Source organism: Peromyscus eremicus, chromosome 19, assembly GCF_949786415.1.
Source record: "Peromyscus eremicus chromosome 19, PerEre_H2_v1, whole genome shotgun sequence".
In the NCBI taxonomy this organism is placed as follows: domain Eukaryota; kingdom Metazoa; phylum Chordata; class Mammalia; order Rodentia; family Cricetidae; genus Peromyscus; species Peromyscus eremicus.
In genome coordinates, this window is record NC_081435.1 from 69921748 (window position 1) to 70065926 (window position 144179).

The 144179-nt window shown below is 44.2% G+C and overlaps 1 protein-coding gene across 3 annotated transcripts; it reads right to left on the minus strand.

Annotated features, from left to right (window-relative positions):
* Positions 1-287: 287 nt before the first annotated feature.
* Znf236 (zinc finger protein 236) lies at positions 288-89471 on the minus strand. 3 transcript variants are annotated; one of them, XM_059246649.1, is made up of 30 exons: positions 89267-89417; positions 87667-87831; positions 81911-82089; positions 78668-78792; positions 75469-75641; positions 74040-74183; positions 69943-70146; positions 68818-69046; positions 56864-57136; positions 55676-55879; positions 49668-49809; positions 48657-48917; positions 43885-44138; positions 42581-42682; positions 41170-41321; positions 38299-38402; positions 37747-37898; positions 36153-36365; positions 33100-33382; positions 32027-32130; positions 29838-30203; positions 29005-29150; positions 28669-28909; positions 28055-28234; positions 15221-15408; positions 13569-13700; positions 9177-9374; positions 5400-5529; positions 2766-2942; positions 288-1530 (listed from the first exon to the last, which is right to left on the minus strand). In XM_059246649.1, exons 1-30 carry the CDS (start codon positions 89291-89293, stop codon positions 1409-1411), a joined length of 5370 nt encoding a protein of 1789 aa, XP_059102632.1. In that variant the 5' UTR covers positions 89294-89417; the 3' UTR covers positions 288-1408. The 3 variants fall into 3 exon arrangements, 2 of the variants coding, with proteins under 2 accessions (XP_059102632.1, XP_059102633.1); XM_059246650.1 differs by lacking the exons at positions 288-1530; positions 2766-2942; positions 5400-5529; positions 9177-9374; positions 13569-13700 and adding an exon at positions 16476-16557 and having other exon boundaries at positions 15294-15408; positions 89267-89471; XR_009375358.1 differs by lacking the exons at positions 288-1530; positions 2766-2942; positions 5400-5529; positions 9177-9374; positions 13569-13700 and adding an exon at positions 24463-24544 and having other exon boundaries at positions 15368-15408; positions 89267-89470.
* Between the last annotated feature and the right edge of the window lie 54708 nt (positions 89472-144179).

Consider the following 144179-nt stretch of genomic DNA (forward strand, 5'->3'; position numbering starts at 1 on the left):
ACACAAATCAGTTTGGAAAAAAGTAATAATATTTAACAATTCTCTGACTTAAATATTTTCACATAACAAAAGTTTTTATGTCACTGTCAATATTACTTATATACAGACGACAAAATGAACAAAATCAAAAGATGCCCTTTTAAAATAACAGTGAAATGTCTCTCTTCAGGACTCTTAGTGAACAAGTCCACATAATATTTATAATAAAACTGCTCTCTTCTGAAACCAAGGAGGCAATGAGAGAAAATAAAGGCAATTTTTTTTCAGAAAAAAAAATAGAGCCCAGCTTTATGTTACAATGAGAAAGATATCCATTTATTAACAGAATGAACACGACACCGGTCTGAAGTGCACCAGGAAGTGGCCTCAGATGCGCTCTGTGACGAGGACTAGTGCTTCTATTTACAAAATATACTTCTCAGCCACATGGAGGCCCATATATCTGTCTATGTACACAGGTATTCACATATAGAACATATAAATAGTTTCGAGGGGACTGACAGGAAGTGGGGAGCCTACTGTCTTTGGAATGCTGAGGCGCACGCACTGCTCAGCGCAGGAGGATTTGGTTTGGGACATGTCTCAAGTAGCACTGCTGACACTGAAGGACCCCTGAAGTGACGGCACACCTCCGTATGCATGAGGAGAGAAGTCGCAGGGTGGTGGGTCCTTAGCCTTAAAACACAGGTCATCTACTGAGGTGGACAGGGACAGCTTCCTGTCCCTTAGGAGACAACTGTCACTCCCTGCTCACAGGGTATGGCTTGTGCTTCTGCAGTGACCTAATACATGTGACTGGACAGATTCATGCAGCAAGCGTGTGGACATCCACTTGAGCAGCTGGTCCTCGCCTGCGGTCACACTTTCTCCGTGGCCCTGCTGTCGCCAGATCTTGTGTTCTTCTAACTAGGGATTAGGTGTCTGTGATGGAGAGAGAGCTGGTCCAGCCACCTCTCAAGGCATCAGTTACATGAACTGAGTGGGCTGAAAAGAACTGACTGCTACTAATTAGTAAACCGCCGAGTAAAAGTGGAAGAACATCCGTGTGGGATGGCACTGCTTCTGACTTCATGAACTACCATACGTGTGTTTTCCCATCTTGTCCTTTGCTAACACCAATCCCACTGCAGTGATATTCAGATCCAGGTCATCTGCTAAGGACATACCCTGGCCATGAGAAGGTAAAAGTGCCCACGGTCGTGCTCGGGTTCTGTGATTTGTAGACCAATGAAAACAGTGCGTTTGCATTTTCTCCTATTAGTCTGTGAATGACAATGATTCTTCAAATAATTTTAGCTAAAAAACTATTGTGGTAGATTTTTAACACCAAGTTTTAAAACAGAAACTCTGAGTGATCTAATCTTCACAAATGTAGCTTCATGGATGCTCTCAGCCTTCTTCCATGGCATCAGAACACATTGGTTAGGGTCTGCCACTCGCCCGCTGCCTCCTGCACCACTTCCTCTAAGTGGAGGGTCCTTAGCTCTTCCCCATCCTGTTCCTGGACCACAGCGGCTGCCTGCAAGGTTGCTGCAGAAGCAAAGAAAAAGTCAGCCTCAGATCTTAGAAGCAGGCCAGCATGCATTTTTAAAAAGAGTATATGGGAACCAGAGAAAAGGAATCTCTAGCTTGCTTTGCTTCCCATCTCAGTGAAATGAATAATCTGGGCCCAGTAAATCATTTTTCAACTTGTAATTCTGGAGCTGGAAATCTAGGCCTCACGCATATAAGCAAGTACTGAACCCTAGGTAAACTTTCTGTTGGTCACAGCCTCTGTGATGTGGGCTCTCACATCCTGAGGGCTATGCCAATACAGAATCCGTGACAAGCAACTACTAACACTCACAACATAGACAACTTCTCTAACAACAGGCAGGAATTGCTGGCAACAGTGACCTTCTCTCCACACAGTACACAGTTCTACCCCTTGGGCGCCCCAGATACGTCTAGACACAACTCCAGTAACTACACAAAGGTTATCTATGTTCACTAATAAAACATATCATCTTACAACTAAACGAACTTTACATACACAGCTGTAAAACTCACCGCCCACCCCAGGGCTTGACTCAGATTTTAATATTCCATACTCCTGCTTTGTGTAGCTCCTGCCACCAATGCAACAGGACCTAAATGATTTAGTTTGTTAAAGAAAATGCTACTGCCATGCTACTTTGAGGTCCAGACCTCAAGCAGGCACAGTCATGCCCTATGACCCAATTCTGATGGCATCAGTGCTTGCAAACCACAGAGAAGGCCTGGACACATCGATAGAATGGAGGCAATGGCGTTCAATGTGGAGTCCACAGGCCCCGCCTCCTGACACTCAGGTGACCTCTGACCCGCACTCCAGACGGTCGTGCTGCCCACACTGCTCGGCACTGGTCTCCCTTTAGAAAGCACCGTCTGAAGCTGGGCATGGAGGTGAAAGACTGAAATCCCAGTCCTCAGGAGGAGACTGAGAGTTTGAGGCCTGGGTTCTGCAGTTAAACTCTGTTTCAGGAGAAAGAAGAGAATAGAGGAAGTGGGGAGAAAGAGGAGGAATAAGAAGGAGAGGAGACGAAGAGGAAGGGAGGGCCAGGGGACCGGGAAGCGGACACAGCAGACTTCCAGCCCTGCTCAGCCTCTCCCCAGCTGCCTTGCTCAGGCCTCTTCCGTAGACTTCAGTCCTTACAGGCCCCTGTGAGCTGTGTAAAGGGAACCCTTGGGAAACACCAGTGGCCTAGCTGTCCGACAGGGTGCCTTCTCCAGGACAGACTTCTTACCCACAAAGCTGTGCGCTCGCTTCATGTGCAGCTTCATGTTGCTCTTCTGTGTGAAGCCCATGACGCAGTAGTCACACCTGTAGGGCCGCTCACCAGTGTGCTTCTTCATGTGCACCTGCAGCGCACTCTTCTGGTTGAAGGCCTTCTCACAGAGAGTGCAGTGGAACGGTCGCTCCCCTGTGTGCAAAAGGCGAGTCAGGGTCAGTGTCATTCTCAAGACTGCACACACAGCATACACTGTCCTCAGTCCACACATGCCCAATGCTGAGCAAGACTCAGTGACATCCCTCCTGGACCACCACCTGAGTGCTGATTAGCAGGATGCTGGCAAAGGTACTCACTCCATGCTGAGACAAAAATGAAACCTTATTCAATGAGCACCCAGACTCATAAAAATATCCAGAAATAGAATACACAAAATTTAAACAAAATGTTCTAATATATTTTATGTGATACAAGAAAAAGACATCTGAACACTAGAATATCAGCTCTATTTAAAGTATGCTTTTCTATAATCTTTAAAATGCTACTGAATGGCTTTCAGGTAAATGCAGAACCTGAGGGAGCTGGCAAGTATGACATCCGCTAGGAGCTGCCCAGATGAACGCATACTAGACTTCAGTGTCTCCCTTGGCCAGCCATGGTGGTCCTGCTTCCTGGGAGCAATCCCCCTACCACTGAACCATTTTGGGGACCTGGGAATGAGGTATGACCTCTCCCCGGCAGCCTCTTGCTGCAGTATCAGGGCCCTTCCCCACAAGGCCTCCCAGACTGTTCCCAAACAGCAAGGATCCATGACTCCCTGACTACATGTTGAGCTGGTCCTGTTCCTTCTCATTAGTGACCATGCATGGCAACTGGGGCTTTATCTCAGAGTCCTAGGGTGAAGCCCCAAAACTGAAAAGTTTCTGACCATCCTCCTAAGTGATTCTGAGCTGTTCACCAGCTGCTTCCAGGGGAGGAGATAACAGGCAGGCCTGGCTAATCGCACAGCTCTTAGAGCAGTTATCTGGCTGGGAGTAATCCATACCCATAGGAGCTAGGTTTGGCCAACCTCTTAGAAGTCTTCTCCAGAATGCCCAAGCCAAGGGCAGAGCAGCCCACCTCAGCCCCAGCGATCTAAGGACTGGGAGGTAACAGTGGTCTGTGGGGGCTGCCGCATCTGCTACAGAACTAAAGGTGACAAGATGCCTTCCCCCCCTTGCACGGGTTAAGGTCGCAGCAGCCTATGGATAAGGACCTAAACCTAGTCAAGAAGGTGCCTGCCCTCCAAGGCAGGACCAGCCACAGGGAGAGGCGGTTCAGCACGGACCGCTGGCCTGCCTGAGCCGAGTGGAGCAGCAGGCCAGGAGCTTCGGAAGCACAAGCACACAGGGACCCACCTCACTGCCTCTTCTCCACAATGACGTCCTTTCCAGGACATGTGCGCTCGGGGCTCAAGCCCCTCTTAGTCAAGCCAGTATGTCTACCCCACAATGACAACGCAGTATCATTATATGCCATCAACGCATATTAGAGGGCAGGAAGCAACCACCATCAAGTTCAATGTTTTCCTCAAAAAAAAAATTTTTTTAAATGTTTAAAGTTCAGTCTCCACCACCCATAGCTACAGAGGGGAAAGTACTGTTAGCACAGTGCCTCGCTACAGAGGAAACAACGGGAAAACTCAGAAACAAGAACATAATTTTCACCAGGCAGTGGTGGCTCATGCCTTTAATCCTAGCAGGAGGCAGAAGCAGGTGGATCTCTGAGTTCTGAGTTCAGAACTGTAGGTCAGGCTGGTCTACAGAATGAGTTCCAGGACAGTGAGGACTGTTATACAGAGAAACTCTGTCTTGAAAAAAAACAGACAAACCAACAAACACAAACCCATAATCAACGGGAAGCACTGTACCGACTGTGGATCCTTCTATGCACTTGTATGTGACAGGGCGCACAAGCTTTGCGGGGAGGTGGTCAGGACACTGTCATGCCCCAGGAGCTGTCTATTCTGATTTTGTCTGTTTTTGTTTTTGAGACAGAGTAATCCTGCTGGCCTGGAACTTGCTATGTAGACCAGGCTAGCCTCGAACTTACTGCCTGACTCTGCTGTCCAGTGCTGGTTTAAAGATGTGTGCCACCATGTCCAGCTTCTTCGTTGCTTTTGAGACACAGTCTCTTCCTGTCTGGAACTTGGCAGGAGGCTAGGCTAGCTGGACAGTGAGCCCCAGTGTCCTCCGGGCTCTGCCTTCCCAGCAAGGCAATGACAAACATGCTCCAGGCCAAGAGCATGTTTCTCTGCCTGCTTTTCCTCCGAAGAGGCTCGAGCAGAGGCAGGCAGAAATGCAGCAGAGTGCAGTCAGCAGAGAGCCCACAGCAGCGGGCCCTGAGGGCTGGAGAGGTGCCCTCTACCTTCTCAACCAGAGGGAGAGGGGCCACAGAATGGAAGCACTCCTATTCCCCAAGGTCACAGGGACAACTGCCAAACCTCAAGTGAAAGAGTTAAGGCAGTAAGGTGATCAAAGACTAGGGCGAAGTGGACCACAGGGACCTTGTCTGTAAGTAACGTGTCGTATCACACAGATACCTCCACGTTAACTCCCCCTTCTCACCAGTGACCCGTCTCAAGCACAGCAGCCCGTCACCTCTCACTACCTGTGTGGATGCGGCTGTGTCGCTCCAGCTGACTGGGTTTCGCAAAAGCCTTCTCGCAGGTATCACATTTGAACACCCTGGGCTTCTGAGAGCTGAGCGAGGGGCCAGCCTGGTGTGTCAGCATGTGCTCCTGGCGGGACACACACAAACAGCACGTTAGGACACACGGAAACCAGCACACGTTAGGCCCTAATGGAACTGAGAGATCTGAAACGGCAACAGAAAGGAACCATCGTTAAATCCAATTAGCCTCTAAGGCCAACCTCACGGTGACGTCTGACTGGGGTTTCAGGACCTGGAGCCCATCACCGTTGCGTGAGGGGGAGGAGCCATGGCCTTGGCAGCTTCATGTCCACCACACAAGTCACAAAATCTCCCTCCTCGGGCTGCAATGACAGCTCAGGGAGACTGCGACCCTCACACAGTGTACTCCGGTGAAGAGCCTGGTGAAGCCTCTCTGTTCCCACATTTCCTAAGTTCACCTGGAAGTCAAGGCCCACAGCCAGCTCACCAAGGCTTGGCCTAAAAGTTCAGGGAGACGGACACTGTCTCAGCAACTCTCCCAGCACACCTGTAGCTCTGGGTAGGTTCTGCCAATTATAGAATAACACTGGACAATGCATTCCACATCTTCTGACAGCATCAGATAACTGTACTTTGTATGGGTGTGACTCAATCTGTCAGTGATTCTACATCTGTGTGATTTGGCTTCCTCAGAAATATGATAGCCACTGTGCTGTGTCCCCAAGGCTGGCACTGAAGCTATTTTCAAAGTTTTATGAAGCGCACAGTCACCCTGACAGAGGAGTCTTTAGCCTGCCTTACGCCCTAAAGCAGGATTCAGAGAGAAGTGAACTCTCCACTGTTTGCCCCTGCACCACAGATTCATGGAGAACACTACTCCAGCAGACAGCCTAGGAGGTGGGTCAAAGGACAAACAGAAAATGAGAAGACTGCTCTTAGCCTAGGTGCTGAGGTCAGGCTGCAGAGCCCAGGACTTCAGCAGTGACCTGAACACTGTGCTGGGCCTACTCTTAACGCCTGAACTGATACTTCATTTATGTAGAGCTGTGTGAACACCACGCCTTCAGAGGATGAAGTCATCTACTTACGGAGCTATTTCTTTTACAAACCCTAGGCACTTGATGCTCAGAAGGCAGAAGGATATAGGAGAATGGACAATCTATTATTGGGAAGGACCGCGTTGTAACTCTATAAGCCATTTCCAGAGAAGGAAAGACAGTTGCTGCAACATTGGTAGTGTGCACAGCATCCGAGCTGCTAGTTGAAGCTGATGCAGTGACAACTGCATTCTTTCATCGCAGCAGGTAGAGTTTGCTGCACTGAGACTGAGTGGCTCTCCAGAATGGACAAGCACGCAGGAGGGCCAGTCAAGTGTGGCTCTCATGTTGTCACCACAGATACTGGCATGTCAGTTCTATGCAGGGAGCTCCTGCCTAAGTGCTGAGCCAAGGCAACACTGAAGTGTGTAGAGGACAGACAGACTTCCTCTGCTTGGCCAGGTGGACAGAGTGGAGACTGGGGGAGGGGGTGTCATGGCCCTAGGAGGCACGCCCTATATGGAGCAGATCCAGGGAAGGAAGCAGTGCTCTCCCTGTTCACTAACCTTCCTGCACTGCAGATCAGTTCTTCCAGGCCATCAGAAAAGGAAAATCAACCCTCTGCCAGGAGTGACTTGTTTAGGGGGACGCAGAGAGGCTTACCCAGCAGCCCCTGTGTCCTGTCTGGGGATGGCCCCAGGTATGGCCCACATGCTTTCCTGGAGTTTCCACGGGAAAGAACAGAGGCTTAGAGGGCATCAGCAGGATAAGGACAAGGAGTTTCCAGCAGGGAGACATCTGGGGAGGTGCATGTGAGTGTTGTGTGAGCCCTTGTGTTAGGTAAATGGATTTGAGACAGCTCACATTTCAGCCTCAAAGCACAAGAACATGGACAGAGAAGACATTCCTCCTGGAGATGACGGCGCAGGACTGGCCGTGTGTAGGCTGAGCGGTCCACCACAGGGACCTCTCAGGATGAACCCTGCCAGTGATCCCCAAAAAAGCAGACTAGAGCTTTTAAATATCTATCTACCCTGTCTAGTGTTTCTCTTTCCAATTCAGTTTCCTCTCCTTCACTCATATCAAGGCACTCTACTTGATCTGTAGACATGGAAAAGGATGGCAAGCAATCCTGGCTTCTTTCATCTCCAAGCCTTCACATGTAAACAATGGTTAGTGAGGCTTTGACTTCAGTGAAAAGAAGGAAGGATACCCCAGGCCTATAGAGGAAGACTGGAGTACCACACACAGCAGAGATGGGATAATTGGCTCATTTAAAATGAGGTCTGCTCCCCATGGTAAAGGCAGACGGAGCATCAGACTGTCCTAGTTCCGAGAGAACAATGAGCTTGAGCTCGGTGTGCACAGTAAAGGGGAAGCATTTGCAGGCTGAGGACACAGTCCTGCTGGAGCCTCTCCAGGAACACAGAGCCCAGGTTCACAGGAGGCCTCCTTATGTATGTGGCTTACATCACTTGACTACTTTTAGGACAGGGTTAGACTTACAGGAAAGTGGGTGAAAAGTCCAGGGCGACACCATGTAACTAACTATCCACACTTCACAGGCACAGGTTCCCCAGCCTTACCTTCTCTACTGGCATGGAACATTGTTGATTCAGACTAGCAGTGATACACTATTATCAGCTTGAGTGGACACCTAGTTCTTTTCCTGATAGGAGAGCTGACCGGGCCCAAGACACACATTAAGCTGTCATGTTTCCATAGACTCCTCTTTGCCACAACAGGTTCTCAGCCTCTCCTGGTTCAGATAGCCTTGACAGTTTTGAGGATTCTTGTGTATTCTGAAGGACACCCCACCTGGGATTTGTTGGATCCTTTTGTCACAGTGAGGTCACAGCTTTGTTTCCATCACATACTAGCTGTGTGATGGTGGGTGCTGACTATGGCTACCTTCTCAAGCAGCCCTCATCAGGCTTTTCCACTGCAGCTCCGCTGGTTCCTCTCCTTCCTCCTACCCTGCTGTCCACGGGGTCCCCTTAAAGGAAAGGGGAAGGCTGGGTATGATGGTGCACACCTTTAATCCCAGCACTTGGGAGAGGAAGAGGCATGTGGATCCCTATAAGTTCAAAGCCAGCCTGGTCAACATAGAAAGTTCCAGGTTATCCAGGACTAATAAGTGAGACTTTGTCTCCCACCAAGGGGAGGGGATGGGACCTTAGCTTGAAGTTCCTCCCCGGATTCTGCACCCTTCCTACACATATGTAAGGCCCTCCTTGGGGGTGCCCATCCCTTATCTCCCGCCTCGCTGCAGAGGCCTACAAGGTGAGGAACCCTAAGTGCTCACTGTGTGTTAGCCAAAGGGGTCCCTGCAAGGCTGCTCCAGGTGAACAAGGAGTTTTGTTAGTCACCCTGTGCTTATCAGGGACACTGTGTCATACTGCAGATGCCAGCAACCATGAGTTTGTTTTCTCATAGCCTCAAACATACTGACAACTTTTCACATTTCTGTCAATATGATGAGTGAAACAGGATAGTGTGGTGTAACTTTAATTTACATTAAAACTGATTTTGAATTGCACATAAATGTGCAATCTATTCACAAGCACTCAACAGGCCTATTACGCCTACAACCTGGTGCACACATTTACATCACTGTTTCTAGAATAGTGGGAGAACTGTGTCACTCAGTTTTCACTTTCGTTACAAGTATGGTGGATCCCATAACTGTGGGCTGCCCACTGTCCCCAGGGTGTACCTTGAGGTGTGTAGCACGCTTGAAGGCCTTCCTGCAGACGCGGCAGCCATGGATACGCTCCTTTCCGTGCACCTCCTTGCTGTGGTGCATGAGCACGGCGGCGGAGGAGAAGGCACGCTCACAGTCCAGGCACTGGTGCAAGGGGCCCTCCTTTTCAGGCTGGCTGTTAGGGGTCAGCTGGGCAGAGACATCAGTCACCTGGACAGAGTTACGAGTTCTAGATTACTGGAAAAGTGTGCTCTGAATGCCAGACAGGAAAGATAATTGCTATGCTGCCTAACATAAACAGAGCCGCCCACCTTATTCCAGGGAAAACCTTAGAAATTCTGTAAGGCCAGAAAACATGGCTGCCTTGGCATGGCTGGGGGTACACATTGCTTTAAAATGCTGTGCTTTGGACCAGTACGACGTTCAGCTGATAAAGATACCTATCTCCAAGCCTAAGGACCCTGGAACCCACATGTTGAAAGGAGAACACCAAATTCTCCACGTTGTCCTCTGGTTTCCACCCCATGTGCTACTGTCCCCCATACACATGCATACACAGGGCACACGCACATAAAAGACAAACGTAACACAATGCTGTGGTTTAGATCTCCATATACTGCCCTAAAAAACTTTAATAGCAATCAATGGTGTTTCATTAGCTTTGTTTGAACTAAGTTATTTTACCTAAACTGTGGGTCACCAACTAATGAGTAGGTTTTCAAGTCAATTTCACGGGATGCCACCAGAACTTTCAAGAACAGCAAATAAAACAGAAGGCTGACTGTGCATCCCACAGAAACAGGAGACCTCAGCTTTAGAGATAAGTAATGATCTAATGAAGCAATTATAAAGAAAATTTGTATGACTTGCCAACATTTTTATTTCTAGTTCATTGAATACTGTTTCAAAACATCAGAATATTCAGGAATGGATATAAATAATTAAAAAGAACAAAACAGAGAATAGCAGAAGACACTGCAAAGATGGCATTTTGAAATACTCATGTCAGAGAGAGTATGTATGTGTGTCTGTGTGTGTCAGTGAAAATATACAAATATGTTAAGGTACTCACATAAAATGCATTACTTGTGAATGAAAAAGGTTTGAAAAGCCCTAGAACAAATGATTATCAATGTGATTCTGTAATAGTGGATAAAAGACTGCGGTGACAGGAAAAAATGACCAACCGAGCTGGGGAGATGGCTTGGCAGTTAAGAGGACTTGCTGCTCTTGCAGAGGACCTGGGTTTAGTCCCAGCACCAGGCAGCAGCTCACAATGGCCTGTAATTACGGTTCCAGGGCTCTGATGCCCTCCTCTTGCCTCTGCACACACTGCCAGCACATGACACAGGTGAAGGCAAGACACTCATAAACACAGAATGAGTCTTGAAAAAGATAGAAAGAAAAGAAATGGCAAGCAATGAAGACTAGGTGCAATAGAAGCCTGCTACCTCATCGTTGGAAATGCACAAAGTTGCTTCTGAACCAACATTTGACAGGAGACATTGATCTCTGCCCCACTTCACTCATTCCTTCCAGTAACTTAACTGTCCGCTCTCTAAAGTTCCCACTGGAGCCAGCTGACTCAATGATCAGGAAAGCCGACACAAAGATCTACAACTGTGCTCTACCCATAAACAGTGTAGTGTGTGCTGCTACTGGGAAAACGTGGGTTCCTAGGCAGCTCTGGCTCTTAGCAGTATATTTTCATCATTCAAGGTTATCCCCACATCCCAGTTCCGCATCTGCTGGAGTGATGGCTGGACACAGTGGCGCCACACTGAATTACACTGACGTGTTCTGGAGTAGAATCAGATTCAGCATGGCAGCCAGCTTTCCCTCCAGGAAGCGGTGTGAGGAAAAGGAAAAATGCCAATGGCCGCAGTGCAGGCTCCCACTAGGTAAAGCTCAGCTGACTAGTCTCAGGTTGGCACCAGGTCAGGCTTCCTGATCCTCAGGGGAAGACGATGGAAAGAGTTACTCTGGTCTTTGAAAGGCAGGCTAGGAAGGAGGCAATATGTGGCTTGTAGGAGAGATACAGACAGAAATGCATGGAGAGTATTCATCACAGCATTTCAATTTGGATTTCTCTCCAAATGAACTATGAAGAAACAAGAGAAAGAAAAGACAAGCCTTTTGCTCAAGGATTTGACCATGGAACAGCAAGATCCCACCTGTCAATCCTTGTAACAGTTATGACCAGCTCAGCATGTGCTCTGCTAGGACCTGGACTCAGATTCCTTACACACACTGCCACTAGGACCTGCTGATGAGATAAGCAGACTTCACACCAGTGGAGGACCCCCCACAGCTAGCTAGCTAGAATGTGTTGGCACAGGGAGGTACACACTGGCCAAGGGTAAGACCCAAGTTCCTCACCACTTTCACAGTCTTCTCCCAAAGGCACGGGGGCAAGCAAGCCAGGGAGACTGAACTCAGGGCCTAGAGGCCGTAAAGCATGGATAAGGCTCAAATACTGCCAGTGGCAAACAGTGCTGGGCCCTGGTAGAGAAACTCACAGAAAACACCTAGGAGAATGCCTCATACTAATTGCTCACTTGTGCAAATTAATTGCCACCCCCCTCGTTTTTGTATTTAACATTTTAAATTCTGAAAACATAACCACAAGCTAGATCAAGTTTTTGGTATTTAGTTCACTTCATGACTACTACTACTCAAATGGAGTAGAGAAACTTCAAACTAATTTTAAAATAGGAATGCTCTGTGGCATTGGAGCTATAAAAAGGTGTGCTCTGCTAGGACCTGAACGCTAGAGAAAGGCACAGATGCAAGGACAGTGTGCATTAGTCACACACAAGTGAGGAATGGTGCCTTGGTAGTGAGCTGGGGACTTAGAAACTCAGGGGACTAGACAGACCAGAAGCCGTGCAGTGGTGACCAGGGTGGACAGCTGAGGACTGGGTGCTAGACCCCATAGTATGACTTGAAGAAAGGACTCTTGGGCCTCCTTCCAGGTAAGTGCACTCCGCTGGTGACATCCTTGACCATGCCAGACAGTCTGCTAACTGGTCATTGATGGTGGATACCTTGTTTTGTTAGTCTGGGGACCTGGAATCTTGAGTCACCTGGGGTAGATGCATCTGGTATCTAAGTCAGCAACAGGGGTACTGCATTCCTACCTACCCAATGCAAGGCTTGGAAGGTACTGTCCTGTCACCACTTCAGGGACACGCCACTGTGGCGCACAGCTAGGCCTGAGTGCTGGTCTGAGCTCTCCCCCACCCTGCTGTTTCTACTCTGCACCTTCCACTGAGGCAACAGAATCTGACTCCACATGATTACACCAGAGCTCTCCGTGCAACACACACGACTCCACACCATTACGCCAGAGCTCTCCGTGCAACACACACGACTCCACATGATTACACCAGAGCTCTCCGTGCAACACACACGACTCCACACCATTACGCCAGAGCTCTCCGTGCAACACACACGACTCCACATCATTACACCAGAGCTCTCCGTGCAACACACACGACTCCACATCATTACACCAGAGCTCTCCGTGCAACACACACGACTCCACATCATTACACCAGAGCTCTCCGTGCAACACACACGACTCCACATCATTACACCAGAGCTCTCCGTGCAACACACACGACTCCACATCATTACACCAGAGCTCTCCGTGCAACACGCACGACTCCACATCATTACACCAGAGCTCTCCGTCCTGGGAGTCTTTGTGGTAGGTACTAGAGTTTGACACAAAAAATTAATTATACACACTGAGATGCAGCTCTAAGCTCTGGTCACTGAAGACAACAAGGGGAATCCCTTGATGTTGCTGACATCTAATCTTATGAAAACAGTCCTTGTCCTGCTGAAAAACTGGCGAACTAGTTGATGTCTCACTCCCTAGGAATGTTCACACCAAGTTTAAAGCTCCCCAGACTCACGTCACCAATCACCTACTCTTTACTTCTGACTCAGCCAAGTGCTGGGAAATGTCTGTAAACTTTTTTATACTCAGACTGTCATTCCTACAAGTACGGGTCCTAAAACAATCAAGCAAGAAAAATGTCTTACCTATACATACGCAGGTAATATATACATGAAAAGGAAAGGAAGAAATAAAAGAACCAATAAGTACTTCAAGAAAATATATAAAAAGAGCTAATAAATTCAAGTAAAAAGCCCTACGACTGAGCAGGAAGCGAACAGCAGATACCGATCTGCAAGCACATCACATCACTGTTGGCCACCCCTGCTACTGACCAAGGTCTGGGAGCTGTCATCTGCCCTGGCCATGAGAGCCGCAGAGCTCAGCATCTGTGCTGTGGCTCTGACAGGGCACTCTGCACTCACAAAGGGCCACCCCACATGGCCCCTTCACTGTTCCTTCTGATGCTGACTGTGAGCAACGCAGGTGCCCCATACCTGGTAAGCTATTTCTTCACCAGCAGCAGATGAGGATTGTGGAGTGTGGCTCACTAATATGACTTGTGGTGAGCCTGCTCCACCTTGGCCTGAGAGAGAGGGATCCGTAAGCAATGCTGGAAATTGCTGGCCCTGGTAAAAAAATTATTATCATTTTAGAAGTTGTCACATTATCAAACCACGAGTAGTTTTAAAAGACCTTTAGGGGTTGACAGTGTGGGTCAGTGGGTATGGAATCTGCTGCCAAGTCTAAGGGCCCAAGTTTGATCCTCAAGACCTACACGGTGGAAGGAGATAACTGACACTCACATCTCTCTCTCTCTCTCTCTCTCTCTCTCTCTCTCTCTCTCTCTCTCTCTCTCACACACACACACACACACACACACACACACACACACAAAATTAAATAAAAATGTAATTAAAATAAAGATCTTTTATGGCACAATCACTTTGGAAAGTGAAATTCACCACATGACCACAATGAAAGAGGTCCATTTGATGCCTGGCAGAAGGTCTCAGCAGCCTGAATGTGGGAACTGCCCAATTCTCATCAACGACTGGACATGTAATGAACTAAGGGGTATTCATGCAAAGGAGTATTATTGTGACCTAGCCACACGCAGGAATATTTTTTAGCAATAAAAAGGATAAAGTAAATACATGCTACATAACATGGATGAACCCTGGAAACCCATCCTAGTAAAAAGGGCCATTCCCAAAGCCCCACACGGTGTATGACGACATTTACATGAAATGCACCACACAGACAAACCTGCAGAGAAAGGGGAATGGTTGCAGAGGCTGTCGGTAAGGTCAGGTTAGTGCTAATTGTCAGCTGCATCTAGACTCACCTAGCAAACCTCTGCACATGTCTATGAGGAAGTTTCTAGACTGAGTTACTTCAAGAGGGAAGATCCACCCTGAATGTGGGCAATCCATCCCACTGGACTGAATAAAAACAAGACAGTAAGATGAGCGCCAGCATTCATCTCTCTCTTCCTACCTGGGGATGCCATGTGACCAAGCTGGGACGCTGACCCAGGGGCTAACTAGGGCTGGACACCGATGGATGTCCAGTGTGGTGGTTTGAATGAGGAAGGCCCCCACAGGCAGGCTCATACATTTGGAGGTTTGCTTCCCATTTGGTGAACTGTTTAGGATGGACGAGGAGGTGTGGCCTTGTTGGAAGAAGTATGCCACTGGGGGGTGAGCTTTGAGGTTTCCAAAGCCCAGGCCAGTCCCAGTCCCATGTTCTCTCTGCCTGCTGCCTGTGGATCAAGATGAAAGCTCCTGGCCACTGCTCTAGCACCATGCCTGCCTGCCTGCCTGCCTGCCGACAACTCCTGATGGCAGGCTAACCCTCTGACACTGTAAGCAAACCTCAATTGAATGCTTTATGAGCTGCCTTGGTTATGTCTCTTCACAGCCACAGAAAAGTTAATAAGACAGCAATCGATTGTCACCAGGTACACACAAGTCAATCTAAGTTGCTACTCAATGTTATAATAAGAAATCTTCTTAGCAGTTCATAACTCCCCCCTTGACACTTAATATATTACTTTAATGAGAAAACAAAACTACATATTTAGTAAAGAACAAATTCACGAAGCCTTTTCAAAGGGTCCTAGAAGTTCTCTCTGAAGGACACTCACCTGAGAGGTGATGTTCAATGTAACCGTGTCCAGACCTCCAGACAGCATGCCCTGAGTATCAGCCAGGGTCAGTGTGACACTGGCATCACCACCCACACCTGATGAAGACATGACCAGGTTCTGGGTTGAAATGGCTGATGGTGACATCGGTGTTGTTGAAGGAAGGCTGCCACTTGTAGGATTAAGTTCTAAAAAGAGAAGCAAAATAAATAATCAGCAGAAAGCTGAGGACGCACTCTCCTAGGGCCTGGAAGAGCAGTCTGGAAGAGCTAATCTGAAGCCATTGGCAGTGGCACTCTGGACCACCCCAGGGAAATCACGGGTCATCTTTGATGCACTCTTCTTCGCTTTCTAAGCACGTACAAGAGAACATCCCCTGCTTCTTCCGCATAATCCTGCAGCTGTGTCCAACCTTTTGACTCAGCATTATCATCTACAAAGTTCATGCTTAAGAACCATGCAATTAAGTCACAGAAAGGAAAAAAAATCATGTTTTAAGTAAATTCACAATTTTGTGTTGGTCAGTGCCACATATAGTTTTGCAAGTTAGACATGCCTGATATAGAAAAACCAGAAGGAGGAAGATAGGCCTCTGGCCCTAGTCAATGCTGGCACCACAGAAAGAAAACTTAGCAAGGATTTCTAGGACCACAAACCACTGAAGAAAAGAACGAGGTGGGACCCCTGAAGCAACTAGTTACCAAGTTTAGTGGACAAATTTGACTCTGCTATCTCTTCACACTCAAAATCCTAAAGGTCTATTTATTCTGAAATGCAGGCTGTCAAAAGAAATCTCACACAATTCTTTTGGTATTAACATATCCAGCATGACATCTTCATTTTCTTTTGATGCAACAAAACCTTCAAACGTTTTACTGAGCAGCCAATGCTAAGAGAAAGGAAGATATCCAGAGCAGAATAAGCAAAACCAGACACGCCTTTCCTTCTAGAAACATACTCCTGTGCTCTCCTGGCAAGTAAGATGGGCTAGAATAGGATTATCTGTGTCCTGCAAGGGCACCAGCATTACGCACACATGCACAGCCAGGTCTACATGCTCTGTTCTCACAACCCTGAACCCTTAACCTACAAACATATGCTCATCATCCTGGACCAGGCTGAGTTCATAAAACTATGTCCTTGTAGGCTATAAAAAGAAAACAGGCTCCTACTAATACCTCTCTGTGACCTGTGTGACACCAATCCAGAGCCTCTCCTAAGAGTCGGGGGCCAACAGGAAAGCCAGGCTACTTACTTGTAAGTGGAGTTCTCCAAATACAAGGCCTCCATAGATCCACACTCGTGGAGTCCCATAATGTGCTGCACAGACCTGGAACCTTCAAAAGCAGTATAACCATTAGGAGGCTAGGATCGTGTGCACAGAAGCAGCCACTGGGGCTCCCTCCCACCTGCTCCCACCGTGCACACTGCTAATGCACCAGACAGGAAGGAGTATGGGTCTGTGGAGGGTGTCTCAGGCACCAGCACTACAGTTACAGAACACCACCGGCAGGGTTCCTTATGCTACCTCCACATGTCCTTACTCATGCACTAACACACAGTTGCTTCACAAGTGAATAGAAACAAAGAAGGTCCTAGGTGACACTTAAAGAGCAGTGTCACAGAGTAACTAACTGCCTAGGAGTCCAGGGTAACTGGACAGAAGCCTGTTTCTCAGAGTCCCATCTCAAGTCACTGTTAAAATGAGCAACCTGAAGCTGGCACTACACATCACTACTGGATGGCCCAGAACAGCCTAACCCTGCCTGCTGAGGTCAAAGGACCAAAGGGCCTCTCCCACCCACTGCCTAGTGATCATCACACATCAGAAAGTTCCAACACAGCACAAGAAATCTAATGAGAAAAACAAGAGTCCACTTGTTCAGGGAACAGCTTCAGATAATGCCACAGCTCCTACTCTACACAAACAAGAATCTTTCACAGCATTCTCAAATCACTTTTCACACAGACAGATGCCTGCTGAGAAGAGCTGCCTTTAGTACAACTGAAAAGGACATGAAGCTACAACAGGAAAGCAAAGACTTTCTCTTAAACATACAATGAGGATAAGCTATAAACAGCTCTTGGTTACTATCTGTTAAAATCTCCAGAAGATATAAATGAAGTCTAATATTTAAGTAAAAATTAAACTTCTTTTTTCTTTCTTTTTTTTTTTTTTTTGTTCCTCTGGGATACAACTCAATAAAGTCTTATTTTACTTTATGATTACAATAAAAAATAACCTTTAAGAAGTACTGAATTAAGTCAGATGTGGAAGAACATGCCCATAACACCAGCATACAGGAGACCAAAGGAGGAAGAGCAGGAGTTCAAGGCCGACTGTAGCTACATAGTTAGCCTGAAGCCAGCCATTGGCCACCTAAGATCCTGTTTCAAAAACAAAAACAACAACGAAACAAAACAAAAGTCATGTTCTGTGAAGTCACACTTGTGTCAACTGCTGGCCTTAGTTCCTGGGCAAATGGAGTCCTATTCAGGAAGTCCTTTTCTACATCCACATCATGTAGGGTACAGCCTATGCTTTTTTCCAGTGATTTCAGTGTTCCAGGACTCACGTTTACATCTTTGATCTATTTTGGTTAATTCTTTTGCAGAGCAATAGATATGTACCTAATTTCATTCTTCTGCATGTAGACATCTAATTTTCCCACCCCATTTTTGAAGATGCTTTCTTTTCTTCAGCATGTATTCTTTGGCTTCTTTATCATCTACTAAGTGGTTGAAGTTAAGTGCACTCATGTTTGGATCTTCTTCAGTCCTGTTCCACTGGTCTACATGTCTGTTTCTGTAGCAGCACCTTACCATTTGTATTAGTATGGCTCTGTAACATACCTTCATAAGATGAAAAAGCTTCTGCACAGCTAAAGAAACAATTAGTCAGGTGAAGAAGCCACCCACAGACTAGGAGAGAATCTTTGCCAGCTATATATCTGACAAAAGATTAATTTTCAGAATATATAAAGAACTTAAAAATGAGTTTAAAAAAATAATCCTTGGTCCTGATACCTGAACAGAGTTCTCAAAAGAGGAGGGGCATGGCTAAGAAATATCTCAAAATATGTTCATCATCCCTAGCAATTAGGGAAATGCAAATCAAAACAACTTTGAGATTTTATCTTACCCCAGTCAGAATTGCAAAGATCAACAAAGCAACCAACAAAAAATATTGGACAGGGTATGGAGAAAAAGGGAGCCCTCATTCACTGCTGATGGGATTACAAACTGATTTAGCCACTATGGAAATTAGTGTAGAGAATTCTCAAAAAGCTAAAAATAAACCTACCATATTATTCAGCTATACCAATCTTAGCATATGCCCAAAGGACTTAACAACCTACTCCATAGATATTTGTTCGCCCATGGTCATTCACAATGGCTAGGAAAGAAAAACAATCAAAATGTCCTTCAACCGACGAGCAGATCATGACATTGTGGTGCACACACACTGTGGAATACTATTCAGCTGCAAGGAAAATGAAATCATGAACTTTGCAGGTAAATGGATGGAACTAGAAAAAACCACATTGAGGGAGGTAACCCAGACAAAGACAGGCAAATGTTTCATGTTCTCTTTCATTAGAAGTTCCTAGCTCCAAATGTGCAGATGTGAATGCATATTATGGAATAAGTGCAGAAGCCAGGAGAGTAAACCGGGCCCAGTGACAGGGTAGAGGGGTTGGGGAGCAACAGAGAGAGAGAATAGCAGGGTACAAGTTATCTGATCCAGGAATGGGGGAGGGGCTCCTTGGGGAGGGAAGGAAGTAAACACAGAAGAAGGTTAGAGGAGAGTAAAGGGGAATTGTAGGATACAAGTGATCTGATCAGGGAAATGGGGAGGAAAGGGGGACTCTTTAGGAATGAGAAGGGAGGAAATACAGAAGGAGTGGGAAGAGTAAAGCAATAATAAGGATATCTGAAAGACAAGAAATCATACTATTAACTATTTACCTTTTAAAAAAAAACCCTTATAATACTTGCAATTCTGTGTATAAATATACATATGCAGTTCAAATGAACTTTCTTCATGTAGGCTGACCATGCTCCCTCCAAGTGTCAAAGACCACCTAACAAAACCCCCAATACCAGATATGAGAAGCCCTCTTTTGAGTTGTTGGTCAAGGCTGTTCAGGAGATTCCCAAAACATATTGCTATTGTCCCTAGTTGCCCTGCAGAGGTGGAAGGTAAATCCTTATTGCTGAAGACACCAGGCACTTCAGAAACAGGGACAGAGGCCCTGAGCTGGAACTGACCTGAATGTCTCCTCCCCGAGGCTCTGGAAACACTGTGGAAGAGCAGGCAGCAGGAAGATTTTCAGAGCCAGAGGATCATTGAATTTGCTGTAAGAGTGTGTCAACTGGTACCACAAGAAGGTGCCATGCAAGTTTCCAAAAGAGGTAAGCAACCAACAATCCTACCAGCTTTGGTGCCGAGGAATCACCGAAACTGGCATGGCACAGTAACCCTCGTGAGGTGGCAACAGTGGCACACACACCTTCACAGTATCCAACAGCTCTCTAACGGGATTAAGACCTGCTCAACAAGAGGGAAACCAGGACTGGAACTGGAAACCCAGAAAACTGCTCAGTGCTAATGAAGTCATAGATCTTGGAGGAGAACCTGTAACTACCACTTTACTAAAGCAGCATAATCCCTAACAATGATCTAAACATCTGTCCTTACACCCACAGCCAAGTGTAGTCCTCACTGCTCATCAAGGAAACTCTCTTTGCAACAGGCAGAGACCACAGAAAACCACAACCAATTAAAATTTGGAGTTGTGGAGCCTAGTCCCAGTGGATACATCTACAAAATACTTCCACAGCTAAGGCTCAAGGAACACTGTGGAAGAGGGGGTGTAAGAGCCAGAGCATCAGACAAGCATGAGACTGTCTGTCAGGAATGCAGAAGGCACACTCATAAGGTCTTACCAACATGAGCACCTAGACATGAGCTCCAAAAGGACAACGAAAGACATGTCCAAATGGATAGGGAAAGCCAGGAGGCCAGCACAAAAGCCACAGGCGACTAAGGAACGCTGAGAGTTGGACAAACGGTCTTCTACAGGGAAGAGCACACTGATTAATTATCCAATAAGAAACTGTCAGCCCTGAACATATACACACAAGTAACAGTAAACAGACTGCTCAGGTTATATTTAAGAATATATATGTATATGCAGATACATATATACATGTAACAACAATTAATGAAAAAAAAAGCCATGAATTTGAATAAGAGCAAGGAGGAAAGGGTTTGGAGGAAAAAGGGGAAGGAGAAATGGTGTAATTATATTATAATCTCAAAAATAAAGAAAAAGCATGTTAATAAAAGCAGATATTGCTTTAAGTTTGTTGAGATAAGGTCTTATCTTCTAAGCAAGTGTAATAATATAATTTTATAAAACATCAGAAGTAGTTTGAAAGATACACCAGCTTTTCTCGGAATTCACAAAAGCAGAAGAACACAGACGGAGGGTCAAACGGGGGAGGCTCAGCCTGGCCCTGACTCCTAGGGCTCCTGTCACTCTCAGGATGTAGCTACAGGTGTGGGGAAATGCTTCCTCTGCTGTAAAAGATGGGAAATTTTGTTTTTGAACTGTTAGAAAGTAATGGATTGTTCTTAAATCTAGAGGGAACTAAAGCTAAAATAACCTATCCAGTACTAGCAAACAAAGAAATGGCCTTTTACTTTCACAAAAATTGAAGAGAGGAAAAGCAAAGCAAAACACAACTCTCTCATTTCAAACCAGTAAGTAAAAGAATTAAGTTCTATGACACAGCACGGCAGGGACTGGGTAACTTTACAGCAGCCAGGAGAACAGGTGGCGAGCCAGGGGTATGGAGGGATGACGGTCCCCAGTCCTGGTTTTGGACGTGCGTGCAACCGCTAATGTGCCATCCAGACAAAGCTCTCAGTATGCCCTTGATCAAATGAGAAGAAGAGACGGTGGCTGGAAAACTCCTGAGGTCCTATACATGCCTGTGCTTTCAGCCAGAGCCTTCCTCAGTTCAGCAAAGGCCGACAGAGTTAAGCAGAAACGCACCACAGACTTCCCAGAATCCATTTCAGCTCCCCTTCGTCTTAGGAGCTATGCAGACAGTCTCCCTATGTCCTATGGTGTGCTCTCAGTGACAATCATACATTGACTCATGGATTTATCAACACCTGGAGTATAGGTGAGCACAATTACCCTGTTCAGTCAAATATTCTCAGATTTCATACAATTCTGACACACAGTAGATACTCAATCTTTTCCTAAATTAGCAACTGGTTAATAACGCTTTTTTAATGAATATGGAGGATGTAGTAAGAGCCTTTTAAAGCAAAGGGGGAAAGTCACTTAATCAGTCAGCGCACCTCTGCTCAGCCTATCGCCTCCCTGTTCTCAGTGCCCTAGCACCTGTCTGTGGTAGTATTGTGTTCCCCGAAATATTGTGCACCCTAATAAACTTATCTGGGGTCAGAGACAGAACAGCCACAATATTAAACATAGAGGATAGGCAGTGGTAGCACACACCTTTAATCCCAGCACTTGGAAGGCAGAGCTAGGCAGAAATCCATGTGTTCAAGGATACAGCCAAGCATGGTGACTCACGCCTTTAATCCCAGGGAGTGATGGTAGAAGGCAGAAAGATATATAAGGCATGAGGACCAGAAACTAGAAGCATTTGGCTGGTTAAGCATTTGGCTGGTTAAGCTTTTAGGTTTTGAGCAGCACAGCTGAGAGCCATTGGGATGAGGACACAGAGGCTTCCAGTCTGAGAAAACAAGACCAGCTGAGAAGTTGGCCAGGTGAGGTTACCTGTGGCTTGTTCTGTCTCTCTGATCTTCCAGTGTTCACCCCAATAACTGGCCTCAGGTTTGATTTTATTAATAAGAACTGTTAAGATTCATGCTACACCTGTCACATACTGTATATTACTATATTACACTCAGTGGTGTCATAGTAGCCCTACTGCATCATGTAGCCTTAGTGTCATGTTCCTACAAACACAAAATGCCCAATGAGTATGTATGTTACCACACTGGGGAAGGGGACTAAAAATGTCTCTAAGACAAAGCCCCATGCTCTAAGCTAGGCCTCTGGACGTGAATCCACTGAGTCAGTGCCAGTAAAACTGAAAGTGCTTCCTGACAATCCTCAGGCTTGTTTCCTGGAGGAGGAGGCCGGAACAAAGACACTCTACCTTTCAGTACAAAATGCAGAAGACTATTTTCTAGACTGTTTTCTCCTTGTTTGATACACAGATCTGGAAACTAACACTAACAAATGAAGAAAACATCTATGAAGTAGAAAACTAAGTACATATGCACTCCTGAGCTGTTTGTTGGTTGGGTTTTTCATTTTGTTTTGTTTTGGGTTTTTTGAGGCAAGGTTTCACTTTGTAGCTGTGGCTGTCCTGGAACTTGCTATGTAGACCAGGCTGGCCTCTAACTCAGGGATCCACCTGCCTCTGCCTCTCAAGTGCTGGGATTAAGGGTGAGCACCACCACCACCTCCTGGCATAAACTGTTACTTATGAATCTCTAATTATCTTATTTGAGCTCATTTACTAACAAGAGTCTGACTATCTATCTACCTATCTACCTATGTACCTATCTCTCTCTATCATCTATCATCTATCTCTCTATTCTATCATCTTTCTATCTATCATCTATTTATCTCTATCGCCTATCTATCTATCTATCTATCTATCTATCTATCTATCTATCTATCTATCTATCTATCTTTCTATCGAGACGGAGTCTCTCTACAAAGCCTTGGATGTCCTGGAACTCACTCTATAGATCAGGCTGGCCTTGAACTCACAGAGATCCATCTGCCCCTGCCTCCCAAGTACTGGAACTAAAGGCATATCCACCATGTTTGGCCTGAACCTGACTTTAGATGCAATACAGCCGGAAGTCCTCAGAAAGCCTTGTTAGTCTTGTTGGTCTGCCATTCAGGGCTGAGAAAGTCATGGCCCAGAGCAAAAGTGTAAAGCAGGATAGAATTCTTCCTCACAGAATTACAAAGTACTAATCTTTATGAAATAATAGGTCACATGACAAAACCTGAAGCTGATGCATTCTTTGTGCTTTAAAGGGCATTTTCCTCCTCCTACCCTCCTTTGGAAACAGGGTCATGACATAGAGCTCAGGCTGACCTAGAACTCCTGCCGTTCTTAAATGCTGAGATGAGGCAGAGCATGCTCAAGTTACTCCACACTGTATGAAACAGTGGTTCTCAGCTGAGTACCACCCAAATTACAAGCAGCTTCTCACTCCACTCTGAGGACAGCTGCAGCCCTGGGTGGACCAGAGACTGCATCACCTGCCAGGTACCATGCATCCAGCAGACTGATCAAATGCTTATTCCTGGAAGTAGAAAGGGAGCCACTCTATAATTTACTGGGGTGAACTGAGGCTAGGGGCACATAGGTGTCTTAAAATCAAACTTGTGGGATACAACAAACCAAGGTAAGGGTGTAACTCTCTCACCAGGGCCCCAAATAAAGTCATGGCCACCTAACATTATGATGGCACGGCCTCACAGCAACCTATCATCTGATACTTGGTGCACATGTCAAGGATCAACAAGCAGAGGACTCCTCAACTGCCCTGGACTTTCGGGTTGGCTTGGTGCCTGCACTGGACAGTTCTGTATCTACTTGACACAAGCTAGAGTCATCAGAGAGGAGGGAACCTCAACTGAGAAAATGCCTCCATCAGAAGCAGGCCTGTAAAACATTTTCTTAATTAGTGATTGATGGGGGAGGACCCAGTCTACTGTGGGTGGTGCCATCCCTGGGCTGGTGGTCCTGGGTTCTATAAGAAAGCAGGCTGAGCAAGCCATGGGGAGCAAGCCAGTAAATAGTACCCTTCCATGGCCTCTGCCTCAGCTCTTGCCTCCAGGTTCTTGCCAAGTTTGAGTTCCTGTCCTGACTTCCTTTGATAACAAACTGTGATGCGGACATGTAAGCTGAATAAACCTTTTCCTCCCCAAGTTGCTTTGGTCATACTGTTTCATCACAGCAGCAGTAACCCTGACTAAGACAGTCCCACTGCTGAAGTTGGCTTGCTCAACTGTCTGCCTGTTCATCTGTTCAACGGTCTGGACCTGAACCCATTGTATTCTGTTCTCAAACCCTGATTCAGCCTTTTACCTCACACCTGGAACAACTTCCCTCTCCAACCATGACCCTAGCAGCTTCCTCCTGGCATTAGTCTGGTTCATTACCTTATCAATACAGACTCTTTCTCAGCCCACTTCTGAAACTTCTTTAACTCTACCGCAGCCTCTGTATTAGCTTGTATTCATTCTGTAAACCACATATATAGAAACATTTACTGTATGCTTTATGATACAAAAAATATTAGTAATTAAGACTAGAATAAAAGAACCTACGTTCATCTAATCCAGGTCACCAGGGTAGGCAGAACTATACGACAAAGTGCTGACATTGAAATGGCTAAACCCTGTGTATTTACTGTTATTTAAAAGATTCCAAAATCGTGGAAAGAAACAAACACGCTTACCTGGTTCTGGCACCGTGCATCACGACACTAAGTCTCCAGAGTACTAGAATTATAGGCACGGGCCACAAAGCCCATCCCTAAAATACAGTCTAGTTCCTCCATTTATTAAATGCAAGCTCTTTACCTAGCTATGTGTCTACCTAGTGTGATGCTGGAGAGTTACATGAAGAGCTACCTACAGACTGCTCACTGGTCACAGATACCAACAACAACCTTACTCTTCACATAGTTCACTATATCCAAAGTTAACTGAGCTCAGTAAGCTCTCCACTTCCACAGAAATATATCTCAAAACAGAGACCCAATCTACTCTTTACTAAGTGTACTCAACATGCAATACAGTCCTCAAAGCTTTGGGGTTGCTTTTGCTTGTTTTTTCAAGACAGTGTTTCTCTGTGTAGTTCTGACTGTCCTGGAACTCGATCTGTAGCCTCGAACTCAAGAGATCTGTCTGCCTCTGCCTCCCAAGTGCTAGGATTAAGCTTGACACCCAGCTGTCAAGCTTTTGTTTTTTAACATTTCATAACGTTCAATAAATGTATGACCTATATTTCTCTCAATGGAAGCATTTGTCCTTACTTTTTAAACTACTTAAGAATTCTACTTTATTTAGAAACTTAAAACCATATCACTTGTTGAATAACACTTTCAATACTTCCAAATGTAGTCCACTGCCAGATGCAATTAAAAAAAAAAAAAAAACATGTTTAAATGTATGTAAGTGACATCACCAAACACTAACAGAACCTTCCTTAGCCAACTTCCGTACAATAAGCTTCCAGACTCAGCCAATGCTGAGCATCCCTGTGTTGACAGCTTGCTGCCCAGTGTATTCCGACTGCTTCTCAGCATGCATTAGCATGCTGTGACAAGTTCCTCTAAGGTTCAAAACCTGCTTGAGCAGCTCTATTGCCTACTGTACCTAAATGACATACAACACAGTGAAAATATCTACAGAAGCTTTCATGAAAACCACACTAATGCTTTGGAAGACTTAAACAAAGACAAGATGGCTTGAAACTCTGTTGTAATATTAGGAGTGAGTGAGATTAAAGACTCAAGGGGAAGAATAGCAGAGGATGAAGACGCTATACTGCAGTTCTGAATGCTGACCTACTCCCTGGGCACTCGACACAGATAAAAAGTGCAGCCACGCAGTACAGACCCAAGTCTGGACAAAATAAATAGAAAGTACTGCTGTTATCAGCGAAGCAGGCCATGCAATCAACAGACCCCAGGACATGCTCCAAGTACTCGGGGTCATGTTACTGATTCTTACTAGCCGTCACTTTTTATTAACAACTGGCTTCAAACGTCCAGTGAAGCCACCTGCTGTATATGTACACGTCCATTTGGGGAGGAGAAGGACTAGCCTAACTTTTACACAATGTTTCGTTTTTTGTCTCCAAATGCTAGGACTTACACATCCCTCTAAGTCTACATGACTTAAATAACATGTATGTTCACACAATATATCATACTGTGCATTATACAAACCAAGTGACAATTTGTATATGGCATCAAGATGCTTTCAACAAGCGGCACACAGAACTCTACCTGAGTAACTGACCAGAAATTGTCTGACACAACAAACCTTTGAAGTACAATAAATGAAGACTTAATGTTATATACTGCTACCTTTCTACTATCCCACAGCAATAGTATAAGAATATGGCTAAGTATAGGAAAACAGGAAATACAAAAGTGAAGAACTTAATTTCTAAGCTATAAGCAGAATTCTGCATATGTTTTTGATAAGATCTAGCACATATCCAACATTGAGAACACTCCCCCAAAAAAGTTTTTAACAAAATATCTATTCATCACCACACTGATCAAAATAGCTTTCTTCAAATACCCATCTATATTTCTAATATGAAAACTCAATATTTATAATCAGAGATGAAGGGATACTGAACCATACAAAATCGAAGGTTAATGTGTGTTGTCCTGTAGCAGGTCAAAGTCACAGCTTGTCTTTCAAAAGTACAGTACATACGAAAGTAAGGCCCTCCTGAAAAACAAAGCTTTTACTTGGATTTTTGGTGAACATGTTCTTACTTTTAACTGTAATACTGTAGGTTATGAGGTTGAATGCGCTGTAAATGAGAGCAAGTGCTATAAAATTTATTAATTCAAAAATAACATCTGGGCTGGCTGGGGTGCAGCTGTCTGCCTAGCAGCACAAAACCCTAGGCTTAGTCCCTAGCCTTGGTACTGGATGTGGTGATGTGGATGAGAAACGCCTCCATGGCTCGTGTACTCCAGGACTTACTCCCAGCTGCTGCTGCTGTGGGGAAGTGGCGAGCCTTCTGCTGGAGGAAGTAGGCCACTGGGGGCAGGCTTAGAGGTGATAGCCTTACCCGACTTCCAATTCACTCTTCTCTGCTTCCTTGGGAAGCTGAAATGTGATCTCTCAACTTTTTTCTGATCCTGCGGCTTGCTACCAGGCCTCACCTGCCATTATGGGTTCTCCATCTAGAACCATAAACCCAAATAAACTTTTCCTTGTATAAATTGCCTTGGTCATGGCATTTTATCACAGCAACAAAAACAACTACTACATTAGTCACAGCGACGCATCCTTACAACTCTGAGTGCTGAGCTGAGAGGCAAAGGAGGGGGAACCAGAGTTTCGGTATTAGTCTTGGCTACACAGTGAGTCTGAGGCAGGCTGAGCTACATAGACTGTGGCAGAGCAAGGAGTCATGTGGGCAAAGCATGGCAGGCCCGGGGCACACAGGCCACAGCATACCGTGAGAGTGACTCTGAGGAACAGGGAGGTACAGCAAGGAAGGAGCGACACCGTGGACCAGTGGCTGACATCTAGAATGGCTTGGTAATGTCAAGTGCTCTTTATTGCCAAATAGTACTTCCCACGTATTTGTTTTTTCCATGGTCTTAGCACATTTAAAACATTCTCTATAATCTTAGTAGTGTTCTAAAGATACAGCAGTAGGAGGAGTTTTTTAACTTCCTGTTGTACACAGCTCAGACGAGTGATATTGTTTCTTTCACATACAGAACAGGAACAAGAGTCAGGAAGCTCTTCATGCTGCTCTTAGCCATACGGCAAAAGTGACCAACTCTAAAGGTTAATTCCATAATTAGCGCTACAGAACCCAGAAGTCAGGTAGGAAACACAGGTGTTTCTTCTGATACTAGATTTCACTAGATTTGAACCTGTCACATAAATGAGATATGATGTCTTTACACAACCGAGTGCTGAAAAAGACACAAACAAGATGGCCTGATGCTGTAAGCCAAAGCATCTAAAATGTGAACTTACTAACCAGAGATTGTCAGCGTGATCTCCTGTGGAGAGCCCGAGGATGATGTGGCGGCGGGGCCAGCAGCCTGGGCAAGGACCTGGCTGAGACTTGAGTTGTTGATGGTCAGGGTGATCTCGTGGGGGCCCGTTGAAGTGGACACAAGGCCTTGTGAAGTCATCACTTGAGTGAGGTCCTGTGTCCCTGCTCATCATCACAAAGCAAATTAACACTGAGCTCTAAGGAAACACGTTTCTCCTGGTTTATATGAAAAGCATCTTAGTTAAAGGATTATTTTTAAAAGACAAACACTCAGAATAAATCATCAGTTACTTCTAATTACTTTATCTAAAAGGATAAAACTTGCCCTCGAATTCACAAGGCCCTATGATTGAAAGAGGAGGTAAGTGAAATGATAATACAAGAAGCCAGTGTGAGAAAAATAATTCCATGAACAATAAAATGGACATATGCTGAGTGAGCACCATCGACACTAAGAAAACTTACGGGTTTTTATTTCTTTGGTGAGCTTTACAAAGAGATGAAAAGGGGCATTACACTAACCTAACACCAAATGTGTTACCATGGACAACAGAATGAAATCCCAGTTTCTACAGTAAAGAGCAATGGGCTCTTACCGCTGCTGGTGGTGGTCAGCACAGAATCCTGTTCAGAGAGCGGGCCAATGGTGAGGTTGGCAGACGTCACTGTGGGCTGTAAGGACAGGCCTGAGATGGGCTGGATGACGACACTGGCTGGGACAGAGCTGTCGGACGCCTGCACAGAGGTGTTCTGTGAGCCTGTGCCAGACTCCCCTGTGACCGGCTGAGCAAGCAGGCTGCCCTGCTGAAGTGTCTGCTGCAGAATGCTCGGGTCAATCTGTAAAGCAGCACAGACAGGTGGACGTGAAAAGTCCGTGCTTCCATGTGAGTCAGACAACGTTGAAGCATAGAACACAACGGCAGTCACCACACCTGCAATGTGATGTTGTTGATGCTGGAGGGATCGAGTCCAGAAATCTGCACATTTGGGCCAACCAAATTAGCAGCAAGCTGTAACTGGATACCTTCCAGGGTGGCCAAACTCCCATCAGTCAGAGACACTGTCAAGTCTCCACCAGCTGGTTCGAGAATGAGAAACAAAAGGACTTAATACTGTAAATGCTTTAAATCTAAAAGAATTCACTTTTTCCATAGAGATTTTAGAATACAGAAGTTTTACATGTTATAGCAATATATCTAGTTAAATACTACAAATATTTATACTACAGACATATCATCTGCTTTATAACAAAACCGTGCCTATGAAATAGACAATCTCCCCATTTCAGACTCCAGAACACAGACTGAAAGAGACGACTGATTGGCCCACAAGTAAACACAAAGCAGCCGCTGAGTGGCAGTCTGGCTTTCAGGCCTCACGGGGAAAGACACAGAAGAGAAAGACCCACAGATGTCCAACACCTGCAGGAACTGTAGCACTTACTTGTAAGTGCACAAACAAATCCACCTGGGGTAAACGTAATACTTTCTAAGCCTTGTGTGACCAATGTCAACAGGATAACTCCACTGGGTTATCACAGTGGTGAGTATCTGCAAATGACATAGCTCAGCACGAAATCTAGGAGCACGCCAACCAGGAGGGAAGTGTGCCGAGACTCACTGAAGCCGGAGCTTATCAGAGCACTACAGCGTTTAAAGCAGACACCGTGGGAGAAGAACCAGCTTTCCCCACTGCCGTGTAAAGGAAAGGCTCCAAAGACCATCTTACTGTGGGAGCAACAGAGGGACATATGTTGGTCTTTTACCTGAAACAGAGGCAGGAAGGATAGCTTGGCCCACGAGCCCCTGCTGCAGGACACCCTGCTCAAACTGCCCCGTCAGAACAGAGTTGTTCATGATGAACACATTGGGGTCAGGGGAAGAGGAGTTGAGGAGGTTCACAGACTGGAGACTTTCTGACGAGCTCCGGGTCACAGGCTTCCGGGCTTTCTTTGGGTCCGACTTGTAGTGGAACTGCATGTGAGTCTTCCTCCGCCCAGAAGTGCGGAAGCGCAGCTCACAGTGAGGACACTTGAAAGGCTTCGCCCCCGTGTGCAGGCGCATATGCACCTTCAGACTTCCCTTTGTGGAGAAGGCGTTGCTGCAGACATGACAGCTGAATAGCTTCTGGCCTGTAAGAACACCAGCACAAGTCAGCGGGAACCAGTGACAACCTGAGCTCACAGAAACCCTCTACCAGGAAGCATGGATACATTGCGCTGGCTTCATGGACCAAAGTGAAGTAGGCTCTGGAGCAAGGATGCTGTGACAGCACAGACAGCTATAGAACTCTACCTGTGCACTGTCTACAGTCTGGTTAGTGTTCCCACAACCCTCTGAGACTTCCTGATCTGAAATCACGACATTCCATTGAACCTTGACTCAAGTATTTGATTTACTTTCACTAGAAGACTTAGCCCTGGGCAACATTCCTGTCATTTTTGTTTGTACAGAGGTTATTAAAGATCTCAGGGTCTATTTTCTCTCTGCCAAACTGGAAGAGGAGATGTGCCGGCACAGACAGCACCACACGTGAAGAATGTGCATGGGAATACCATCCTGGGCCCACAGACCCTGTGTCTGTCCAGTGTTATGCAGCCTATTGCTGCCCCTCTGGTTCTCATCATCACTGCAGAGTAAGAGCCACCAATGCCATTGACAATGACTGCCCTAGAAGAGCTCAGGCTCAGAACCCAGGAAGTAAGTGCCCCCTTTTACCATCGATGATCAGGCAGACTCACAGAGTAAGTCAAGATCCTATATTGTTGAGGGAGGGTGGAGGAGTCTCCAGAAGTCACCTTGTCATTCCGAAGTGGGGAAAACAGTTTGTCTTACCTATGTAGCCTAAGCTAAATTCCTACCCCATATAGACTGGAACAGCTCTGCTGATCAGGGAACACACTGGGCACCAGCATGGGAACACAGTGTACTGGACCTGGGTCTTCCAGGCTCAGCAGAGTCAGCCCATCCACCCTCAGCAAGTTCATAGCATAACAAAAGAGACACTGGGAACCTGATGGAACAACAGGACAACTGTGTATGAGGAAGTCTTAACAAATGAGTTTATCCCTGGTTAGTTGCCAAAAATAACCCATCAGGAAAGAATCATAGAACTTAACATAAACATAAAAAATTCCATTTGTAATTACTTGTTCAAACTCATGACCAAAAACTCTGGAATATGGCTAACTTCCATGATGCTACCCAGTGGACCCCAGTAATGACATCTAACATTCACTGAAGAGTTCCTGTCCCTACATGCCAAACACTCTACTGGCTAGTTATGTCTTAATACAAATAAACTCTCAGTGGAGTTGGGGGGCTGTGCAACTATTAGCCTCATGCCACACACACAGTGCCGTCTTCTAACTCAGCAGTTCTCGGCCTTCCTAACACTGCGGCCCTTTAATGCACTTCCTCATGCTGTGGTGGCCCCAGCCATAAAACTCTTTTCATTGTCACTTCATAATTGTAATGTTGCTGCTGTTATGAATGGTAATGTAAATTATGTTTTCTAACAACAAAGAGTTGTGTTTTTAATGCAACTGATTCTCATATCCTCAAGTCAGATAAAGAAAAAGGCCGAGGAAACAAGAGACTATTTTCCCCTTGATAAGATTTTTCTGCTCACATGTAATGTGGTAACAACTGTCAACAGACTCGCCAAGTCCCAGCAAACTCCATCTCTTTGGCCCAAATGAAACTAAAGAGACCTTCTGAAAGAAGAGGAGCAAGTCTAAGTAAGAACACAAGTAATTTACAATTTGATTTTTGAGGTTTGACCCCTCCATCCCTTTAAGAGTTAAACCAATTCCTTATATCAGGAATTTAAAAAACCTTTGTTTTTTAAATTTCTCATAGTTCCTACTTTGAGTCCTCTGTAATTCTGAAGCAGTTGTGCACAGACACCCAGACACACCCGCAGGAATCTTGGGTGTGAGGGACCACTCCTTACCGGTGTGAGTCTTCACATGACAATCTAAAGTGGACTTCACAGTGAAGCTCTTCCCACACTCATCACACTTATATGGCTTTTCTCCAGTATGGATTCGAACATGCCTAAGAAGAAAGCATTTCTAATTAAGGAATTTTATTTTTAACTGTATACATATTTACAAACAATATCATAAATTTATAATCATAAAAAAATCATTATGCCACTATTTCTGAATAACTCTTAAACTTCACTGTATAACAAAGCATGCAGTCTACACATGATGCACTAACTGAGGTCCACAGCTCTGTTGTTTATTACGGTGCTCCATACCAAGCGTGCAGTCTACACACGATGCACTAACTGAGGTCCACAGCTCTGCTGTCTGTCACAGTGCTCCATGAGCCTGGCCTGCTGGCTCTATGAGCTCACAGAGCCAAGTTCAGTGTCATGACTACAAACTAGATGACGGCATTCAGGCACGGCTCGCTCCTTCCCACTCTACACAGCCCTGCACTCTTCTATCTTCTCCTAGAGTGTACGGTCCCAAGTTCTTTTTTTTCTTTTCTTTTTTTTTTTTTTTTATATTGGTTTTTCGAGACAGGGTTTCTCTGTGTAGTTTTGGTGCCTGTCCTGGATCTCGCTCTGTAGACCAGGCTGGCCTCGAACTCACAGAGATCCGCCTGGCTCTGCCTCTCGAGTGCGCCACCACCGCCGCCCGGGTCCCAAGTTCTTAACCACTGTGCTACACGCCCTCTTGCACACCAGCCATCAGTTAGCCGCTTGACCGTGACCTCTGGTGGTCTCTCTAGTTTGTTCTGTGCTCTGTGAGAACTTATCTGCCAGTCTTCTACACCTGGCACAGCCCAGCACTCTCTGTTCCTCAATAATTTGGCTCATTTTCTACTTCTATCACAACCATACAGAAAAATGCATAAGCAAGAGTTCCTCATCACCATCTACATGAGCTCACTATCAAGGTGATGCAGGCTTAGAACCACATACTCCATGGGTAACGTCCCATACTGGGTGAACAGCATCAGCATGCACTTTCAAGTCTACAAGAGCTCTGGACACAGTGACAGCATCCTCACCTCACCAGGTCACTGGGCTTCTTGAAGCTCTTAGGACAGTATGTGCAGCAGTTGGCATGCTTGGGTTCGGCCTCAAGCTCTGCTTGCTTATCCTTCATCTCACTGATTCGGTCCTTTTCTGCAGCCGACTGCACCAGGACCTTCTCAGACACTGTAGCACTCTCCTGGGGCTGAATTTTGGCCAGCTGGGCTGTTTCCTCTTCTGTGAAAGTAATGACCTCAGGACGAGGCTTTCTGGACGCACTCCTGTCAGAAGTGTCCTCCTCTTCCTCCACACATGTGTCTATGGAAAGCAGAGTGTGGAAAAGGGTACAAAGCCCCCATTAAAAATCCAGTCTCAACATGGGAAAATGAAGATGAAGCATGTCAAGTTAGTGCTCCTGACTGAACTAACCACATTTCAGACCGCTGACGGGAACTCACGGGGACTCACCTGACCTGGGAGAGGGAAGACAAGGGAAGGAGGACCAGGAATCTGCACTGGTCCAAGGCTAGCTTCTGCCAGCTTACAGCCCAGCAGGGGAGCTCAAGAACCGCAAAGCCCACAGAGCCACCAGGATCTAGAGATATTCACATAGGACTATGGGCCAACACTGATTACTAGGTAAATACAACCAGATGCCCAAAAATCAGAGACAAACATAACAAACTAACAGAGAACCCTCAATTAATGAGAATGACCACAAAGAAGAAACTTAAAATACACACACACGCACACACACTCATCATAAGAATAAGTTCCAGTTGCTTGACAAGACGAAACTGCTATGAAAATATAAGAATAAAAAGTATAGGACTAAGAGCAAGGGACTCAACTGAAACACTTAAATCCAACATAAAGTTGAAATAGGAAAGTGAATAGTGTTAACTCAATTAGTAAGTGTGAAGAATAATTGGATTACTGTTCTAGAACATAATGAGTGAGAAAAGAGGCAACAGACAGGACAGAGAGAAGGGCTGAGAGGAGGTCAGTCATGGAAGACAGAGCCAGGAAATTCAGTATGTACTCAGAAACGTTCTAGAAAAAGGAAATACCACAAATAAGAACTTCATAATACATTTGTAAACTCTGAAAGATTTAGAAGTAAATAATAGATAGTGGCCCCCACCAACACCAACAATGAACTATGGAGATGATTGTGTTAAAAATTTTCAAATTACCAAGATATATATAGATCCATATAGAACAAGTCATGAATAAGGAAAAGACAATAAAATTAAGCAAAATATATAGCAAAAATATAAGACGGCCCATGTAAAGGCAAATGGCTAACCATTCAAAATATTAAAGTCCACTCACAAACACCAGTGGGGCAGAGTAAACCCCAGGCAACTCTCTCCTCTGGCTACGAGAGATGTAAGACAGGAAAACAAAAAGATTCATTACAGAATCTGTAAATATTAGTGCAGTGTGGCAAAGCCCTAACAGGGCCCACACATCAATCCTAATATTGACTTAATGGTATCTTTCCTTTTTTAAAAAAAAAAGATTTTTTTTTATGTATACAGTGTTGTTCTGCCTGTACGCCAGAAGAGGGCGTCAGATCTCACTATAGGTGGTTGTAGCCACCATGTGGTTGCTGGGAATTGAACTCAGAACATCTGGAAGAGCAGCCAGTGCTCTTAACCTCTTAGCCATCTCTCCAGCCTCAGTATCTAGACTTTTTTAACTGCTAGAAGAAACATGTGACTGGTCTGGAACACCATTCATGCCAGCTCATTAGTGGACACTATCTAAACTACAGGATTTGAGGAGTACCGTCTGAAACCCTTCATGGAACTGTCTTTTGATGAAGTTGCCACCCTGAAGTCAAGGCTTTTGTAATTTAAAGTGGTTTAGGCAAATTGTAAAGACTCACTTTTCAAACTGTAAGACAAAGTAGTGTAAGACACTACTTTCACTTTAGTCTACCACAAGAGGGATCCTATGGTGACTTGTAACCTCATCGGTAGACGACCACAAGTAAATGGGGATAAACAGCTGGGAAGAAAGAAAAGCACTCCTCAACATAGCTCATCTCAATGCTGACCAAAAGACTGTCAATGGCATGAGCAGGACACTGAGCACCACAGTAACAGCACCAACTGTAACACTAACAAAAATGAGACACACACACACACACACACACACACACTACATGGCTGTGTGAGAACTATGCTAGTATCACATGTGAAAATAAAACAAGCACATTCTAGTACCAGCTTCGCTTGTGGAATATACTAAGAGGAAGCCATCCAATAAACAGAAGCAGAATACGCACCAGAATAATAAACTTAAGGTACAGGAGTTGGGCAAATTAATTTGTGTAATGTTTAGTAGAAAAGGAGATTAGTCTCTTGGACCACACAGTGCCTAATGTGAATTAAATGAGGTAATACAATACGACACTGAGGAGACCTCTGGCCAGGGGGTACTTCTCAAATGGGGCTCTACAATTTCAGGGGAAATCAAAAATTAGCTCTGCCTTCACTTAAAGCACATCCTAATAAAACACAACTACACGGACACATCTGATACAGATCTGTGCTCACTAGTCAAATGCATTATAAAGTATAGCACAACTCCACCCACATGCATGCCGAGTGCACTTGCAAGGGCACATGCTGAATCAGAAGCCACGTCAGTGCCTGGGGACTGGGAAAGCCAACACCCTCACTGTGATCTCTCAATTTTTTCTCAAAGGGCATGGAGGCTTTCATATTCAGAAAATAAAACTATATAGAGCCATAAATTATAGCTATGTCGATTCAGGAACTTCTCCAAGGCAGGTAACAGTACTTGCTGCATAAACCTGGGAACCTGAGTTCAATACCCAGGGCCCATGTGAAGGTGGAGGAGAGAATCAACGCCATAGTTGTCCTCTGACCCCCACACATGTGGCATGGCACATGCACCCACACACAAACATCATGTCCATTCAATAACACATTCTTAAATTAAAAATTCAAGGTACTATTAAGCTTAATTTGTAAGATTACAATATCAAATCGACTTGTAACTTATAACTAAATTGTCATTTGACTAGTAAACTTTCAATCCAAACAGAAACTACCTCCTGCCTCTGTCTCTGCAGCTGTTGAGGTTGCAGAAGGGACGGCCTGGTGTCTCTTCATGTGCTTTTTACAGTGAAGTGCTGTCCGAAAGCCCTCTTCGCAGAACGGACACTTGTAAGGCTTCAAGCTCATGTGTGTGGCCATGTGCCGCGTGAGGCTGCCATTGGTGGTGAAGGAGGCATTGCAGATGCTGCAGCTGAATGCCTTGACTCCTGTGTCAACAGACAAAAGCAAGTTGGGACAGTGGGACTTCATTTTCCCAAAATCGTAGGCATTCAAGGGCAAACAAATATGGAAGCAGAGGAGTTTATCCTGCTTACAGCTTCAGATTTTGATTGGACCGTGTCAGAGACATGGACATGGACAGGGCATGTCTGATTCTATCTCTACTAAAATGGAGAGCTCTCAGGAGAGGCTGCTCACAAGCCAAGACTGCTCTGTCCCCATCTTTGACATCTCAGCTGTAGCTGGTTGGTAGACAGGACCTTCAAAATGTTTCTCTGGAGCATCTTCGAGCTGCAGCCACAGCTAATGGCTTGTTAGTTAGACCTAGGAAGGCCCTGTGAGCCTTCTATGTCCTCCATTCTGATGAAGTCCAGTGTGACAGTCACTGTCTGACAGAACAGAGCCTCAGAAGCACCCAGCTCTCCGTGACTCCAGAACAGTACTTCCCATGTACCACTAATCTCACTACTTTTGCAACAGCCCTAAAATCACCTAGTCACCAACAGACACATCCACAGGCTTTTCTTCCTCTGTGCTTTGGTAAGTGCTGCACCACCATTTTCAAATAAAGCCTATGTAGAATGCATACTGATGTTAAATGTGTATATTATACATTAAACAGAATACATACAGTTATCAACAGATAACTATAATTAACAGCAAACTATACATCTGATAAAGATCCAATGTCCAGGCTATATTTTTAAAACACTTTACCAAATTGATAATAAAACAAATAACCTAACTTCAAAATGGAAGAATGACTAGAACAGAGAATTCTCAACAAGTACATGGGAAGAAATTCGACACCATGGTATATAAATTCAACTCAAAGTACATAAATCATGCCCTCAACAAGTGATTGCTTCCCACCCAAGTATTGCAACAGCAAAAAGACACAGAATACAATTATTGATGGGAGGAGGAAGAATCAGGACCTTCATACATTTGCTGATAGACATGGAAAAGTTACTTGAAAGTTTGCAGGTGGTCTTGCTTTTGCAGTGTTTTCAACCCAGGGCTTTACACATGCTAAGCATGTGTTCTCCAATAATCACCATCCCCAGAACCATCCCCAATCCTAGACAGGGTTATTCTTATGGCCCAGCAATAGTGTTCCTTGATGGAGAAATAAAGCCATATCCATACAGAATTATTCACAAAAGTCAAATGGTAGAACTGATAAATAGGTCAATTAAGCTTGATTTATCCATCTAATGAAACATTATGGACCATAAAAAGGATCATAGTACTAATACATGCTATAATACAGATGAACCTCAAATAATGCACTGTACTAAGTGAAAGAATATGACCACTTAAGACCATTTAGTCTCCAGGACCTTTCCACAGGAAAGAGACAACAACCTGTGTGTGTCTTCTCGTGAGACTTGAGGACACCAGAGGAGACAAAGCCACGCCCACAGAGCTTGCACTTGTAAGGTTTCTCCCCTGTGTGTGAGCGCACATGCTGCTTCAAGTGGCTGGACTTCTTGAAGCCTTTGTTGCAATAGTCACATCTGGAAACGAAACACAGAGAACTCAGATCCTGTTCACTTAGAGCATGACTGCTGAGCAGCCAGACACCTGGCAATAGAGGGTCAGTGTTCTTCGATAAACCAGGGCACTGTTCCATACTCAGGGCACAGAACAGGCAGTATAAAATAGATGCAAGGACAATTAATTGCTGGATTAAGTTCTGTACAGGATATTTGTAATCTTAAATGTATTATTCTGAAATTGGTAAATGCTGTAACTCCCCAGGAGACAGAATTTGGTTTCATCACCATTCAAGCCCAACAAGAACCACCTTCTGGACCCTTTATAAACCGGTGATGAGGAAACCTACTTCCCACCCCGAGAACACTGCAGGGGCACAGTTAGCACTCAGCCTCAGGAGCAGGAGCTGAGCGTGATCACCTGTAAGAGCGCCTGCTCTGGTCTTCGCTGTCCTCCAGGAACTGTGGACGTTGTGTTTGTAGGTCTAGATCCTCTTGAGATGACTCTGGAAGCAAACGAGCTGCCTAAAATGATCAGAAATATAAAGGAAGAATAATGACTACCTATAAATAAGTATAAGATGACTCAGTAAGAACAAAAATATAAATGCTTATAATACAGTTTTCAAAGAAAAAAAAAACACAAGTAGTCCATTGTAATAGTTTGAAACAGAGAAATTATAAGTGATTGACACAGACATGATTAAGTATGTATTTACTTTCTATTAAACTATTTATCCATAGGTTATTGGAAGCAGAGTCTAAGTCCAGTTAGCCAAGCCTAGCCTGGAGTGTGCTATGGTGATCAAGCTTGTCTCAAACTCATGATCCTCCTAGCTCAGCCTCACAAGTGTTGTGTTTATAGGTGTGGACCTCCATGCCTGACTAATAAGCCAACTTAGTGAAAAGTATAAACAAACATGATTTGCCTTAATAAGGATTACTCTTTCATCAGCTTGACTCTACTGCCTGTGAAGACTGGATCTTAAACATCCTATAATACTCTAAAGAACTGACTGCTATTCTGTGACACTATTGGGGACTGCTCATCAGGAGGACCCACTTGGGGGATATTGTTATTGAGGGCATGCTCTTGTAGGGGAAATTGGAACCCCCAACTTTCCTCTCTCTCCCCCAGATGCCACAAGGTAAGCATTTTTCTCTACCACATGTGCCCCCAGGATGACGCTCTACCATGCCACATGAACCAAAATTTCTGAAATAATGAAGCAAAATAACCCTTTCCTGCTTTGAAGTTGGTTACCTGAGATATGTTGTCAGCAGTAGAAAGTAATGCACTGCTGTGGATAAATATGCCACTTTCTGAGAAGACTAAGACTTCTCTCTTGTCACAGAGTCTAGGGAAAGAAAAGCCACCTCTACCTCTCAGAGACAGTACCAAAGAGCAGTCTCCTGACCCCTATTCTGACACAAGGACCACAGCCCACAGCAGCACAGCAGCACAGCACCCAGCTTGGTCAATGCTTTCTGACTTCAAAACAAGACTTCAGAATCCCTGGATAACTAAAGGGTAGACTGTAAACACGCTTGCATGGTAATAGAAGCAAGGTCTTTCCTTACCCAACTTCCATGACCAAATGGGACCGAGTCCCATCTTGCTCCATCACCTGCACTAGGCAGGCAAACTTCTCTTCAGAGGCTGTGCAGCAAAGCTCAGCTACTACACAGCATGTTCTCCACACCAGATTCATCACCTGCCAAAAAACTACGTGGTTTCAACCTCAGAGGAAGGGCTCTGGCTTTTCATGCCTGCTGTGGGATGTTCTATATGGCAAATGTGTTGCTAATTAGTCAGTAAATAAAGCACTGATTGGCCATTGGCTAGGCAGGAAGTGTAGGCGGGACAAGGAGGAGAATAAAGCTGGGAAGTGGAAGGCTGAGAGAGAGAGACACTGCCAGCCGCCACGATGAGAAACAGCTTGTGAAGATGCCGGTAAGCCACGAGTCACGTGGCAAGGTATAGATTTATAGAAATGGATTAATTTAAGCTATGAGAACAGTTAGCAAGAAGCCTGCCATGGCCATACAGTTTGTAACCAATATAAGTCTCTGTGTTTACTTGGTCTGGTCTGAGAGGCTGTGGGACTGGCAGGTAAAAGAGATTTGCCCTGACTGTGGGCCAGGCAGGAAAACTTGAGCTACACATGCCTACTACTAACATCGATTTGTAGAGTTTTAAAGAGGTAACTATTGATTTGTCTGGCATTTCTAACACTATTGAAAAACTTGCAAAAGAAAAAAAAATCAAACAAACACTTCTGTGTCTCTAACCTGAGTAAGAGAAAAAAATTAATTATGAATGAAAATGTTATAAGGAAACCTACTAAAGAAATAAATGTTTTGTATAATATTTGTTTTTAATATGTCAACATGAATTTTATTTTCCTTCTACTATTTATGATTCTGCAAACAAAATTACATTTTGTGCCTAAAGCAACATTCTTCAACTTCTTCTATAACACACTAGCAAATTTCCTGGCTTTCAGTCAAAATGGCAAAGCTGCCCATGGTGTCAATCAGCTGAAGTAAAAGTTAAGACGCTTTATGAAAGAAGATAGTTCTATGTACTGCACATGACGCATCACAGGTGCTAACCCGAGTGTACTGGACCGAAGTATGCCACAGTAAGCAAGTGCATTCACAATGATGACAGACATGATCCATCACATATACTAACCCGAGTGTACTGGACCTAAATGTTGTAGAATATTATTTTAAGGTGTGTTACTTTTGTTTATGTTGTATTTGTTTAACTCTGTGAAGCTGTGTTACTGTGCCTGTCTAAAACACCTATTGGTCTAATAAAGAGTTGAATGGCCAATAGTGAGGCGAGAGAGAAATAGGCAGGGCTGGCAGGCAGAGAGAATATATAGAAGGAGCAATCTGGGAGGAGAAAGGGAGAAGTAGCCAGAGAAGGAGGAGGACATCAGGGGCCAGCCAGCCAGCTACACAGCAAGCCATGGAGTAAGAGTAAGATTTATGGAAGTAAGAGTACGAGAAAAGCCCACAGGCAAAAGATAGACAGGATAATTTAAAGTTAAGGAAAGCTGGCTAGAAGTAAGCCAAGCTAAGGCTGGACATTTACAAGTAAGAACAAGCCTCCATGTGTGATTTATTTGGGAGCTGGGTGGTAGGCTCCCTAAGAGACAAAGAGTAAGAAAACACCACCTAAGTAAGCCACAGTAAGCAAGTGCACTGGAAATGATTACAGCAGAAGACAGAAAGATAGCTGCTGGATAAAGAACTGTTCAGCCCTTCTGCACATACTCACCACATTGATGGCATCAGAGCTTGGGACCTGCAGTAAGTTTTGCTGGTGGAAACTCGTAGACAAGGCCTGGGACTCAAGTGTGCTAGAATCCTGCAGCTGCTGCACGGGTGGAAATGGGGTCTGTTGATTGTACGTGTCAGTCACTGTGAAACCTGAAACAAATTAGGTACAGGAGCTCTACAAACGTTATACAAAAGGTAAACGTTAATTTATAAAGAAAAGATGTTTAGGCAATTTCTGCTGCCTGAATGAGAATCAAGATTATGGTGTTGTTTTAGCAGCTCTAAGTTGACTGCTAATAGGCAGGCAGGATGCTATGCCCAGTCCATGTCCCTGGGAGACAGGCTTTATATTCCAGCCATGAATACCTGTTCTCACCTATAATGGGAATTTTCTCTGGTCCTGCCAGGCCCCAAGGTCCAGACAAATCTCTCCCACCCTCGTCCTGCAACCACTTGGTTCCAAGTAAACACACAGAGGCTTACATTAATTAGCAACTATGGGTCAGACTTCTTGCTAGCTAGCTCTTATAACTTAACTCAACCCATTTCTATTAGTTGCCACATGGCCATGGCGTTACTGGTCTGCTGGCATCTTGTTGCTCCTTTGGTGGCAGCTGGTGTCTCCCTCTCCTTTCTCCTTTCTCTCTCTCTCTTGGATTTTCCTACCTGGCTCCATCCTGCCCTGTCATAGGCCAATGCAGCTTTATTTATTAGCCACTGGGAGTAACACATATTCACAGCCTACAGAAAGACAACCTACAGCACTTTTCCCCTTTTCTGTCTAATCAAAAAGTGCTGTGGGATGTCTTTCTGTGACATATGCTGTGTATATATGCTGCTCTGATTGGTTGATTAAATAAAGCTGCATTGGCCTATGGCAGGGCAGGATGGAGCCAGGCAGAAAAATCCAGGAGAGACAGTGAAAGGAAAAAGGAGAGTGAGGAGAGACGCCAGCCAAAGGAGCCACGTGCCAGCAGACTGGTAAAGCCACGGAACATAGATTAATAGAAATGGGTTAATTTAAGATATAAGAGCTAGCTAGCAAGAGGCCTGACATAGGCCATACAGTTTGTAGATAATATTAAGCCTTTGAATGATTATTTTATTTTGTAAGTGGCTGCGGGACCGTAGGGCTGGGTGGGACCTGAGAAAACTTATGGCTATACCCACCAGAGCTTCATTTCAACCCATCACCTTCTTGGGGATGGAAACCCTGCATAGAATGGCTATAAAAGTCATTTTTAGGAGATGAGGAGATTACGAAATATTATATAAAAAACATAAATGCATGAAATTACTGGGACTAAACCATAAAATTTTACAAGAGCCCTGAGAGAAACACTCTAAGGTTTGCAAACTAAACACAGCCCAGGTCAGCTGGTTTGCAGACTCACTGAATTCACACCGACCTTGTGAGAGTCCTGCAGACTCGAAAGACTGCTGTGGAGTAGTCTGCTCTTCAAACTGGTCCATGTGCCCTGGGAGAGGATCCTGGGAAGCTGCAAACCCATCTAAGGGCAAAAAGAAAGACATGCACAATGTCTACAGCCATCTCCCATCTGCTGATCCATCTCAAAGTAGGCTAGTCAGTTTTCAAAAATTAGTTCTCGTTTTGAAAACACAAGAGGAAGGTAATATTCATTGTTCTAAAAAGTTATATATATAAAATAAAATATTCTAAAATGCAGCTATACTTAGTAATTATGTAAAACTCAGGCATCACAGGAGATAAAACATGTACAATCGTGCCAATAGACTAAATAAATTTTAGGACATCTACAGAATAAAACCATAAATTGGCCAGCAAACTGTCTGCTAACAAGCCTGGTAAGATGAAGCTTGCTGGGATGCAGACCATCAATCCCAATGAGCACACTGATGTGGCTCAGCCGACACTTTCTGTTGACCAATACTGCCGATAAACAAAGCAGCATGCTGCTTTACACTCTCTACCAGGAACCCCGTCTCCCTGTGACTGCCGACAGTTACCAGCCGCACTAGTCTGGGAATCTACATGGAGTCCCTGTCACAGAATACTAATGAGCATGGCTAAAAGGAAAAATGTTGACAATACATCAAAAGAAGTTTATAAAAACTGCATAAAAGATCTTATATTTCTATAAGACATGCATATACTCATCATGGACACATGGACACACAGAAGGCCATGCTGACACATTTGTTTAGAAAAAAATCAGAAGAACTTACAACAAAATGTGGACAGTAAGTTTTTCTGTAGACCTAAGATTGAAAGTAATTTAAAAATTTGCCACTAAGAAGTCACATTGCTTTGTGTTTAAAACAGACAACCCCAACCCACATCAGAAAAAAACAAAAACAAAAATCACCAACTCCCCGAAAATAAGCATAAAGTTGAGCAGCTGGTGTTCGGTTAAGAATGTAAAGGATAGGGCTGGAGAGATGGCTCAGCCGTTAAAGGCTAGGCTCACACCCAAAAATATAAGAATGTAAAGAATAATGCTAAAGTTCTCACATCACAGCTGCATATGTGATGTTACTTAGCACAAATTGTGACTTTCAAAAGGCACGCAGGATAGCTGATATATCTCGGTGATACAGTGCTCAGCCTACACAAGGCTCTGGATATTACTCCCAGCACCAAAACCAAAGGCAACAGGGATTATATCCTGAGTCTGAGGACCACAAGACTCTGCTGGGATCATCAGAAAAGCTCAAGGTCCTGAAGCAGTACCTTCCTCGGTTCCCAAATGCTCATCTGCCAACTGCTGTCCAAGCTCCGCATCTTCTGTGCCTACCACATGCTGTGGCCCCAGTTCTAGAATCGCCTCCGGGTCTGCTGCCACAGTCTCCGGGGTCTGCTGCAGTTCTGCACTCTCAATCTCCACAGGCAGGGGAACTGACACTTGCATGCTTTGCTGGTCCACAGTGCTGTCGTCTATGGAGGAAGCCTCCTGATGTTGCTGGAGCTGCTGGGCTAGTTCATATCTTTGGGAAAGCGGCAATTCATAAAGTAGACACTATCAACAGCATAGATACATCTGTGAAAGATGTCATTTGCTAAAGTGGCATTTTTATTCTTCAATTATTTCATTTTGAAATCATGGTGTGAATCTAGCTAGACGTTAACTACTTTACAATCTAAAGGAAACCCTGTTGTCTTCGGTTGCTATTGGCAGACACAGGACTTGAAGAGACGGGAAGGACAGCACTCGCAACAAGATCCTAAAGTGTAAAAGCCTGGAACAACAGTGCACACCTGTAATCTCAGCATGGAGGAGGCTGACGCAGGGAAATGGCTGTGAGTTCAAAGCTATCCTGCACGACACAGTGAACCGATGTCTCAAAACAAACCCCACCCCTTTAAAAGCAATCCTGCAATCTGTTGACTCTTGGTCCAGGGCAGACAGGTTTTTTGTTATTTATGTGCTGAAGACTTAGTTTCCAATACAGCAAAGCTCAGAAGTGAGCCTCCAAGGAAATGACTAGATTAGGAGGATCTGATGTGCTCAATAGATGAATCCCTCGCTCAGTTCCTAACATGATGGCTTCTGAGTGAAGTGGTGAAGAGTAGGAAGTAGGACCTTGTTGTGGAATATGACTTTAAGGTGTGTTACATTTGTTTATGCTCTGGAACATTTCTTTAATGATGCAAACATGGGTTGCATTTGTTTAACTCACGTTGCATTTGTTTAACTCTGTGAAGCTGTGCTACTGTGCCTGTCTAAAAAAAATACCTAATGGTCTAATAAAGAGCTGAACAGCCAATGGCAAGGCAGGAAAAAGGATAAGCGTGGCTGTCAGGCAGAGAGAATAAAAGAGGAGGAGAAATCTGAGGAAGGGAGAGAGAGAGAAAAGAAGAGGAAGAGAACAAGGAGAGGGGGATGCCAGGAATCAGCCACACAGCCACCCAGCCACCCAGCCAGCCACAGAGTAAGAGTGAAAGTAAGAGATACAAAAGTAAGAAAAGGAAAAGCACAAAGGCTAAAGGTACATGGGATAATTTAAAATTAAGAAAAGCTGGCAAGAAACAAGCCAAGCTAAGGCCGGGCATTTATAATTAAGAATAAGCCTTCTGCCAGGCAGTGGTGGCGCATGCCTTTAATCCCAGCACTCGGGAGGCAGAGCCAGACGGATCTCTGTGAGTTCGAGGCCAGCCTGGACTACCAAGTGAGTCCCAGGAAAGGAGTAAAGCTACACAGAGAAACCCTGTCTCGAAAAACCAAAAAAAAAAAAAAAAAAAGAATAAGCCTTCTTGTGTGATTTATTTGGGAGCTGGGTGGCAGGTTGCAGCCAAAAAAGCAAAAACAACCAACAACAGGATCTTGTTGGATGATATATGCCTTTGAAGAATGTCACTTGTCCTCTGAACCTTCCTTTCCCTTTCTTTCTGCTTCCTGAATACCAAGAGATGAGTAGACTGTTGAATTAGTCCTCTGCCATAATATCCTGCCTCAGCACAGCTTAAAAGTAATGGTGTTGCTGACCACCATGAGCTTCTGATTTGTGATGTAAGATAATCATCCATCCTTTAAACTGGTTTGTCAGATACTTGCCATAACAATGACAAAATTAACTAACACAATGGGTTAATCAGTGTGTTTCAAAATACGTACTATGAGGCATAGTCCTTTCTGATTTTCTCATGTTAATGCTGTTCATAGCAATATTTACATATATAAAGCATACCCAGTATATATTCCCCAGGATCAACAATTTCTCTTTCAAAGAGAAAGATGAACATTGAATTTAGTGTAAGAATCCAAGAACTTTAGGAAAACTACATCAATCATCTAATTAATTGGCTAGTCCCATACAAAGAACCTAAGATGATGAGTGTCCCCCACCCCTCTCCTATGTGCACACTTAAGCCCACAAACTGTAAAATGTATATGTTCTACTCTAGAGTCTTAATGTATCTAGATTTCAAAATCTTGCCTCTTCATTTCTCAATAGTCAATTCAATTCTCAATTCCTTTCACTACAGAGCAGATAACAAATGCACACGTAATGTCAAGGAGTCAGAAAACATGTCTACTCCCTTACGGCAGGTCTCTGTACTTGAACAGTCATCTGTCCATCCTTCCCTGGGGACTGTCTCACATGGGGCTTCTGCTTCCTTCTGTAGGTGCCTGGTTTTTGTTTTTATGAATCTTACTTCTATACTCATGTATATCTATTTTTAAGTTATTTCTTTTAATTTTTGAGGTTATAATAATTACATCGTTTCCCTTGTCCCTTCTTCCCTATCTCCTTGCTTTCTTTCAAATTCACAGCCTTTTAAAAATTAATTGTAGCTACATAATATATACGTATATATAGCTACATAACATATATATTTTTTTCAATACATAAATATAACCTGCTCAGTTTGAATAATGTTACTCATACGTATGTTTTCAGGGCTGACCATTTAGTACTGAATGAACAATCAGCATGCTCTTCCCTGAGAGACTGTTTCTCCTACTTTCAGCATTCCTTAGCTGCCTGTACTTCTTTATGTAGGGTTGAGGTCTCTTGGGCTTTCTCCTGTATTTTTAATATAAATGTGTATTAAATTTTGGGAACTCCAAAATAGACCAAGGAGGAAACACAGGATATATCTCTCCTTGTAGGATAATTCAAATGTACAAAATTTGAAAGAGGAAAGGTAGTCAGTACCTATGTACAGTATGACAGGCTGGTCGGTCTCTAACACACTGCAGAGTCACACAGTGATGCATTCTCCCTCAGAGTAACCATGACCCACAGACCAAAAATATTTGACCTAATTCAAGAGACCCAGAGTGGTAATTATGCCACTGACCATCAAGAGAGGTCCTAAAACCTGTATTCTCAACATTTTCACAGAAGGTACACTCTAGAGACCTGGCTTCCTAACAAAATAGTTATTTAATATTTAACGTATCACAGAGCACCCGAACTCCTATGCTCCAGGCCTCTCTATAGCTTGTGAGCCACCCTACTACCAAAGTGGGAACGGCACTAAACAATCCCATCAACAGGGATTCCCAGGTCCCAAACACATCACAGCATTGAATCACCTCCACAAACTGCAATGTGGCACAGCCAGACATGTAACTGTGAGGTCTACTACACCACCACCAATATGATGCTGCCTGGGTGATCCGTAGCAGCAGGTAACTTCCTGGCTAAATATTTCAGAATCAAGTCAATCCATCTTGTTAAATGTGCTGAGAGTCAGGAAAAGACCAAAACAAAACAAAATGACCTATTACAGTTAACCTATCTCTATCTACTGCGGGGGGGGGGGGGGGGGCTTTTTGTAGAAAATGTGCAGGTGGATACATCTGAGTTGAAATGCTGTCAGTGTTCCCAGGCAGCAGGTTTAACATTCTTCCATGGTGGGTCAAGGCTAGCCCTCACTTAAGATGAGCAGATATGTTCTGCACAACACTACAGACTGCTTCACAGGAATGCTGGCCTCAGTACTTGGTCAGAAACATGCCTTTTTTGTATTATATCCATCACAGCTGAGCTAGCTTTGCATCAAATAAAATATAGGTTATGCTGAATAACAGGCTCATAGCATATCTGAGACACATGATCTATAATTCAGAATTAGAATACCACTGAAATTCATTTACAAACCCTAGAAATCAGGCCAGGGAGATGGTTCAACAAGTAAGGGCTCTTCCCACTCAAGCCTGGCAACCTGAATTCAAGCCCCAGACCCCACACAGTGGAAGGAAGGAACCAACTCCTACAAGCTGTCTTCGTAACTTCCACATGTGTGCCAGAGCACACATGTGCACTAATACACACACACACACACACACACACACACACACACACACACACACGTAAGTTTTTATTAAACCTATAAATCACGGGACTGACTAAAATTTCTTCTTAAAAATCTTCCTCATGTAGCCATGTTAGAGCTAACCTTTGACTACCAGCTTCAAAGAGAGTTTACAGTAAGGCATTTAGCCTAATATGGACTGCCGCAGTACTACAAGTAAAAATGTTAACTGGGTATGGTGATATCCACATGTGTAATCCCCAGCCATCAGCACTTTGAAGCCATCTGGAGCTACGCAGGAGACCCTGTTTTCAACAAAGAAGGAAGGAAGGAAGGAAGGAAGGAAGGAAGGAAGGAAGGAAGGAAGGAAGGAAGGAAGGAAGGAAGGAGAGAGAGTATGAGTATGAGTGGTGTGTGTGTGTGTGTTAGGGCTGGTTTGGGTTCTTTATTTGTTAGAGACAGGGTCTCATTCTCTGGCTCAGTCTGGTCTTGAACTGACAGCAATCCTTCTGCCTCAGCCTCTCCCGTCCTTAGATTACAGGCAGGAGCCATCACACCTAAGTTTAAGCTGTCATCTATGGCTCTTGCTAATCCCTAAGCAAAGACAGCCAAATTTCTCAACCCAATACACTCCAAGTTAGAACAATACAGGCATCAGACAATTACTTCTTACCTGATCCCCACCCCATCTGGGAATTAGGAAGATAATTAAACAGCAGGTACATCAACACTACACCTACCTATGGGTTTTCATGTGTTTTTTGCAGTTTAGGGAAGTCTTGAATGTCTTCTGGCAATAGGGACACATGTAGGGGCGGAGGTCGTTATGTATGCCCATGTGTCTCCGCAAGCTGCCCCCTGTGGTGAAGGCTCCGTTGCAGATCAGACACTTGAAGGACTTCAGGCCAGTGTGTGTCCGGACATGCGCTTTGAGCACTCCTGCAGAGACGAAGCCTCTACCACACTGAGAACATTTGAAAGGTTTCTCACCCGTATGTGATCTAAAAAGCAGGGGAAAAAACCCTTAATATATTTATTACACATTTATAACAAGTGTAAATTCATACTTCACTCTCTGATACTCTTTGAAAGGTAAGCAGAAAAGTCTCCCTTCGTACATTTTTCGTGAGCAAATCTGAGAACTCAGCTATGTGACTTGCTCAGAGACACGGAGCTGCACACACTGAAGTGAAAACACGTATCTTCTGCAGAGTTCCATTTTCAGAATACCACACTACTTGGGGCTGGAGAGATGGCTCAGCGGTTAAGAGCACTGACTGCTCTTCCAGAGGTCTTGAGTTCAATTCCCAGCAACCACATGGTGGCTCACAACCATCTGTAATGAGATCTGGCACCCTCTCTGGCCTGCAGGGATACATGCAGGCAAACATGCTGTATACATAATAAATAAATCTTTTAAAAAAAAAAAAAAGGATACCGCACTACCTCTCGTGCACAAATTCTAGCATCAAGAGCTAAGCTTTGGTGAGTACATCTGAAAAAGTTAAACATTCTAATTAAAAAAAAATGCTGGAAATTGCATTAAATAATGCACTAAATAAAACTCAGGCAATTTCTGACTAAAATATTTGAATGAATATATTCAAGAATTTAAAAAAAACACAAATCAGTATTTTTTGGTCAGATAAGATATTTTAACCACAAGCTCCCAGCACCCCCCTAGATCCTTAGTCTCTAGATCACTGACTCTCTGTACTTGCACTCAATGTCCACCTCCCCTCAGACCTTACCTGATGTGCTGTTTAAGATGGCAAGACTTTTTGTATGCTCGATGACAGTAAAAACATTTGTATGGTCTATCTGCTTCATTGCCATAATTATTATTAAAATAATTTTGGAAAAATTGGTTTTTTGGAATGGGCTGGATAAGACCTACAAATCCAAAGAAAAGCAGGAATAATTCATTGTTAGTGTTACTACTGCTACGTCAAAGGCATCTGCTTTAAGCTAAAGATAAGAACTCCGAAGGGCTGTGGGGCTCCAGTGTCACAACAAACGCATATCAATTATGTCATGAACTGTCATCTATTTAATCGAGTCACTTCAATGCCTGGGGTGAAATATTTATCAACTGCTATTTTCTGTCCCTTAAGAATGTGTATATTATTATAAATATACACTGGATTCCAGATCCATTATTTAATGGCTTTCTACATTTACTTTCAATACAGACATGTGCTGACATGGAATTTATATATGTACATCCAAAACTTTAGATTTTAACTATCTCTGTATCTAGTATGAATACTGCATAAAGTACAATAATAAACTCAAAACAGAAATACTTCTAACATGACATTTTCTTCTGTAAAGGTCAGCATTTTCCCCGAAAGTTTTATTAAAGGGATATTTGTGAATGGCAAGATAATTTAACTAGAGGCTGGAGAGATGTCTCCATAGTTAAGAGGATTTTGTTGTTCTTGCAGAAGACCTGGGTTCAACACCCAGCACACACGGCGGTTCACAACCATCCTTAACCCCAGTTCCAGGAGATCTAACAAGCACACATGTGGTACACCTACATGTATGTAGACAAAACATACACATAAAGTAAAATAAATAAACACTTTTTAAGATTATTGACCTATGTATTTCAAGATTTACACGCTTTTATTAAGTAAAGGATTCCCTTGGTTTGATCCTTAACAAACACAAAGTGATAATGCCTTTGGGCTACGCATACAACCCGGCACAAACTTAGTTGTCAAACTTTAGTAACTGAATAGTTATCTGGAACATAAGAGGAAGAGTGGCCTGTCCCTCCTAATGTCAAGATTAAGCACGCACTTGCCAACACTCTGCCCTCCAACCCTCCTTCACCCCTCAGCAATGCCACTAACTGCAAAGCAACTATGCATCATTTAAGACATACCATTTTTCCTGGCTTTCCCTAAAAGAGCAAGCTGTGTCCCAATTCTTTTCCCGAAACTCACTGCTTATACTTAATACAGACGTCTAAGTTATGACAGATGGCATCATCTCCCTTGTTCCAACACTTTTCCCTAAAACTCACTGCTTCTGCTTCTGCAGACCTTAACCCCTTCTGCAGGTCCTTACAGGTGACATTCTCCTCCTGCTTCCCTCCCCAGCTGTCAACACAGAACTCTACTATAATCCTGTATGGGGCTCCGTGGGTATTCTCTGAATGGGTAAACAACACTGAGTGAACAATTCTAGTACACACAGTAGCACTTCAGTGTCTTCCCTCCTGCATGCAATTATAGTCTCTGAAACGGTTTCCAAGTACATGAGCCGTGAAAACATCCTGAGGTGTTTGGGCTAGGAGGCAGGGAGGGCCCTCTTCTAGGCCATTAAATAAAGTCATTCTCATTTTATCTCTGCTAATTTTGTTCAGACAAGGTCTATCAAAACAAGGCTAATTACGAGCCCTCTGCCTTGAGGGCTGGGATTACAGGTATTGTCACAACACCATTGGCTGAACTTTGGGTTTCTTGACTTCAGGTTTGTGAATCTCTTATTCTACAGAACCTTCCATTCTTTATCTTCACAGATGTCATAGTGGAATTTTCCTTTTGTCCTGGCTGAGATACAGGAGGGAAACAGTTCTTCGTGTTAGCTGACAGTGCAGACTACTGGGGTCCTTTATTCCTCCTTAAAGGATGTGAATATTTTAGGAGAGCTGGCTCTTTGGGGGCTCTAGAGAAGTTTTGGCTGTGGGATCAGTTCTGATACAAACAGGACAGGGAAGATTTTGGAAGGGCATTGTTATAATTATTTGACCTGTTGAGGAGTTAGATGAACTGCTTAGGTCAGTCTGGTTCCATCCAGCATAATGTTTTATACCCAAACTGTTACCTTAGACAGTATTAGAGTACATTAATATACTGTAACAAGTAATTTCACCTTTTTTTTTTTTTTTTTTTCAGTTTTTCGGTTTTTTGAGACAGGTTTCTCTGGGTAGCTTTGCGCCAGCACCGCCCGGCATGTAATTCACCTCTTATTAAGGAAAGTTGTTTGCTAGCATAGATCCATAGGGTCAAAGATTTGTCAGACTTTTAGAGCTGTGTAAGAACCTCAATTCATTCCCCCAAACCTCTCAACACTGCCTTCCTCTATTTTGATGGACATAGAAACGGGGGTCTAGGGCAGCTGTTAACTTTGCTTTGGGCCACGTGACTGGCTTGGCCGAGATCTGATTTCTAGGCTGGACTCACGTGTCACTGAAGCTGATGTCTTTTCTGTGTCCACTGCCACTGGACCCAGGTTCTGAGTGTGATCAAGAGCAGTTGTACCTTGGTGCAAAGTGCTCTCAGGCTCCCCTCAGTTGAGCATCACCATGGTTACTGCATGGCGGGATGATATTTTACTCGAGCTTCTTGGGGATACTTTGAATGCTGTTTTTTTAAGTTAGGATCTAGGTTTTAAATAGAGTAACAAGCACCTAAACTTTGGAGTTGGGAATAATCTCCACATAGGCTGAGTACTTCCTACCCAAAGTGATTTGAAACAAATGTTTTGAATTCCAGGTATTTTACATAGATGTAGTTTAAAAAAAAAATTAGGGGGGATAGGACTCAAGTTTGAAGACAAAATTCATTTATTTTTTATGTTTACTGTATACACATAACCTGAAGATAATTTCATATAATAATCTTAATATCTCTGCCATTTGTGACCTGTCACAAGAGAACAGATATGGAATTTTCCCCTTTCATTTTAGTGTTCAAAATGCTTGGATTATGGAACAGTTCATACTTCAGATTAAGGATCCTCAACCTGTATTCTTATCTACAGTTACAGCTTCTGTGTGTGTGTGTGTGTGTGTGTGTGTGTGTGTGTGTGTGTGTGGTGTAGATTTAGGTGTATGAAATAAAACTTGCATCTCAGCACATATATGTAATATCTGGGTTAACTGTCATGTGTAAAACATCAACGTATGGTGGTTTATTTTTTGAGCTTATGTTTGCTGTTTTAGTCATTGTTAAATACACTAACCATGCCGGGCGGTGGTGGCACAGGCCTTTAATCCCAGCACTCAGGAGGCAGAGGCAGATGGATCTCTGAGTTAGAGGCCAGCCTAGTCTACAGAGTGTGAGTTCCAGGACAGCCAGGACTACACAGAAAAACTGTGTCTCAAAAAACAAACAAACAAACAAACAAAAACAAACACAGAAATCCAAAGTTGTTTAACCTGATTTACAACCTGAAAAAATATTAGCGTCCATTGTTTTGTAAATTACAGAAGAAAGCCAACCCCCTATGCTAGTATGCAGCATCTCAGAAGCGATCTAATGGGACAGTCATACCCCCAGGCCTGGCAGAGCTCACTCTAGAGAGTGTGCTGGAGAAGACCTCTACTGGCTGTCATTTGCGGCACTGGTAGTCTCCATTTCCTACTACGTCACTTCCGGGGAGTATACTCACCAGGATAAGGGCCATTTCTCTTCAACTTCCAAATGCTTTTCAACTAGTTGTAGAATATCTGCACTTTCTAATCTCATTTGTATTCATTGCTTTTTTTCATTCCCTGTAGATTTTCTCATTTTTACTTTAGTTCATTGGGGACAAGTCATGCTATCTACTTTACTATTTTTAAGTTTTATAAAATCACTACTTTATCTTAAATTATCTACACACTAATAAAACTTCTGCCTCTGTTTTCATTCTGTCACTGACCTTTTGAGGAAACACTGTGCCCTCACTCTTCCTTTTAACATGAAGCACTCAAAAGCCTTACTTTTCTGAGGGCAGCTTCAGCCCATACACTATGTTTATGTTTAGTCCCATTTGTAATAGACGACTTATTTTAAGTCTTTCTTTTCATCAATGAATTTTAGACAGCTTTTATGTTTTCATTTAACTGTAATCAAAGATTATAACACACATTAAGTTCCCAGGTTTTATTGAAATTTTTCTATACTTTAGAATGTGAACTATTTTATGCCTTTTTAAGAGTACATATTTGGATATAAGAGATGATATCGCTCTAAGAAACCTCCTATGGGGTTTCTGACCGAGCAGGCACACAGCCCTGTGTTCAGCCCCTTATGCCACGTGAACTGTGACTGACAGTGCATGCTCACAGTCCCAGCACTTGGGTGTAGGCAAGACAGTAACAAGTTTAAAGTTATCCACAGCCTGAAATACAGGGCATCCGGTCTCTAAAGGGAAAAGAAAAAAAAGAAAAAAAAATGCACTGTGTTTAAACTGATCTTTCTCCCTATACTACAGAACCTGAATGTTTCCCTTCTCAATTGTTTTGGCTTATACATTTTTATGTTATAATCTTAGCTTTATGAAAATTCAGAGGGTCTTAGAGAGGTGGCTCAGCAGGTAAGAGGACACAACGCAGTTGTAAAAAACTCAAGTTGAGTTCCTAGCACCTATATCAAATGGCTTACAACCACCCGTAACTCCAGCTCTAGGCCTCTGTGTGCACCTGCACTCACATGTATAGATCCCGTAAGATACACACACACATATAATTTTAAAAATTATACATCTTTTAAAAGGGTCAATGGCTATATTGATCATTTCATTGTTAGCCTATAACTTACATCAACTAAGATTTAATTCCATATACTCCTTAACCCTTGTCATACTAAGTCACAGTATGTTTGGTATTAATTTTCCTCAGGTTAGATTACTTTGAATTAGAAAATTATTTAATATGGAGACTGCATAAAATGCGAATCTACCTGTAAAACTTAATGAGTGCTCCAGTCCAGATGTTGAAATCTAAACTACACTGTGACAGTAATGAGAAGGGAGCAGTTCCCGAGACGCCTAGTCACTGAGGTGGAGCTCTCATGAAAGAAATTAGTGTCCTTCCAAAGGGGCCTGTAGAAGTCAATGTAGAGACTCAAACTGGTCCAAATGATGAGAAGAAATGACTGTTCGGACCTCAGACAAAATGCAACATGTATACCACCCCTATCCAAGATCCAGAGAACATCATGGAAGAAGGAGTGTAGAAAGAAGAGCTGGAAGATGGGAAGGGGTGCTGTGAAACACTATCTTCTGGGTATGGCATGGGTGTTGCAATTATGAACACAGAGATGAACAACAGAGATGACTTCCTGCATGATGTCTGCATAGAATAAAGACAGAGAAGTAGAAGGGGGCTGGCTGGGAGGAAGAAGGAGCTCAGTAGGAATTGGAGGGAAATAAAAGATGGTAATGAGCTGTGATTGTAAGCACAACGCATTGCATACATGTAGAAAACTAATTAAAAAAAAGTGGCCCTGGAGAGAGAGATGGCCTGGTGCCATCTGTGAGGAAGACAGGGAATGTGCCACTGGCTAATAAAATCATATTATGTCTTAATTCTACTATCAGTGACAGTAAAACCAATTTAGAAACAGGTTGAGTTTCTTTTTCTTTCCAGTACAAAGACTGAGCAGCCAGAACAGGAACCTCTAACACACTACATGGAAATCCAAAGACACAAATAACTTGCACTGGGTGTTCTATGTTAACATTCCTCTTCACCTTCATGGGTTCACAGAGGCGGAAGTACCTCTTTAATGAGGACTCACATGAGACTACTTTTCCTTTCACACTATTTATCTAAAACAAAAACCGCATTTTGCACAGCACTTTAAGATTTTAATCTTGATTATGGAACATGCTAGCCCAACAAAGCAATTTCTAATGACGACGTCCATCAATACTACGCCTAAGTATTTCCTGCATATACCATAGTGTATACACATCCCTCACAAGGTTCCAAAGGAAGAGCATCTGATCAGCCGCAGCACTCTAGGATCCACCTTACCTAAGTCAGTTATGAGAATCGGCTCTTGCAAAGGAATGTCGGGGACAGGAACACTGCTCCTGCCGACCCGAACCTTCGCAGGTTTCCGCTGGTGCCTCATCTTCCTCAGCTCCGTGTGTTTAAAGTGGGAAGCTATGTGAGTCTTCCTATGGCCTGAGGTTCGGAATTTTTTATCACAGTGAGGACAAGCAAAGGGTCTAACTCCTAATAAAACAAAAGGACATTTTAGAATTATTTCAAGGAATTACATGTCAACAACAACAAAAAGGTGTCTATATAAAACACTTCAAATACTTGACTACGTGCTGTTCCACATTTGTATTGGAATTGTATTTTATAAATCAGTTATTGTCTTCCTGCTTTTAATTAGTACTATTATAGATGTTAAGCTATACAATAGCTTTTCAAGTAAGAAAGAACATATGCTATTTTGAGGACAAATCCTTAAGTTGTAAAATATGCACATTCAAATAACAAGTCATCCTGAATAAGCCCAAACTGTGTCAGCCCTGTCTCTCCAACTAACATTCATAAAATGGAAAGACACTCTTCCTGGGAGGCAATTGAGATTAGACACACCAGTGCTCAGACAACAATTGATATCTTGTAAAAAAAAAAAAAAAACAATAAAAGGCAACTGTCACTAAGTAGTAATGATAAGGCAGAGACATGCCATCATCCTCCACTATGGTATCCCTTCTATAAAAGTAATTTCCTCTCCTAATTTTACTAGGAAATGAAAATGAAGATAACAAAAAAGGACAGTTTGAGCTTCTGCAGTCTCCTCAATCAGCCCAGCAAAGGAGCTCTGGGTTCATGACTGCCAGTGAATATGGAGCTTGGGGTAGGGGGAGTAATAAAAATGTTTCAACTAGAACTGTACACTTCATGAATTTTTTTATCTCAATAACACTGTTGCTTATGAACATATGGAGCCTCCTGAGATTGTGGAATACATGTCTCTTCCTCTAGGTTTGATGGGTCTAAAGCTAAGTCTGGTCTCCCATAGGAATCTTCCCACCCATTGCCAATGTGTTGATTTATAATATTACTTTTCTGATGCCTCTCCTACCATATCCTTGTTTCCATGGGGATCAAGGTCACAAATCAACAAAATGCGGGGAGGGAAGAAAGACCTCAGAGAGTTTTGCCACTGCACTTCCTGCACCCCAACCAGCATGTGCACACCTGTGTGGAGGCGGATGTGCACCTTGAGGCTCCCTGAGGTGGAAAAGCTCTTCATGCAGTACTGGCACTTGAAGGCCTTGATGCCAGTGTGAGTTTTGATGTGAGCGGTCAGTGTGCTCTTCACGGCAAAGGCCCGGAAACACTGTGGACACTTGAAGGGCTTCTCGTGGGTGTGGATGCGAATGTGGCGCACAAGGTCACTGGGCTTGCGGAACTCCTTTGTGCAGTAGGGACACACATGCCACCGTACCCCGTTCTCCTCCCGAATGGAGCCTGCAGTGACAAGGAAAAGCGACAGTAGCACAGAAAGGTCCTGCAGTGTCCTGTCTTCCTGGAGAGGCAGGCTACAGCAGCTCACTGCATCAATGGAAAGCTATAAGCGGTCCATCAAAGACACGCAATCCATCACTGAAAAATGAAAGCTCTATATTATGGACATTATCAAGGATAATAATCTTGAAGAAAGCCCTAAAATTCCCTGAGGATGCAATTTGTAATGCCCCACTTCAGGCAGCTAAATGAACATGCAGTCATGTGTCAATCAGGGTTCACAGAACAGAGTTCAGTCTGGATAAGAAGGAAAGCAAGTGTGATCAAATGACTCCATGATGGTGCAGAGTAATAGGCTGAAGAATGTTCAGCCCTAAATGGAACTGCACCCCAATAAGACTCAAGGATCACCAAGGAAGAGAGCAGGAAAGTGTAAGAGGTGGTGGGTTACTATTAGGAAACGATGTGTTCTGGACACAGCAGAGCCATTGTACATATAGTACATGCAGTTGGCAACAATCCTCAGGAAACCTGTACAAGCCAAGACAGACTAAATCCTAGCATGGAGATAGAAGTTAGGCAGGAAATCCTACCCACTAGCCATGGAGCTACTGGCAAATGTCAGCTGCTGAGAGAGAGCAGAGTTAGGGAAAGGGATGAGTAGAATTCAAAGCACCTTGTATGAAACTCTCAACTGGTAAGTATTTGTTTAAAAGTAACTCCATGATCAACTTGAAGGACAAGAACAGAAGGGAAGATGCTTGAGATCTTCCTGAGCATCTTAAATGACAAAGATAAGCTCATAAAAAGGCAAATCATTTGGAAATGGAAAGCTCTAACGCAACAATAGGGAATTAATAGTTAAGGCAAAAACACAGCATGCGTAAATCTGGAGAATTCATAGACCAAAGCAAAAGATTCTGTCATCTGCAACTAAGGATACTATTATACGGTTCTGACCTTAGTTCAAAACTATTGCTAGCAGAAAAAAAAAAAAATGGCAATGCATGGAAACAAATGATTTATTCAAATCAAAAACTTGAAATAAAATACATTTTTTACTTTTAGTATTTTCTTTTTGAAAAGCTTTTATTTTAATTATGTGTTTATATAGGGGCAGGAAGAGGTACATGAAAGTTCAGTGTCCAGAGGCCTTAAGAGTGTGTCAGATCCCATGGAGCTGCAATTACAGGCATAATGTGGGTGTGAGAACTGAACTTGGGTCCTCTGAAAGAGCAATATACATTTAATCCACTGAGCCATTTCTCTAGCCCCCCTTTTTAATATTTTCAGTCAGATTTACCAGTGAAATCAAACAGGCATTTATAATAACAACAAGATAATTCAGATAAAGAACACACTTAAAATTAAACAGACTTTAGCCAGGTAAATGAAATTTCAACTCAAATTAGTTTCAACCTCTCTGCAAAGGAAAGAAGAAAATCTTTTATCTCCTCTTTATGGTCATAAAATACAAAGAATTCTCCATGTATGCCAAAGGAATATTTTCTCTACTAATGTTCTTTGCAAGAATTATTCAGACAGAAAAGAAAATGAGGAGAGAGTAAGGAAGGGAGAGGATGTAGTAACAGAACTACAGTACATACTAGCTAGACCTGAGAAGTCACCTAGAAAGCAGGTTTAGTTTTGGACATGAAAAATATGTACTTCGATATATAAGAGGACATAACAGAAAACTGTCAAGCTGTAATTATGTCTAGGACTAGATTATAACAGGGACTGCAAACTGACAATACAGAGGCTATCTCAAATATAAGATGTAGATATTTGGAAAAGAGAAAAACTGAATCCAGACTTCCAATGTGATCTGCATTAGGTGAGCTTCCCTTGCTGGACAAGTGCTTTCCTCAAATACATTCTGATCACGTTCTTCAAGACGAAAGTTAACTTCCTAACACTCAGCATCTAGTGTTGTTAACTTTTACAAACAAGTCCAAAGCCAGGAAAAGTTGAATATACCTTATCAATATAGAAGGAAATGGCCGAGGAGGAGACTAGAACAGTCTGCAAAATGCAGAGCCAACGAGATCTGGAGAATGACACTCAATAGAGGCGGCGCTAGACTCAGCAAGCCAAAGTAACCAACTTCACCGTGGTGTTCTTAGAGGTGGGGAAGCTCCAGGGAGAGAGGCGCTCTGAACCAGGGGAAGGCTCACGGGAAGAAGTGCCTGAGGCTAAGCCAGATGACCTCAGATTCAAGCCCTGGGCTAACATGGTGCAAACTCCTGTAACTCTCTGACCCCAACAAGCACACTGTTGCACAAGCACCCAACACACACAAATAAAGAAACAAATAAATAAAATTTAAAAATTTAAAGAGAAAGCCATGTTTCTGTCACATTGTTGAAGGATAAATGTCACAAAGCCCATTCACAAACATGAAACATTTCTCCCACACAGACAAAAAAGGCTAACTAGGAAGAAAGGATAAGAAAATACTACACTTTTTAAAGGTCCAAGAATTAAACAATAATAAACGAATACAAAAGTACAAGAATAAAGCAAGAATTAATGCAACATAAAAATGCAGGCACTTCTTATCATGCAGGGTGGTACTCTCACCTTGTTCCTTAAAAAAAAATATAAACTGAAACTACAATAATGTGCCAGTTTTAGCCTATCAGTCCTGAAATTCAGTAACAATCTCTTTAAAACACTGTTAAGAGACCAGTATTCCAAATAAATCCATTCAACCTAGTCAAAGTAAACTATAAATACATATCAAAATTTCAAAGTTATGTACAAAATAGCCAACTGTGGTGGAACACACCTGTAATTTCAGCACTAGGAAGGAGATGGGGGAGGATCAGGAGTTTGGGGTCATGTTCAGCTACAGAGTTCAAAGCCACAGGTTTACAAGAGACCCTGTCTTAAAAGCAGAAAACAACAACAGAATAAATGTACCATGTACTTTCTGACAAAGAGTGAACTCTGAATAAGATCTGTAGATTGGGTAATATTACTAGTCAAATTTAATGCCCTGATGTTCATCGACTGTTATGTATAGTTACACAGGAAGACATCCTTTCCTTTAAGAAATGTGCATCAAAGTATTTACAGTGAAAGGGTGTACCCCGAATCACTTGGAAAATTCATTCTGGAGAATCTGGATGAATGGTATAGGGGAATCCTTTGTGCTCTAAACCTTTCTGTTAAGACTGGAATTATTTCAAACTAAAACCTTTTAAGAATGTTCACACACAAAAATAGAAATGAGTAAGATTAACAAAAATGTTCATAGAATTTATTCTTTGAAACCTTTGCTACTTCTAGAAATGTAACCTGAAGATAAATTAACATGAGCTACAAACATCTGCTGCAATGTTGTATGAGCACAAGATAAATAATCACATCCATTTAGTGAATAGTCATCAGGTCAAATAAACAGAGAAACACCCATAAAACTAAATTCTATTCAGGCATATAACCAGGAAATTTTATCATGTGGTAAAAGTAACCTGAAAAGCAAAGTACACAAACTGCACCTTTCTTCACAAAAGGAAGAACTGCTTCTCACCTTTCCTAGGTCATTTGCACCTTCTGAGGTATGATGTGACCAAGTTCCTCCTTTCTAGACACTAACCATGTGTACTCACTGAGTTCTGTCACTCATGTGTTAGACACCATGCCACCCACGTTACACACTTTCTCACTCAATTCTCTTCTGTCTGTGCAATCATTCACCCCAACATAGATAAGAAAGCTAACAAGCTGACATGCGAAGTGTTAACTGATTGACTCGGGGTTCAGATGAAGACCCCAGTAGTCCTGGAGCCTGAGTGCAGCTACCTCAAAGAGGTCTGTTCTCCTGTTCTCCCAGCTTCCCATGTCAAACACTACACCAAGCTCCAAAGGAATCAAAAAGTCCCTTGAGGTGACAGCTATCTCCAGGAGGGCAGGTCTTCAGTAGGAAACATTAGAAGTGCTAAGATGGGTACCTGAACTCACAATGACTAACTCCAAGGGCAGAAGAGTGCTCAAGAACTTCTCTAGCAGGGAAGTGGCTCTCTACTACTGGACCCTGTAGCCAGGTACTGGATGCCAAGACCTTTCTGTCCTCCTCTCTCATCAAACAGCTTTCCCAAGAGACAACACCTGGGACATGGTCCAGCCAGCTCCATCTCCAACATGAGCAGCAGCCACAGCAGAGAACAAAAGGAGACGAAAGGACAAGGTGGGTTCTCCCTGTTCGTCAGCCCCGGCAGTGCAAAGGGGTGAGGAAGCGGGGTGACGGGGAAGCTGCCTGGGTTTTCTGTGGTGTCAGAAGTAGACTTGTATAATGAGAAAACTCCCATCACAAATTAAGACAGTATGGAGTGGTGGTGGTGCACGCCTTTAATCTCAAAGACAGCCTGGTCTACTGAGTTCCAGGATAGCCAGGGCTGATACACAGAGAAACCCTGTCTCAAAAAATCAAAAAGCAAAAAACAAAGGAAGACAATAGTGTGTCAGTGTTAGTTACCTTCCCAGGCCTGTGTCAAAATGCCTGACATAAACCACTTCAAACAATATTTATTTACCCAGTAGCTTCACAAGTGTCAGTCCTCCATGGAAGGCAGGCAAAGCAGAACAGAAGAGCTCCCATCCAGAAGGCCTGTGCAAATAAGGCCCACCCCCAGGCCCACTCCTCCCACTCTGACTTTATCTGGGCCTAGGAGATGGTGCCACCCACATTCAATGGATCTTGCCTCTAGTTAATCCTTTCTGGAAATATTCTCAAAGACACACCCAGAGAGGCGCTTTCTAATCTCCAAAGACAACTCTAGATCCAACTAAGTTGACAATCAAGATTAACTACCACAGATAAAATGTTGGGCTTATCCAGAGTATCAAGGGATTCTCCCAGACACCTAGCAATCACATGCTGAAGTTCCAGACCACATAACACATTAAAGGTTTTCAGCTTTCAAAAACAAAACAGCAGTGCTAGGTCACAGGTCAACAGAGTTTCTATGGGAGATGCATGCGATGGTTTGTCTGAAAATATAATTGGACTGTACTGACGAAATGAAACTAGTCCAGTCTTTGAATTAAGTACTTGAGCGTGTTTGGTTTGCCAGCACTCACCAGAAAGACGTCGCCCTCCTGGCCAGATGTTTCAGGCTCACAAGTGCAGAAGGACAGTCACCAATAGTCAGCTGGATTCACTGATGTGGACTGGATATCAAGAGTGCTTAAGACGCACTTGGAGCTGCTGAAACAAAAGTGGTCCTGACATTGCGGTGGCTAACTCATGATGATCCTCCTCTTAACATGAGGCAATTCTTGCTATGGGAATCTTGGTATTTCAAAGCAGCCTATATCAGCAAAAGTCAATGGAGATGTAAGCACATTGGCTACCACGAAGAAACTAATGAGAAACAATTCACCTTTCAGACGATGCTGAAGATGAAGCCATGTTTGTGGACTGTAAGAACGGCTGATATCACTGTTAAAACTGGCTTATTTTTGCTTTAGATATTGCTGCCTGCTACTGCTTGCCAAGTTCTCAATCCTGCAGGTTCCAGGAACAGACTTCATGATTTGTGGCAGCTGAACTGTAACAGTGAGCCTGCTAAATGTGTGTGCCAATACCTTATAGGGCAGGGCTTTCAGAGGATGGTCCAATGGATGGTACTTCAAAGGGTATAACTCGGGCTTGTGTAGGGTCACTGTCAGCTTCTATCACAAATATGCAGACACTCTCGTTAGGAGAGTTGGCAAGACAGCTCAGCAGTTAAGAGAGCTTCCTGCTCTGGCAGAGGACCTGAGTTCAAATCCTAGCATCCACACCAGGCAGCTCATAACCACCTGTAATTCCAGCTCCAGGGGAGTTGCCCTCTCCTGGCCTCTACAGGTACCTCCACACACATGACATATATTTATACAAATACACATATACAAAAATGAGAATCAAAATTTTAATTTAATTTTAAAATTAACTCTTGCCAGATATGGAAAACTTCAGAACTGAACCTCAACGCATCCCGCGAGCACCAACAGCTTTCTTGGATCGGTCTCAGCAGAGATAATTTCTGGTTTCCAGATGTATCCACTCTCAGGAAACCCAGCAATGCATCCTTGAGGATGCTCTGAACACAAACAACTAGCGTTTCCTCTACTGGGGTAAGTGATGGTCGCCTGTTTATTTAGGTGAGACAGTGGGGTGCTAATTCCAGACAGTGAGACGTTATGAGACAGCGGAGGCACCAAGAAGGAGTCCGCTGCTTAGCAACAGAGCAGCTTTAAATTCTGTACAAAGTTGTTGCTGACACAAGATGAACACATGGCATCTCTGGCAGACTTTCTCAACCAGGCTATTAAATATGCCAGATGACCCAGCAAAGCCCCCAAGAAGAGGCAGACCACAAAATATGGCTCTTTTAAAAGTTCCGTGGATTGCTCTGGGAGTTCTTGGCAAGTCTCAGGTGTGGTTCACAAAAGATATTCTCAGTAGGGCTGCAGACAGGCTCAGTTGTTAAGAGAACACACTGCTCTTTCAGAGTTCAGCTCCCAGCAGCCCTGTCAGGTGGCTCACAAAAATGCCTGGCACTCCAACTCCAGTGGCTCAGACACCCCTTCAGGTGTCCACGGGCACCTGCTCCCATGTGCACATACCCATACACAAACACATACATACTTTAAAATAAAATTTCAAAATATTTAAAGAAAGAAAGATATTCTTAGAAATGGAGTTAATGTGCTCCTTCAACACCAGGCTACTTACTGTCTTAGTTAGGGTTTCTATTGCTGCAGTGAAACACCATGACCAAAGTGACTTGGGGAGGAAATGGTTTATTTGGCTTATACTTCCACATCACAGTTCATCACTGAAGGAAGTCAGGGCAGGGACTCAAACAGGGCAGGAACCTGGAGACAGGAGCTGATGCAGAAGTCATGGAGGGCTACTGCTTGCTGACTTGCTCCTCATGGCTTGCTCAGCCTGCTTTCTTATAGAACCAGGACCACCCACAATGGGCTGGGCCCTCCCCCATCAATCACTAATTAAGAAAATGCCCATGGACTTGCCTACAGCATTTACCTAGGGTAAGAAGTTCTGTCTCAACCACCTCATCAGTCACATGTTCAAAGATGGAAGGAAGAGCCAGGAGCTCCTTCTTCTCAACCGCAGCAAGGCGGGATAAGACACATCAGGGATCCTAATGATGACCGGTGCTCACCCCTCGGCTCAGTGTTGAGCTGTACTGTGACTAGCACTGGAAGGACAGGGACTGCAAAGACATTACTTTGTGTTCCCTCAATCAGTTGTGGTGGTTCACTGTGTGGCAGAGAGTGTCACGGGCCTGATTACTGTCATCCAAAGAGAAGCCAAATGTCCATGTCCAAATACCAGAAAGGTGTTCTCCCTCACAATCGGTAGAAACTCTGGAGAGCTACCGATGGACCAGGGAGATCTGAATGTTCTCTGGCACCTTTACCATAAACCTCGGTCTGGAGAACACTACCAGTGTTGGCTTACCAAGCTGTGCTGACACATGGCCTCAGCTACGCCAAGCACCCTCAGCAAGGATGCTGGCATAATGTAAAGATGCTCTACAGACGACTTATAACTTTGTGAAATACGTCAGCAGTCCATGACAAAGTTTCAAAAAATTATTCCCAGCTCTGCTTCCAGGGAAAGAGGCCATAAGGACTAGATCTCCCCATGTTTCCCTCAAATGCTGGGGTTTTTAACACTGTTTCAGGCTTACTGCAGTGTATTCATTTGGAATCATCTATAAACTGTGGCTAATTTTTACTAAATGGAGCACCCAACAAACAAAGAGTTTCTTGCTCACTGATTCTGTTCTGCATCAAAAGACACGGCAGAACCATTCTAGCACCTCACTTTCTTTATTGGAACTTAGGCAGGTCTGATATAAAAACCTAAGACTGGAAAATGTTATATTTTAATAAAAATGAAATTAAATAAAGTGAAAAGTTTCATTTTTATGTGTGCAAGCACAAAGTGGGTAGACTATATCTAACTATCGAAACTAGCCTTTTGTAAATATCAATCACAATTCTTTAAACTACTTCAATGTGAATGTGTATTCCACAATGGAATGATATAAAAAATTGATTTAAAAGTAGGGGCTATACAGTTCTTTTTACCAACAGATGTACACATACATATTAAAGTAAAATCTAAAATAACAAGGCCAATCAAATCTAGCAATGTGTTATTTTAAAAAAATAAACGGATGGGGTGAAGTGAGGTGAAGGGCTAAGGATGGAGTCCAGCACCTAGCATATCGGGCTCTATTAGTCCCTATTTCTTTCCCTTCAGGGTGAGAGAGTAGGGAAGAATTTTAACCTAAATGCAACATGATTTGATTCACATTAATAAACCAATGACTATAATTTACCACACTGTAGTAAACATAACACAATATGATTACAAAATAAAGAAAAAGAAAGGGTGCTGGTAATACTCAACATGAGTACCAAGAACATACTTGGCAAAATAAGCATAGAAGAGCATTTCCTAAATCTGACTCATTCCCTTAAAACTGAGAAGGTAGCAAACTTCTGTCAGTACATCTACACAGCTCCATGTGTGCTGGGAGTGTCTTTCTGTATGCTGTGAAGGTATTGCTCTGATTGATTGATAAATAAAATGCTGATTGGCCAGTAGCCAGGCAGGAAGGATAGTGTAGGCAGGATAAGGAGAGAGGAGAATTCTGGGAAGTGGAAGGCTGAGTCAGGAGACACTGCCAGCCGCTGCCATGAGAAGCAAGAGTAAAAGGTACCGGTAAGCCATGAGCCATATGGCAATGTATAGATTAATAAAAATGGGTTAATTTAAGATAGAAGAACTAGACAGCAAGAAGCCTGCCACGACCATACAGTTTATAAGTAATAGAAGTCTCTGTGAGTTTACTTGGGTCTGAGCAAGCGGGACTGGAGAAAACTCCAGCTACACATGTAAGAAGGACAAACCAATATAGTAAGAACAGAAATACTAGTCAGGTATGATAGATATGAGCACACCCATAATCCCAGCACTTAGGAGACTGAGTTGGACTTTCATCTAAAAGCAACCTGTATGTAGGACCTTGTCTCAAAAATAGTAACAAAAACAACAACAACAAAATGAATTAGCCAAATACAGTGATAATAGCTGCAGTCCCAGCATTTGGGAAACAGAAGCAAGTTAGAAAGCAGTCTGGGCTACATAATGAGTTCCAGACCAGCCATGGCGATACAAGGATCCCATGTCACAAACATTGCTTTTACACAATAAAAATGCCTATATGGGGCTGGGAGGTGGTAATGCATGTCTTTAATCCTAGCACTTGGGAAGCAGAGGCAGGCAGATGTCTATGAGTTCGAGGCCAGCCTGGTCTACAGAGCAAGATCCAGGACAGCCAAGGCTACACAGAGAAATCTTATCTTGAGGGGGTAAAAATGTCTACCTGGGAGCTGGAGAGTGGTTTGGCAGCTAGAACTACACATTGCTCTTACAGAGGACCCAGGACCCACATCAGAGGGCTCACAACCACCTGTAGCTCCAGCTCAAAGAGATGAGACACTTCTAGCCTCCCTTGGCACCTGCACTAACATGCACATAACCCACACACAGACATACACATTGATACATAATTAAAAATTTAAAAGGAGCCAGCAAGATGGTTCAGGTGGATAAAGGCACTTACCACCAGGTCTGACCTGAGTTCAATCCCTGGACCCCTTCAGCTGTTAATACCCTGACCTACACACACACACACACACACACACACACACACACACACACACACACACACACACGATAGATAAAGATAGATAGAGATAGAGATCAATAAATAGTAAATAAATATAAATAAATAAAAATAATCTAAAAAAAATTGTCTACATAGAAAACACAAAATCATCTAGAAACGAACTGCCACAATAAAGAGACATTAAAAGTTGCTGGATTCACAATCAATACATGTAACTCAATCACCTTTCCATATACCAACAAAAAACAGGAAAAGCAATCTAACAACAATTCATGCCCCCAAAAAGAACAAGATAAAAGAATAAGTCCAATAGAAAATTTACCAGATCTTTAGACTCTAAGACATCATCAATAGGAAGAAAACCATGTTCACGGGTATAAAAGACACTAGGGGCTAATTTTCATCACTAAGCTAACTGGGAGTGGAATCACACCTATAAGTGTGCCTGTTTCCAGAGAGATCTAACTAAAAAGAAAGACCCACCCTGAATGTGCAGAATGTGAGTGGTAAAATTCCACAGTGGGTGCCAGGCTGAATGAGGAAAGAGAAAGTGAGCTGGGCACCAGCATCCATTGCTCTACCTCCTGACATGAAACGACGCAATGACACCAGCTGCCACACTTTCCCCATGACCATCTGCTCTCTAAATCATGAGCTGAAATGATCTCTTCCTGGATTAAGTTGCTTCTCTTAGAAACTTAGTCACAGCATTGGAAAAGGACTCATGCAGATTATTCCTCACTCAGTGGCCTGCAGACAGATCTGAGAATATTTTTAATTTAGCACAACAACTAGACAAGAGCCATGATAACACATGTAAAAGGTCTCACACCACAGGCTTTGAATTTGCATCTGTTCATTAGAAGCATATGTAGACAAATAAAGTTTTTATCCTTTCCTCTTTCCTTCACAGACCATGAAATTCAGATGCTTCATTCCACCATCCCATTTCTCTCACAGGGAGCAACAGACCAGATCAAGGGAACAAAAGAATAGTGTTGTGATGTTGGGTTGAATGAGAAACCAGGGTTCCCCATTCACATGGCATTATGCCCACAGAGATGGCCGTGTTGCCCAAGACTTACAGTCACAGAAGAGGTCTGTACAGCACAGGACTCTTGATGAACACCTACTGCTGTGAAAGTGCAACATGCAACCCAGGGCAGTCAACTGAGAAAAACAACACTCCAGGCCAGAGGTGCAGTGCAGCAAAGACATTGCCAACAATCCTCAGCGAGCATCACACCATCCAGTAGTATGCTGTATAGATGGGATTGGAATGAGCTCAGTCACTCGAGAGCCTCCATGCAGACATCACACTAAAATCAGTCTTGAGAGATAGCCAGAGTTTATAGTGACTGGAAGGGTAAATAAAGACAGACATTCTCTATGCAGAAAGGCCCCTAAAAGCAGGGTTGGGATAGCAAGAATCCAACTGTAAAGTAAGAGGATGTCTACAACAGCACAAGAAAGCCTGAGTACAGGTCGGGCCAGGTGAAGGAAGACCCAGGACAGTGGAAAAGAATCGGCGAGGAGTCAGACAGGCTGGCGGTCCAGATGGAACAGGCCTGGAAGCTGTCAAGTGATAGCACCATGAAGAATGAGGAGAGTCTTCCAGGAGGCTGTGAGATAAGGGGGCCACAGGGCAAGTAGCACCCAAAGCAAGAATTGAAGAAGCCATGGATCTAGAGTTGCTCGAAGCCCCTGATGAAAACAGCAAGAAGATAAAGACACTCTGAGAGCCAGCTCTGTGACTCGGCACAGGAAAGTAGCCTTCTGAGTCAGGAGGACATGAAGAAATGTGCGGTTATCACTCTTCTACTTCTCAACACCAGTCAACTACAGTAAAGATTCAGAGCCTGATGTGAAGACATCACTTCAGGAAAGTGGGAGGCACATTTCCTAACACAGGCATAACGCCATCCAAGTATCTGAAAGGAAAAGTATATAGTAAATTACCAGGTAGAAACGGTGACTTCTTCTTCATAATTTTTTTCTCTTTCTTATCCATCTTCTCAGGGCTTTCCTGTCCCTTTTCCTGCTCAGCATCCATGGAATCAGCTTGCTCAGCAGAGACACTAGAGGCATGTGGACTCTGTGGAGACCCTGTGGACGGCTGAGCATGGCTGCAGTCGCTGGGAGGTGCTGCAACTGGAAGTGAAGACAGCCCACTGTTTTCTAAGGCTTGCTGAGACAGAACAAAACTATAAGGTTAGAAAAGGCGACAGCCCAAATGTGCCTACCAAAAGCTATCCCATAAAGTTTACCCACACAATTCTAACTCCACTCCAAGAAATAAGTTCTACAATTCCAAGAGACTTTACTCTAGGAGGCTGTGACATCCCTTCTAATACCTGACATCTCACTCCCACCCAAAACGTGATATAAGTAGTTACAGTTCTTAAATTAATGGGATTAAAACAATTAATTAACATTCAGAAATCTTAGCTCAGACAACTTGAGCTGTCTCTAACATATTCGAGTTACAAGTTACCTTGGGTCCACCTTTGAGGCACACCTAACCAACTTATCATAAGGTACAGAGAAAAGAGGACAGTCGCCTCACTGGGGGGAAACACAGCTGTGAATGCCATACTCTGGCCCAGAGCTGGGAGAACTGAGAAACTGCTACCAACATCCTTCCTCCTCATCTCCAGGAAATGCTGGGGCCATTTGTTCACACATCAATGACACAACCAACATCCATGTCCTCTATACTATGCATGCCTAGGACCATCTAACTAGTACACCTGCATCTCAGGAAGAATGAAACACTTCAACTCTCTCAACAGAGATGGATGGACACAGGACAAGCTTTAAAGAACCTACCCATGTCCAGTTAGCTCATTTATGGAATTAAAAAAAAAAAGTTTCCATCTTTCTGAAATGTACAGATTAACAAACTGTTTAGAATTCAGCACCTCCCGTTGGTGACTACATAGGCATATTTTGTTTGACTACTATCATTTTCAATGTGGCCACATTTTTAAACCACACTCCTTGCATCTCTACTGCTCATTAACAAACCCTGATCTCTGAGACCCCAAACGTGAAAGCCTTGCCCAGTAGGTAAGCATGCTTCACCTGGAGGATGTCCTGGTTGATGCCCACTGTCACACTCAGTTGCCGCCCAGACTGTGGGGACTGCTGTGCCTCTACCGGCCCCGGCTCAGACAGTTCCAGAAGCTGTTGAATGACATCAGTCACTGCCTGAGAATTCTGCTGACTAGAGACTGATGAGACCTGGGCTTCCATCTGCTGCAGAGGCAAAGTCTGAAAGATCGTGGCCTGGAACACAGCAACATTTTCATTAAAAATGCACCTTCTAATTTAAACACAAACTATATTAAGGGAACATCCTCTCTAATGGCATCAAAAGCTACTGCTGCTTCCCAAACTTAAAGCTGAAATGTAATTCCCCAGGGATTTCTGTGAGGCACAATGTTAGCTCTTATAAGAAGACACTCAATAAATCCTTCTACAAAAGTCTAAGAGTTCTTATGTGAGGGGTAGAGGCTATCAACCTTCATCTTCCCATTATCCACGAAAACTGACTGAGTGAATTAAAAAACCATAACATTAAGGAAAGACAGACATGAAGGCAAAGAAAGGGAGGGAGGCCAATGTGGACAAAATATTTAACACATTTCTGATATGATATAGCCAAGAAAGTACTAGAAAATCCAGCCTGATTCCTGCCAGACCTCAGGAGCTGAGATGCCAGGTCCAAAGTCGGTTAAGGGCAGTGCAAGTTAAGCCTAGTGCTGTAGAGGCGGACAGACTCATCTACACCTACAGAATGCAAATGACCAAAGGAAGCTACACAGTTAGTAACAATATATCTGTAGTCACTCACCAATGACAGCAAGTGTACCCCAGCCCCACACAGTGTTCGCTAATAACAAAAGCGACTGGCAGTGAGAAAAATACTGGGAGGTCACTGTACATTCTGTTTTAGTCTTGTATTCCTAAAACTGCTAGACAAATGATGTTGAAACGATGATAAAGAATCTCATGCCATCCTCCATAGAACCACAAGGAACTTACCTTCAGGCAATGGATGACTGATAGATAGATAGATAGATAGATAGATAGATAGATAGATAGATAGATAGATAGATATAGAGAGGGGGAAGGAGGGAGAGAGATACAAACTATCTTAACAAGACTCAGGGTGCTTTTTATGGCATTTAGTCCCTCAAACTAAAGTCCTCTGTGCTCTGACACCACATTGAAGAGCGGGTTCCCAAGGAACAGGGATGGAAAGAATACAAGCCAGAGGATGGTGAGACATGTAGCCAAAAAGAGGCACTGACATAGCCTTCCCACTCATGAACTCACTGTAGCTATAGTTACCTGCACGAGGGTAGGAACTGGATCCCTCAACAATTCATTATGGATGAGGGAGGGGCCTCTGGGTCCTACCCCTCCCTGGGGGACCACTAGCAGTTCAGAGCTGAGGAAGGAGGTGGTGTCGTTCTTTTAGTGGCATAGCCATGGCTCCAGTAAAGTAACTCACAGCCATGCTCAGGCCTCACACAAACTTCACTGATCACACACAGAAAGTAGAAAGGGAACTTGTTGGGGAGAAGAGTTCCAGGTGGGGAGGGAGAAGGATAAAAGAAATAGATGAATGGAGGGGAGTGAAAATGACTAGTCAAACAAAAAATTTAAAACTTAAGAAAAAACAAGCAAACAGGTTCCCTGGCGTGGTGGCCACTTTTGGTTGTCAACTTGACTACATCTGGAACTAACTAAAACCCAAAGAGGGCTAGGCATACTTGTGAGGGATGTTTTTCATAATTAAATCTTTTGAGTTGGGAAGATCCACCTTTAATCCAGAGGATTCAAAGTGTGAAGTTCCACCTTAAATCTGGGCCAGCCCTTCTATGGACAGACTATAAGGACATGGAGGAAGGCAGCTGGCTCTCTTTGCCTGATTGTCCTCACTCTCACGAGCAAGTCCATCCCTTCACTGGCATTAGAGCCTACTCTTCAGGATTCTGGGGTATACTGAAGACCATTCTGAGATAGCAGCCTTGTGGATTGTGAAGCTATTGGATTCTTGGACCTTCTGTTGGTAGACAGTCATTGTTAGACTAGCTGGACCACAGCCTGCCTGTAAGCCATTCTAATAAATTCTCTTTGGGGGAGGGGGACATATGATAGACAGACAGATGATATCTAAATAGATAAATGATTGACAGATAGATAGATGGATGGATGGATGGATGAAGAATGGATAGATGGATGGATGGGATGGATGGATAAATGAATGGATGGATGGACAGACGAACAACAGAGATAGATCAGACAGACAGATGATAGATTTAGACAGACAGATAGATAGATAGATAGATAGATAGATAGATAGATAGATAGATAGATGATTGATAGATGAATGGAGGATGGATGAATGGATGGATAGATAGATAGATAGATAGATAGATAAAAGATAGATGGGCCAGGTGGTGGTGGTGCATGCCTTTAATCCCAGCACTCGGGAGACAGAGCCAAGCGGATCTCTGTGAGTTCGAGGCCAGCATGGGCTACCAAGTGAGTTCCAGGAAAGGCGCAAAGCTACACAGAGAAACCCTGTCTTGAAAAACAAAAACAAAAACCAACAAACAAAAAAAAGAGATAGATGGATGATAGATAGATAGACAGACAGACAGATAGACATTCATTCTGTAAGTTCTGTTCCTCTAAAGAACCCTGATGAATACACTTGGTCACATGCATACAAAGTAAGCCTTCACCAGCTGTGCATGGCAATCTGGCTTAACTTTGTCTTCTGAGACACAAACAGGCCGCCAGAAATGGCAGGAGCCATGAAGGATGGAAGAGGGGAGAAGAAAGCAGCAGATCAGATGCAGCAGGAGTGGATTTCAGAAGAAAGTGATGCACTTCAGAAAAAAAGAGGTTTAAAAAAAGAAACAATCCAGCTGGGCGGCGGTGGCGCATGCCTTAATCCCAGCATTCAGGAGGCAGAGCCAGACAGATCTCTGTGAGTTTGAGGCCAGCCAGGTCTACAGAGCGAGATCCAGGCCAGGCACCAAAAGTACACAGAGAAACCCTGTCTCGAAAAACCAAAAAGAAAAGAAACAATCCTGTTGTGGACGCAGCTTTCTCTCTCTCTTACGCTCATTCTCTCTCTCCTCTCTCTCTCTCTCTCTGTAGCATGCTCCCTCTCTCTCATACACACACAAGTTATTATCCAGATTATTTAGTATAACCACCTTTTGATTTACATACTGTCAAAGGAAATGGTGAAACTATTATTTGGTTATTGACATACTAAAATATTCAATTTTTAAAATCCCAAAATAGCCGGGCGGTAGTGGCGCACGCCTTTAATCCCAGCACTCGGGAGGCAGAGCCAGGCGGATCTCTGTGAGTTCGAGGCCAGCCTGGACTACCAAGTGAGTCCCAGGAAAGGTGCAAAGCTACACAGAGAAACCCTGTCTCGAAAAACCAAAAAAAAAAAAAAAAAAAAAAAAAAAAAAAAAAAATCCCAAAATAAATGAAAATTCTTCTGTACTTTGTAGACAACTTTAATGATACTACATTCTATGCTTTGATTTTGTAATTTATTATCAACCAATCAAATATGGTAGAAGTTACTGATTAATCTGTTATAAAATCCTAGGAAAAACACACACAAAAATGTGTGTGTGTCCATGTGTGCATTTGTGTGGGACTGTGTTTTTCTGGGTAACATGTTTGAGTATGCCTGTCTGTATTTAGAGTCATTCCATTTCTAAATACATGTACCAGAAAGCAGAATTTGATATTCCAAAAGACTTAGGAGATATTACTACTGCCACATGAGAAAATGAGAAACATTACCTACAAAGCAGATTAACTCTTAAATGAAAGATAAACAAGATTTAATGGTCATCAATAGCATTGACTGCAAGAACTGAATTCCATAAATTACTGATAATTTTCCCACTTCTACAGTTTAGATGACAAGCCAAACATCAAGACTATGTGTCATTACCCTGAAGTTTACACAGACTCATTTTCATGAATTAGGAGAAAAAAACAAAACACCTTACTTAGCAAACCTTAACTGTACTTTTTGGTACTAAATACTTAACTTAAAGGTTCATATTTAAAATGAGATTTGGGGTTTTTGTTTTTTTAAGCCCCTCTAAAAATCAAATGATTAAACTTACCGTTATAACATGTGCAGTCTCTGAAGAACTTGTGGAATTCGAGGGTCCACCCATGTGCATCTTGCTGATATGAGTGTTTAAGCTACCTAAACTTTTAAAAATGCAGCTACATTCTGTACAGTTATAAGTGGGCCCATTTTTTACCTTAAAAAAAGGAAAAAGTCGTTTTTCAAATCTTTAGGTAATAGATGAGCATATTTAAGTTATAGCAAAGAAAATTTGCCTAGAACTTGCTGATTCAGTTAGGTGGGCTGACCAGCAAGCCCTCGGGATCTGCCTGTCTCCACCTCCACAGCACTGGGGTCACACGCGTGTGCCATCACGCCTGGCTTTTTTTTCCCAGTGTGGATTCTGGAGACTGAACTCAAGTCCTCATGTCGGCAAAGCGAGAACTTTCAGCAGAGCTACCCCCAAGTGTCAGTCATTCAATTTTTGTTACATTTTTTTAGCTCCCCAGATGGTACTTAAGGTTTAACTCCATGAAAAAAATTTGAAGATACATATTTGGTTTTTTTAATGATAGTTTCCATTGTACAATAAAGTATTTGTGTTAAAATATTCCTTTATATTCTGTAATTAAGCCATAACTAAGACACTATAACTAATAGATACACTGCTTAAAACAAAGTTTAAGTCAGGCAGTGGTGACGCACTCCTTTAATCCCAGCACTCGGGAGGCAGAGCCAGGCGGATCTCTGTAAGTTGGAGGCCAGCCTGGTCTACAGAGCGAGATCCAGGGTAGGCACCAAAACTACACAGAGAAACCCTGTCTTGAAAAACCAAAAAGCAAAAAGAAAAAACAAAGTTTAACCTAGCTAACACAAATGTTTCCAGGAGATCTACAATTAAGCCAACTGTGATCATTTGAGCTGACCCACACAGCAAGGCAATAATGTGCAGCTAGGTCTGTATAGAAGTGTGCCACAGGGCCACGTGCCAGCTCCAGGCTGTCTGGGTAAGACCAGCACTTTCTGCTATACTTCTTGTCTTTCACTTCTTACACTTGACCGTGTCTATTGCTGAAACTGATGATTATGGTCGACAGGTCACATCTACCAAATGTATTATCATTCTTAAATACTTAGTAAAAGTAAGAAGACAAGATGGATGTTGTATTTCTCCCACATATAATAAACCCAAAAGAGCCTGGTACAGTGCAAACAGGATCCCAACACTCAGGAAGCTGAAGCTGAAGGACTGCTATGAATGCAAGGCCAGCCTAAGCTACATGCTGAGTACCACAGCAGCCGAAGCCCCAAAGCAAGACCTGTCAACAACAACAAAGCAGTATGTTCCCATCCAGGTATTTCTGCTAAAATAGGTTACTGTACATAGCTCAATCTGCCCTTTTCAAAACTGTAACATACTTTCTCAGGCTAGGCAGGAACTCACTCTGGGATAGTGCACAGAGCCCAAACACCATGCTCACCTCTGAGTGGACCCTCTGTACATGGGACTGCAGGTTCCCCTTCTGAGAAAAGGCGGCAGGACAAAAGGCACAGGCGTGCGGCTTTTCTCCTGTGTGCTTGATCATGTGGGTCTGCAGGGCCCCCTTCTGGTTAAAAGCTTTTCCACACTCACTGCATTTGAACGGCCTTTCACCTAGCCAGAGAGAAAAAGAATCACCACGTGAGCATTTTAGGAGGCGAGAAACACACAAGGCACATAAACTCAAGGCTCCAACCTATCTCTCCAGCCAAAACATCTCCCAGGGATCCAAACTCATATATACAGGTGTCTCTTAAAATTTCAACCTGTCTTAGACAAACCTTTCCATGTCCCAAGCGAACCCCATGGCAGCTCTTGCAGGGCCATTCTTCCTCTCTCTCAGCCTCCTTACTCCCTGGCCAGCCCTGCTCACTGTCCCAAACTACTGCCTCCGCAGGGTACAGCCCATCCTTCCTCCTAACCCCTGAGCAGCCCTGCGGCTTCCACCAGGCCCTGGCTGGGCTGCCCTCAACAGAGGGACTCTTTCTGAATGACAGCACAGGAAGCTTGCTTTGCTCAGTGCCTCCAGAGCTTCTCAGTCCCACTCAGCTGCTGCTCTCTACTGAACTTCTGTTCCCTCACACTGAAGGTCTGCCACCTAGGCCTGCCCATCCTCCCTGAGAACCCACACAGCTTGCTCCCTCATGGTTCTTCTGCCCCTGCCACAGTATCACAAGAATGACTTTTCAACCAATTCTAGTTGATTTCAAAATCCCCCATGTCTATCCTGTAATCCTTGCTCCCCTTTTCTGCTTAATTCCCTCCATATGACCTGTAATCAGTAACTTTTGACAGTTCACTTATTATTCAACTCGTCTTACGATACATGCTCCAAGAAAGAAAGGTTTTTAACTGTCCTGTTCATGACTTTTAACTTCAGTATGTCACATGCATTATCATTCTATAGGTAGTCATTCACTGATAAATGACTGAAAAGAGAAAATTATGTAGTTAAAATCTAACTACAGACTAGTTCAATGTCTTAAAAATTCCATTCCTTGGGAAATATATGAGCAGATAGATTCCCTACTTCTCTGAACCGAGCTCGGAGTTAAGAAAATTACTGAGATGGAGATGGGAGTGATCTTAGAGAAAAGGTACCACTGGGGAGGGACACACAGCTAGGATGCTCAGCAAGAACTGTGGGTCCTAGGCATGGGGTGTCCTTACCAGAGGCATCCTTTCTGTTCTAGTGGTATTAGCTGAGATGCACCTCACCTTTCCTAGATGGGGTTCATAGAACTGAAGCAGTACCCCATGAAGATCACCACATCACATCATCACGTCACATGAGGTACACCTACTCAAAGACCAAGCGGAGAACCCAGGAGCCTTCTACTTAGGAGCATGTTTGTTAGCCTACCTGCTCTCGAGCCTTGCAAGCTAGTAAGAAGATGCTGAGGACTTCCCCAGCATTCCATGCACTCAAGAGGCCAGCCATGATGACTAAGTGAGATGAAAAGCTCAATGCCAAGAAGAGGACATATGGTCAATTCCCAAAATCACATGAAAGTGTCTAACAGCATTTGTGCCTAGGGAATGCGCTACTCTGATGTATGCATTTATGGAGCATCTCAAGGAGCAGACATCAAACTGTTAACGGTATAAAAGGCCTAAGAAAGCAGTGTTAAGTACTGTTTTCTTTGCATGCTCCTACTTTAAGAGATGTAACCCCTTCAAGCTATTTTTTTCATTAAAGGAAGATAAGCTAGAACTTAACTCTCTAAAACACAATGTTTTATCACATTTTTCCTTTTGATACAGGGTTTCATGTATCCCAGACTGGCCTCAAACTTACTATAGTTAATGATGACCTTAAACTTTACTCTTTTTGAGACAAGGTCTCATCATATATCCCTTCTGGTCTAGAATTCCCTATGTAGACCAAGGTAGCCTTGAACTCACACAGCTCCCCTGCTTCTGCCTCCAGAGTGTTGGTATCAAAGGTGTGCATTACCATGCCTGGCTGACCTTGAACTTTTGATCCTCCTGCCTCCACCTCCCAAATGCTAGGATGACAAGCATATACCACCACAATCTAGTTTGTGTAGTACCAGGAACTGAATCCAGGACTTTATGCATGATGGACAAGTACTCAACCACCTAAACCATGTCTCCATGCCAACATTCTAAAGACAGCACGTTTTTCTTCCCTTGATTTAGGAAACATGGAATGATGCTCTGAAAATATCAACTTTATACTGGCATATAAGTGAGCTAAGAAATTATCTGAGTGATTCTGCAATACAGAATATGAGACATTTCATTAGGACACACAAAAAATGTAAAGAGCAGCACAGCACAGTCAGAACTGGTCAAAGCAGCCAGCCAAACAGCTCTAATTCCACGCTGTTCTGCCACTGTGAATCAAACAATCCAGAGCACGGGTCGTTACTGTCTTCATTTTAATATATACACATTTGCCATTTCCTTCATCCTTCTCTAGAGAACACATGCACTACTCACAATAGCATAAACTGTCTTACACAAAATGGCAAAGACTATTCGGTTGTGAATACTGTATTCATTTCAAATACTCAAGCAAGCCTAACAAGCAAACAAGGTAATACATGGAGAAATAAGGGTTTTGTTATTTTAATGCTGTTTAGTTGGTTAGTCGATTGGTTTTGTGAAGCAGAGTCTCAAACTGTAGACCAGGCTGGCCTGGAACTCACTATGTAGCTAAGGTGTCCCCAAAGCCCTATCTTCCTACCTCAGCCTCCTGAGTGCTAGGATTACAGGTCTGTCCTGCCATGCCCAGCTGCCTTAGCATTCTGTAGCCTGCTTCATTAAAGCCAAATTGTCACCCACACAGACCCTGTGCTGCCTTTACTTCTGTAGATCTAACTAGCCCAGGTGCCACACAAGTAACAACCGTAATGTCAACTCCAACTGACTGGAGCTCACCGGACCCAAACACGTCTCTGCATTTTTTCATTTGTAATCTAGAACAACTACCTGACATACACAGACTCTCCACTTTTCAGAGAATGAAATCAGAAACATTAGCTAACTGCACTGAGGCTGTACAGTGAACTACAGAAAAGCTAGGGTTAAACTACAAGTTGAATTAACAGTAAGCACATTTTCTTTCCTTTAAGTCACATAATAAACCATGGGAAAACGTATGTTTCTCATACCTGTGTGTATCCTTATGTGTCGCGTTAACTGACTGGGCTTTTGAAATGTCTTTCCACAGTGTGGGCACGAGTATGTGAAGCTGCTCCTGTCAACGTTCCGATTGTAAGATCTTGTACCTGATGCCCTAGTACGACATACGGGGAAAACATTGAGTCATCCTTACATTACAGTTTCTAAGTGAACTACTACCACAGAGGTCAGCTGGGTGGTCATCAGAACATGCTTTAATGATAAATCAGACATTTATCTGTCCAACATACAAACACAAAAGCACACATTTATGAGTCTTGTGAAAAGGGAAGCTTGGTTTGTTCCAGCCCTGACAGTGACTGGGAAGCAAATGAGAAGGTTATCTTTTAAAGCACGTTTTGTTGGTTCAGTCAGCATAGAGGCCCATGCAGATAGGAGTTCTCCACCGACAAGTCCATGCTCTCCCACAGCTCTCTGTGATCAGCAGTACCTTCCACCACACAGCTAGACAACTGACTCTTGACTTGACCTCCCTGGACACTGGCTGGCCAGCAGCAACAGCCAAACATCAAAAAGAACCCTGTGCCCCTGCCTCAGCCTCGGAGCAGTTACGTCATCACCTGCCACCAGGTGCCTTTCCACTGTCAGCTCTGCGACATGCATACCCCTTAAAAGTGCCTGTCCGTCAGTGCCCACTCTTGTTCCTCTTGTTTTCCTGTCTGTCTGTCTGTCTGTCTGCCTCTCTCATGTCCCCACTCGAAGATGGCCTTTCACTCTTTCACTCTCCCTCCCCTCTCCCAATAAATCTCTTGCACTAACAAAAAAAAAGAAGAAAAAAGAACCCTGTGCCATGTCAACCTGTTCCTTTTCACGTCAAGAACTGGAAACTCCTTAGGTTCAGATCTTAAGACCTCACACGGATTCTCCAAATCCATCTTCAAAAGCTGCGTGTTTTACTCTTATCATGCCACCTACCAGCCACCAACAGTGCAGGAGAGCACGGCCTACCCACAGAACACATAGCCTCCTGGCAGCCTGCTGCCCTCCTGCTAAGGCTGTCCATGAGAAAAGCAACCACCCATACCTTTCCAGTCAGCTCCTGAAGCCAGCGTGTGTAGAAAGCATGTCTTCTCTATACACGTACACAGACTCACATGTAGAGAGAGAATGAGAACACTTCCGGTGATCCTGCCACTGCTTCCCTACTGCTAAGACTACACACATGCACCATCACACATGCTAGAGTGCTGGGGACTAAACCCAGAACTTTGTGCATGGTAGGCAAGCACTCAACCAAATGAGATACATTCCCAACCCACACTGTATTTTTAAAGTAAAAACCACTGAAATAGCAATGCATGCCTGTAACCTAGCACTCAGGATATGGAGGTAAGAGAATGGTAAGTTTAAGGTCAGCCTGGACTATGCAGCAAAATCCTGTCTCAATAAAACAAAAACAAATCAGACACTAAAGTAATGGGGATATTAGTCAACAATAGGCAAAGTGAACGTGAAAGACAGGAGGCAGGAACCACCTTCTCGGTTCCCCTGTCTAAAGTGCACCCTAGGAGTATATTACATGTTGCCCAGTGTTTATAGACTCCATAAACTTTCTGAGTTAACTGGTATAAGACTTCTTGTTAAAAATATGACATTTCCTAACCATTGAACCTTGGCATGGTGGCAGACTAAATTGATAACAGAACTGCTGAAGAATCGCTGACACTGTCCTTTAGAGCAGTCTGTCAGAATCAGCTTGGTGACCAGCACAGAGGCATATACCTGTTATCCTAATACTCGGGATCTCCATGAGCAGGAGGCCAACATGGGCTACAGAGAGAGACCCTATCTTTAAAACAAATAAACAAAAACCCACATACACAACCAAAAACAACAGAAGACACCAGAAGTCAGCTCAGTCAAAGTGACAGCTGATGACCACCACCAGGAAAGGGAATCCCGGCAGCCAGGACAACCTCCTTTACTTCTTTGTTACTAAAAAACAAAAATTCCTCCCCACCCCAAGGCTCAGGGACCACTGGAGAAGAAGGAGCATTAAGAATTGAGAGCCAGAGGATAAGGAGGGGTGCTGCGAAGCAGCTTCCTAGACAACATGTGGCCACTGCGCTCATGAGCGCACAGCAGCTGTGCTTGCCTGCACAGATCTGTACAATACTGACCTATCAGCTTTCAGGAGGCCTCAGCCCTGCCTGAGGAGCCATTGGCAGTTCCTGGCTGCTTTTGCTGCAGGAGGATAGCCACTTGTAAGCTGTCCACGATCCAGTAAATAATACCACAATCATGCACATGCAAGCAAACCTAACTAAATTTGGTGGCCATTAAAAAAAAATCGTGAAAATAGGAATGAGATGAGTGTAATTAATATCTTGAATGTAATTCATGCCAATGAATTGTGAACTTGAAAATGGTTACAATTGCAAATATTATGTTCATTTAAAAAAAAAATAAGGTGGAATGTAATCACCATACATTATATGTGTGCATGAAATTGTTTTTTTGGTTTTTTTTTTTTTTTTTTGGTTTTTCGAGACAGGGTTTCTCTGTGTAGCTTTGCGCCTTTCCTGGAACTCACTTGGTAGACCAGGCTGGCCTCGAACTCACAGAGATCCGCCTGGCTCTGCCTCCCAAGTGCTGGGATTAAAGGCGTGCGCCACCACCGCCCGGCCCTGTGTGCATGAAATTGAAGACAGCGATGTTCTAAAATAGAAAGTGGTGATGGTGTCATGGGCCTATGAGGATGCTGGACTAAAGTCTAGCAAATTGTGCAAACAGGCAAATTGTATATTAGGTGAATTATTTGTCAATAAAAATTTTATAAAACGTTAAAAAAAATAAGAATGAGAAGTGCTGGAAAGAAGAATTGCAGAGAGGAAGTAGGAAAGAAGGGAATGGGTGAATATGATCAAAAAACATTATATACATGTATCAAATTGTCAAAAATAAATTTTGAAAGTTTTTTAAAAAATAAAAAGTAAAGAAACCACATAAGTAAGAACAGGTAAAATTTAAGAACCTGCAAAACCTGTTAGATGTGGCCAGGAGTATGTGTATGGACCCAAACACCCGTAAGGAAACTAAACTTCTACTCGAACATGTTAACAACAGTGTGACACCAGACCAAATCAGCTGTGTGCTCACATTTGCTGCTTTTCTTCCTACACCACCAAACACGTGAGTCAACCACAGCAAAGCAGGCCAGTTTTCTGTATCCCACAGGGTTTTTACTGTGCTAGTCTGGGAATGACCCATACCTAACTTTACAGTGAGTCTTCATGTGCTCCTTCAGCTCGGGCGTCGTCTCGAACTCCTCCTTACAGGCCTTGCAGGTGTGGGCTCGGTTGTTTGCCAGCTCCTGCCGGTGCTCCTCCATGTGTATGGCCAGCTGGCTGTGCAGCGTGAACTCATCCCCACACTCAGAGCAAATGAGGTTCTGGAAAAGGAACATTTCCAAGCCACCGCTCCTTAAAAGAACTGGTGCCACTGTGAACATCAGTCCACAAATGATACCTTCCTCTGGAATAAATATCACCCTCGCCTCTCAAAAATGCATCATTGTGTCCAAATTGGAATGTATAACAATCATTTCTACCAGTAAAGGATAAAAAACAAAAACCACAATTTTCAAACAAACTGAATTCTATATCAAAAAGCTACTGGGCACTTGGCAACTGGTTCACGTGTTCCAAGAAAACTTCAGAGAAACAGAAGGACTTCAACACAAAAAGGTCAGAAAAGACTTCTAGGTGAGATTGTAATCTACAGAACACCATAAAGCAATGGCAGGTGACACATCTGTCAATGGAAATGCCTCACTGTCCACTGAGTTTTGACTACAGGCCAAGTAACCCACATGGGCAACAAGACTACTAAGTAGGGGACCCAGAGGACTTACCCTGTGCCCAAACCAAAACCATCAAAAACCCTCCAGTCTTAAGGACTTGAATAGCTTATATCTAAGTATATTTTAACAATCATCTCACCTGCTTAATGAGGGTTTTTTGCTTTGGTTTGGGTTTTTAGTTTTTGTTAGACAGAGTTTCATTCTGTAGCTCTGGCTGGCCTGGAACTCACTACGTAGGAAAAGCTAGCCTCAAACTCATGAGATCTGCCTACCTCTATCTCCTGAATGGTGAGATTAATGGTGTGCGCCACGATACCCAGGTTATTGAGGGCTTTATGGAGTAATGTGGCTACTAGAAGGCAGTTACTCCAGTCCACTCTGACTGGACAGCGTGGGCTAGCCACTGTGGAGTGACCACGGGGCCGTCTGTGATAACGACATGAGCCTGGTGGGCTCACTTCCAGCCCCCATAGAAGAAGAGGGCAAGTGAAGAGAAACAATAGCAATGACAAAAGAGCATGGCAATGATAATTACTTCTACAGATGGCCAGTGCTGGATGAAGACACATGTGCAGTTTCGTGTACAGCGCTGACTTATGTCATGACCCTAGTGAACTGCCCATGAGTATAAACTATTATTATCAGTTCCAAATCAAAAAAAGGTCATTTTTCTTTGTTGTGAAGCATGGTTTCATATAACCCCAGCTAGCCTCAAACTCACTATGCACCCAGGATGACCTTGAACTTCTGATCTTCCTTGATCTACCTCCCCTGGGTAGGTGGCTAGGGTTACAGGCCTAGGCCACAACTCCCTCTTTATGTAGTATTGGGGGTTAACTCTGCCAGCTGAGTTAGATCCCCAGTCCTTCTATTTCTTTCCGTCAGAATTCCTCTATTATTCTATATATCAGTTTTGAATGCAAAGTTCAGTAAAATTAGGTTATTAACTGGCTATACTTATAGCTCTGCTGTAGAAAAAGGTTAAGAATGAAGGGAATAAACTTAAGAAATCTAATACTGATTTCAAATTGACATTATAATACAATGACTTAATGAATTAATAAACTACTAGATTGTTAGTAACTTGGAAAATAATGAAAATTTACTCTAGGATACTGCCAAAAGGAAAAAAATTAACAATCCCAATCCATGAATGAGTTTGGCAGAGAAAGTATTTATTTTTTATTAATAATTTTTATTAATAATTCTATCCCTTATCCAGGCTCAAAACTACAAGACAGGAGCTGGAGAGACAGCTCAGTTGTGAAGAGCACTGGCCACTCTTCCAGAGGACCTGCATGTAAACACAGTTCCAGGAGAAAAGATGCCTCTTCTGACCTCCCTGGGTACCAAGAGTGCACATGGTGCACACATGTAGACTCAGGCACACATACGTCCACATGAAAATAAGGATAGAAATACTCCATGAATGACATCCCCACCTTGCTCCCTTGCTGCTAGGCTCCCACCACCACCTTTTCTCTCACTTGTTTGTTGGTTGGTTTTTTGAGACAAGGTTTGACTGTCCTGGAACCAGTTCTGTAGACCAGGCTGGCGTCAGACTCACAGAGATCCTCCTGCCTCTGCTTCCCGAGTGCTGGGATTAAAGGCATGCGCCACCACCACCCAGCTCTCTCCCTGTTTTACAGAATGGTCAAATGAACACATTTGGGAAGGGATCTACATGGACATCACGCACACATCTCTCAGAATATGCCTGTGTGAAGACACTGGTTTCTATACAATTGGCTCAGGGAAGAAAGGATGGTGAAGCACATCTCTAGAACCAAAGTCAACATATGCCATCACTGTCTCTCTGCTCCTGACCTGACCTTCCTCCTGTCTCAGTAGCCCAGAGATAACTGAGGAAGTCTCTGCATCCTCCACATCCTCGGTAGCATCAAGTCTCCTCATACACTATCTTAGGTAATTATAATGCTCCTGAGTAGCCAATGGAGTACATGGAGAAAATTTCACACAGCACGCACTCGGCTGACGATATACTATCTCTGAAGAGCCAGAGTACACAAGATTAAGACTGCTCTCCAGCCTCAGAGCTCCTGAAATGGAAGCCTTCCTTCAGCAGGCCTGAACACTGATTCATCTCTCATCAGCCTCTCCAATCTCAATATGCTGCACTGTCCTGCAGAGCCCCAGCATTCCAGGGGCCAATCTCTCCTAGTCTCTGCATGGACTCCAAAATAATGCTCAATGCATCAAGTATTCCAAATTCCCCCCAAAGAACCCGCTTCCTCCATTACATAAACAGGACCCACCCGACATCACAACAATCAACAAGTGTGCACAGCCTCCCTGTGAACTGCCAGGTCTGCCAAGTATTAGGGGATGCATCTGCTATTCCCCAAACATCCGATAGCACCCTGTAAGGGAGATGACTACACTCAATAAAGAACATTAACTTTAATAATTATGTGAACTGTAAGGAAATATTCTTAATATTTAGAAACTACAGTTATTTTTCTTCCCTAGTTTGAATAACTTGATAGAATACTGATCTCAAGGGATTTGAGACTACTAATTTCAGCAGAGCAGTAAGGAAAATGTTTACAATATTCTAAAAATGCCTCTATCAGGGGTAATCTTAAACTAAAAAGTCACTTATGCTTCCTATGTACATATATCAAAATGTGTTTTTATGTTATTTTCAAATCAATTTATAAACAACAAGCGTAGATTTCAAGAGTAACTTTTAAAAATCCTATTACTGATGTTTATTTTATCTATGAGTGTTCAATCTGCACGTATGTACCGCATGCATGCAGCACTCAAAGAGGCCAGAAGAGGGCATGAGATTTTTCTGGAACTGAAGTTACCGGCAGTTGTGAGCTACCAAGTGGGTGCTAGGAACCAAACCCAGGTCCTCCCCAAGAGCAGCCTGTGCTCCCAACACTGAGCCGTCTCTCTAGCCCCAGGAGTAACCTTTGGTGACCCCATGACAACAGAACAAGGGCCCCAGCAAATGGAGCCCGTAGCAAACAACTGCAAGCTCCTCCTGGAACCCACCTAGAAAAGAACTTGAACCAAGTTTGCAGAAGAGTAACCACAATGAAAGCACGGTTTTGAAAATATCGTGTGAAAATCCAAAGCCTTTTAGAAGTGATGAATGACTATACATCCCTCTTTCTAGTCACAAAGAAAAGCAAAACAAACGTTAAGTATGAAGGATAGAAGAGAGAACAAAAAGCTGTTGTGTGTCCTACACAGATGCTGGGGTTAGATGACATAGAACTGGTTAGGGATGGAGACTGGCTGAAGTGCTTGCCTAATCAACTGTAGGGTGCCTGCGTGTGACCCCAGCAATGCAGACTGGGTGATACAGCACACCTGCAGCTCAGCACTCCTCTACAAGTAGAGGTAGGAGACATTTTAGGTCATCCTTGACTACACAGGGATTTCCAGGTCAGCCTGGGAGACATCAGACCCTATCAAAACAAACAAAAACAGGGTAAGTGTGCCCATGGGAAAGCATGTCCATTCTTTACTGTGAGCCTGGAAACGGGCCTGGCCAGAACACAGAGTACAAGCAGAACTTCAAAGACCTTCACCCAGTGATCTTACCCTCCAAATTACTACCATGCCTGCGTTTCACCTCACAGCCTCGACTCTACAGCTCATCAGACTCTCTTACCGTCACCCCTGGGCTCAGCCCCTTGTTTTCCCACAGCACGTACTTCACAGCCCCGACCTCAGAGACACACACACCATGAGGCTGCACAATCACTGGTTCTGAGCAGTGGGGGACAACCTGTGTACTTGCCCCCACCTGTACTCTGTTCCCATTTCCAACACAGGGTTCCCACGTGCCTAGGGCAGTTAACAGGATTAAATCCACTTCAACATTTGAGAAGACATCATTATTAAGGTCAAGACCTTGGGGGACAGGCCTGTAATCCCAACTACTTGGAAGGCTGAAGACAAAAGGCTGTATGTTCAGGGCCTGCATGGACTACAGAGTGAACTCAAGGCCAGTCTGGAAAACTTAGAAAAACCTTGTTTCAAAATTAAAAATTAATTAATTAATTTAAAAAATGTACACGTTGGGGTACAACTCAGTGATAGAGCATTTGCTTGGCAGGTTCAATACTCACTGCTGGGAAAAGCAGAAGGCCAATACAAATGGTTTTTTTTGGGTTTTTTTTTTTTTTTTTTTTTTTTTTGGTTTTTCGAGACAGCGTTTCTCTGTGTAGCTTTGCACCTGTCCTGGATCTCACTCTGTAGTCCAGGCTGGCCTCGAACTCACAGAGATCCGCCTGGCTCTGCCTCCCGAGTGCTGGGATTGAAGGCGTGCGCCACAGGGAGTAAGAGACTGCCTCTAGTGCGGGGCAGCCTCTCCTCTGCCCAACGAGTGTCGCCATGGCAAGCCACTGTCTGGACACGTCAGATGCTTTACAGAAGCTATGCTCGATGGACAATGGTGGCGCACACCTTTAATCCCAGCACTCAAGAGGCAGAGGCAGGTGGATCTCTGTGAGTTCGAGAGAGCTAGTTCCAGGACAGCTAGGGCTACACTACACAGATAAACCCTGTCTCGAAAAACCAAAAAAAAAAGAAAAAGCTAACCTCCATCGGCATAGTTTCTACTCCAGGACTTGCTCCATCACAATCATCCAGACAAATGACATCAGCTTGGGAAGACTACTCCAGGAAAGAAAAGCCCTAAAGAATCTACATGATTCTGCTCATTTCTCAAACAGGTCAGAGTGAGAAGCACCACCACCCCATCCCCGCCCTGAATTTAAAAAAAATTAATTTCTTTAACTCATGGCCTATTGGTCCTCACATGAGACTCTGCGATTGGTACAAATTATAATCATACATTTGCATGCCACAACCCCCCTCCTGGCTGTATAATCAGGCTTTTCAGATTACTATTCAAGACACCCAGAAGATACTCTACTATGCTGCCCCTCTACACTGGAACATTATGTCAGATAGTCTCCTGAATGGTCTTTCTTGCTTACTTGTGATCTTTATCATGGGTAGAGTAGACTGAGCTAGTAACAGAGGTAGCTGACGTGGTAACAGGCAAATGCTCTAGAACTGAGGTTTCAGAAGTAAAGAAGCTTTTAAAGTCAGCCCTGTGTAAAATCAGGCTAACGATTAATGCATTTAACAATCAGTAACAAATACATGTTAAACACTTACCTCTTCCTTCTCATGGAGCATAATATGTGCTTTGAGACTGGCCACTCGGGAGAACCGCTTGTTGCACACAGGACAGACAGGATCTTCTGCATTATGTGTACATTTATGAAGTGTCAGGTTGAACTCAACATTAAATGTTTGGGGACACTGGTCACATCGGTGTGGCTATTTGACAGAAAAAAAGAAACTGAGTTACGATCTTTCCAAAGATGTCATTAAAATAGTAAGTACCAGGTGTGATGGTGCACATCTTCAATCCCAGCACTTGAGAGGCAGAGCCAGGCAGATATCTGTGAGTTCGAGGCCAGCCTGGTCTACAGAGTGAGTTCCAGGAAAGGCGCAAAGCTACACAGAGAAACCCTGTCTCAAAAAAAAACAAAAAACAAAAAAAAAGGTGTAATGTAATCACCATACATTATATGTGTGCATGAAATTGAAGACAGCAATGTTCTAAAATAGAAAGTGGTGATGGTGTGTGTCATGGGCCTATGAGGATGCTGAACTAAAGTCTAGCAAATTGTGCAAACAGGCAAATTGCATACTAGGTAAATTATTTGTCAATAAAGATTTTATAAAACGTTAAAAAAAAATACTGACTTTCTTTTCTTGATGGTAGGGAACATTATATTAGCCAGTCCCAAACTCTCAATCCTCCTGCCTCCACCTCCCAAGTGTTGGGATAAGCATGTGACACAATACCTAACTCCAAAACTATTTCTAATGTGAAATACTGAAAACAAATCTATTGGGTTGTAGTCCCCTGTGAGATGTGAGAAAGTTCAGCCCATTAGATTAGGTTCTCCTTCCATTTCTGACAAACTCACTCATTGTGAACAAAATCACTTTTAGAAAAATTAGGAAACTTAAGTTTTCCTCTAGATTTCAACAGTTGCTTCCCTCAGTCCAAAGTTTCGATGTGGGCAACATTCTCTTACCTGTGAAGAGAAAGGCAAAGCAATGGCTGGTGTTTCTCTGCGGCCCCTCAGACTGGGACTTGGGAAAGCACAGGCCATGTCTTCCACCAGCACATGTGACAACATGTGAAGTGAAACCTGAGCCATTCATTACTCCCCGTCTCCAGAGAGACCAGCTTCAGCTCTCTGAGCCAAGCACCATCAGCCACTCCTTTTCACTGTACTTTAAGCTGCTTTCCATCTATACCATTATGTCATATCTGGAAGGATTAGCATAAAAGGGTTCAACTCTCTCTTTAGAAGGACACAAGGGTATCAGGGGCTAGAAGGAGCAGCTCAATGGAAGAACCCATGCTAAACACACACAAGGCCCTGCATATAATCCTCACCTCCAGCCATCCCCGAAGACAGTACTGACTCCTGTTAAACAAAATCTAAAGCCTCAAGAGTGCCATAAAGACAACCTGAAAGGAAAACGCCCTCTAAGGAAAACACTTTCAAAATAACCACCCTGAATACAGTTGTATGGGAAACAATTCAATACAGACATTCACTAGAGCACATTCTCAAAGAATGCCAAATGTTTACATACTGTGAAATGAGCTACAATTTTCCTCTCACATGTTGACTCTATACCACCTCCAAATTCAGAACCCTCGTTCTGCAGTCCTTTTAGGAACACCCACCTTGTCATTTTGCTCATGCTCCCTCATGTGACGCTGAAACTGTGACTCTTTTGGAAAAGACAGCAAACAGATTTCACATTTGTGGAAACTTGGTATCTGACAGTCATCGTCAATGTCATCATCGTGCAACGCCAAAACGCCATCTATAAAATTTCACGAATACCAGCTGTCAGTCACATTACATAAATAAAACTAAGTCCTTTGGCTATTTCCAGCTCTTTATATTGTTGTTTCACATTTATGGATGTTTTGCCTACATACACGTCTTGTGCACCATGTGGTCATGTATACTGTGCCCTCAGAGGCCAGAACAAGGCACTGGATCTCCGAGAACTCGAGTTATAGATGGTTGGAAACTGACATGTGGGTGCTGGGAATTGAACCCAGGTCCTTTAGAAGAACAGTAAGTGCTCTTAACCACTGAGCCATCTCTCTAACCCCTCACTTGGCTATTATTAAAAACACAGGCCAGGCGGTGGTGGCGCACGCCTTTAATCCCAGCACTCGGGAGGCAGAGACAGGTGGATCTCTGTGAGTTCGAGGCCAATCTGGTCTACAGAGCAAGATCCAGGACAGGCTCCAAAGCTACAGAGAAACCGTCTCAAAAAACCAGATAGATAGATAGATAGATAGATAAAATAAAAACACGGATTTGTAGGAAACTTTTAGATAAAATCAGTAACGCACTAAATTTAAAAAATGGACGTGTTTGAAATTAGAAATAAAAAATGTTGGGATGCCTAAGATATGGGACAAGAAAAATGAAAATACTTGGTAGGATTTCTAGAAACCTGAAACACACACACACCACACACACACACACACACACACACCCATAAGAAGGTTCTTTGAACTTTACTAACTTATCCAATACTGTTTCCCTTTACTACAACCCATGGAGGCATGTGAGACCTAACTCACACTACGTGCGGGCATAACACCAATGCAAGTAAAATAAAAAATAAATAAGTTATTTCTTCAATACCACTCAGTAGGCTCAACTCCACAAAAATATAAAAGCCTTCATCTGCTAATTCATTTATCTCTGAAAAGTGCTACAAAGAAAGACTAAGTCAAAGAGAAAAACACTTATGTTCTCAGATAGTGAGTGACTGCAACCCCTTGGTCAATTTTGTTGACACAAAGGGATTTCCCCAACAGGTATAATAATACTGTAAATTTAAAAGTATGTTCAAATGTCAAAAAACATAACAATACAGTACAGGTACTCATAAATTTGCCAAGAATGTCAAATAAAGATGTTCTTAATAATTACAATTTTTAAAGTACATGCATGCCAAGTCTTGGGATTGGGGTATAAATAAATAATGCACCAGAACTATCCAAGGATGGCAAATAAATTACATACCATTCTGTATCACAATGGGGACTAGGGAAGGAGTCCAGCTGGTCGATGCTTAGTTAGCATGCATGAGGCCCTGGTTCAATCCCAAGAACCAGAGAAACCAGGCACAGTGATGTCCAAGGGTAAACCCAACTCTCAGGAGATGGATTCAGGCAGGATCAGAATTTCAAGGTCATGCTAGATGTGCCCACTGATGCAATAGTGGCCTAAAGGTTATAGGGGTAACCAAATGCTTTCTGATTGGATTTGAAGACTGCTCCACAGAAGGCAAGTCAGGCTGACTTCAGAGATCACAGGCCCCAGTGGGAAGGCTAGGGCTAGCGCTCTGCTAACTATGTCAGACTGCTTTCTAAGTATTTATATTTTATATAGAGACTAGCAAATACTATTCTCACCTTTGGCCAAACCCCTGGCCAAACAAGTCTCTTGCTGCAGTGGGCAGCAGCTTATAAATACTCGTAAATGGTCAAGGGGCTGAGAATAAGTTCTATAGCCTTGGTTCTTAAATGAGATATATGTCCTGATTTGAATTTACTTTTGTAAGTGGTATAAGGTAAAGATGTGCACATATTATTTTACATAGGGCCAGCCACCCTCCTGTCCTGGAAGCCATTTACTGGAGTGACTGACTGACACTCTTGGTAGGCTGTGAAGGTTCACTTCCAGACTATTAGTCTGCTCCACTAGTCTCCATCTACCCTGTCTGGGGTGCACTTACACTTTATACAGTAAGTGCACATCCGTTAGAACTGCAAACTCTGTGTGTGTGAAGTTACCTCCAAGTGATTGATGATACACGTGTCAGGTCCAGAAGCTATTCTGTATGTAGGAAATCAGTTTTATATGTCAAATAAAACTATCAATTAAGTTTTCATTTTCTTGGGGGCTGAAGGGATGGCTCAGCGGTTGAGAGCCTGGCTGCTCTTCTGAGGAACCCAGGTTAGGTTCCCAGCACCCACGTGGTAGCTTATGGCTGTCTGTGGCTCTAGTTCCAGAGGATCTGACACCTTCACACCAATGCACATAAAATGAAGTTCTAGAAAAAAATTTTTTTTCATTTTCTTACTACTAGTGTTGGGTCAGGGTCTCTTAATAATGGGGGACAGACCATCAAAGTCTATTAAACCAGAAGCAAACTTTATTCCAGAAAAAATAAAAAATTAAAATTTAAAAAAAAAAAAAAAAAAAAAAAACATGTGGAGCACCAATCTTATCAGCTAGCTGAGACCCCAGCCAGTGCTGGATTCTGAGGCTGAGGCGGCCAGAGAGGCCGTGGCCTCTTTTTATAGTAAGGGGTAAGCATGAGACACAGACAAAGGAATTTACAGTTTTTGAAGTTAAACTTTAGAGACAAATGGTTTTAGGTTTTTACAATTTTCCATTAACAAGGTTTTAGAGGGTTTCAGCTAAACAATATTTGTACATCCCTGCAGCCCTTCCTGACTCAGTTAATTGATGTTTGTCCAACCCTGCAGCTTCTCCTGACATAGCTGGGTTCCCATGGCAGGGACACCAAACAGGCAAGGCAGGTTGTCACGCAGAACTCACTAAAAGTGACCTTTGGTTTCCATAGTGAGTGGTGGGGTTACTGAAGAACAGCTCACCCCAGGGCTGCAAAGGGCAATCTTCAGCAAAGAAAACTAGCATTCGGGTTGTTGACAGACCTGCCCATGGTAAAACTCGGAGGGGCCCAGTTAAAAATTAATCCTTTTTCTTGTTTGTTTGTTTTTTTGTTAGCCAAGCTGTTGGCTGTCAGTTTCCATTCCTTAAGTTTATAATTTTGTATTTCTACACTCCTGGACCCTTAACTAGCTACAGGATGGGAGAAAAACATCTGCAAGTCAGTAAGTCATGTAACTAAACATTCAAAAGGCAAACCAACGAAGTCTGAAATGAGGAACAAATTCAATAACCATTTTCCTAAAGATATAATAATGTCAACAAACACAGAGGAAGAGAGTACTGTGGTTTAGATATGAAGTGTCCTCCAAAAAGGCTTGTGTTCTGAAGGCTTGATCCCATCTGGTTGGTTCTGGAAGCTCTGGGAAGTAGGTCACTAGGGACATGTCCCTGGGGACATATGATGTCCGAGGCCCCTCTGTTCCCTTCTCTATTTCCTATCTGCCATGAAGTGAGTAGCCTCCTTAAGATCCTGCAATACAATGTACAGCCTTACTAAGGCAGGCCAGAACCAACAGGCCAGAAACTCTGAACCTGTGGGCCAAAATGGGTCCTTCTTCCTGTCAGGATCAAAATGTCTACACAGATGCTCAACACCATTAATGAAATGTAAATCAAAACCAGAATGAGATACAATTCATTAGAATGGCCAAACATAAACTATAAGGGAGAAATAACACTTTTCTAAGTTATTGAGCATTTATGGTGACAACACACATGGACTGCTTAGCAAATATGGATCAGATACTATGAAACAGGTCTCAGGAAATCCAAGTGATTAATCTAACACGGGTCTTCTGACAACCAGGCTACAAGTCAGTAACAAAAAAAGGTAATTTTAAAATATCAAATGTTTGGAAAGTAAACCACATTGGAATTTATTAAAAAAAAAAAAGATCTTGAACTTACTGGAAAACAGAAAAAATACATAAAAATAAATAAAAAATAAGTTGGGAGCACTCAGCCTTAATGGCACAACTCTGTGTGAATTATATGAATGCTGGTTAACCCACCTACAGGTGGGGCAGATCTCTCTCTCTTCCTCCTTTCTTCTCCTCCTCCTTCCTTTTCCTTCTTCTCTCCCCCTCCCTCCCTCCTTCTCTCAAGACAGGGTCTCACTATGTAGCTCTGGCTGGCTGGAACTTGCTCTGTAGATCAGGCTGTCCTAGAAACCACACAGATTGCCTATCTTTGCCTCTCAAGTGCTGAGTGAGAATAAGGGTTGTGTACCACCACACCCAGCAAGGCTGAGTTCTTCATCTATATACCCCAATCTTATTTCAGGAGTGTGGTTTTTGTTGGTAAACATTCCTTTTTTTGGTTTTAGTTTTTGTGTGCTTTTGAGATAAGGTTTCAGGTAGCCCGGACTGAGCTTGAACTCACCCTGTAGCTAGGAGTGGCCTTGAACCTGACCCTACTGTCTCTACCATCCAAACACCGGGATTACAGACTGCAGGGCCATGCCCTGCTGCCAGTCACTTCAGACACTTCCATTTTCCTACTATTTTCTCTAGGAAACTCAGACTGCTATTTGCATCACTATCCCTAAACACTGTCCTGAAGAGTGACAACAGAGACCACGTCTCTGGGTTTTGTTTTGTACTCCCAGCACCTAGCACAATACATAGCACCTGTCATTGTTTTTATCAAGCAGAACAAGAAAATGGACATTCTAGATTCCATTACAGATAGAAATCTTCAAGCTCTCATGGCTCCTGGATGGATTCACCTTCCAAATCCCTTAAATCTCTAGAACTTCAATTCCTTCCCCTCAACTGCAAAAAACTCAGAATGACCCTTAAAGTCCATAATATGTTGGGCATGATAGTGCAAGCCAAGACAAGAAAACGTGGAATTCTAGGTCAGTCAAGGTTACACAGCAAGACACTGTTAAAAAATAATAACCCTGCCAGGCGGTGGTGGTACATGCCTTTAATCCCAGCATTCAGGAGGCAGAGGCAGTTGGATCTCTGTGGAGGCCAGCCTGGGCTACAAAGCAAGTTCCAGACCAGCAAGAGCATCACAGATAAAAAATAAATAATAATAATAATCCCAAAGTAGTAACCAAAAGACTGAATAAAACATCACAGATTATAAAATGATAGTGACTGACAACAACGGTCCTCAAGCATCTTATATAATCTTAAATATTAACAAGGACCCCAAGACCTGCAATTTATACACATTAATATCTATCCTTTTTTTTAGTTTTTCGAGACAGTGTTCCTCTGTGTAGTTTTGGTGCCTGTACTGGCTCTCGCTCTGTAGACCAGGCTGGCCTTGAACTCACAGATCTGCCTGGCTCTGCCTCCCGAGTGCTGGGATTAAAGACATGCGCCGCCACCACCTGGTGTAGTATCTATCCTTATAGAAAGCTAAACTAATCTTTAAATTGAATGTGGTGGCTCATATCTAATCCCAACAGTTGGTGGAGAAGACAAGAAGAAGGCCATGAATTTGAGCCCATGTGAACTACCTCACCAGCCTGGCCTAGTGGGAGACTCTTCCTCAAAAACATACAATAATCAGGAGGCTGGAGAGGGCTCAGCAGTTAAGAGCACTTACTGCTCTTGTACAGGACCCGCTTCTCATCTCCAAACACCAGGCATGCACGTTGTACACATGCATACATGTAAGCAAAGCACTCATAAACATCAAATAAAATAAACCTAAGTTCTTTTAAATCAGTTTGTTGCCTGTTAACATAATACATTTTTTACAAAATTACTTACAAATCTTTTGTGTTCCTTTTTTAAGCAGAGTCTAACTATACATCCCTGAGGGGCCTGAAACTTAGAAACCTACCTACCTCTACTACTCAACTGCTGGGATTAAAGGCGTGTACCACCGTGCCTAGCTTACAAAGCTTTTAATGTCTGACTTAAAAAAGTAAAGCTGGATTCTCTTATCTGCCTCCGCATGCTCCCTTCTGTGGAGAGTGTAGCTGGATGTGTGGCACCGCAGTCACACAGGTCTGGTACACCACCAGAATACCATATGCTGTTGGCTTCAGTTATACCCACAGCTGCTTTCATATAACTAAAGCACATACATGTTAGCCAAGTGAGAGAGCCAAATACTCTTAATAACACCATAAAAATATTTGTCGCCGGGCGGTGGTGGCGAACGCCTTTAATCCCAGCACTTGGGAGGCAGAGCCAGGTGGATCTCTGTGAGTTCGAGGTCCGCCTGGGCTACCAAGTGAGTTCCAGGAAAGGCGCAAAGCTACACAGGGAAACCCTGTCTCGAAAAACCAAAAAATTTAAAAAAAAAAAAATTGTCTTACATACTTCTGACAGCACCTCAAGGAGCCCCCAAGGGTCTAAGTACCACAATTTGAAAACCACTGTGGTGAGCCTAACTGGTAAGGTGTCTCTCTGGTGAGGCCCCAACACTTGGGGTACACAGTAAAAGAAGATGGTCTCTCGAAGGAGGGAATCAAAACGGCCAAAAGCAAAGAACAAAAGTTTGAAAGAAAAAAAAAAAAAATTGGCACCATCAAGGAGAGCAGCAAAGGCTAGTGCCAGAGTCAAGAGAGCTGAAGACTGAGGCCACGAGGTCTGGGGAGTGTGTGGTTTGACCTACTCTGAAGTTCAGCCAGGTTGTGGCCCTAGATTACATTTGAAAAGATCATCCACAGTGAAATGTGATAGACTGGAAGTGATGGACAGCAGAGTCCAGTTTTAAAGCCCCACCTTTGGACTTGTGGATACCTTGGAAAGGTGTGGTGGACCGCAAACCCAGTTGTAAGGAAGCGGCTACCAAGTTAGCTACGGAGCTGGAGAGGTGGCCCAGTGTGGAAGAAAGAACTTGCTAACAAACACACACAAAAAGAAAAATGTAATTAAAAAAGTTTAAAGACTTAGTTATGGAATGTCTTGGAAAACAAGAGAAACAGAATTATTCTTAAATTTGGTCCTTTGTGGACAGTGGTACCATCTGGTAAAATGTAGAGTGCTGGGAGAGAAGTGAATTCTCAGCCTTGTCTCAATGGAAACGTTACATTCTTTCTCTCTAAGCCTGCTTCCACACTGCACCTTACATTATTAGCATAAAACATGTTATCAAAAACAAACACCATAAACACAGGAGCACACACACACACACCCCTATGAAAATATGGCCAAGGCCAAAGCAGTCAGACATCAGCCATTGATGAATATCCTGAGCAATTACTCAATTATTCTCAACCACAGGTCTTCACACCTAACATTACTATACAGCCACCACTGCTCCAAGCAATCCACGAAAACACTAAGTGTGGAATCGCCGGCTGTAGCTCATCAACAGTGTTCATACTGACCTAATTGACACGCCTGTTGACTTTGTCAAGAGCAACAGCGGTACTAAGTAGAAACTTCTAGTTGGGTGTCCTGTTCCCAAGCTCGAACTGATGCCAACTCTTCACCCCTTTCTCCCAAAGGACCAACTTAGCACAGTCCTTTGTAGGTGCAGAGCCGATCTGAGTGAGCGTGGGCGTCTACACCTGGGCTCCTTGATGACAGCTCTGGAACCTCAGTGCACTCATCCCCAAGGACAGTCAAACCCTGAGTCACCAAGCAGCAAACCGACTATGTAAACATAATAGAAGTTGGGGTGATTCACCTTCCATTGCGTCCCAGACAGGCACCGCCTTCCCAGCGCCCAAGCAGGGTCCTTTCCCAGCCAGCTTGACTGCACAAACCGCCCAGGGCTGCTTCGGGACCACAAACGCTGGGACTCCAGGGCAGGTATCTCCCAAGACTGACACGAAACCCTGGCTCGTACAGCCGAGCTCTGTGCCTCTCCACCCGATGACCCCCATCCCATCTCAAAAGAACGCTGTGGCAATGGATGCCCGTTTCCTCCTCCTCCTCCTCCTCCTCCTCCTCCTCCTCCTCCTCCTCCTCCTCCTCCTCCTCCTCGCGCTGGAGGAGGGGCCCCCACTAAGCACCAGGCTGAGGGGAGGCAACGGTGCGGGTGACATGTTCCCCATCACTTTGCCCGCTGTTAAAAAAAAAAACAACTGTGCACTTCTCCTTCCTGAAGGGACAGACCCGAGCTATCTCACATGAATTCAGCCAGCGAGGCATACAAGGAGAGCGGTGCTCCCCGAGGCTTACTGTGTGCAGTGCAGGAGAGCCTACTGTGCGCACTCCCCGCGGCCTCTGAGCCCCCCCCCCCCCCGGTCCCCGCCGGGCCGGGGTCCCTTAGAAACGCGGAACCAGGGACACACCGGAAGAGCGGGCACTCCCTCGGGCCTGTGCCGAGGACGGCCGAGGCGGGCAGGGGACGGGCGGAAGGGACAGGGAGACATGGACGGAGGAGGGAGGAGACTGAGGGGACGACGACGCGGAGCTGAGCCGGCGACACGGGAGGGAGGCTGGAGGATCGGGACTCGGGAGGACGGCGAGGGGATCCGCAGGGCTGAGACTCGGAAGGCGCGGAGCGAGGGGCTCGGGGAGGGAGCCGACAGGAACTCGGGAGGAGGAGGAGGAGGAGGAGGAAGCCGCCGCCCGCGCCGCCGCCCCCGCGCCGCCACGGCCCGGAAAGTAGGCCCAGCGCGGAGGGGCCCGGCCGCGGCGCCCGTATCCGTCCGCCCAGCGCTGCGCCCGCCCGGCCAGTCGCTGCCGCCCGCCCTCCGCGCCGCTCCCGGCGCACCCTGCGCCCATCCGGGGACTCGGTGGCCGCCGCGGGCCTTACCGGAGTCGCCGCGCGCCGCGCCGTCCCGGGACTTCGGGGGGCGGCCCCGCGGCATCGTCGCGGCGGCCCACCCCTCCTCACTCGCACTCTCGCTCGGCGGGGCGCGCACGCGCGGCACCGGCGGGCCGGCGGGCGGGCGGGCGGGCTGGCGGCGGCACCGGCCGGACCCAGCCCGCCGGGCTCACAGGGCTACGGCGCCCGGACGCTCGGGCAGCAGCGCTCGGACCGCGCCGGCCTCGGCGGGTTCCATGGCCCGCGGGCCGCGGCGGGGGCGTTGGGAGCGGGCAGTGGGGGCGGGGGCGCCGTTGTGCGCATGCGCGGCCGGCCAGGCAGGCAGCGGCGGCGGCGGCGGCGGCGGCGGCAGCGTCACCGGGCTCGGCGAGCGGCCGGCGGCCTGGATGTGCACTCGGCCTCGGAGGCCCCTCGGTGTCGCCGACTCTGTCTCCACCCCGGGACCTCCGAGGCCGGTGCGGACATCAACCCTCCCATCCCTGCACCCACCCCCACCCCAGGGAACGGCAAGGGTCCGAGTGTGGTTTGGTTGTCATGCGCTTGCCTATGTCACTTGTGTGTCCCAGCACATCTCTCTACTCCGGACTCCTTTTTAAGCGTACCTGCCCAGACCTTCTCCGGAGGGACGAAAGACCGGGGAAGGAAAACCTACCCACAGAGATGCCCATGAACTACCGGCAGCCGGCTGACTTCAGCGATGCACCTCTCTCTCCTAGGTTCCATTTTAGCCTTGAAGTTTACCGTGTCCGGGGTGCCGCCTTGTCTGTTTTAACTCCGACCAGTGATATAGTCACCGCAGGACAGACTGAAGCCAGGTTGAGAATCCAGTATCTAGCAAGAGTGTGGTGACTCGCCTTTAATCCCAAGATCCGAAAAACTGTAATATAAAGTTGAAGCTAACCTAGGCTATATGGTAAGTTCCAGGCTTAAATGAGACCTTGTGTCAAAATGTGAAGGGAAAAAAAAAAAAAAGATCAGTAAGCTAGAAGTATTATATGACCTCAGAATTCTTAGTGGGGTAGTTCAAAGTAATAGGCCATGTTTACCTGAGGCATACAAAAATAAATAAGTCTGCAAGCTGAACAACTGGAATCTGGGTGATGGAACAAGAAAGACACAAAACTAGAATGAATGCTTAAAAAGTCAAAGATTAGTAAGATCTGAAGACAAGCCAGATAATCGCTCAAATGGTAAAATAGGAGTTTTAAAAATCTCGGGCAGCTGGGCGGTGGTGGTGCACGACTTTAATCTTAGGGAGGCAGAGCCAGGCAGATCTCTGAGTTCAAGGCCAGCCTGGTCTACAGAGCGAGTTCAGGACAGGCTCCAAAGCTACATGGAGAAACCCTGTCTCGAAAAACAAACAAACAAAAAAAAAGTCTTGGGCTAAGGAGATGGCTTAGTGGGGAAAAGCATTCCTGGGGAAGCCCTAGCAGCCGGAGTCCGTGAACCCCAGGTGACACTGACTCCAGAGTCACCCCACATGTGTGCTGTGTCACCCAGGCCCCACACATAATAATATATTCTTTTAAAACAATGTACCAGAGTAGATTTTTGAAAACAAGATTGGTTACAAGTGAAAAAGTAGGAAAGAGGCTTTTGAAGTGAGTCTTGGGAAATGGTTACATTTTAACAGGCAGGGATGGTGAAAGTCTTTGCAGGTAGGAACCAGCTTACAAAGGGAGAAAAAAAATCAAGTTTTGTGTATCAGGTAGTTCATGTGCGTGTTTGTCACTGGAAAAGAAATCTCAGGCAGGCATAGAAGCTGAATTGGAAGATAGTTTAAAAGAAAAATCACTGAGAAAAGGCACTTGCCACACAAACCTGATGACTGGAGTTTGAGTCTCAGAACTGACTCCACAGGAACATCCCGGCATGTACACCCACACACTCTCATGCAGGCGTACACAAGCTATTTTTTAAATCATAATTGTTTTTGTAAAACAGGATTGCACTGTGTATGCAAGCTGGCCTGCCACTCATGATCCTGCCTCAGCCTTGGGAAAGCTAGAGTTGCAGGCATAGTGGCAGGGATGTTGAACTGGGCAGAATCTCAAGTTAACAGAAAACAAGGACTTACAGCCAAGATCTAGCACTACTAACACATGTTTTTAAGTAAATATGTAGTCCTTCATAGAGAGTGTCTCCAGTCCTTCCGGCAGTCAGCCCTGGGAGCTGTCACTGAACAGGTGAAGAAACTAATTGAAAGAAGTTGATTGCCACATTTTTTTTTAAGTTTTTATTTATTATGTATACAGTGTGCTGTCTGTATATTTGCCTGCAAGCCAGAAGAGGGCATCGGATCTCATAGATGGTTGTGAGCCACCATGTGGTTGCTGGGAATTGAACTCAGGACCTCTGGAAGAACAGTCAATGCTCTTAACCTCTGAGCCATCTCTCCAGCCCCTGAAACTAATTGAAGGAAGTTAAGAAATTTGCCGAAGGCCGCGTGGGTTTTCAGCAGATCTGGGGGTTTGAAACTCTCACTGTTCTGTCCTGCTTGTAGTCGTACCCATTAGGAATGTCCTTGAGTTCGGGGGAAATGTGTGGAAATGTATTTCATATGCACTAGGGCTAAAGGCGGACATTGGCTGAGGAAACCTTACTGAGGGGGTGAGAGGGTGGGAGCTGGGGAGATGGCTCAATGGTTCAGAGCAGGTATTGTTCACAGGGGACCAAGTTCAGGTCCCAGCACCCATTCTGGCTTGCTTGCAACCACCTGTAACTTGAGTTTCAAGGGATCTAACCTCTTTTGGCCTCTGAAGGCAGTGCACTCATGTACAAACCCACACACAGACATACATATAATTTATTTTCTATGTATATAACTTTACTCGAATTGTACGTATATGTGAATGTATATCCTATTTGGCTGTGAGAAGGATTTGAAACAATTTAATAAGAAATATGTGTAAGGTGAAGAAATAAATAAGTAAATCAGGATGAAGGGGGAAAGGAAAAAGTCAGAGACAGTAAGTACGTTAACTAACCCAATAAGCCATACAGTAATACAGCTGATTAAAAGTCAGTCCAAGCCGAAAAGGTTCACTCACAGCACGTAAAAATCACACTAGTCTGTTGTTTGAATGACGTGGTCTTTTTAATGGAGCCAAAATGAACTATTGCAGTTAGTGCTTTGTGTGCTGGCCTAGGGTGTGTTAGCAGCTGCAGTGCCCCAGTCTTACAGAATTGATTCTTCGTAGCATCCCTCCTAGAAAGCAGTTACCTCATGTCAGGAAAATTAGGGGGAAGCAAGGGCCTCGGCAACACACGGTGGCTGCTTTTCTCATGATCTTGCCTAAAGCACAGACACAGTCTGATCTGAAGCAGGTATTTCCAGGACCTCAGAAGCAGACCAGGGTCCAAAGAAAACTGACTAGGGGTCACCCCCGTCATCCTTTTCTTACTGTTTACTGCCAGCAGCGTGTGGCTTTTCCTGTGAGTATTTCCCACCCTTCTCTCCCAAGCCTTAAGTTTGGTTCCTCCTGCTATATTTTACCCTGCCGCTAGTGAACATGTTTGAACTAAAAAAAAGTACAGTATGGTGCTTCTGGGCAAGAGAACTTTTCATGTGCGCCATGAGACCTGGCCACCTTAGTTCTAGAGCAGTGGCCTGTGGGAGTCTGCCAGAGTCCAGCTCCGACCTGCTCCCACCTTTTGAAGGGTTCTTGGGTGGAGGAGAGAGGAATGAGGAAATGATAGAGATGATAAGAAAGACAGAGACACAGGATAGCTTGGGGAAGGCCCTGGGTCAGTACCCAACCGCTCAGTTGTTTATTCAAAAGGGATTTTTATAATATGCCAAGGGGAGAAGCAAAAGACCTCCCCCTTGCAAGATCATAGCACACCGTACAGCCAAATGGAGACCCTTCCAAACACCTGGTAAACACGCCCATGGCCAAATCTCCTTACGCAGCCCTGCTGGGTAAAGCAAGCTCAGATTCTCAGACCTCGAGTAAGGTCTCACTAGATAGCCTCTGTGGGCCACCACAATGCCCCACAAGCAGAGAAAGCACAACCTAGGTATTGGCCTGTCCTCACAGAGCCCTGAACCATGTGATCTCAGTCATATCCGGATAGTTTTCAAGTGTGTGGCCAATAGAACACCTAGGGGAAGAATGCTATTAAAGGGCTTTGTTTTAGCAACCAGTCCTAATAAAACATGGAAAGGTTTCTCTGTGAATCCTAGATCACTTCCCTAGTTCCAGACACCTTTCTTCCTGTGTCTGTAAAAGCATTCCCAGCAGTATCTCTCCCATTGAAGACTAAACCAGAATAAAGCCACTGCGGCCTGCCTCTTACAGCTCCTCTGGGGGAGGAGGAGACATGGGCACATATCTGAGTGAGCACATACACTGAAACTCACTGCATGTCAACAAATAAGCCCATCACCCTGACATGCTTCTCCCACCTGTCACCGTTGTCTCCTCCCCTGTCCCTGGGCAACCACTCTTTTCTGTCACTACAAAGTTCTGTTGGAATTCACTAATTTAAAAGAAATAGAACATGCTATTGGGGATGGAAGGTCCAGTCCCTTTCAGCACATGTATTTTGAAAATTACCTATGCTTTGATAAGGCCATTCCATTTCGTTATCAACTATCTAGAAACAATTCCTGCTTACTCTTCACTGCAGACCCCTCATGTGTCTCCAGTAGATGAGCCGAACTCAACCACTCTCCACCTAGCCTCCCAGTGCCACTGTCACCCAGCTCACAGGTACAGCCCGGGACTGGCTCAGACCCCATCTGTCTTACCGTTGGCCGCTGAGGTCATTCTTTGAATAAGCCAAATGTGTTCTCCTTTTCAGGCTTTTGCGCACTAAGCATAACACCTCATGTGCTTAGAACCCATCCAGTTCAGCCACACGGTTACATACATTGCTATATTTTGTTTGCAAAAAATATTAAGGTTTTTAAGGTTGGGTCTGGGTGATGCTGGTGTTCACTTCTTTTTTGTGATGTGTTTCTTGTAGTGTCAGAATAATGATGGCGTCCCCAAACACACGGGGAAGCATTCCCAGTACTTTTCACTCACAAAGAGTTTCCAGTCTTACACTTGTGCAAAATTAACTTTTGGTCTATTTTATGAGTGTCTTAAACTACAAACTCAAATTTCAAGTGTTAATGAACTACTCTTTTTAATTTTAATAATTTAATTAATTTTTAATTAGTGTTCCATGTTTTCTAAAAATTGACGCGTCTCGTATGTTTTCAAATACATTGACATAGACTTTTTGTAGTTTCCTTTTAAGACTTGTTTAATACATTTAGGGTCAATACAAATGCCCCCTTGTCATTCCTAATATTCCCAGTCTGTGCCTTCGTGATGATGTTACATGCAAACTTGACTGGATTAAGGAATATACGTAGAGGTCCAAGGAAAGAATTATTTTATTTCAAGTGCAGCTGCCTGTCCTGGATAGGCAAGACCTGCCCTCAGCTAACCTGGGACCTACCCAGTGGACTAGAACCAGGAGAAAGAAAAGCATGAGGAAACATGGTACCTGGGGTTTGGTACCTGGGACAAACATCAGAACCCAGGGCTTATACCAGCAGCCCCCTCCCCTGGAATGTTTTGTCTTTGCTCTTTTTTTTTTTTTTTTTTTTTTAAGTATACAGTGTTTTGTCTGCATGTATGTGTGCAGGCCAGAAGAGGACACCAGATCTTGTTATAGATGGTTGTGAGCTGGGAGTTGAACTCTGGAAGAGCAGCCAGTGCTCTTAACCTCTGAACCATCTCTCTAGTCCCTGCTTTTGTTCTTTTTTTTTTTTTTTTTTTTTTTTGGTTTTTCGAGACAAGGTTTCTCTGTGTAGCTTTGCGCCTTTCCTGGGACTCACTTGGTAGCCCAGGCTGGCCTCGAACTCACAGAGATCCGCCTGCCTCTGCCTCCCGAGTGCTGGGATTAAAGGCATGCGCCACCACCGCCCGGCCCTGCTCTTGTTCTTTTTAAAGACATTTTACTGCATTTATTCATTTGTGCTGGTGGGGGGCTGTAGCTAGAGTTTTCCAATCCTACCTGACCAACGGTCAGGACAAATCTCTCTCACCCGCCAGTCCCACAGCCGCTCAGACCCAACCGAGTAAACACACAGAGACTTATATTACTTAAACTGTTTGGCCTAATGGCTCAGGCTTCTTGCTAGCTGTTCTTATATCTTAAATTAACCCATTTCTATTAATCTTTAAGTCGCCACATGGCGTGTGGCTTACCGGTATCTTTTACATGTTTCTTGCCATGATGGCGGTTGGCAGCCTCTCCCTGACTCAGCCTTCCACTTCCCAGAATTCTCCTCTCTCCTTGTCCCGCCTATACTACCTGCCTGGCTACTGGCCAATCAGTGTTTTATTTATTAACCAATCAGAGCAACCCATTTAACATTCGGAACATCCCGCAGCAGGGGGCAGCAGGTACCGTGCACACATGGAAGATAGAGGACAACTTGCAAAAGTCAGCTCTCTCTTTCCACTGCATGGGGCCATCAGGTCACATTCAGGTTGACAGGTTTAACAGCAAGCACCATTTGGGCCGTTATCCACTGAGTGTTGGGGCCATTCTGGGGACTGCAAAAGAATAGGACATCAGTTCTCAACCTGTGGGTCATGACTCCTTTGGGGGTCAGATATCCTGAATATCAGATATTTACGTTATGATGCATAACAGTAGAAAAAATAGAGTTATGAAGTAACAACGAAACAATTTTGTGGCTGTGGGTCACCACACATGAGGAACTGTATTAAAGGGCCGAAGCATTAAGAAGGTTGAGAATCAACCAGGCGTGGTTGTGCACACCTTTAATCCCAGCACTCGGGAGGCAAAGGCAGGAGGATCTCTGTGAGTTCAAGGCTAGCCTGGTCTACAAAACAAGTTCCAGGACAGCCAGAGCTACACAGAGAGACCCTGTCTCGAAAAGCCAATATATATGTGTGTGTGTGTGTGTGTGTGTGTGTGTGTGTGTGTGTGTGTGTGTGTGTACATATATCATATGCATTATATATAATATATATATATATATTATATATATTATATATATAAAGGTTGAGAACCACCAGAATAGATGGTTGAAGGCCAGGCCAGATTCTTAGTTGGGACTCCAAAGGGGCTGGAGGAGTTGAGATCAAAAACGGTTTTGACTAGAACTGCAACCCGGAAGGGACCTCAGGAAAGCTTCCTGGGCATGTCAATTGTGAGATGCACTGGCTAGTTCAACATGCTGAGGACCTTGGAAGGGAAAAGGAGTTTGTCATCCTCTGTGGGTTCCAAGTTTTCAGCGGTCACAGTGCTGTTCTTTGCTAGGGATCCAGCAGAGTCAGCAGATCCAGCTGCCCGCTGTTCATGCTGCCTCTGCAGCTAAAAGGCACCAATGACTCCTCTAAGTGCTGGGCCACTCCCCATCCAAACCATGACAGACAGAGAGTCAGCCCTGGTCCCTTATGTCTCCTCCTCTCTGGCTGCTTGTGTGTGGTGTCTAGCAGACTCGAGACTGTGTCCCCATGAGCAGGTCTTCCTGCTTACACTCCCAGAAATTCTGCAGGTGGTCTCAGGAATTGTTTTTAGAAATTGTTTCTATAAATACGACTTCAGCCTCTTTTCTGGAATTATCCATTTGACAGGCTTTTTAAAATATGTACCTTGTCTCTTTCACATTCCCTGTCTCCACTCTAGTTAAGTTCTTAATTTTTCCGCAATTAATTTTTATCCTTGTAGGCAGTTAACCTATCCATTAAAATTGGTAGCTCAATTTTCTCTCTTTTGTATTTTTATTCCTTTTAAAACATGCTTGTTCAATGAATTTTTTTTTTCAATTCTAACATTTATTCATTTATTATCTTTATTGTAAAAATGGGCAGTTTACTAAAGAATAGAAAGGCTTTCCCAATAGAAGTGAGCTATAGGTCCAGGAAAGGCCCCAAATCAAAGCTTGCTTGCTTATGTATTTGTATACATCTCTCTTAGTCCTGAGTGGCTTGGATCTCACCCAGTAACCCAAGCTTTGAACTTAGAGCAATCCTCCTGCCTTGGCCTCCCAAGTGCTGCAATTAGAGGAATGATTTACAATACTCTACAGTTTTCCAAGTTCTAATTATAAAGTTACCAAGCATACAGAAAGTTTGGAAAACAAACACCTTGATCCAACTGTTCTTGATATTTTTGCCATATTAGTTTTTCTACAGATTTTGCCAAACTATTTAAAATAAATTGCATGCAGCTTTTTTCTTTTTTTTAATTTTATTTTATAATTTAATTTTACATATCAGCCACAGATTCCCTTGTTCTCCCCCCTCCCGCATGCAGCTTCTTACCCATAAATAATTCAGTAGAAATTTTCTCGAACAGTCACGGAGCCATGGTTATTTATGTATTTAAAAACAGTAAGTTCCTAACGATATCTAGCCTACATTCATATTTTTCCAGTTGTCCCTAAAATGTCTTACTTTTTAATTAGGATCCAGTAAGAGTTTATGTCTAATTTAAAATTTTGTTTGTTTGTTTTTGGAAAAGGGTTTCACTGTGTAGACCAGCTTGACCTCAGAGATATACCTGCCTCTGCCTACTGAGTAGTGACATTAAAGGTATGTACCATGATGCCCAATCTCACACTTTTTGAGTATAACCTGTGAGCCACCAAGTGGTTGCTGGGAATTGAAGCCAGGTCCTCTGGAAGAGCCCCAGTATTCTTAACCACTGAGCCACCTCTCCAGCCCCCAAGTTAGGATTTTTTAAAAAACTAAGCAGCTAGATAAAAATGGCAGCCACATCCAAGTTAGAATTTGCAGTGATGTTTCAGAGTCATATCTCCAAGCACACTGCAGGGGACAGAGAGGCAGGAAGTGAGAACAAACCTTGTCCCCTGTGAGGAGGCCTTCAGGCTCTGCAGATGAGCTGCATTGGTATCACCAGGGATGGCTGCCAGGTGAACGTGAGAATCCCCTTTGCACCAAGCACCAGCTGAGACTTCAGAGGCAGAATCCCACGCCTGCAACCCATCATTGTTAGCCAAGGCCATGTGCCATGTTGTAAAGCTCCTCTGTTAACCTGTTTTTGTAGATTCTTGCTCTCGCCACCTTCAGAGTTTATTATAATGCTGTGCTTTGTAAGAAAATGGTCCCCAAAGGGAGTGGTACTATCAGGAGGTGTGGCTTCGTTGGAGTAGGTGTGGCCTTGTTGGAGGAAGTGTGTCACTGTGGGGATGTGTAGCTGGAGAGTTTCTCTCCAGCTCCCACCAAGCCTTGGCAGTCCCATAGCCCAGTTATAAAATAAACACACAGACTCTTACATTATTTAAACTGTTTGGCCTAATGGCTCAGACTTCTAGCTATCTAGTTCTTACATCTTAAATTAACCCATTTCTATAAATCTATACCTTGCCCACATGGCTCCTGGCTTACCAGTATCTTACATGTTGGTACTCATGGCGGTGGCTGGCAGCATCTCCTGACTCAGCCTTCCTGTTCCCAGAATTCTCTCCTCTGCTTGTCCCGCTTATACTTCCTGTCTGGCTACTGACCAATCAGCATTTTATTTATACAGAGTGATATCCACAGCACTTCCCCTTTTCTTTTTTTTTCAAAAAGGAAGGTTTTAACTTTCACATAGTAAAATTATATAACAAAACAATTATCAAGCAAGAATTATAGTTACAATATCTAGTCTATACTATCTAGTCTATTTCACCTTGGCAAAATTAAAGAAGATATCCTATCTATCTTATATTTGTGAGTCTAAGGTTTCATATCTAACTTATCTCTTATAACTAAGGAAATTATAACTATCTAGTCTTCAGCTACATCAAAGACCTCAGAAGGATATAATATTACCCGAGAAACGGGAGAAGGACGCAAGCAACTTTCGGGAGTCTTGTGGGAGTAGACAGAGACAGCTGGCAGCCTGGAAGTCATCCAAAGTTCCTCTGTAAAGTTGGGGCATCAGTCTTCAGCCCACAGGCCTAGAGTCTCTCAGTCACTTTTCTCTGTGTCCTGTAGAATGTCTGACAGTTTCCTCTGCAAAGCAGGAACCTGAAGGACCATTTTGCCAAGCAAAGTTCAGTGGTCACCATCCTATGGGTCTTGCATGTCCAGTTGATCAAGCAGTCCAGGCAAGAACAGTTACTTGCCCAAATGACTATTTTTGCCAAGAAGAAGATAAACTCCATATAAAGTGTCTTCGATGCCCATCCTCCTCTCTGAAGTAAATCAGTGCTGCCAGGAGCAGACATGTCTCATTGTCCAGAAAGTCTAAATTTTTAAAAATATTTCAAATGCCATATTCTGTAGGTCTTTGAAGTGTTTGAAGATTACCTATCTATCTGAAATATATCTATGTATACCTAGAAAACTTAACTAACATGCTACAAGTTTGACTATCATAGAAGACTAATTATTAATCTGTATTTCTTAATTATCCATTACAATCTAAATGAGTTACATAAACATAATACTTCAAATGAGAGTAGAATATATATACAGTATAACAAAATTAAGTTTAAACTTGTATCAATAAACTAAATGTAAAACATTTTAAACAAGTTGCTCTTTAAAAGTAGGTTCAAGAGGAGATTTGCCAGCAAGACTCAGAGGAAGCTGTACCTGTGGTGTGGAGGAGAGTCACAAACGCTCCAGCCTCCAGCCACTGTGTCTAAATCTGTCCTTAAAGCAGCCATCTCCTGGTGAAATTCAGTCCTAGAGAAAGACATCCTCCAGTGGTAACATTGTCTCTACCAGGATAAGACATGGAATTACATCTGCAGGAGTTTATAAAAGAAAGTGGAGGAGTGAAGATTTACTAGTGAAAACAACTTGCTCAGCTGAGATCCATTCGGGAGAGGATTCAGAATTCTACAGTCTGCAGTCTGAGGAAACATGGCCTTCCTCCTGTCTTCTCCTCCAACTGAGGAAACAGATCAGCTGAGGAGTTGAAAAATGAGCAAAACGTGACCTGAGAACACAAAAGAAGGCACTGCCCAGCCAGTGAACCAGATCACCAGAATCATAAGCCTACACTGCACCGACTGGGAACAGGTAAGCCCCATCTCCAGACTGGCAGAGCAGGTCTCTAGCCCCTAGGCCCTACCCATCGGAGCCCTAGTGACCAGACAGCTACCTTTCCCTGCTCCCCCACCAAAAAAAAAAAAAAAAAAAAAAAAAACTATAAACCTAACAACCACTGAAACCATAAGCACACCCTGCACCAATTAGGAACAACTGCTCCCTGAGACAGAACCCACTAACACTGATTGGACTAAGCTGCTCCCAAAGAAACAGCATTGATTTAACCAAGAGCCCAACAGCATTGATTTAACCAAGAACGCCTAGTGGACCAAGACTAACAATTAGAACAAGAAAGGCACCTTCAGACACAGACACCGCCTACTACACCGAACAGAGGAAGAGATGAGTAAAGGTCAGTGCAAAAATACAGGCAACAATATAAAGACCTATATGACAACATCAGAACCTAGTGATTCTACACCTGCAAGACCTGAACATACCAAGGCAGAAGAAGCAGAAGAAATCAATCCTAAAAATGACTTTAAGAAGATGATAGAGACCTTTAAAGAGGAAATGAAAAACTCCATTAAAGAGGAGATAAAAAAGACCATTAAAGAGGAAATTTAAAAATTCCCTTAAAGAAATGGAAGAAAAAACAAAAAAAAAAAATTGGAAGAAATCAAAGAAAGCCAAGAAAAAGTAAACAGATGAAGGAAACAATTCAAGACTTGAAAATTGAAATTGAGACAATAAAGAAAACACAAACTGAGGGAATGCTGGAAATAGAAATCCTGACTAAACGAACAGGAACTACAGAAACAAGCATAACCAACAGAATGCAAGAACTGAAACAGAGATCTCTGACACTGAAGACACAATAGAGAAAATAGATTCGTCAGTCAAAGAAAACACTAAAGACAAAAAAGTTGTAACACAAAATTTCCAAGAAATTTGGGACACCATGAAAAGACCAAACCTAAGAATAATAGGGATAGAAGAAGGAGAAGAATACCAACTCAAAGGCACAGAAAATATATTCAACAAAGTCATAGAAGAAAACTTTCCTAACCTAAAGAAAGAAATACCTATGAAGGTACAAGAAGCTTACAGAACACCGAATAGGCTAGATCCAAAAAAAGAGTCCCCTTGCCACATAATAATCAAAACACTAAACATACAGAACAAAAAAAAAAATATTAAGAGCCGCAAAGGAAAAAGACCAAGTAACATATAAAGGCAGACCCATCAGAATAACACCAGACTTCTCAATAGAGACTATGAAAGCTAGAAGGTCCTGAACAAATGTTATGCAGACACTAAGAGACCACAGATGCCAACCCAGACTATTATACCCAGCAAAATTCTCAATCACCATAGACAGAGGAAACAAAATATTCCCTGATAAAACCAGATTTAAACAATACCTATCCACAAATCCAGCCCTACAGAAAGCACTAGAAGGAAAAATCCAACCTAAAGAAGCTAAACACACCCGTGAAAACTCAAGCAATAGATAATCCACACCAACAAATACCAAAGAAGGAAAATGCAACACTACCAAAAAAAAAAAACCCAGGAATTAACAATCACTGGTCATTAATATCCATCAATATCAATGGTCTCAACTCACCTATAAAAAAGATACAGACTAACAGAATGGATAAGAAAACAGGATCCATCCTTTGGCTGCATATAAGAAACACAACTTAACTTCAAAGACAGACACTACCTCAGAATAAAGGGCTGGGAAAAGGCTTTCCAATCAAATGAACCTAAGAAGCAAGCTGGTGTAGCTATCCTAATATCTAATAAAATATACTTCAAACTAAAATCAATCAAAAGAGATCAGGATGGACATTACATATTTATCACAGGAAAAATCCACCAAGATGAAGTCTCAATTCTGAACATTTATGCCCCAATTACAAAGGCACCCACATTCATAAAAGAAACATTATTAAAGCTTAAATTGCACATCAAACCCCACACATTAGTAGTGGAAGATTTCAACACGCCACTCTTAACAAAAGACAGATCTACCAGACTGAAACTTAACAAAGAAATAAAGGACCTAACAGATGTTATGACTCAATGGACTTAATAGATATCTACAGAACACTCCATCCTAACACAAAAGAATATACCTTCTCAGCACCCCATGGAACTGTCTCAAAAATTGACCACATGCTTGGTTACAAAGCAAATCTCAACAGATACAAAAACATTGGAATAACCTCCTGTATCTTATCAGACCACCATGCCTTAAAGTTAGATTTCAACAACAACAGAAATTATAGAAAGCCTACAATCTCATGGAAACTGAATAGTGCCCACCTGAAACACCAATGGGTCAGAGAAGAAATAAAGAAAAAAATTAAAGATTTCCTAGAATTCAATGAAAATGAAAGTACAACATACCCAAACTTATGGGACACTATGAAAGCAGTGCTAAGAGGAAAATTCACAGCTCTAAATGCACACATAAAGAAAACAGAAATCTCATGCCAATGACTTAACAGCACAACTGAAAACTCTAGAACAAAAAGAAACAAACTCATCCAGGAGAAATAGATGCCAGGAAATAATCAAATTGAAAGCTGAAATCAATGAAACAGAAACCAAGAGAACAATACAAAAAAAAAAAAAAACAATGAAACAAAGAGTTGGTTCTTTGAACAAATCAACAAGATAGACAAACCCCTAGCCAAATTAACCAAAAGGCAAAGAGAGAGCACCCAAATTAACAAAATCAGAAATGAAAAGGGAGACATAACAACAGACAATGAGGAAATCCAGAGAATCATCAGGTCATATTTCAAAAACCTGTACTCTACAAAATGGGAAAATCTGGAAGAAATGGACAATTTTCTGGATAGATACCACATACCAAAGTTAAATCAAGACCAGATAAACTATTTAAATAGACCAATAACCCCTAAAGAAATAGAAACAGTCATAAAAAGTCTCCCAACCAAAAAAAGCCCAGGACCAGATGGTTTCTGTGTAGAATTCTACCAGATTTTCAAAGAAGAACTAGTTCCAATACTCTTCAAATTGTTCCACACAATAGAAACAGAAGGAACCTTACCAAACTCTTTTTATGAGGCTACAATTACCCTGGTACCCAAACCACACAAAGATGCAACAAAGAAATAGAATTACAGACCAATCTCCCTAATGAACATTGATGCAAAAAGACTCAACAAAATATTGGCAAACTGAATCCAAGAACACATCAAAAAAATTATCCACCATGACCAAGTAGGTTTCATCCCAGGGATGCAAGGATGGTTCAACATATGAAAATCTGTCAATGTAATACACCATATAAACAAACTGAAAGAAAAAACCAAATGATCATCTCATTAGATGCTGAAAAAGCCTTTGACAAAATCTAACACCCCTTCATGATAAAGGTCTTAGATCAGGAATACAAGGAACATTCCTAAACATAATAAAGGCAATTTACAGCATGCCAACAGCCACCATCAAATTAAACAGAGAGAAACTCAAAGTGATTCCACTAAAATCAGGAACAAGACAAGGCTGTCCACTCTCCCCATATTTATTCAATATAGTATTTGAAGTTCTAGCTAGAGCAATAAGACAACAAAAGGAGATCAAAGGGATACAAATTGGAAAGGAAGAAGTCAAACTTTCACTATTTGCAGATGCTATGATAGTATACATAAGTGACCCCAAAAATTCTACCAGGGAACTCCTACAGCTGATAAACTTTTTCAGGAAAGTGGCAGGATACAAGATCAATGAAAAAAATCAGTAGCCCTCCTACACACAAATGATAAAAGGGCTGAGAAAGAAGTCAGAGAAACATCACCCTTTACAATAGCCACAAATAAGATAAAATTCCTTGGGATAACACTAACTAAATAAGTGAAGGACCTTTTTGATAAGAACTTTAAATCTCTAAAGAAAGAAATTGAAGAAGATATCAGAAAATGGAAGGATCTCCCATGCTCATGGATAGGTAGGATTAACATAGTAAAAATGGCAATCTTACCAAAAGCAATCTACAGATTCAATGCAATCCCCAACAAAATCCCAACACAATTCTTCACAGACCTGGAAAGAATAATACTCAACTTCATATGGAAAAACAAAAGACCCAGGATAGCTAAAAGAATCCTGTATAATAAAGCAACCTCTGGAGGCATCACCATCCCTGACCTCAAGCTCTACTATAGAGCTATAGTAATAAAAAACAGCTTGGTACTAGTATAAAAACCAACACACGGACCAATGGAATCGAATTGAAGACCCTGACATTAATCCATGCACATATGAACACCTGATTTTTTACAAAGAAGCCAAAACTATACAATGGAAAAAAGAAAGTATCTTCAACAAATGGTGCTGGCATAACTGGATGTCAATATGTAAAAAATTACAAATAGATCCATATCTGTCACCATGCACAAAACTCAAGTCCAAGTGGATCAAAGACCTCAACATAAATCCAGTTACACTAAACTTAATAGAAGAGAAAGAAGGAAGTACTCTTGAACGCATTGGCACAAGAGATCGCTTCCTAAATATAACACCAGCAGCACAGACACTGGGCACAACAATTAATAAATGGGACCTCTTGAAACTGAGACGCTTTTGTAGGGCAAAAGACATGGTCAATAAGACAAAAAGACAGCCTACAGAATGGGAAAAGATCTTCACCAACCCCACATCTGACAGAGGACTGATCTCCAAAGTATATAAAGAACTCAAGAAACTAGACATCAAAATACTGAACAATCCAATTAAAAAATGGGCTACAGAGGTAAACAGAGAATTCTCAAAAGAAGAATAACAAATGGCTGAAAGGCATTTAAAGAAATGCTGAACATCCTTAATCATCAGAGAAATGCAAATCAAAACGACTCTGAGATACCACCTTACACCTGTTAGAATGGCTAAGATCAAAAACACTAATGACAGTCAATGTTGGAGAGGATGCAGAGCAAAGGGAACACTCCTCCACTGTTGGTAGGAATGCAAACGTGTACAACCACTGTGGAAATCAGTATGGCTGTTTTTCAGAAAATTGGGAATCGATCTACCTCAAGACCCAGCCATACTACTCTTGGGCATATACCCAAGGAATGCTCAATCATACCACAAAGATACATGCTCAACTATGTTCATAGCAGCACTATTCATAATAGCCAGAACCTGGAAACAACCTAGATGCCCGTCAACTGAAGAATGGATTAAGAAAATGTGGTACATATACACAATGGAGTACTACTCAGAGAAAAAAAATGACAGCATGAAATTTTCAGGCAAATGGATGGAACTAGAAAATATCATCCTGAGTGAGGTAACCCAAACCCAGAAGGACAAACATGGTATGTACTCACTCATAAGTGGATTCTAGATATAAAGCAAAGAACAATCAGACTGAAACCCACAGAACCAGGGAGGCTGTATAGCAGGGGGGACCCTAGGATGACTGTGGCTTATAATAAGTTTTGGTTTTACTCAATTACTGGGCAAGCCTCAATGAAACATTTCACTATTAAGATAAGAATTTATGCTGATAATTATTAATCTGATAATAAATAAATAAATAAATAGATAGCTAGATAAATAAATAAATAAATAAATAAATAAATAAATAATGAAAATGGGGGGAAGTAGGTTCAGTAATCTACTCCTTTATCTTATTATCTATATCATATCCCCTTTTCTTCTTTAGAAAGAGATCACATATAATCAACCTGTTTTAAATAAAAATATTAGTTTTTCTCTGTCCCACACCAGAGGGCTCTTCTGATATGGGACAAAAAAATCTCTTAATCTTTTCTTTTAGTAATATGCTTAGGTTTAGAGAAGGAGTGAGCCAATTCCATCTCCAAAGCCAGCTTGGTATATTTGGGAATTGGGCATAGCTTCTCTTACTACTTCCTGCTGGAGGGGAGCACTGTATCTTATGGGGACACAAAGAAAACTTTAGGATTATTGAGTAGTCTGTGAGGCTGTATTGTCTGAGCCAGTTGCCTTGAATCCATTCTGGATGTTGAATCATCTGGGCCATGGTGTCGTCAGAGACCTTTCAGGGGGTCTTGGCTGGTCAAACCTGATGTATCTTAATCTGGAACAAATCCATAGCCTCTGGCTTTCTGTGGAAACAAAAGCAGAGCCTCCTTTCCAAAGCAACATATCCTTACATCCAAATTTTGAAGTCAAGGTATCTTTAAAATATACATATTGGCATAACTCAACAGCTTTTACAATCGAATGTCTTTCTGTAGTTAAGAATATTAAAGACAACACAATCCAGATTCTCTGTGTGATATCCATCTTTATGTGGCTTATTTTTTATATTAATTTTACTGTCTCTTTAAAGACTTTATTTTTTAAAACTAGGTATTTCTTTATATAACTGTATATATCACCTTGTCTCTTTCAAGCCTACATATATTTTACACACATTGTAAACTATTCCTTCTGAATCTGTCTTATTGTGAACCTATTGCTTTAAAATGCATCATTCTAAGACTGAAATGGTGCTGTGGATGCTGGCTCCACCCACCTCAGCTTCCCAACATGGCCACCAGCTCTGGGAGCCATCAACTCTCAGAAACAATGGGTTTCTATCAAAGCAGCGTGTGGCCCAGAAACCTTTTTTTTTTTTAACTAGTAAAGACTAAATCCACCACGCACCATGTTGTGCAGCTTACAGAACCATCTGTGTAACTCGGCAGGAATAGGTCAAGCATACATGTCTCAAACCCGCCATAGAGTAGCTCAAGCCCACATGTTGCAGCATTTAGCAGCCCATATGAGACATGAGGCAGGAACCTGGTTTTGGCTCCATTTAGAATTGCTTGTTAAATATTCTCAGGTTTAAGGTGGAAACTCGAGCGATTGGGCGCCATTTGTAGCTGGAGTTTTTTTGTTTGTTTGTTTTGGGTTTTTTTTGGTTTTTTGAGACAGGGTTTCTCTGTGTAGCTTTGCGTCTTTCCTGGGACTCACTTGGTAGCCCAGCCTGGCCTCAAACTCACAGAGATCCGCCTGGCTCTGCCTCCCAAGTGCTGGGATTAAAGGCATGCGCCACCACCGCCCGGCTGTAGCTGGAGTTTTTCTGCCTGGCCCATGGTCAGGACAGATCTCTGGGGTAGGCTTTGAGTTCTAGGCTGAAGCCGCTCCCAGTGTCAGAGACCATCTCTGGCTGCTGCAGATGCAGGACTCTCAGCTGCCTCTCCAGCACCACGTCTCCCTGCATGCCACCATGCTCCCCACCGTGATGATAATGGACTGAACCTCTGAAACCATAAGCAAACCACTCCAATTAAATGCTTTCTTTATAAGAGTTGCCGTGGTCATGATGTCTCTTTACAGCAATGGAAACCCCAACTAACATATACATACAGGCCCCAGGCTAACAGACTCACTCCTTCTCCCTACCAGCCAGGTAGCCTGACTGCAATCAGGTATGTAAATACCTAAGAAGGGACCCTACATTTTCCCTTATGTCCTCAGGGCCCCCACTGTCCTGCTGTCCACCTATCTATGCAGCTAATTACACTTGAACCTTTTATCCAGAAAGATTTTCCACTTTAGTGTTCCCCTGGAACCCAAAAACCCAAAACCGTTCCAGTAGGACCAGAGAGAAGCAAGCACTCTGAAGACCACCTCTAATGGGATGTTAGGACAGATTGCAGAGTCAAGCTTCTCATGTGGAAACTTATGGAAATACAATAGTAACTTCCTTAGGATTAAAATGACAGCCACTGCTGGAGAGATGGCCCGGCAGCCAAGAGCACTGGCTGCTCCTCAGAGGACCAGGGTTCAGTTCCCAACACCCACATGGCAGCTCACAGCTGTCTAGAACTGAACTCCAGTTCCAGGGGCTCTGATACCCTCTTCTGGCCTTAGCCGTCAGCCATGTACATGGTACAGTGACATACAGGCTGACAAAACATGTAAATATTCTTTTTCAAATTTTAATTAAAAACAGATTTGGGGGGCTGGAGAGATAGCTCAGAGGTTAAGAGCACTGGCTGTTCTTCCAGAGGTCCTGAGTTCAATTCCCAGCAACCACATGGTGGCTCACAACCATCTGTAATGAGATCTGGTGCCCTCTTCTGGCCTGCAGGCATACTGTATACATAATAAATAAATCTTTAAAAAAAAAAAAAAAAAAACAGATTTGGCCCTGAAAACTGCTAAAGAAGGGACAGGCAAAACACTGGAATCCTGAATGAAATCACTTTGGTTTGTCGGGTTGTCTTTTTATGTAGCTGTCTGTGGTGATTTAAATGAGAATGTCCCCATAGCTTCAAAACACTTGGTCCCCATTGGTGGCGCTGTTTGAGTATGTTTAGGTGATACGGCCTTGCTGGAAGAAGTATGTCCCTTGGGAGCAGGCTTGAAACTCTCAAAGCCACACCAGAAATCCCAGTTCACTTTTTCTGCTTCCTACTTGTAGTTTGAGATATGAGCTCTCCGGTGTTCCTGCTACCATGCCTGCCACCTGCTGCCATTATTCCCTGCCAAGATGGACTCATCCCTCTGGAACTGTAAGCTCAAATAAACCCTTTTAGAAGTTACCTTGGTTGCCGGGCGGTGGTGGCGCACACCTTTAATCCCAGCACTCGGGAGGCAGAGCCAGGCGGATCTCTGTGAGTTCGAGGCCAGCCTGGGCTACCAAGTGAGTTCCAGGAAAGACACAAAGCTACACAGAGAAACCCTGTCTCGAAAAACCAAAAAAAAAGAAGTTACCTTGGTCATGATGTCTTATCACAGCAACAGAAAAGTGTAGATGTAACCGTCTTGTTAAATAAGAAACACAGAGCCAATGCAAAGTTGAAATCCCAAGAGGTCAGAGCAATAGCTAAGAGCTAAAAACCTTACCCTTCATTGCTGCTGCTGTCCTCCTCAGCTAAGAGACCTACTTCCTCTGTGTGTGTGTGTGTGTGTGTGTTTGTCCTTTTTATTGACTTTCTATTCTGCCTTCTCATTGGTTGTAAACTCAACCACATGACCTCCTCGTCACTGCCTGTCTGTACAGACCTCTAGGTCTTCTATGGTTGGTATTGAGATTAAAGGCATGTGTCTCCATGCTGGCTGTATCCTTGAACACACAGAGATCTGCCTAGCTCTGCCTCCCAAGTGCTGGGATTAAAGGTGTGCACCACCACCACCCAGCTTCTGCTATGGCTTGCTATTAGCTCTGACCCCCAGGCAACTTTATTTATTAACATACAAATAAAATCACATTTCAGTACAAATAAAATATAACCATAGAAAAGGACTAACACACTGCTTCTGCTGCCTCAGGGCTGGATACAGACACCACACCTTGCTTGTACGGGGCTAGGGATCCAACACCAGACTTGTTGTGTGCTAGGCAAGACTCCATGTTATCTTAATAACAAAAGGGTACAGGGACCTGAAATTCCATTTGGGGGCAGTTTGCAGTGTAACTGTGGATCCATTAAGAGTCACCCAGCTTTAACCATGAGTATAGTGAGACCCACAAGTGTAGCTAGAGTTTTCCTGCCTGGCCCACCTCAGGACAAATCTCTCTCACCCGCCAGTCCCACAGCCATTCAGACCCAACCAAGTAAACACAGAGACTTATATTGGTTACAAACTGTATGGCCGTGGCAGGCTTCTTGCTAACTGTTCTTACAGCTTAAATTAATCCATTTCTATTAATCTATACCTTGCCACATGGCTCGTGGCTTACCGGCATCTTCACATGCGGCTTGTCATGGTGGCGGCTGGCAGTGTCTCCCTGACTCAGCCTTCCACTTCCCAGAATTCTTTTCCTTGTCCCGCCTATACTTCCTGCCTAGCCAATGGCCAATCAGTGATGTATTTACTGACCAATCAGCAACACACTTGACATACAGACCATCCCACAGCACACAAGTGTCAAGTAATATCCTTTGACTAGTTCATGGAAAGTGTGTAGCAGATCCATTCTTCACATCTCCTGGCCAGTGCTTTTTCCATGTGATTTCTTTTTTTTTTTAAGCTTTGTACTTTTTTGTTTATTTGTTTGTTTGTTTGGTTGGTTGGTTGGTTGGTTTTTCGAGACAGGATTTCTCCATAGCTTTGCGCCTTTCCTGGAACTCACTCTGTAGTCCAGGCTGGCCTCGAACTCACAGAGATCCGTCTGCCTCTGCTTCCCGAGTGCTGGGATTAAAGGCGTGCGCCACCACCGCCCGGCCCCATGTGATATTTTCTGCCTAATTCCAGCTTTCATGTTTGTTTACCTCCTACCTGGAGCCCTCTTGACAGTCTTCTCCCCCACCCCCACTTTTTGGTTTTTTTTTGGGGGGGGGGGTCTCACACCAACCAAGCCTTTAGGCAAAAGTAACAAACTATTAGCTCTCCACCCACTCTGGGCATGCAGTAGACAGTATGCTCCATTCATCACGGGCCAGCAGTTCAGCCATGTCACTTTTTATCACTACGGACTTCACTACAGTGGGAAGCAGTACCAGGCCATCAAAGAACCACAGGGCATGTGTGTCCCCTGACCCTACACACTTCTCAGCAACTGGCTCCTGGGCAGAGGACATGAACCTTCCTAGGAAGGAACAGTTACCCTTGTCCCTCGGATAGGACGACATGGCTTTTCCAAACTCCACGACTCAGGGAAGTAAAATGGAGGTTTATGTTGTACTATTGTACAGTAAATCTTAGGGTTCCCGTTTCTGTAAACCGTCCAGGGCAGTGTGCATTAAGAACTGCGGCGACATGAGCTATCATTTTGAAAGTAGGATGGATGTGCATATTCCACGAGCAAACATGTGCTGGAGTGCTGCCGATTGGCCCCCCCCGCCGCAGGTTCCTGGCTGGTTGACCTTGACTGACAATGTCAGCTGGGAAAGCAGTTTTACTGTCTGGGTGAAAAGATCCTGTGATTTTTCTCCTGAACAGACGTGGACACGCTTTCCTGTTTGGAGGTAGGTAATCTCCTGTGAAAAATTCCTCTCTCAGCCTTTCTACCATCAAGTAAGGCTCACCTGCCCAGGCAGGACAGAAAGGATGCTCCATACCTCTCTTACCTCAAATCTCAGGAAAAGTGAGTGTTCTAAAAGTCAGCATTTGGAGGTGACAGGCTGTGGAGCTGAAAAACAACATAAGCTCCCACTACATAAAACATGTGTCAAGCAGGATGACCCCCCAGGAAATCACTTCACTTTTCTGGGTCTCGGACTGCAAGAGGGAACAGGATCCTGCTGCTCCTCAAGGACTCCAAGGTTTAACCAGCTACAGCTGTTCCACGAGCTAATGTAAACACCTAGCACTCCCTTCTCTCGGAAGTTGGCTGGATGAGGTTTAAGAGTCGGGACATACCCTCCAGGGCCAGGCCACGCCTGCTCGCCTGCCTGATCACACACATCAGTCACTCTTCACTATAATGAAAAGTTGATCAGTGCTGCACGAGCTTCCTGATACCATGGACTAGCCACACAGGAGAGGTGGGGGATACTAGGGCAGCCTCCCACTGTCCTCTCTAATCCTGGGGATCTAGCCCAGCACCTTTTGCTTAGCCTGGAGCCTGGGAAGGCAGGAAGCAGGAGAGATGTCCGGTGAGGATTTATTCGCCCTGCCCTGCTGACACAGGTGCACTCACACTCTCCCTCTTTTGAGACAAGACCTTATGTAGCCCAGGCTAGCCACACACTTGTTAAGTGGCTAAGAATGACTGAACATATGACTTGCACGTTTATTTAGTGTGTGTGTGGGGGGTATACATTAGCATGCATATACTAAAGCAAGCCTGTAGAGATCAGAGGACAACTTGGAGTCATTCTCTGCTTCCATTGTGTGGGTTCTAGGCCTCAAATTTAGGTAGTCATGATTGGCAACCTGCTTCTCCTGGTGAGCTGTCTCTGCCCATGATCTTGAACTTCTGATCCTAGAGCTGCGATTAACAAGCCTCCTGAGACACCATGTAGACATTTATCCAGGCAGGCTCCAGCAGGAACCGCCTCACTGTACGGCTCCCAGGACTTCTTCATGGCAGCGTATTTATGCTCAGGCTCCCCCTGCTTTCTCAGCAACTAGACTTCATCCTCTGCCAACAGACCTCTGAGAATCTTGGCTTCCTCAAGACCCTCCCTGAACCACTGCCTCCTGGGGGTGGCAGCTCTCCTAGCCACCTGTCCACTCCATTCTCCCCAGAGAAGCTTCTTGTGGGTCTGTAGGGAGCTCTGGTCTAGTCCCAGCGCATGCTGGAACCCAGGCTTTCAAACATCTGTCAGGCTCACAGCCCTCCTTTGTTAGGGTGGTGCTCCCTATGGCAGCTGTGACGTCGCTGATCTGAACTGCTCAGTGTTTCTCTGCCTGTGGCCTGTCAGTGTTCCCTGCTGGTGGTCTCCGGGAGGCATTCAGTTTTTCCTCTATCTCTTCCTCTCTCATCAGCCACCGGAGCCTGTCCTCAAACCTGAGTCCTCCCGACCGACTGTTAACGTTCCTCACCTCATGACATCCCCGCTCCATCTCCTGTTCTGCTGGCAGAGTTTCAGTTCTCAAGTTTCAGCCTGTCCTTTTCATTCCTACACTCCAAGAATTCAGGACGGGACCAAGAGGAGATCATGCAGCAATTGAGGTGCACCACAAAGCTACTGGCACTTGCATAGCATCACCCTGTTTCTGAGAGGGACAGTGGGAGCCCTGTGTGCGCACACCGAGTGTAACCTCGGGATGCTGCTGCCCAGTTCTGGCAGATGCAAGGGCCCACCGTGGGGAGAGGAGCTGAGAGCTTCACCTTCCCACTCTCCCCCTCCAAAAAAGGATTCTCAGAGTCAAAGCACAGACAGTCATCACCTGTGATGGTTAGCATTGACTGTCAATCATCTGTGATGGTTAGCATTGACTGTCAATCATCTGTGATGGTTAGCATTGACTGTCAATGACAGCAGCCTGACTCACCTGGGAAAGGTGTCTCTGAGCACACCAGCAGGGAATTGGCTTGATTGTGTTAATTGGTGTGGGAAGATCCATCTTTTTTTTTTCAAGACAGGGTTTCTCTGTGTAGTTTTGGTGCCTGTACTGGCTCTCGCTCTGTAGACCAGGCTAGCCTCGAACTCATAGAGATCCGCCTGCCTCTGCCTCCCGAGTGCTGGGATTAAAGGCGTGCGCCACCATCGCCCGGCCCTGGAAGATCCCTCTTAATTGTAGGCAGAACCTGATGGTGTGAGTGGAGACAGTGAGCTGGGCTCCTTCTGACTGAGGCCCCTGTCATGTGACCAGTTGCTTCAAGTTCTCACCAGCTTACTTTCCCAACATGAGGAACTGTGGCTTGAACCGTGAGCCAAAATAATTTTTCTCCAAGAAAGGATTATTTTCTTTCTTTTTTAAAAAAATATTTTAAATTTATTTATTTTTATTTCACATACATTGGTGTTTTGCCATGGGTGTTGGGTCTCAGGAACTGGAGTTACAGACAGTTGTGAGCTGCCATGTGGGTGCTGGGAATTGAACCAGGGTCCATTTGGAAGAGCAGCCAGTGCTCTTAACCACTAAGCCATCTCTCCAGCCCATGGGTTATTTTCTTATTTTCTCCCAGTTGCTTTTGTCGGGGTGTTTTATGGTAAATGGGAAGACACTAAGGAATCACGGTCTGCTGTGTCTGAATCCCAAAGCCGTGGAGCATCATTTGACCCTCCTCACGTGAGTACCCAGCTGTGTGCGTTTCCATCCATCTTCTTCACCGTTGTGTAAACTGCATTTCATTCACTTTCCATGCTATGCACGGTCCTGTGCATGGCTGCGATGCTATAGATCTAGAATATTCTAGAATACAGATCTAGAATAGTCTCTACGGTTTCCAGTTGGAGCACCTGGTCTCCAGCGGGTGGCACCCTTTTGGGAGACAGGAACCTTTCCGAGGTCGAGCCCAGATGGAGGAAGTAGGTCACCACTAGAGGGAGGCATGCCTTTGAAGTCTTTGGCCCGGCTCAGGCTCTGGTCAGACCCTGCCTTCCATGTTGCAGCCCTAAGACCATCCCCTGCCACCACAGACAGGGCTGCCCAGCCACTATCCCTTCCCTGTGGTGGACTTGAAATTTTGCTCCTAAAACTGAAGCAAAAGAAATCTTTCTCCTTCCTTGAGCTGTTTCTGCCAGATATTTTGGTCATCGTGACCCAAAAATAACTGTTCCAATAGCTATATTTTTTTCTCTTGCCAAAAAAATAGGCTATTTCTGATTATCGTTTTTGTTTGTTTTGTTGTTCAGGCTATTATAAATAACATCTCTCTTGCAATTGCCTCCCTGCACTGTCAGAGCGCTGTGCTGGGCTTCCATATCCTCTCCAATGTGTTTGTTACATATAGTTTTCCTAGCACTCTGTGCCCTCCACATCTTCATCACGATTGTCACCAGCAGACATCTTAATTTGTGATAGCCTGGGAGGTTTTCCTTTCCCATTGATTTCCCTGTTTTTAATTCTGCCTGTTTAAAATTAGGTTCATGACTGTTTTTTTCAAGATAGGGTCTTATGTAGATTGGTCTTACACTCTCAGTATAGCTGAGGATGACTTGAACTTCTGATCCTCCTGCCTCCACATCCTGAGTACTGGGGTTACAGGTGTGCATCAACACACCGCACACAGTTGCACATTCTTTACCCCTGCTTGGGTGCACATGTGGAGGTCAGGGGAGAACCGTGTGGAGTCATTCTCTTCTCCCTCTAAGTGGGCTCCAAGGGCGGCCCTTAGGTCACCTAGCTTTTGTGGCAAGCGTCTTTACCCACGGAGTCCTCTCACCAGCCCCGTCCGCGTGTTTGATGTGAGCCAAGACCAAGGTGGTCAGACACCTGACATGAAACCATGCCTTCTCCACATCTGCAGGCTAGGCTGAGAGGGACAGGGTAGATCAGGCTCCCTGGGAAGTTAGGGGACAGAGGGAGAGGATCAGGATACTGCCACCTCGTGGTGACACGTCACAGTTCAGGAATGCAGAGCTTCCGTCTCCTACACAGGCCTGACCTCCAGTGGTGGATGGCAAGGCAGGGTGCTTTGAAAAACCAAGCCCTGACTGCAGCTTTAAAAAAGTGAAGGGACTTTAGTGTTTAGAGTTTACCCTGCTCTCTACCACATGCACAGACTGGTGACTCTCTACTCCAGCCAGGAAGGTCTAGGAGCCGCTCTACAGTGCCACCAGAGGAGTCAGAGTCAGGAAGCAGGGCCCGTGTGGCCAGCTGTCACTCAGCTTTGCATGCCAAGCCACCTCACTTCTCAGACACCATTTACTGAGCTCATCAGAGTAGGCGCTGGTAGTCTCCAAAGGTCTGACACTTCTGCAACTCTAGAATTATAGAGGCTTTACTTTGAGACACGGAAAGTTGTCAGGAAACCACGAAAGCAGCAGGATTCCTCCGACATCAACACCACCACCCCACTCCCCCACCCCCCCATCCCCCGCCACACAAAGAAAGCATTTGCTTTATCTCCATGGAGACCTGAGACAAACAAATCACAGGTAGACCCAGAGCTGGCCCTTCATATCTCCATGACAACAACCATGAAAGAGGCTGGGCGGCCATGGCTCATGACTTTAATCCCAGCACACAGGAGGCAGACCCAGGCAGATCTCTGAGTTCGAGGCCAGCCTGGTCTACAGAGTGAGTTCCAGGACAGGCACCAAAACTACACGGAGAAACCCTGTCTTGAAAAAAAGTTTCTGTCTATGGGGCTGGAGAGATGGCTCAGCAGTTAAGAGCACTGGCTGTTCTTCCAGAGGACACGGGTTCAATTCTCAGCAACCACATAGCAGCTCATAACTGGCTGTAACTCTGGTTCCAAGGGATCTGTCACCCTCACACAGACGTATGTGGAGGCAAAATACACATAAATTAAAAACACCATGAAAGTACAAATGTTGATGGACCAGCTAAACATGCTTATCATTGGTAACAAGTGCACACATGGCACACGTGAACACATACACATCTCACACACGTATACATGAAGAGGCATTAAAAAAAAACCTTCAACCAAATCTGCTGATTCTGGAGATAATGCTCAGTTGATATTGTACCTGCCTAGGATACACAAGGCCCTAGATTCAATCCTCAGTACCACAGAGACTGGTCATGTTGGCTATGCCTGCAATCCCAGAACTCTGAAGGGGGAGACAGAAAGATCAGGGATTCTGGGTCATCCTCAGCTACATGGTGAGCTTGAGACCCATCAGGGCTACCTGAAATCCTATCTCAAAAAGTAAGCAAGCAAGTTATCTGGGAATCCATTCTAAAGAACAATATAGTTATTATGTAGCTTCTACTGTTGGATACTTAATATGTTATAATTATATATTCAGGAAATAGGATTTCAGAGCTTTTTGACTTGAAATTAAATATATTATTAGCCCAAATACAATTTTTTTTCTGAAAATCTTTATATATGGTAGCTGTCTCAGTTAGGGTTTCTATTGCTGTGAAGAGACACCATGACCATGGCAACTCTTATAAAGAAAACATTTAATTGGGGTGGTAGCTTGCAGTTTCAGAAGTTCAGTCCATTATCATCATGGTGTGACATGTGGTGTGCAGGCAGACATGGCGCTGGAGAAGGAGCTGAGAGTTCTACATCTTGCAGGCAACAGGAAGTGGTCTGTCACATTGAACATGGCTTGAGCATCATATGATACCTCAAAGCCCACCTTCACAGTGACACACTTCCTCCAACAAGACCACACCTACTCCAGCAAGGCCACGCCTCCTAATAGTGCCACTCCCTTTGGCGGCCATTTTCTTTCAAACCACCAGAGTAGCCGTGGTTAAATCTAGCCCCCTGATTTAGTTTTGGTTATACTGTTATAACTTTAGGATGACTCATATAAACAGCCCCAGGGTCACCTTAAGGCCCATGTAGTATCCGCCAAGCCTAATCAGGTCTTGGGAACAGCAAGGGTGAGAGAGATCATCTGTGCCCAAGTCCTGCTGGTGCAGAGCGTGAGGTTATGAGTCCCTCCCACGGAAGACTGCTGTGACAGTGCTGTATACCAATATACCTACCCAGCGCTGCCTTCAGTGAGGGTAGGGTGGGACAGGAGGCAGGGAGGAGGCATGCCTCGAGCACGTATTTATAGCTGTGGCTGCTGAGGAAGGAGCTCTGCACACATACACCCTCAACCCTCCCTGCCCTCCCCCATGCTGGACATCACTATCCCCTTCTCTCTCTCCAAGCCTCCACTCCCACCAATTACCTGGGGATAAACAACCTCCCTTGAGGCCAAGGAGAAGGCTAGGAAAAAGAGGAGACACATCACGTTTTATAGACTTTCGAATGGATAAGAGTTGAGCCGAGCACGATAGTGCATGCCTTGAGTGTCAGTGCTCGAAAGACAGGGTTCTCTGTGAGTCTTCATAGTTCGAGGCTACCCAGGACTGCATAGTGAGACTCTATCTCAAAAACCTAAACTGGACCAAGGTGTTCCTTCCTCGGTAGCACAGCATGGAGGATTTTCACCATCACTCTCTCAGGCTCTTCCATGGGTGCCTTGGGAGAACAGAGGTCAGGATGGAGGGATGTTGAACTCTACATCACACAGTGTTCTCAGTCAGAAGCTTCTAGAGGTAACTCATGCTCTAGCAAAAGGAAATGCTAGAGATTGCCAGAGTGGTCTCGTTAGAGGCCCGGGAGTGCTGTAAGGGAAAAAAACAGGCTAGTTCTATCCACAGAAGGCTTGATGCCAAAGACTATTTTATGTTAGCAGAGTAATGCTTGACTGTGCATTAACAGGGAGGGAGCTGGGCTTGGGTTCTGGGGATCCAGGTCACGTGACACCAATCCTCAGACTGACATAACCGGATAGTAGGAGGAGAAGCCGCTGAGCACCTGGCTGTCACTGGGACAAAGCTCAAGCTGTGGATCTACAAGCGGTGTAGAAACCTGGGGGCTGTCTCTCCCGGGGTCATCCAAGCAGGAAGTCACAGAGGGCACAGCCACAGCTGCTCGTGCACACCAGGAGGAAGTACTTCCGGTAAGCAGTTAAGTTCATACCTCTTTATTAGTTTTTCTTACCTAAGTTTTTTAAATAGCATAAAATGATGAGTTTGATGATGAACTCTTCACACATGCATACCGTGGGCTCTGCTCATACTCACCCTCTCTTTCCTCTTTTGCCTTCTGCTGCCTCCTTCCTTCTCCCGGATAGATAGTCTCCAGTCTACTTTCACCACACACACATAGACACACGCACACACACGCACACCTAGATTCTGCATAGGAGAAAAAGCACATGTGATATTCTATCTTTCTGAATCTGGCTCATTTTACTTAACACGACGATCTCCAGTTCTATCTATTTTCTGCAAATGATAAAATTCTCAGCCTTTTTTTTTTTTTTTTTTTTTTTTTTTTTTTTTTTTTGAGTTATGGTCTCACTATATAGCCCTGGCTGTCCTGAAATTTCTATGTGGACCAGGCTGTCCTAGAACTCACAGAGATCCACCTGCCTCTGCCTCCTGAGGGCTAGGAGTGTGTGTGTCACAGTACTTTGTTTTTTTTTTTTTGTTTGTTTTGTTTTTTTTTGTTTGTTTGTTTTTTCGAGACAGGGTTTCTCTGTGTAGTTTTGCGCCTTTCCTGGAACTCGCTTTGGAGACCAGGCTGGCCTCGAACTCACAGAGATCCGCCTGGCTCTGCCTCCCAAGTGCTGGGACTAAAGGCGTGCGCCACCACCGCCCGGCCAGTACTTTGTTTTAATTCACCCCTTCTCACCCTCCTGGACTCCATACTCTTCATTGTTTATGGCTGAACACAACCCTACTGTGTGTATCACATTTGCTTCCTCCAGTCTTCCGCTGATGGACACGCAGGCAATTCCACACTTCAGCTCCTGTGAATAGTAATAACTCATGGACGTAATAAACACGCTTAGCGGGCATCTCTCTGGGATGCTGGCACTGTTTATTTTTCATTGGTAAAAAAAAAACAAAAACAATTATATCTCTGAATTTTGTAGACATATACATCTGTGTGGCAGCTATGTGGTCTTCAGGGAGCTGAGGGAGTCTTCATCAGATGGGCAGCAGTCCTTCTGAGTAGTTGAATCTGAGGGACAGCGCTAAGCCTTGTTATAGCATTAATCCAGACACGTAAGGATTGCGGGCAGAGACTCACAGAGGGTCAGAAGACCATGCAGTCTACATCCCAAGGACAGTTTTCATCCCTGAGCTGCTCATCAACCACCAATTTCAAAGCACTCCCTATGGAGGAGGGCAGAGGAGTGCTTATATAAGCTTATGTGTTTACTGACTTGTTACTTAGTATTTATGGAAAGTAATTCTTCCCCAAAGATATAAACAACAAGGAGGTAAATAAATGTGCCTATTCTTTTCTAAGTGCTATCCAAAGTAGCAGGGGTTTTTGTTTGGTTGGTTGGTTTGGTTTGCTGTTTCCTGACCCTAGGAGAGCCAAGAGCTGTGAGGACTCTCAGGGAGGGAATAAATACTGAAAAATGAAGACAGGACCATGAGTCTTTTAAATTTGCAACATCATACTTTTTACTGGTTTCCCGCTTTCCCAATACAGTGACAATATCTTATTTTTATAATCAGAAAAATCTCAGCTGAGTGGTGGCACATACGTATAAACCTCAGAATTTAGGAGGCGAAGGCAGGAGCATCAGGAGTTCAAGGTCATATTTCACTAGGCAGTGATTCAAGGCCAGCTTGGGCTACATGAGATCTTGGATTTTAGAAAAGAAAAAGAAAACGTGTGGAGCTGGGGATAAGTGCTTGCCTGGTGTGTATGAAGCCCACAGCTCCATCTCCAACACAAACTGGGCATGACAGTGTTCATCTGAAATCCCAGTATTCAGGAGACATGGGCAGGAGGGTCCAGAGTTCAAGACCATCCTTGACTACATAGTGAGTTTGAGGCTAGTCTGGGCTACATTGAGACTATGCTTCAAAAAAGGAAAGGAAGGAAGGAAGGAAGGAAGGAAGGAAGGAAGGAAGGAAGGAAGGAAGGAAGGAAGGAAGGAAGGAAGGAAGGAGGGATGGAGAGAGGGAGAGGGAAGGAAGGAAGATCTCAATGAGCACAACTTAGCTACACATTCTTTCCCTCAACACACAGATTTTCCATTACTAATGACAGCGAGATTGGTGAGGTGATTCTCTGCACTGAGGAGAAGCATCTGCTCTTCTGTATGGTGCACAGAACCATGGTGGGCAGGACACACCTCCTACCTCCTAGCCGGTTTCTGTGACTGTGGGAAAGTGCTGACCAAAACCAACTTGAAGGGGAAACGGTTTCTTTCAGCTTCTGGGTCATCAAGGGAAGCTGGAGCAGGAACTCAAGGCAGGGACTCCAGAGGCAGGCGCCGAAGCAGGAACCAAGGAGGAACACAGCTCACTGGCTTGCTTTCCAGGCTCGTGGTCAGCTTCCTCTTATACAGCCCATGCCCACGAAGGCACCACCAACACTTGCCTGGACTATCTTACCTCAATTAGCCCTTAGGAAAATGCCTCACAGATACAGCCAGAGGCCAACACGATCCAGGCAATTCTTCTATTGAGGGTCCCCCTCCCTTGCGACCCTGAGCCATGTCAACTTAACAGCTGAAACTGACCACGAGGATCATGTTGTTCATCTTTTTGCTAGAAAAGTCTAGGTGGCAAACACCCTGTGGGAAAGACCCCGATCTGGACCACCCGCTGGAGACTCGGGTGGAGGTTGGGCCCCCAATACCGCTGTTGCAGTTTGAATATGAAATGTCCCCCACATGCTCACTTTGAACACCTTGTCCCCAGGGGTGGTGCTGTTTGGAGAGGTCGTGAAACCGTCAGGAAGTGGAGCCTGGCTGGAGGGAGCGGTTCATCGTGGCAGGCCGTGAGGCTGTGTGGATTGGCCCCACTCCCCACTCTCTCTTCTTCTTCACTTCAGATACCATGTGACTAGTCAGCCTCCTGCTCCCTACATCATGGCTTTCCTACTATGGTGACTGAATCCCCTTGGAACCGTGAGTCAAAAGAAGTCTTTTCTCCCTTCCCTTGCTCTGTCATCATATGTTATTACAGCAACAGAAAAAGAAACAGTATCTACATTCAAAGGTTAAGATTGAGGCCTCTGACCCCATCAATGTAATGTATAGATGGGTCTGAAACTGAGTGGACTATTGGGAGGTGATGGTTCCTGAGGAGATGGAGTTGAAGGGAATAGGACATAGGCATTCCTTTTCAGGGTATAGTCTATGCACTATCTATCTATCTATCTATCTATCTATCTATCTATCATCTATCAGTCTATCAGTTTCTCTATCTACATGTCTGTCTGTCTACCTATCATCTATCTATCTATCATCTATCTATCTATTTATCTATCTATCTATCTATCTATCTATCTATCTATCTACCTACCTATCTATCCATCCATCCATCTATCTACCTGTGGTGATATTGTGTTCTCCAAAATATTGTGCACCCTAATAAACTTATCTGGGATCAGAGAACAGAACAGCCACTAGATATAGAGGCCAGAAAATGGTGGCACACATACCTTTAATCCTATCACTTGGAGGGCAGAGATCCATCAAGATCTCTGTGAGTTCAAAGCCACATTGGAAACAGCCAGGCACGGTGACTCATGCCTTTAATCCCAGGAAGTGAGCCTTTAATCCCAGGAAGTGATGGCAGAAAGCAGAAAGGTATTTAAAGCTTGAGGACAAGGAACTAGAGCCTGGTTAAGCTTTTAGGCTTTGAGCAGCACAGTTCAGCTGAGATCCATTTGGATGAAGACTCAGAAGCTTCCAGTCTGAGGAAACAGGATCAGCTGAGGAACTGGCAAGGTGAGGTGGCTGTGGCTTGTTCTGCTTCTCTGATCTTCCAGCGTTCACCCCAATACCTGACTCTGGGTTTGTTTTTATTAATAAGAACTGTTAAGATTCGTGCTACATCTACCTACCTATCTATCTGTCTGTCTACCTATCATCTATCTATCTATCAATCTATCAATCTATCTATCAATCAATCTGTCTATCTATCTATCTATCTATCTATCTATCTATCTATCTATCTATCTATCTATCTACCTACCCATCTGTCTGTCTGTCTATCTACCTACCTACCCATCTGTCTGTCTGTCTGTCTGTCTCCTTCTTGCCACCCTGAGTTAGCAGCTTTGCTATCACTCCACCACACATGTCCCACCATTATGTTTTGCCTTCTTTGCCACAGGGGGAGTAACAGAGCCAAGAGACCATGGGCTGGCCTGAAGCCATAAGCCAAATTTCCTCTTTTAAATCGTTTTCTGGTCCTTGTCTCTGTGGTGAAAAGCTGGGTAACACACCATTTATTCCACCAATAACACATAATATGTTTACACATTTCCAAAGTCTTTGCAAAAACTAAGCATTTTCATTGGGGCAGGGAACTTGTCGTGCTGAATGGACAAGGAAAGTTTATTTTACTACTTAGTTTTTTGTTTGTTTGTTTTTTGTTGTTTTGTGGTTTTTCAAGACAGGGTTTCTTTGTGTAGCCCTGGCTGTCCTGGAACTCACTCTGTAGACCAGGCTGGCCTCGAACTCAGAGATCTGCCTACCTTTGCCTCTCCAGTGCTGGGATTAAAGGTGTGCGCCACCACCACCCGGCTACTTTGGGTTTCATTAGCCATTTGTGAGGTTGGACATTTCTCATTACTTCACTTGCTTTTTAAGCTTTCTCTTTGGAGAATACCTGATGGAGCTTTTTACCATATTTTTCTTGGGACAGAATGATGGGATTACCTCTTAAAAATTGATCCATGAGCAGTATCATTGCCGATGTAATTAATCAGCAGCTCATTCTAAGTGCGTCATTGTCTCTGATTCCACACTTGGTAGAAAATTCCCAGCCCCTGACCTTCCTCAGTCCTTAGTCACGATGGCCCTTGAAATTCACTAGTGAACTGACTGTGTGCTCTGCTGACCCCTTCTGGTGCTGAGACAGCACTGTGGGCAGGACCTCTAGGAGAGGACATAGTTCTGGGTAAGTGTTCCTGTCTCACCATCACTGTGTCCCAATGCCATCTGCCCCCTCACACAGAGAGCATGAAGACTCTCTCGGAGATTAACAAACTACACATTATACTTGAGGAATTATTTGACATTTCAATTGCCCTGAAGTGTGAAAGGGTTCTACTATGTTCAGATTCAAATTCATCACGAGCATTCATAATGTCCTGGTTAGGAGCTCATTTTTCATTTTCATCTATATATCATGAGCAATATCCTTTTGCAGCTGGAAGACAGTGTTTCAGTTATACATCCTGGAAAGAATAGTTGGTGCCTGGTAATCAAATCAGCCAATGATTAATCCTCCTTAAATCATGCTTAGTGCCTGCATAAAAGAATCTTTAAAGGTTTCTTTCCCCGAGGATTATGTAACTGGAGTCTATGTGTGCTAATAATCTCAACGGGGCTGAACCCAGAGAATGGTGAGCAGAGCACAATAGGACAGGAAAGAGAAGAGCATTTATGAGGTTAAGTGAAGCATGTTGCCCTCCTTAGAGGTCAGCAGCATAAGCCCTGATAAAGAGAAGCCATACATTTTTATCTTCACTTAAGTTATTTTTATAACATACATTAGAAAGATAGTTGGCTAAAATGTTTGTTACTTCCAAAGCATATTTATCCAAAGGAGATGATTTGCGTAGCTAATGAACACCAGGAAGAAGTGAGCCTCATTCTTACAATGTGAGGAAAAGCAGCAGACGATGTACTTGCCTGCTTCCAGTGGTGCCTGAGTCGGCTTTCTCCGCCAGTACAAAAATACCGAACTACACGCCCTACTTTGATTTTTGAAAGTTCTGTAGATAGAGTCATGCTGTGTAGCTTTGGCTGAAATGTATGTAGCCTCAAACTCACGCTCCTACTGCCTTCGCCTCCTAAGTGCTAGCTTTATAGGCAGGCACCACTGGTTGGCTCTTTTTTCTTTTTGTAAACTATATTTTATGTTATGTGTAAGTGTTTTGCCTACACGTAAGTCTGCACCATATGTATGCCTGGTACCTAGGAAGACCAGAAGATGGAAGGCCTCAGATGCCCTGGAACTGGAGTTATAGACAGTTGGGAGTCAACATATGGGTACTGGTCTCCTGGAAGAACTATCAATATTCTTAAACACTGAGCCATCTCTCCAACCTCCTACAAGAAGAAATTCTTGTGTGGACCAATTCACCAGGAAAAGAGAAAAAAATATGCTTCACATCATGCTTCATACTTGTTAGGCAAGCACCCCAGCCCAGTATTGCATTTTCTTTTTTTCTTTTGTTTTTTTTTTGTTTGTTTTTTTGTTTTTTTGAGACAGGTAGCTATGGAGCCTGTCCTGGAACTCACTCTGTAGTCTAGGCTGGCCTCGAACTCACAGAGATCCGCCTGCCTCTGCCTCCCGAGTGCTGGGATCAAAGGCGTGCGCCACCACCGCCCAGCCCAGTATTGCATTTTCAAAAATTCATATAGGACCACTGGGATCTTTGCCTGGCATAGACATGGACTGGCTGTTCTCAGGCCCCTTAAACATTATCACACCAACAGTCCTCAGATGTAGAACTAGCTGCTTGCTAATACTAAATCTAACATTAAAAATTAAAATCTCACCAGGCGGTGGTGGCACATGCCTTTAATCCCAGCACTCAGGAGGCAGAGGCAGGCGGATCTTTGTGAGTTCAAGGCCAACCTGGTCTACAGAGCGAGATCCAGGAAAGGCACAAAGCTACACAGAGAAACCCTGTCTCAAAAAAAAAAAAAAAAAAAAAAATTAAAGTCTCTTTAGAGTGCTTCCCGCCCTCTCTCTCTGTGCTGGGAATTGTGGGGCATTTTCTCAATTAGTGATTGATGGGGGAGGGCCCAGCCCATAGGGCCCCTCCCTGGGCAGGTGGTTCTGGGTTCTGTAAGAAAGCAGGCTGAGCAAGCCTTGACGAGTAAGTCAGTAAGCAGCACCCCTCCGTGGCCTCTGCATCAGCTCCTGCCTCCAGGATCCTGCCCTGTTTGAGTTCCTGTCCTGGCTTCCTTTGACGATGAATAGTGCTGCAGAAGTGTAAGCTGAATACACCCTCTCCCCCAAAGTTGCTTTGGTCATGGTGTTCCATCACAGCAATAGTAACCCTAACTAAGACAGTGATGATCTCTAGTTACATCCATTTTTTTCTGCAAATAACCTAATTTCACCCTCTTTTACTGCTAAAGAAAACTCCATTGTGTGTATATACTACATTTTCTGTATCCATTCATCTATCAATGGGCGTTTGGCTAGTGCCATTAGATATGAGAGATTTTTTTCAATGTTTGTTTAAAAAATCTAGCATACAGCAGGGAGGACACTTTAAGGATGTTTTCTGAGGGACCTGTGATGGGTCTGACACTAAGAGTGATTCACAGCTTACTCGAAGCTTCCAATGTTGGTTGTGAGGGGTCTGAAGACTTCCCATGAAAGCAGGAAGGTGACCAGGCACCTGTCCTTCCCAGTCACTCTGTGCCTCAAGGCTTTACTGACACCTTCCTGTAAAGCAGAGAGTACCTTATCAGTGGGACTCGCAGAAAGGTCAGCAAACCTGTTTCCCATCATGTCAACCAACCTTGGTTGTATCGTCTAGAAAGAGGAGACCATGGCTATATTGAACTTCTCATGGTGAGATTCAGCAATCTTTATGTACATGGACATCATACGTGCCAGCAATCATTTTTAGTCCGTATGTATATACACACATATATATGGATATATATATATATATATATATATATATATATATATATATATATATATAATCTCCACACATCCATCTACATATCTATATGTTAATATGAAAGTCAGTCCAGAAGGGAGATAGAAATGACAGCTTTCAACCTTGATGGGATGTGAGGTAGGACAGAAATGTTTTTTGTACTAACTATTGTAGCCAGCTCCTGGAATAGTCTAGACAAGCACTCCACCACAGAACTATGCCCCTAGCCTCCTCCTACCAGACCTTAGGCCTCCTGCTCTTACATTGGTGGGGTGGGGTGGAACTGGCCACCAGACTCAGAGACATGGCTACAGAGGAATGTCCCTGCACAGACCCCACTGTCCTGCTGCCTCCGGTCCCCGTGGGTGTCATGGCCAGTGAGCATGGGGCACTTTCTGAGGGAATTTGAGTGGTGTACATGCAGCAAGTACGTTGTGTCAAACCTGTATGTTCCACTTTGACAGTTTCTCCTTTCCTCCTTTTTAAATATTTTTAATGACTTATTTATTCTTCTTTTATGTGCATTGGTGTGTTGTCTGTTTGTATGTCTGTGTGAGGGTGTCAGATACCCTGGAACTGAAGCTGCAGACAGTTGTGAGCTGACTTATGGGTGCTGGGAATTGAACCTGGGTCCTCTGGAAGAGCAGCTAGTGTTCTTAAGTGCTGAGTCATCTCTCCAGCCCCTCTTTCTTCCTTCCTTTCTTTCTTTCTTTCTTTCTTTCTTTCTTTCTTTCTTTCTTTCTTTCTTTCTTTCTTTCTTTCTTTCTTTCTTAGATTTACTTCTTTCGTGTATGAGTGTTTTGTCCACATGTACATCTGTAGGTGTGTGCCTGGTGCCCAGGGAGGGTAGAAGAGGGTATCAGATCCCCTAGAAATGGAGTTACTGATGGTTGCAAAAAAAGGGGGGGGGGCATTGAGAGCTGAACCCATGTCCTCTTTGTAAAAGCAAGTAGTTCTCTTAACTGCTGAGCCATCTTTCCAGCATCTGTTTTGTCCATTTCTTGCTTGAGTAGAGGTATGGGTGTCTGTACCACGGATAACATACAGCATCTTTAATCTGTGTATGAATTACACATAGCTGGACATCTGCCGTCGGCAATTCCTACATCCCTACTCTGGCCCCACCCATCAGCTGGGGAATGAGCTGGAGAGAAAGGCTGTCTCTTATCTGTCCCTTCCCTCTATCAGAAGGCACATTCCCGTAGAAAAATAAAAAATGAGGACTCACAACTTGGCAAACCTGAAAATATATATATATATATGAAAACAACAAAACAAAACGCTTGAGATTGCAGTTGTCTAGACAATATGGGACAAAAGTTCACTGTGCCAGTAAAATTCTGACTGGGACAGTGAGTGTCATGTGACCACCCCACCCTTAGCAGCCTCAGAGGCGACAGTCTCCTTCTTTCTGTCATTCTTCGGCAGCAGGCAGATCTACCACTTTTATAAAACTGTAAACGTATTTAGTGTGGGAGGGTGTGTGGGCATGCCACAATGCCCACGTGGAGGCCAGAAGACAGCTTGTGGGAGTCAGTTCTCTCCTTCCCGGAGTAGGTCCTGGGGTGGAACTCAGGTCCTCTTGTGTGGCAGTAAGCACATTCACTCACTGAGCCACCCCACCCACCGGCCCCAGGTCTGCTTCTTCTAGGGCAGCAAGGAGAGGAGAAATAACACTACGGCTGCATTTGTTTTATGCTTGAAAATTGTGCCAACTCGAGCCGGGCGGTGGTGGCGCACGCCTTTAATCTCAGCACTCGGGAGGCAGAGCCAGGCGGATCTCTGTGAGTTCGAGGCCAGCCTGGGCTACCAAGTGAGTTCCAGGAAAGGCGCAAAGCTACACAGAGAAACCCTGTCTCGAAAAACCAAAAAAAAAAAAAAAAAAAAAAAAATGTGCCAACTCGATCATGGAGTCACTTGTGAAATACAGTTGTCGAGTACAGAAACAGAGGCACTGTGGCCACCTCGAAGGGACAGCAACCTGTTTTCCACACTTCCCTACTGCTTCGACCTAGGTGTTAGGGTGGTGAGTGCTGCCCGCAGTTTGCCTCCACATTGGGAGGAGTGGCCAGTGGAACACACTTTAAACAACAGGAAGATAGGCAAAGGTGTTGGGTGAGTCAGCCCTGAGCCGGAAGCTTCAGAGCCCAGCTGTTCACCTGCCTGTCAGGCTACACTGTCCTCATGATGGTGACCGATGTTCTGGGTCAGTTGTTTTCTTTGTGACCTTATTGTGGATCACAGAGGGAGACCTGTGCTCTCACAGAGGAGTGGATCACAATGACCAAACTGTTTCCTAGCTTCCCCAAAGACCCTTTAAGACCCCGGTAGTGGGGATGTCTGCACCTTTGTTGGTTGTTGGAAGATGCTGCTACTCTGAGGGATGTCTCCAGGAGATCAAGGGATGACAAAAAATGAGCAGCAGCGGTCAGGATGGGGTGCGTGGGCACCCCCAAGGCGTTGCTACCCATGTGCTCTCAGAAAGCACCCCTGTTTCTGGGGCTGGTGCTGATTCTGGAGAGTTCTATCCAGGGGCCTCTGACAGAGCAAATCTGAAGCCACACTGCACATACCCTCTGCTATGTTGGTCTCTGAGTCCCTCTGCTTTTAAAGACGCAAACCAAGCAATCCCCAGCTCTGAGTGGGCCCAGGATGCCTCCCCTCCTGTATCAGCTGCCCCTTCTGGTGTTTTCTCCACATTGCAGAGGAGGCAAGCAGACCAGAACATGCCAAAGTGCTAGAATCTCACCATGGAGGCCCACCTTCGTGAGCCAGGCCCACTACGGTGAACCCTTTCAAGTGTGGTTCTTAGGCCTGGGGTTGCTGAGACTAACATCTGAACTTCTGTGACCTGTCTCCCAGGCTCAGCAGAATCTGAGGAGCATGGACAGGGTCACTCTCCCCACCTTGAGTAACCTTTGGGACAGATGCTGAGAGAGTGCCTAACAGGACATGAGTGTGGAAGCCACAATGGAAGTGGGAGAGCAGCAAGAGATAGGAGGCCATGGGCCACTGAGCCAGGAGAGGAGGAAAAAACACTTCCTGGCTTCTTTTGGACACAGGAAACCCCTATGGCCTCTTAAACCTGAACTTCAACTTACAGACCTGTGAAGGAAAAAAGAGAAAAAAAAAAAAAAAAAGTATGCTGCCCTGTATGACAGTGTCTTACCTAAGAATCTTTGCCTCCTCTACAACAGGGAATTCCTGAGAATGAAGTCTGCCATGTCCAGCTTTTGGGTCACCCTGGAGGTCACAGTTGGCACCGATTGCTGGTCTGGAGAGGGATGGGGGTGGGGGGTGGGGTGGGGTGGGTGTTATTGTTAGAGGAGGTACGTCACTGGGGGCTGGCTTTAAAGCTTCAAAAGCCCAAGTTATTTCCAGTTATCACCCCCCTACACACACACACACACACACACACACACACACACACACACACACACACACACTAGCAGATAAAGGTGTGAGCTCTCAGCTGTCCCTGCCTCCAGGCCTTTGCTCGGGCCATTGTGACTCTAACCCTTGAAATTGTAAACCGAAATTAAATGCTTTCTTTTATCAGTTGCCTGGGTTGTGGCATTTTATCACAGCAAGAGAAACCTAAAACAAAGGGCCACTTCAGCTAGACACAGAGGGGGGTCATATGCTAAGCCTGGGACCTTAATGCCCCTGGGGTCTTAATACAGCAGGAGGTCAAAGTTCATCAGAAGAGGTTATTTACCCTCTCCTTCAGGATTTAGTATGATTTCTGTGTTTCCTTTTCTTCCCAAGGCTTTGACAGAGAGGGAGAAAATAACTTTTGAGGGTTGTCCTGAGTCTGCAGGGCGAATGCACAGGGTCGACTGGCATAATCAATGTGGACAGTGTTAGCACCATCCTCAGTGAGACCAGACATCACACCCCTATGTATGACCTTGGGGGTTATAGAAGACAAGACAGTATGGCCAGGCCCACGTAATCAGAAAGTAACTCCTGTTCCACAGAACGACACAATTCTCACCTCATGAAACTCACCCTCGAACCCCCTATGTGTGGAATAACCAGCTTATTCCAGCAGCCTACTAAAGTTCTGGAAGAAGTATTTCCTTTCCCCGTGCATGGCAGGGCCAACCAGTCCACCACAGAATGAGAAACTGGGACAGCTGATTACTTCCTCGAGGCCTGCAGATCCAGGCACGAAGAACATTATTTCATAGCACGGCCTCCTAATTGACCCCAGGCCTACTTCCCTCCTGGAATTTTTCACAAAGCCTTCTAAGGCAAGAGGCAAGATGAGTCCAGCTCTCCCTAACAGCCCAGCCTCCTCCCCTGCACTGGGGTTTCTGAGAGTAAAGTAACAGGAGACACAGCTTCCCTGGAGTGCATCCAAGAGCCACACTCCCCCTTCCACAGCTCCTGAGTCATAGGGATCCCCCGCTCCCCCGCTCCCCCATAGCCTTTGGTAGGGAAGAATTCCGCTGGCAGGGAGGAAGCCATCTCAGAGGCTAGGGTGGTGCCAGACTCAGGGTGGAGTTACTCATTCAGTCACCCTTGCTGCCCTGCATGCTGAGCGCACACTGGACCACAAAGTGTTCCTCTTCTAGGTGGACTGCATGCTGAGCGCACACTGGACCACAAAGTGTTCCTCTTCTAGGTGGACTGCATGCCTTGGACAGGGGCTCCATGGTCTGTCCCAGCTGTGCCCTCCTTGCCCTTCCGAAATGCGTGCAATGCATGAGCAGAAATGCCAAGCCAACCACCCTGCAGTGTCCACGGTACCCACACAGCCTTTTCCCACAAGCTGTCCCTTGTTTCACGTCCAGCATGAAGGAGGATTAAAGGGGTTTCTGGTTTCTGCCACTGTGTACTGCTGCAGCGCTGGCTGATAACAATGGTGTGTTCTGTAGCCCCAGTCCAGGCCAGGACACTGCTTATGGGATGCATTATGATCCCAGGACATGCACCACCCTCGTGGCCTAAGCTTTAGAGAAGGTCAATTCCTTTACAGTGTTTTTTACTTCCTCTCAAAATGACCCTAAGTGGTCCTTCACTTTGCTCTTTCTGATTCTGATGTCTGCCTCATTTACATCTGCCCTTTCTTTCCAAATGTCCCAGCAATTATGTCTCCCCCTCCCCCATCTCCCTGGGGAAAATCTTGGCTCACAATGTCAGTGCTGCCCACCCCTTTTATCCTCTTTTTCTTTCCACTGGAGGGAGGTCTTTTTAAATAGTTCATTTTTAGGGGGGAACTCGATACGTGCATACAAACATATTTTGATTATATTCACATCCTGCTGTGCCTCCTAACTCAGCTCAGATCCATCCTCACCCTCGACACTCCTTTTTTTCTTCTTCTTTGTAGCCCACTGAATGTGTACTGCCCTTGTACTGCTGAGTGTGAGGCCCTTCACTGGGTGTGGTCAGCTTAGTAGGGGACGCACCCTAAAGAAACCCAGCTTTCCCTTCATCAGCGACTTTAACTGTCTCTGGCTCCCTCCCTAGCTCACTCTAAATGAGCTGTGTTCAGTTTTTGTCCGAATGACCTTTCTATCCGGGGAAGTGGGGTATTGAAGTCACCCACTATCACTATGTGAGGATCAATGTGTGCTTTTAGCTGTAGTAGTGGGTTTTGTTTGTTTGTTTGTTTATGAACTTGGATGCCCTTGTGTTTTGTGCATAGATGTTTAGAATTGCAATAACCTGTTGGTGATTTTTTCCTTTGATGAGCATGTAATGTATTTCTCTATTCTAATTAGTTTTGGTTTTAGGACTATTTTGTCAGATATTAAAATGGCTGCCCCTGCTAGCTTCTCGAATCCATTTGCTTGGAATAAAGATATTCCATCCTTTTGCCCTGAGGTGATGTCTGTCCTCGATGTCAATGTGTTTGCTGGGTGCAGCAGAAGGATGGATCCGATTTTCTGAACCAATCTGTTAGTCTGTGTCTTTTTCTTGGGGAACTGAGACCATTAGGATTGAAAGCTATCGATGAGCGTGTCCACTGACGCCTGGCATTTTGACGTCGTGGTGTCGGTTTTCTCCCTCTGTTGATTTACTGGAATTATTTAATCCTTGTTTTCCTGGGTGTGATTAATCTCTTCAGATTGGAGTTTTCCTTCTGTGGAGCTGGATTTATAGATAGATACTGCTTAAATTTGGTTTTATTATGAAATATTTTTCCCTCTCAGTCTATTGTGTTTGATAATTTTGCTTCATGGAGTAGCCTGGGCTGGTCTTCATGGTCTCTTAGAATCTGTAGAACATCCATTCAGGGCCTTCTCACTTTGAGAGTCTCCATTGAAAAGTCGTGTGTTAGTCTAGTGGGTCTGCCTTTATAGGTCACTTGGTCTTTTTCCCTTCCAGTTTTTACTAATCTTTCTTTGTTCTGCATGTTTAGTGTTTTGGAATAGTATGTGTCAAGGGGAATTTCTTTTCTGGTCCTGTTTATTTGGCATTTTTTATGCTTCTTGTACTCTACTAGGCACCTCCTTCTTTAGGTCAGAGAAATTTTCTTCTATGGTTTTGATGAGAATATGCTGTGGGATGGTCTGTATGTCAAATGTGTTGTTGATTGGTCAATAAATAAATCACTGATTGGTCAGTGGCCAGGCAGGAAGTATAGGCGGGACTAATAGAGGAGAATTGAGAGAACAGGAAGCTGGGTGAAGGAGACACTGCCAGCTGCCATCATGACAAGCCGCATGGGAAGATCCCGGTAAGCCACGAGCCATGTGGCAAGGTATAGATTAATGGAAATGGATTAATTTAAGATATAAGAACAGTTAGCAAGAAGCCTGCCAGGGCCATACAGTTTGTAAGCAATATAAGTCTCTGTGTTTACTTGGTTGGGTCTGAGTGGCTGTGGAACTGGCGGGTGAGAGAGATTTGCCCTGACCGTGGGCCAGGCAGGAAAACTCTAGCTACAAGAATATTTTCTGTTTTCTGTGCCTTTGACCTGAATTTCTTCTCCTTCCTCTATTCCTAATATGTGCAGATTTGGTCTTTTCATGGTGTCCCAGATTCCTTGGGTGTTCTGTGCTTGGAATTTTTTTTTTTTTTTTTTTTTTTTTTTAGATTTAACATTTTCTTTGATTGCAATATATGTGAAGGGGCCCCAAAATAGCTTGACCACACAGCAGCCATGACAGGTTTAGGGGCCTAGACACAGCTTCTGTGACAGGCTTACCTGGCAGGCAACACCCAGATCCAGGAAAAGCCTTAAGCTGATACCACCCTGGGATCTACCCAGGGGTGAGGAAGTACCTGACATCCCAAACATTCCAACCCTTAGATAAGGTGGCCAGATGTCCTTGAGTCTAACACACACCTATTTTTTTGTTTTACAGATACCCCAACCTCTGCTATGATAAAAAACTCTGCCCCACCTGAGCTCAGGGCTCTCTGTTCTCACCACTGCGTCAGACAGAGGGACCAAGCTCAGAGCTTGAAATAAAGGCTCTTTGCTTTTACATGCGGGATTCAGTCTCCGTGGTGGTCTTTTGGGGGTCCCTGCCATCTGGGCATAACAATATCCATTTCTTCTACCTTGCTTTCAATGCCTGAGAGTCTCTCTTCCATGTATTGTATGCTGCTAGTGAAGCTTACCGCTGAGGTTTTTATTTGATTTCCTAAATTATTCACTTCCAGTTTCATCTCAGTTTAGGTTTTCATTAGTGATCTATCTATTTGTACTTTCGTGTCTTGAACTGTTTTTACTATTTCATTCCACGGTGTGTTTCCACAGACCACTAAGGGATTCATTCATATTCTGTTGAAGGTCCTTGAATATATTCATAATGGCTTTTTTTGAAGTCCTTGTCTTGTGGACCTACTCTAGTAGGGTTATTGGGCTCTGTGGAGGCATATTGTCCTGACTGTTCACGTTTGTGTTTCTGCACTGGTTTCTAGAGAGCTGGAGGAGTTAGGGTGATTGTGATTCTAGGTGTTGATATCTGGTCTCATCTTTGACTGTTCTGTCCCTTGGTTTCTGTTGCTCTCTCTGGATCTTTGGAAAGTGTGTTGGCTGTGGTTGCCTGGTAGAGAGTGCTTCCGAGGGAAGGTGGGTGGCAGTGAGGAATAGGGGTGGGCTAGGAGAAGAGTTGAGGGGCCGTGGAGGGCTTCAGGATGGAGCTAAAGGGATCCTGTCCACACCGAGTTGAGCTGAAGGTGTGGTGGGAAGAGGGAATCCTGCAAGTAGGCTGTAGTAAGACAGAATAATCTGGAGAGACAAGGATAACGGGGCTGGGGAGACCCTGGAATCTCTGGTAATGGAGTCGAGGTGGGAGGAGCTTGTGAGAGGATCAAGTGTGAGAATGGAGAGATGCAGGACAGGAAGGAAGTGTGACTCTCCCGAGACCCTGCCAGGTGTGGCCGCTGGGGCCTCAGGTGGAAAGTGTGCAAAGGAATGGGGGTGGGGTAGAGTCAAGGCCTGGGAGGGCCTGCTGGAGGAAGGACAGCTGGGTTCAAAGTGGGGTGCCTAGGAAATGGAGGCGGGGTGGGGGGAGAGGGCCTCGAGGCAGGGTGGAGACGAGACTGGAGAGGCTGTCGTGGAGGCCAGGAATGATCGGGACAGTTGCCTAACTGAGTGCCAGCCTGGTACGGTCACTGGAGGTCTCAGGTAGACAGTGATGACACCAAGGGGATGGGCTAGAAGGCAGGGCTGAGGGGGTCACAGGAAGGGGGAAAGCGGGGTCCCCAGGGAACAGAGCAAGAGTCTTTGTGGGGATGTTAGAAAGTCTTTTGGAATGTTCTGGTTCTGACGGGAATGTTTTCACCTTGGTCTCGGCAGCTTTCCCCCCATGGTCTCTCAGCCCATCCTTGCGCCAGTTCCCTGCGGCTCCGAACACTGCAGCTTTGCTGCAAGGCTTGCACCAAAGGCCTGCGAGGCTCTAGGGCATCATCTCCCCCTCACTGTTCTGGTCACTCTGGATCCCTGCCATGCCACTGGAGTGCTGGCAGCGTTCACCTTTGGGCTTATACACTGCCTTACGACCCTCACAAATCAGATCTCGGGGCAGCTTCCCAACCGCTTAGGTCTTGTATTTCCAGCAGTGTCTTCCACTGTGTGGTGTTCATCCGTCATGTCCTGGATTGAGTTTATTCTTCGGTACTGCCTTAGTCAGGGTTTCTATTGAGTCACCATGACCACAGCAACTCTTTCAAAGGAAAGCACTTAACTGGGCCTGGCTTACAGTTTCAGAGGTTCTGTCCATTATCATCATGGCAGGACATGGTGGTGTGCAGGCAGACCTGGTGCTGGAGAAGGAGCTGAGAGTGGAGAAGGAGCTACATCTCGATCAGCAGGCAACAGGAAGTCATCTGAGTGTCACACTGAGTGAAGCTTAGGCTAAGGAGACCGGAAAGGCCACCCCCACAGTGACACACTTCCTCTAACAAAGCCACACCTCCTAATAGTGCCCCCTCCCTCTGAGCTTATGTGGACCAATTACCTTCAGACCACCACAGCCACTTTGCTATTTTTAGTTTTAGGTTGCATTTAGTTAATCAGTGGAGAGGGAGACAGAG

What these genes read in the sequence shown, in the direction of transcription:
- Znf236 (XM_059246649.1), bottom strand. Translation starts at nt 89,293, where the DNA reads ATGAGGGAGCATGAGCAAAATGACAAG. An exon ending in AGCATGAGCAAAATGACAAG is followed by an intron (nt 87,832 to 89,266) that starts GTGGGTGTTCCT and finishes TCTGTCAAATAG; the next exon opens with CCACACCGATGTGACCAGTG. An exon ending in GTGAAGAAATAGCTTACCAG is followed by an intron (nt 9,375 to 13,568) that starts GTATGGGGCACC and finishes AACTCTGTCCAG; the next exon opens with GTGACTGATGTCTCTGCCCA.